The sequence below is a fragment of the Oncorhynchus keta genome, chromosome 3, assembly GCF_023373465.1.
Source record: "Oncorhynchus keta strain PuntledgeMale-10-30-2019 chromosome 3, Oket_V2, whole genome shotgun sequence".
Taxonomy (NCBI): Eukaryota; Metazoa; Chordata; class Actinopteri; order Salmoniformes; family Salmonidae; genus Oncorhynchus; species Oncorhynchus keta.
Window position 1 is genome coordinate 25,268,332 of NC_068423.1, and position 144,179 is coordinate 25,412,510.

Sequence of the window (144,179 nt, forward strand, 5' to 3'; positions counted from 1 at the left end):
TCAGGCTGTTGTTATTACCAGGCTATGTTCAGTGTAAGGATCTGGGTGTAGCTGGTGCAGAGGAGTCAGGACAGCAGAGATGAGTAACACAAGGAACTTTACTCAAAATATCAAAATACATGAAGTAACATCAGGCCCACAAACAACGGACCGAACTTACAATAAAACAAACACGCAGAAAAACCATGGGGAAAACAGAGGGTTAAATAATGAACATGGAATTGAAACCAGGTGTGTAAAACAAAGACAAAACAAATGGAAAATGAAAAGTGGATCGGCGATGGTTAGAAGGCCGGTGACGTCGAACGTCGCCCGGACAAGGAGTGGGACCGACTTCGGCGGAAGTCGTGACATTCAGTGACTCCGAGACATCCAGCCGTGTCTGGTGAGACTTTGGAATAGACTGTTGGATATGCCAACTGACAGAACAGTCAGTTTCTAACAGTCTGACTGTGAACATTTGTACGAAAACCAAATTTAGGGAGACATAGACACTATTAAAAAAACAACTGACAATGCAATATGGAAAGAAATGGGCAGAGGAGATTAATCATAAACCCAAACGGAGAACCTTTTGTTTGAAAAAGGGTGAATTGGTGTGTGAGATATATTACAAACAATCTGCCTAAAAGCAAGAGCTCCCTATGTTCACAGGTACGATCAGGGATATTACCGCTGCATATTGAAACTGGTCGTTATTGTGGTGAAATGGGAGGAAAGACTATGTAACTATTGTGACCTTGAAGAAATACATTTGATCCTCTATTGCCCTTTCTACCACAATATAATTGAGGGGACAAGTGCTGCCTGATGAACGCTAGGTAATTCACTATATCCTCCACCGAGAGAGAGAGAGAGAGAGAGAGAGAGAGAGAGAGAGAGAGAGAGAGAGAGAGAGAGAGAGAAAGAATACCAAGCATAGGATGCTCTTTGTGCATGTAAGAACAATTGTAGAAGGATCCTGGGACTAAACACCTCCCTCTGTAACTGGATCCTGGACTTCCTGACGGGCCGCGCCCAGGCGGTGAGGGTAAGTAGCATCACATCTGCCACACTGATCCTCAACACTGGAGCCTCTCAGGGGAGCGTGCTCAGTCCCCTCCTGTACTCCCTGTTCACCCACGACTGCACGGCCAGGCACGACTCCAACACCATCACTAAGTTTGCTGACGACACAACAGTGGTAGGCCAGATCACCGACAACGATGAGACAGCCTACAGGGAGGAGGTCAGAGACCTGGCCGGGTGGTGCCAGAATAACGACCTATCCCTCAACTTAACCAAGACAAAGGAGATGATTGTGGACTACAGGGAAAATGACTTCATCAGAATGTGTCCCTTACACTGTGCTTTTCTTATTTTGAGGAAGGTTACAGAGACTACCTTGTATTCTTGTTTATCTCCCTAATAAAACTGTTTGACCTGATCTGTGTAATCAGACTGACTTGTTTTGTACTGTATTTACAGCAGGGTAGTCCATCCGTCTTTCTCTATCTATATCCACCTGTAGGTCTGCTCATTTCAAGTGTAAACTGTCAAGAGGAATACAGGACAATATAGCAGTTTAATAAATCCTTCTAAACACCATTCCAAAAGCACAATAATGATGACTATATGCTAGATATAAAATGCACAAGTATTGTTTCTCACACAAGTTTATTGTTGCCCACACAAACTTCTGTTTTTTTCTATGATTTATACATGTTTGGCTGTAGGCTCACCTCTTTCAATAACAATTCTGAATACTCTGTAGGTTTTCACACTTCCCGGGAAGCACCAAGTCTGACAACAGGGAAAGCTGTGCCAAGCACCCTGTGTTGCTTGGCGTTGTCTCCAGGAAGTTGTCTTTTGCCGTTTTCAATGCGTCGACCCTTCACCTTTGAGACTTGTTTCTGTTACTTCTCCTTTAGTGGAAATACATAATAATATTAGGTGTGTATTTAGTTTACAGAATTCATTATAACATGATTCATTAACATGATTTGTTGATTCTTTTAAACATTTTATTTCACCTTTATTTAACCAGGTAGACAAGTTGAGAACAAGTTCTCATTTACAACAGCGACCTGGCCAAGATAAAGCAAAGCAGTTCGACACATACAACAACACAGAGTTACACATGGAGTAAAACAAACATACAGTCAATAATACAGTATAAACAAGTCTATATACGATGTGAGCAAATCACCCTTCCCAAAGAACCCTTGAAAAACCCTCATTGTTTAGTATTTAAAAAAAGACTAGGATCTATGGGTTCAAATATCCTATATGAAAGAACAGGAGCAATGTAGCAAAATGAGTAATGTTCAAGGTTAGCATCTTTATCACCCTGGAACAATTGATGCTGTACTGTTCAGTCTTCTTCCTTTGAGTAATTGATGCTTCTTCTGTTGTTCACAAGTCATTCCCTTATAGGTCATCTCAAATGATCAGAACAGGGGTTAAGAAAAGCATGGAAAGCCTGGAGCTGTTTTGCATCACTCCTCCATAGAACAAAAATATCATCAATATACCGTTTCCACATAATGATGTGAGGCAAGAAAACATTTTTGAGAGGATTTAAAATAGACTGTTTCTCCATGTAACCCACATAGAAATTAGCATAGTTAGGAGCCATGGGGGATCCCATAGCAGTGCCCTTCGTCTGAATAAAGAAATCATTTAGAAACATGAAGTAGTTATGTGTGAGTACTATTTCAGCCAATGTTATAATGCAGTACTGGAAGGTAGGTCACGTTGCAGAAGAAAATGTTCCGTAGCTTCAATACCGCCCTCGTGTGGAATATTTGTGTATAACGACTCAACATCAAAAATAACTAACAAGGTATTCTCAGGGAGAGGATCAAGAGATGTTTTCTTGCCTAACATCATTATTTGGAATCGGTATATTGATGATATTTTTGTTCTATGGAGGAGTGATGCAAAATAGCTCCAGGCGTTCTGTACTTTTCTTAAAACCTGTTCTGAGCATCTGAGATTTACTATGCAATCTGACACACGTCAAATCAGTTTGTGTGAAGATAATGTTCTATACACTGATCTTTACAGGAGACCTACTGATCGTAACAGTTTGTTGAGGGCTGATAGTAGTCACCCACTTCCCTTGAAAAATAGTTTGCCCTACAGCCAATTCTGTCGAATCAAAAGAATTTGCAAAAAGACAATCAGATTTCAACAGAAATATGGCTGAGACGCAAAGAAAGTTCAAGGAGAGGGGCTACGAAAATGATCAGATTAATATTGCTGTTGAGAAAATTCTAAACAAAACGAGACATGACCTTTTTCAAGGTCAGTCTCGCAAAAAGACGCATTCTTGTGTTCTAACTACCCGCTATTCAAAGTGCTCTGAACAAATTAAGGGAATTGTTCACAAACATTGGCACATTCTAAAATCCGATGATAGTCTCGGTAATGTGTTTTCGGACCTTCCCTTGGTCGTATTCTCGCGGGGCAGAAATCTCAGAGACCAATTGGTACACTCTAATTTACAACCCCAAGATATTTCTGAACAACGTCTATTTGCGCCCCTACTGGATGGAAGCAACAAGTGTAATGGATGTGCTCAATGCAATGGCACTTATAAATGTAGATCCTTCAAACACCCACAAACAGGGAAATCGATCCCAATCAAAGGTGTTATTACGTGCTCCACTAAGGCAGTTATTTATCTTATAACTTGTCCTTGTGGTAAAAATGATGTGGGTAAAACAAAGTGTGAATTAAAAGTACGTATCTCAGAGCATCGTAGCACCATTAGGTGTAAAAACTTTACTTACCCAGTTGCGGCCCACTTCTTGGAGGCAGGCCACTCGATTTCATCTCTGCGTTATATTGGCATCGAACATGTCACCCTCCCTAGGAGAGGGGGTGACCTTGATCATTTATTGTTAAAACGAGAGACTGCGTGGATCTTTAACTTAAAGACCCTTGCTCCCTTCGGTCATAACATAGACTTTAATCTGAAGACATTGTTGTGATTATTGTGACTTTCCCATTGTAATTGTTTGTAAGCTTGTGTAGTCAAATGAATCTATGATCGTATGCTATCCATTTGTTGTTTGTATGCTGTTCTTTGTATGCCATTTTAATATTTTATAATTAACCAATGATATTAGGCCACTCCTGGCCATGATTACAGACACCTGTGTCTTTTGACACTATATAAATGAGTCATCCCGCAGTGTTTGTAATTATACCCTGATGAAGACAGCTTGGCTGTCGAAACGTTGGTAATTACATTTTTGCATCTGGTAGTGGGTATCATGTTGTCGTGGGTATCATGTTGTCGTGGGTATCATGTGGTAGTGGGTATCATGTTGTCGTGGGTATCATTGTAGTGGTAGTGGGTATCGTTGTAGTGGGTATCATGTTGTAGGGGTAGTGGGTATCGTGTTGTAGTGGGTATCGTGTTGTAGTGGGTATCGTGTTGTAGTGGTAGTGGGTATCGTGTTGTAGTGGGTATCGTGTTGTAGTGGGTATCGTGTTGTAGTGGGTATCGTGTTGTAGTGGGTATCGTGTTGTAGTCGGTATCATGTTGTAGTGGTAGTGGGTATCATGTTGTAGTGGTAGTGGGTATCATGTTGTAGTGGTAGTGGGTATCATGTTGTAGTTGTAGTGGTAGTGGGTATCATGTTGTAGTGGTAGTGGGTATCATGTGGTAGTGGGTATCATGTTGTAGTGGTAGTGGGTATCATGTTGTAGTGGTAGTGAGTATCATGTTGTAGTGGTAGTGGGTATCATGTTGTAGTGGTAGTGGGTATCATGTTGTAGTGGTAGTGGGTATCATGTTGTAGTGGTAGTGAGTATCATGTTGTAGTGGTAGTGAGTATCATGTTGTAGTGGGTGGCTGACAGGTGTTGTGATCAAATGGTATGTTATTATGCTCAACAGGTGTCAGTAGACCATACCGTGAAGTGCTTACCTATGCAGTTTTTAGAAAATATTTACTAAATTAACTTTTAAAAGTTACACATTAAAATAACAAGGCTATGTAGTTTTATTTATTTAACTAGGCAAGTCAGTTATGAACAAATTCTTATTTTCAATGAGGGTCTAGGAACAGTGCCTGTTCAGGGGCAGAATGACAGATTTGTACCTTGTCAGCTCAGAGGTTTGAACTTGCAACCTTCCGGTTACTAGTCCAATGCTCTAACCACTGCTCTAACCACTAGGCTACCCTGCCACCCCAGGGTGTATAGTTATCGAGTCAATGTACTGGGGTACAGGTTAGTCGAGGTCACTTTTACATGTCGTGTGTAAAGTGTTGTGGGTAAAGTGACTATTTGTAGATAATAAACAGCTAGTAGCAGCAGCGTCAATGTAAATAGTTTAGGTACAGTTTAGGTACAGCTTGCCAGTGATTGCAGAGAGAACAGTCTAGGACTTGGGTGTCTGGTGTCTTTGACATGTTTTGTGGCCTTTCTCTGTGACATCGCCTACTAGAGGTCCTGGATGGCAGGAAGCTTGGCCCCAGTGATGTACTTTGCCGTACGCACTAGCCCCTGTAGCGCCTTACGGTCAGATACCGAGCAGTTGCCATACCAGGCGGTGATGCAACCGGTCAGGATGCTCTCGATGGTGCAGCTGTTGAACTTTTTGAGGATCTGGGGACCAATGCCAAGTCTTTTCAGTCTCCTGAGGGGGAATAGGCGTTGTGCCCTCTTCATGACTGTCTTGGTGTGTTTGATAGTTTGTTGGTGGACAACAAGGAACCCAGTCCCAGTTAGGGACCGTCAGCACCAGGGTCAGGTCGCTCCACTCTAACAGGATAACTATCTCCTGTGTCCTTGTTGTACCTGGGAGGGAAGAGAGACACAGGAAGGGAGACGGAGGGAGACAGGGAGGAGGACAGAGAGACAGGGTGGGAGACAGAGAGAGGGAGGGAGGGAGCTGGAGGGGGAGAGAGGGAGGGGTACAGAGAGGGAGAGAGAGACAGGGAGGGGTACAGAGAGAGACAGGGAGGGGTACAGAGAGAGACAGGGAGGGGTACAGAGAGAGACAGGGAGGGGTACAGAGAGAGACAGGGAGGGGTACAGAGAGAGACAGGGAGGGGTACAGAGAGAGACAGGGAGGGGTACAGAGAGAGACAGGGAGGGGTACAGAGAGAGACAGGGAGGGGTACAGAGAGAGACAGGGAGGGGTACAGAGAGAGACAGGAAGGGGTACAGAGAGAGACAGGGAGGGGTACAGAGAGAGACAGGGAGGGGTACAGAGAGAGAGGGAGGGGTACAGAGAGAGAGACGGAGGGGTACAGAGAGAGAGACGGGGAGGGGTACAGAGAGAGAGACGGGGAGGGGCACAGAGAGAGAGACGGGGAGGGGGACAGAGAGAGAGACGGCGAGGGGCACAGAGAGAGAGACGGGGAGGGGTACAGAGAGAGAGACGGGGAGGGGTACAGAGAGAGAGACGGGGAGGGGTACAGAGAGAGAGACGGGGAGGGGTACAGAGAGAGACGGGGAGGGGTACAGAGAGAGAGACGGGGAGGGGTACAGAGAGAGAGACGGGGAGGGGTACAGAGAGAGACGGGGAGGGGTACAGAGAGAGACGGGGAGGGGTACAGAGAGAGACGGGGAGGGGTACAGAGAGAGACGGGGAGGGGTACAGAGAGAGACGGGGAGGGGTACAGAGAGAGACGGGGAGGGGTACAGAGAGAGACGGGGAGGGGTGCAGGGAGGGAGAGACAGGGAGAGAGCCTCAGAGTTAAAGACACAAGTAGACATCATATTTGTAACATGTGATTACAGACTGCTCAGTGTGATAGTTCCATAAGACTGCTCAGTGACTCAGTGTGACAGTTCCATTAGACTGCTCAGTGACTCAGTGTGATATTTCCATTAGATTGCTCAGTGACTCAGTGTGATATTTCCATTAGACTGCTCAGTGACTCAGTGTGATATTTCCATTAGACTGCTCAGTGAATCAGTGTGATATTTCCATTAGACTGCTCAGTGACTCAGTGTGATAGTTCCATTAGACTGCTCAGTGTGATAGTTCCATTAGACTGCTCAGTAACTCAGTGTGATAGTTCCATTAGACTGCTCAGTGTGATAGTTCCATTAGACTGCTCAGTGACTCAGTGTGATAGTTCCATTAGACTGCTCAGTGACTCAGTGTGATAGTTCCATTAGACTGCTCAGTAACTCAGTGTGATAGTTCCATTAGACTGCTCAGTGTGATAGTTCCATTAGACTGCTCAGTAACTCAGTGTGATAGTTCCATTAGACTGCTCAGTGTGATAGTTCCATTAGACTGCTCAGTGTGATAGTTCCATTAGACTGCTCAGTGTGATAGTTCCATTAGACTGCTCAGTGTGATAGTTCCATTAGACTGCTCAGTGTGATAGTTCCATTAGACTGCTCAGTGTGATAGTTCCATTAGACTGCTCAGTGTGATAGTTCCATTAGACTGCTCAGTGTGATAGTTCCATTAGACTGCTCAGTGTGATAGTTCCATTAGACTGCTCAGTGTGATAGTTCCATTAGACTGCTCAGTGTGATAGTTCCATTAGACTGCTCAGTGTGATAGTTCCATTAGACTGCTCAGTGACTCAGTGTGATAGTTCCATTAGACTGCTCAGTGACTCAGTGTGATAGTTCCATTAGACTGCTCAGTGTGATAGTTCCATTAGACTGCTCAGTGTGATAGTTCCATTAGACTGCTCAGTGACTCAGTGTGATAGTTCCATTAGACTGCTCAGTGTGATAGTTCCATTAGACTGCTCAGTGTGATAGTTCCATTACAGACTGCTCAGTGTGATAGTTCCATTAGACTGCTCAGTGTGATAGTTCCATTAGACTGCTCAGTGTGATAGTTCCATTAGACTGCTCAGTAACTCAGTGTGATAGTTCCAGTAGACTGCTCAGTGACTCAGTGTGATAGTTCCATTAGACTGCTCAGTGTGATAGTTCCATTACAGACTGCTCAGTGTGATAGTTCCATTAGACTGCTCAGTGACTCAGTGTGATAGTTCCATTAGACTGCTCAGTGTGATAGTTCCATTAGACTGCTCAGTGACTCAGTGTGATAGTTCCATTAGACTGCTCAGTGTGATAGTTCCATTAGACTGCTCAGTGTGATAGTTCCATTAGACTGCTCAGTGTGATAGTTCCATTAGACTGCTCAGTGTGATAGTTCCATTAGACTGCTCAGTGTGATAGTTCCATTAGACTGCTCAGTGACTCAGTGTGATAGTTCCATTAGACTGCTCAGTGACTCAGTGTGATAGTTCCATTAGACTGCTCAGTGTGATAGTTCCATTACAGACTGCTCAGTGTGATAGTTCCATTAGACTGCTCAGTGTGATAGTTCCATTAGACTGCTCAGTGTGATAGTTCCATTAGACTGCTCAGTAACTCAGTGTGATAGTTCCAGTAGACTGCTCAGTGACTCAGTGTGATAGTTCCATTAGACTGCTCAGTGTGATAGTTCCATTACAGACTGCTCAGTGTGATAGTTCCATTAGACTGCTCAGTGACTCAGTGTGAGTTCCATTAGACTGCTCAGTGTGATAGTTCCATTAGACTGCTCAGTGTGATAGTTCCATTAGACTGCTCAGTGACTCAGTGTGATAGTTCCAGTAGACTGCTCAGTGTGATAGTTCCATTGGACTGCTCAGTAACTCAGTGTGATAGTTCCATTAGACTGCTCAGTGTGATAGTTCGATTGGACTGCTCAGTAACTCAGTGTGATAGTTCCATTAGACTGCTCAGTGTGATAGTTCCATTATTTTATTTTTATTTTTATTTCACCTTTATTTAACCAGGTAGGCTAGTTGAGAACAAGTTCTCATTTGCAACTGCGACCTGGCCAAGATAAAGCATAGCAGTGTGAACAGACAACACAGAGTTACACATGGAGTAAACAATTAGCAAGTCAATAACACAGTAGAAAAAAATGGGCAGTCTATATACAATGTGTGCAAAAGGCATGAGGAGGTAGGCGAATAATACAATTTTGCAGATTAACACTGGAGTGATAAATGATCAGATGGGCATGTACAGGTCTAGAGATATTGGTGTGCAAAAGAGCAGAAAAGTAAATAAATAAAAACAGTATAAAAACAGTATGGGAATGAGGTAGGTGAAAAAGGGTGAGCTATTTACCTATAGACTATGTACAGCTGCAGCGATCGGTTAGCTGCTCGGATAGCTGATGTTTGAAGTTGGTGAGGGAGATAAAAGTCTCCAACTTCAGCGATTTTTGCAATTCGTTCCAGTCACAGGCAGCAGAGTACTGGAACGAAAGGCGGCCAAATGAGGTGTTGGCTTTAGGGATGATCAGTGAGATACACCTGCTGGAGCGCGTGCTACAGATGGGTGTTGCCATCGTGACCAGTGAACTGAGATAAGGCGGAGCTTTACCTAGCATGGACTTGTAGATGACCTGAGCCAGTGGGTCTGGCGACGAATATGTAGTGAGGGCCAGCCGACTAGAGCATACAAGTCGCAGTGGTGGGTGGTATAAGGTGCTTTAGTGACTAAACGGATGGCACTGTGATAGACTGCATCCAGTTTGCTGAGTAGAGTGTTGGAAGCCATTTTGTAGATGACATCGCCGAAGTCGAGGATCGGTAGGATAGTCCGTTTTACTAGGGTAAGCTTGGCAGCGTGAGTGAAGGAGGCTTTGTTGCGGAATAGAAAGCCGACTCTGGATTTGATTTTTGATTGGAGATGTTTGATGTGAGTCTGGAAGGAGAGTTTGCAGTCTAGCCAGACACTTAGGTACTTATAGATGTCCACATATTCAAGGTTGGAACCATCCAGGGTGGTGATGCTAGTCGGGCATGCGGGTGCAGGCAGCGATCGGTTGAAAAGCATGCATTTGGTTTTACTCGCGTTTAAGAGCAGTTGGAGGCCACGGAAGGAGTGCTGTATGGCATTGAAGCTCGTTTGGAGGTTTGATAGCACAGTGTCCAATGACGGGCCGAAAGTATATAGAATGGTGTCGTCTGCGTAGAGGTGGATCAGGGAATCGCCCGCAGCAAGAGCAACATCATTGATATATACAGGTGGGTCCTGTAGCTCAGTTGGTAGAGCATGGCGCTTGTAACGCCAGGGTAGTGGGTTCGATCCCCGGGACCACCCATACGTAGAATGTATGCACACATGACTGTAAGTCGCTTTGGATAAAAGCGTCTGCTAAATGGCATATATATATATATACAGAGAAAAGAGTCGGCCCGAGAATTGAACCCTGTGGCACCCCCATAGAGACTGCCAGAGGACCGGACAGCATGCCCTCTGATTTGACACACTGAACTCTGTCTGCAAAGTAATTGGTGAACCAGGCAAGGCAGTCATCCGAAAAACCGAGGCTGTTGAGTCTGCCGATAAGAATTTGGTGATTGACAGAGTCGAAAGCCTTGGCGAGGTCGATGAAGACGGCTGCACAGTACTGTCTTTTATCGATGGCGGTTATGATATCATTTAGTACCTTGAGTGTGGCTGAGGTGCACCGTGACCGGCTCGGAAACCAGATTGCACAGCGGAGAAGGTACGGTGGGATTCGAGATGGTCAGTGACCTGTTTGTTGACTTGGCTTTCGAAGACCTTAGATAGGCAGGGCAGGATGGATATAGGTCTATAGCAGTTTGGGTCCAGGGTGTCTCCCCCTTTGAAGAGGGGGATGACTGCGGCAGCTTTCCAATCCTTGGGGATCTCAGACGATATGAAAGAGAGGTTGAACAGGCTGGTAATAGGGGTTGCGACAATGGCGGCAGATAGTTTCAGAAATAGCGGGTCCAGATTGTCAAGCCCAGCTGATTTGTACGGGTCCAGGTTTTGCAGCTCTTTCAGAACATCTGCTCAGTGACTCAGTGTGATAGTTCCAGTAGACTGCTCAGTGTGATAGTTCCATTAGACTGCTCAGTGACTCAGTGTGATAGTTCCATTAGACTGCTCAGTGACTCAGTGTGATAGTTCCATTAGACTGCTCAGTGTGATAGTTCCATTAGACTGCTCAGTGACTCAATGTGATAGTTCCATTACAGACTGCTCAGTGTGATAGTTCCATTAGACTGCTCAGTGTGATAGTTCCATTAGACTGCTCAGTGTGATAGTTCCATTAGACTGCTCAGTGTGATAGTTCCATTAGACTGCTCAGTGTGATAGTTCCATTACAGACTGCTCAGTGTGATAGTTCCATTACAGACTGCTCAGTGTGATAGTTCCATTACAGACTGCTCAGTGTGATAGTTCCATTACAGACTGCTCAGTGTGATAGTTCCATTACAGACTGCTCAGTGTGATAGTTCCATTACAGACTGCTCAGTGTGATAGTTCCATTACAGACTGCTCAGTGTGATAGTTCCATTACAGACTGCTCAGTGACTCAGTGTGATAGTTCCATTAGACTGCTCAGTGACTCAGTGTGATAGTTCCATTAGACTGCTCAGTGACTCAGTGTGATAGTTCCATTAGACTGCTCAGTGACTCAGTGTGATAGTTCCATTAGACTGCTCAGTGTGATAGTTCCATTAGACTGCTCAGTGTGATAGTTCCATTAGACTGCTCAGTGTGATAGTTCCATTAGACTGCTCAGTGTGATAGTTCCATTACAGACTGCTCAGTGTGATAGTTCCATTAGACTGCAGTGTGATAGTTCCAGTGTGATAGTTCCATTACAGACTGCTCAGTGTGATAGTTCCATTACAGACTGCTCAGTGTGATAGTTCCATTAGACTGCTCAGTAACTCAGTGTGATAGTTCCAGTAGACTGCTCAGTGACTCAGTGTGATAGTTCCATTAGACTGCTCAGTGTGATAGTTCCATTACAGACTGCTCAGTGTGATAGTTCCAGTAGACTGCTCAGTGTGATAGTTCCATTGGACTGCTCAGTAACTCAGTGTGATAGTTCCATTAGACTGCTCAGTGTGATAGTTCCATTAGACTGCTCAGTGACTCAGTGTGATAGTTCCAGTAGACTGCTCAGTGTGATAGTTCCATTAGACTGCTCAGTAACTCAGTGTGATAGTTCCATTAGACTGCTCAGTGACTCAGTGTGATAGTTCCATTAGACTGCTCAGTGACTCAGTGTGATAGTTCCATTAGACTGCTCAGTGTGATAGTTCCATTAGACTGCTCAGTGTGATAGTTCCATTAGACTGCTCAGTGTGATAGTTCCATTAGACTGCTCAGTGTGATAGTTCCATTACAGACTGCTCAGTGTGATAGTTCCATTACAGACTGCTCAGTGTGATAGTTCCATGACAGACTGCTCAGTGTGATAGTTCCATTAGACTGATCAATGTGATAGTTCCATTAGATTGCTCAATGTGATAGTTCCATTAGACTGCTCAGTGACTCAGTGTGATAGTTCCGTTAGACTGCTCAGTGACTCAGTGTAATAGTTCCATTAGACTGCTCAGTGTGATAGTTCCATTACAGACTGCTCAGTGTGATAGTTCCATTACAGACTGCTCAGTGTGATAGTTCCATGACAGACTGCTCAGTGTGATAGTTCCATTAGACTGATCAATGTGATAGTTCCATTAGATTGCTCAATGTGATAGTTCCATTAGACTGCTCAGTGACTCAGTGTGATAGTTCCGTTAGACTGCTCAGTGACTCAGTGTAATAGTTCCATTAGACTGCTCAGTGACTCAGTGTAATAGTTCCATTAGACTGCTCAGTGACTCAGTGTGATAGTTCCATTAGACTGCTCAGTGTGATAGTTCCATTACAGACTGCTCAGTGTGATAGTTCCATTACAGACTGCTCAGTGTGATAGTTCCATTACAGACTGCTCAGTGTGATAGTTCCATTACAGACTGCTCAGTGTGATAGTTCCATTACAGACTGCTCAGTGTGATAGTTCCATTACAGACTGCTCAGTGTGATAGTTCCATTACAGACTGCTCAGTGTGATAGTTCCATTACAGACTGCTCAGTGTGATAGTTCCATTACAGACTGCTCAGTGTGATAGTTCCATTACAGACTGCTCAGTGTGATAGTTCCATTACAGACTGCTCAGTGTGATAGTTCCATTAGACTGCTCAGTGTGATAGTTCCATTAGAGACTGCTCAGTGTGATAGTTCCATTACAGACTGCTCAGTGTGATAGTTCCATTACAGACTGCTCAGTGTGATAGTTCCATTACAGACTGCTCAGTGTGATAGTTCCATTACAGACTGCTCAGTGTGATAGTTCCATTACAGACTGCTCAGTGTGATAGTTCCATTACAGACTGCTCAGTGTGATAGTTCCATTACAGACTGCTCAGTGTGATAGTTCCATTACAGACTGCTCAGTGTGATAGTTCCATTACAGACTGCTCAGTGTGATAGTTCCATTACAGACTGCTCAGTGTGATAGTTCCATTACAGACTGCTCAGTGTGATAGTTCCATTACAGACTGCTCAGTGTGATAGTTCCATTACAGACTGCTCAGTGTGATAGTTCCATTAGACTGCTCAGTGTGATAGTTCCATTACAGACTGCTCAGTGTGATAGTTCCATTACAGACTGCTCAGTGTGATAGTTCCATTACAGACTGCTCAGTGTGATAGTTCCATTACAGACTGCTCAGTGTGATAGTTCCATTACAGACTGCTCAGTGTGATAGTTCCATTACAGACTGCTCAGTGTGATAGTTCCATTACAGACTGCTCAGTGTGATAGTTCCATTACAGACTGCTCAGTGTGATAGTTCCATTAGACTGCTCAGTGTGATAGTTCCATTAGAGACTGCTCAGTGACTCAGTGTGATAGTTCCAGTAGACTGCTCAGTGTGATAGTTCCATTACAGACTGCTCAGTGTGATAGTTCCATTAGACTGCTCAGTGTGATAGTTCCATTAGACTGCTCAGTGTGATAGTTCCATTAGAGACTGCTCAGTGACTCAGTGTGATAGTTCCAGTAGACTGCTCAGTGTGATAGTTCCATTACAGATTGCTCAGTGTGATAGTTCCATTAGATTGCTCAATGTGATAGTTCCATTAGAGACTGCTCAATGTGATAGTTCCATGACAGACTGCTCAGTGTGATAGTTCCATTAGACTGCTCAGTGACTCAGTGTGATAGTTCCAACACTGCTATCTAATTACAGGGCGGAGACAGGAAAAAGTGAGTTCTTGAAAGATGAGACAATCTCAACTTCTTTTGACAAATATTTTTCTTAATATTAACAACATTTGAAATATATGTTGTTGACAGAGCAAAGTCGCAGCTATCACACCATGTAAAGGAACATCCTCTCACACCATGTAAAGGAACATCCTCCTATCACACCATGTAAAGGAACATCCTCCTATCACACCATGTAAAGGAACATCCTCCTATCACACCATGTAAAGGAACATCCTCTCACACCATGTAAAGGAACATCCTCCTATCACACCATGTAAAGGAACATCCTCCTATCACACCATGTAAAGGAACATCCTCCTATCACACCATGTAAAGGAACATCCTCCTATCACACCATGTAAAGGAACATCCTCCTATCACACCATGTAAAGGAACATCCTCCTATCACACCATGTAAAGGAACATCCTCTCACACCATGTAAAGGAACATCCTCTCACACCATGTAAAGGAACATCCTCCTATCACACCATGTAAAGGAACATCCTCCTATCACACCATGTAAAGGAACAGCCTCCTATCACACCATGTAAAGGAACATCCTCCTATCACACCATGTAAAGGAACATCCTCCTATCACACCATGTAAAGGAACATCCTCCTATCACACCATGTAAAGGAACATCCTCCTATCACACCATGTAAAGGAACATCCTATCACACCATGTAAAGGAACATCCTCCTATCACACCATGTAAAGGAACATCCTCCTATCACACCATGTAAAGGAACATCCTCCTATCACACCATGTAAAGGAACATCCTCCTATCACACCATGTAAAGGAACAGCCTCCTCTCACACCATGTAAAGGAACATCCTCCTATCACACCATGTAAAGGAACATCCTCTCATCACACCATGTAAAGGAACATCCTCTCATCACACCATGTAAAGGAACATCCTCTCATCACACCATGTAAAGGAACATCCTCTCATCACACCATGTAAAGGAACATCCTCTCATCACACCATGTAAAGGAACATCCTCCTATCACACCATGTAAAGGAACATCCTCCTATCACACCATGTAAAGGAACATCCTCCTATCACACCATGTAAAGGAACATCCTCCTATCACACCATGTAAAGGAACATCCTCCTATCACACCATGTAAAGGAACATCCTCCTATCACACCATGTAAAGGAACATCCTCCTATCACACCATGTAAAGGAACATCCTCCTATCACACCATGTAAAGGAACATCCTCCTATCACACCATGTAAAGGAACATCCTCCTATCACACCATGTAAAGGAACATCCTCCTATCACACCATGTAAAGGAACATCCTCCTATCACACCATGTAAAGGAACATCCTCCTATCACACCATGTAAAGGAACATCCTCCTATCACACCATGTAAAGGAACATCCTCCTATCACACCATGTAAAGGAACATCCTCCTATCACACCATGTAAAGGAACATCCTCCTATCACACCATGTAAAGGAACATCCTCTCACACCATGTAAAGGAACATCCTCTCATCACACCATGTAAAGGAACATCCTCTCATCACACCATGTAAAGGAACATCCTCCTATCACACCATGTAAAGGAACATCCTCCTATCACACCATGTAAAGGAACATCCTCCTATCACACCATGTAAAGGAACATCCTCCTATCACACCATGTAAAGGAACAGCCTCCTCTCACACCATGTAAAGGAACATCCTCCTATCACACCATGTAAAGGAACATCCTCTCATCACACCATGTAAAGGAACATCCTCTCATCACACCATGTAAAGGAACATCCTCTCATCACACCATGTAAAGGAACATCCTCCTATCACACCATGTAAAGGAACAGCCTCCTATCACACCATGTAAAGGAACATCCTCCTATCACACCATGTAAAGGAACATCCTCCTATCACACCATGTAAAGGAACATCCTCCTATCACACCATGTAAAGGAACATCCTCCTATCACACCATGTAAAGGAACAGCCTCCTATCACACCATGTAGAGGAACAGCCTCCTATCACACCATGTAAAGGAACATCCTCCTATCACACCATGTAAAGGAACATCCTATCACACCATGTAAAGGAACAGCCTCCTATCACACCATGTAAAGGAACAGCCTCCTATCACACCATGTAAAGGAACAGCCTCCTATCACACCATGTAAAGGAACATCCTCCTATCACACCATGTAAAGGAACATCCTCCTATCACACCATGTAAAGGAACATCCTCCTATCACACCATGTAAAGGAACATCCTCCTATCACACCATGTAAAGGAACATCCTCCTATCACACCATGTAAAGGAACAGCCTCCTATCACACCATGTAAAGGAACAGCCTCCTATCACACCATGTAAAGGAACAGCCTCCTATCACACCATGTAAAGGAACAGCCTCCTATCACACCATGTAAAGGAACATCCTCCTATCACACCATGTAAAGGAACATCCTATCACACCATGTAAAGGAACATCCTCCTATCACACCATGTAAAGGAACATCCTCCTATCACACCATGTAAAGGAACATCCTCCTATCACACCATGTAAAGGAACATCCTCCTCTCACACCATGTAAAGGAACATCCTTCCTATCACACCATGTAAAGGAACATCCTTCCTATCACACCATGTAAAGGAACATCCTCCTATCACACCATGTAAAGGAACATCCTCCTCTCACACCATGTAAAGGAACATCCTCCTCTCACACCATGTAAAGGAACATCCTTCCTATGACACCATGTAAAGGAACATCCTTCCTATCACACCATGTAAAGGAACATCCTCCTATCACCATGTAAAGGAACATCCTCCTATTGTGTTAACTGGATTTCTGTCAACTCTGTTAGACACAATAAGAGATTTCATTTTTACAATTATTGTCCAACAACTGTTTATTGTCCAACAGGTATTTATTGGCTTTGATTGTTTAATTCTAACATTATTAATCAAATATGTAATACAAATCTCCAAACTTATTTTTGCCTTGTTTTATAGCACCATGACTCCATTGCTAATTTCAATAGAAGTTTGGCATGTTTTTCTAGAATTAAAACATAAATCAAAATGTAGAAAACAAACATTATCCCTTAGGTCTTGCACAGAAAATACTTTAATCCTTTAAACATCTGTTGCAGAACAGTGAGTAAAATGTGTTTTTCTAGAATTAACGGGAAAGTAAGTAAGGAATGGTTGTATGGAGGTCAATGAGAGAGTGTCAAATTTGATCAACAAAACATTGAATTGCTAATTTGCTACATGAGGCTTATTTGATCTAATATAAGTTTTGTAAGGGCTAAGTTGTTACAAAAGCACTGATCTAAGTGGACACACATGGAATTTGAAAAAAAAAAACTTTATATCAGAGTTGCACCTGTTGTCATGGAGCTCCGTAGAAAACTCATCATGGACATTGCCATTGAGGGATTTCACCATTTTATAGTAGTCAACTGGGTGGGGATTCCTATGAGTTAGGAGCAATCAGCCAATGAAGAAGAAGTAACGGGACTACTTTAAAATTGAGATAGCCTAAGCGCCATTGAGGCTCTCTCAACTCTACTGTCACAGATGCTATAATGGCACAGATATAAAGATTACATTTACATTTACATTTAAGTCATTTAGCAGACGCTCTTATCCAGAGCGACTTACAAATTGGTGCATTCACCTTATGATATCCAGTGGAACAGCCACTTTACAATAGTGCATCTAAATCTTTTAGGGGGGGGGGGGTGAGAAGGATTACTTATCCTATCCTAGGTATTCCTTAAAGAGGTGGGGTTTCAGGTGTCTCCGGAAGGTGGTGATTGACTCCGCTGTCCTGGCGTCGTGAGGGAGTTTGTTCCACCATTGGGGGGCCAGAGCAGCGAACAGTTTTGACTGGGCTGAGCGGGAACTGTACTTCCTCAGTGGTAGGGAGGCGAGCAGGCCAGAGGTGGATGAACGCAGTGCCCTTGTTTGGGTGTAGGGCCTGATCAGAGCCTGGAGGTACTGAGGTGCCGTTCCCCTCACAGCTCCGTAGGCAAGCACCATGGTCTTGTAGCGGATGCGAGCTTCAACTGGAAGCCAGTGGAGAGAGCGGAGGAGCGGGGTGACGTGAGAGAACTTGGGAAGGTTGAACACCAGACGGGCTGCGGCGTTCTGGATGAGTTGTAGGGGTTTAATGGCACAGGCAGGGAGCCCAGCCAACAGCGAGTTGCAGTAATCCAGACGGGAGATGACAAGTGCCTGGATTAGGACCTGCGCCGCTTCCTGTGTGAGGCAGGGTCGTACTCTGCGGATGTTGTAGAGCATGAACCTACAGGAACGGGCCACCGCCTTGATGTTAGTTGAGAACGACAGGGTGTTGTCCAGGATCACGCCAAGGTTCTTAGCGCTCTGGGAGGAGGACACAATGGAGTTGTCAACCGTGATGGCGAGATCATGGAACGGGCAGTCCTTCCCCGGGAGGAAGAGCAGCTCCGTCTTGCCGAGGTTCAGCTTGAGGTGGTGATCCGTCATCCACACTGATATGTCTGCCAGACATGCAGAGATGCGATTCGCCACCTGGTCATCAGAAGGGGGAAAGGAGAAGATTAATTGTGTGTCGTCTGCATAGCAATGATAGGAGAGACCATGTGAGGTTATGACAGAGCCAAGTGACTTGGTGTATAGCGAGAATAGGAGAGGGCCTAGAACAGAGCCCTGGGGGACACCAGTGGTGAGAGCGCGTGGTGAGGAGACAGATTCTCGCCACGCCACCTGGTAGGAGCGACCTGTCAGGTAGGACGCAATCCAAGCGTGGGCCGCGCCGGAGATGCCCAACTCGGAGAGGGTGGAGAGGAGGATCTGATGGTTCACAGTATCGAAGGCAGCCGATAGGTCTAGAAGGATGAGAGCAGAGGAGAGAGAGTTAGCTTTAGCAGTGCGGAGCGCCTCCGTGATGCAGAGAAGAGCAGTCTCAGTTGAATGACTAGTCTTGAAACCTGACTGATTTGGATCAAGAAGGTCATTCTGAGAGAGATAGTGGTAGAGCTGGCCAAGGACGGCACGTTCAAGAGTCCTCTATCTCTATGGGCTGTTGTTCACATGCGTATCTGCCCTCTCATTGGCAAGAATGTTTCCATCTGGGCTCGCTTCCACCAACCTGCATTCCATATTTGATGATATGCATTTCCATTGTTAGAGCGGTCACTTGAATATCTTGCCAATATAATAGACATTCTTTGACTACATGTAATGAGGACATAAAGAAGAGGTCCTTATGGTGTAGCTGACCATGTTCATTCCTGATTCATTTAGGATTTTACACAAATCTGGAGGACTTGGCCAAATCTCCTGACACATCTTTTAGGAATCACAGTTTGGAGAGAAATATTCTTTATTGCAAGAAACGACATAAGATCATTTTCCTGTTAATATCCTTTGCTCGAGACGAGGGCATTTCCAGGCATAGAGCCAACATGGAAATGAACAATATTGAAAGTATTTAGAAAATTCCCAAAACAAATATTTCCCGTTACATACAGTGCCAGGAAAAAATATTTGCTCCCTTTCTGATTTTCTCTATTTTTGCATATGTTCTACACTAAATGTTATCAGATCTTCAACCAAAACCTATTAGATAAAGGGAACTAAAATAAGAAAAAAATGATACTTATTTTATTTAATTAATTAAAAGTTATGCAACACCCAATTCCTCTGTGTGAAAAAGTAATTTCCCCCTTACACTCAATAACTGGTTGTGCCACCTTTAGCTACAATGAATCCAACCAAACACTTCCTGTAGCTGTTGATCAGTCCCTCACCTCACTGTGGATAAATGTTGGCCCACCCTTTCATGCAGAACTGCTTTAACTCAGCAACATTGTCATGCTTCCACCTGTCACCAGAGGGCGGTAGCGACCACCCTAGAGACTATTATGACACTCAGATGTTTTCTATTAGCAATTAGGATTCCCTTTGTGAGGTGTGTTTTCTGTTATCCTTTGTGACAGCCGGTTACAGGATCTGGGTCCCCCCGTGGGATGGTTGAGCCAACGTAGGCTAATGTGATTAGCATGAGGTAGTAAGTAACAAGAACATTTCCCAGGACATAGACATATCTAATATGGGCAGAAAGCTTAAATTCTTGTTGATTGAACTGCACTGTCCAATTTACAGTGAAATAATACCATGCTATTGTTTGAGGAGAGTGCACAGTTATGAACTTAAATTTATTAATAATCTAATTTGGCATATTTGGGCAGACTTGATACGACATTTTGAACAGAAATGCAATGGTTCATTAAATCAGTCTAAAACTTTGCACATACAGTGCTTCCATCTAGTGGCATAAATCACAAGAGATGTGAATTGCTTTGCTCTCAAGAAAAGGGAGCCATTGAAAGGAGTGATTACTGGAGTAGCGGTAAATGTGAAAGCCGATCAACTGAAGGGGATGATTTCGAGTGTTTGTGATGCTTGTCGTTTGGTGCGACGCAGACTGAGTGGCGTGAGTGGAGAAACAGAAGAGTCATTGTCTGTTCTTTTGAGTTTTGATGTTGAGTCTTTGCCCGAAAAAAGTGATGTTAGGATAAATAAGTTATCCTGTACGAGCTTATGTGCTGATTACATTAGGTGTTACAGACGGCATGTGGCAGCAGTGTGTAGGAGGGAGGTTCCTACTGTAGGTGTGAGAAGTGTGCAGAAGGGCACGAGACAAAGGAATGTGTAGTATTGGGGAAAGTAGTGGAATGTGTTAATTGTAGGGGTGCCCATGGGGCTGGGGATCAGACATGTCCCGTGTGAGAGAGGCAGGTTGAGGTTTCCAGGGTGAGAGTAGTGAAGAAGTTGTCATATGCTGAGGCAGTGAAGAAAGTAGAGGAAGATGGGGAGGAGTGGTGAGAGTAGTAGATCTGTACCAGTATAGAGAGATAAACCAACAAGTGATATATGTTTCAGTAAGATTGGATTTTTGTCATTTATAACAATGGTTATCAAATATACTGCAGGGATGGAACATAAATCTCAGAAAATAGAGGTTGTGGCAGCTGCAGAGAGGTATTTGGGTGTGCGAGACTTGACATCAGAAGAGTTGTGTTAAGTGGTGGTGTCCCATCCTAAGTGGTGGTGTCCCATCCTGTCAGGGTGTTGGCCTGAGGTAGGAGTAAATACATTGAATTAGTGGAGTATGGTATTTATTATTATTTGTGAGTGTAGTGTTAGACAGTAGGGTATTTGAATTGATGAATTAATTAAAATTAAAATAAACGTTTTTTTAGAGAAGTATAAGAGAGTTATACTCCAGTCTAGTAGGTGGTTGTAATGCAACATGTATTGGATGCCAACCGCCGTTAAAGCTCAGCGAAGAAGAAGCCTGTAGTCTGCCAGTTACCCAGTGTTGTTAAAGCTCAGCGAAGAAGAAGCCTGTAGTCTGCCAGTTACCCAGTGTTGTTAAAGCTCAGCGAAGAAGAAGCCTGTAGTCTGCCAGTTACCCAGTGTTGTTAAAGCTCAGCGAAGAAGAAGCCTGTAGTCTGCCAGTTACCCAGTGTTGTTAAAGCTCAGCGAAGAAGAAGCCTGTAGTCTGCCAGTTACCCAGTGTTGTTAAAGCTCAGCGAAGAAGAAGCCTGTAGTCTGCCAGTTACCCAGTGTTGTTAAAGCTCAGCGAAGAAGAAGCCTGTAGTCTGCCAGTTACCCAGTGTTGTTAAAGCTCAGCGAAGAAGAAGCCTGTAGTCTGCCAGTTACCCAGTGTTGTTAAAGCTCAGCGAAGAAGAAGCCTGTAGTCTGCCAGTTACCCAGTGTTGTCCTTTGTTGAAGCTTGATTTGTTCGCCGTCTGCGATGGCGCCTGAGTGAGTTTGAGTCTTAGTGTTTGTTGTTTTACTTTGTACCTTCTGTTAAATGGTTTCCAGTAAAGTATTTGTTTTTTCTTCCCCTAAACCACTGGTTACTCATCTGGTTCTCTTCTCTGCTCCTTGGTTCTACCTTATCATGTCAGAAATGTGTGGGTTTCAAGCATGAACTTCTCGTTTCAAGTCCTGCCACAACATCTCAATTGAGATTAGATCTGGACTTTTACAAGGTCATTCCAAAACTTCAAATGTGTTGCTTCTTTAACCTTTTTCAGGTAGTCTTGATTATGTGTTTTACATCATTGTCTTGCTCCATGACCCAGCTCCCTGACTGCATGACCCAGCTCCCTGACTGCGTGACCCAGCTCCCTGACTGCGTGACCCAGCTCCCTGACTGCGTGACCCAGCTCCCTGACTGCATGACCCAGCTCCCTGACTGCATGACCCAGCTCCCTGACTGCATGAGCCAGCTCCCTGACTGCATGAGCCAGCTCCCTGACTGCATGACCCAGCTGCACATCAGCTTCAGCTCCCTGACTGCATGACCCAGCTCCCTGACTGCATGACCCAGCTGCACATCAGCTTCAGCTCCCTGACTGCATGACCCAGCTCCCTGACTGCATGACCCAGCTCCCTGACCCAGCTCCCTGACCCAGCTCCCTGACTGCATGACCCAGCTCCCTGACTGCATGACCCAGCTCCCTGACTGCATGACCCAGCTCCCTGACTGCATGACCCAGCTCCCTGACTGCATGACCCAGCTCCCTGACTGCATGCGCCAGCTCCCTGACTGCATGAGCCAGCTCCCTGACTGCATGACCCAGCTGCACATCAGCTTCAGCTCCCTGACTGCATGACCCAGCTCCCTGACTGCATGACCCAGCTCCCTGACTGCATGACCCAGCTCCCTGACTGCATGACCCAGCTCCTGACCCAGCTCCCTGACTGCATGACCCAGCTCCCTGACTGCATGACCCAGCTCCCTGACTGCATGACCCAGCTGTGCTTCAGCTCACAGACGGATTGCCAATGAAATAATCATGAAAATAAATGGCAACATCAAATGGTTTTGTGATGAATAAGCCATCTGATTCGATGAATGATGGAGTTGAATGTCTTTCTGTCCATAATTTCATTTAAAGTACTGCAAAGTTTTTTTTCCATCAGTCTTCATATCTTTGATCTTGGCTTCATAATAAAGTTTCTTCTTCTTTTTGTTGAGTTTAGTCTCATCATTTCTCAGTTTGCAGTAAGTCAGCCAGTCAGATGTACAACCAGACTTATTAGCCACTCCTTTTTCCCCCATCTCTTTCAACCATACAGTTTTTCAATTCCTCATCAATCTATGGAGCCTTAACAGTTCTAACTGGTGCATGTTCGTCAGTAATTGGAAGAAGCAATTTCATAACTTCATCAAGTGCAGCATCTGGATCCTCTTTATAAATCACATCAAACCAAGAAATACTTTTTAACATCATCCGCAGCTCACAGCTTCAGGATAGTCCTCGTTAAGGAAGCTGTACGTTCTTCAAGTTTTCCAGAAAAAGCTACCAGTTCTACATTAGTCAATAATGTCACTACAAAAATGTCTGCCAAACAAAAAACCTGATTAAAAAAAGGCCTCCTGTGTGTGCGTGTGTCTGTGTGTGCCCTTTTGACTGTGTAGACAAAGTGTTTAAATTCCTTGTGTCAGTCCGATGGTGAGAATATTTACTATGTGAGTTGTCATTCATCATCAAGCCTTTGAGCCTGTTTAGGATGCAGCGGCTGCCTCCGGGCTCTTTGAGCCTGTTTAGGATGCAGCGGCTGCCTCCGGGCTCTGTGAGCCTTTAAGCCTGTTTAGGATGCAGCGGCTGCCTCCGGGCTCTGTGAGCCATTAAGCCTGTTTAGGATGCAGCGGCTGCCTCCGGGCTCTGTGAGCCTGTTTAGGATGCAGCGGCTGCCTCCGGGCTCTGTGAGCCTGTTTAGGATGCAGCGGCTGCCTCCGGGCTCTGTGAGCCTGTTTAGGATGCAGCGGCTGCCTCCGGGCTCTGTGAGCCTGTTTAGGATGCAGCGGCTGCCTCCGGGCTCTGTGAGCCTGTTTAGGATGCAGCGGCTGCCTCCGGGCTCTGTGAGCCTGTTTAGGATGCAGCGGCTGCCTCCGGGCTCTGTGAGCCTGTTTAGGATGCAGCGGCTGCCTCCGGGCTCTGTGAGCCTGTTTAGGATGCAGCGGCTGCCTCCGGGCTCTGTGAGCCTGTTTAGGATGCAGCGGCTGCCTCCGGGCTCTGTGAGCCTGTTTAGGATGCAGCGGCTGCCTCCGGGCTCTGTGAGCCTGTTTAGGATGCAGCGGCTGCCTCCGGGCTCTGTGAGCCTGTTTAGGATGCAGCGGCTGCCTCTGGGCTCTGTGAGCCTGTTTAGGATGCAGCGGCTGCCTCTGGGCTCTGTGAGCCTGTTTAGGATGCAGCGGCTGCCTCTGGGCTCTGTGAGCCTTTAAGCCTGTTTAGGATGCAGCGGCTGCCTCCGGGCTCTTTAAGCCTGTTTAGGATGCAGCGGCTGCCTCTGGGCTCTGTGAGCCATTAAGCCTGTTTAGGATGCAGCGGCTGTCTCTGGGCTCTGTGAGCCATTAAGCCTGTTTAGGATGCAGCGGCTGCCTCCGGGCTCTGTGAGCCTGTTTAGGATGCAGCGGCTGCCTCCGGGCTCTGTGAGCCTGTTTAGGATGCAGCGGCTGCCTCCGGGCTCTGTGAGCCTGTTTAGGATGCAGCGGCTGCCTCCGGGCTCTGTGAGCCTGTTTAGGATGCAGCGGCTGCCTCCGGGCTCTGTGAGCCTGTTTAGGATGCAGCGGCTGCCTCCGGGCTCTGTGAGCCTGTTTAGGATGCAGCGGCTGCCTCTGGGCTCTGTGAGCCATTAAGCCTGTTTAGGATGCAGCGGCTGCCTCTGGGCTCTGTGAGCCATTAAGCCTGTTTAGGATGCAGCGGCTGCCTCTGGGCTCTGTGAGCCATTAAGCCTGTTTAGGATGCAGCGGCTGCCTCTGGGCTCTGTGAGCCATTAAGCCTGTTTAGGATGCAGCGGCTGCCTCTGGGCGCCATTAAGCCTGTTTAGGATGCAGCGGCTGTCTCTGGGCTCTGTGAGCCATTAAGCCTGTTTAGGATGCAGAGGCTGCCTCTGGGCTCTGTGAGCCTTTAAGCCTGTTTAGGATGCAGCGGCTGCCTCCAGACTCTGAGCCTTTAAGCCTGTTTAGGATGCAGCGGCTGCCTCCTGGTTGTGTACGTCTGTCTAGCATCACGTTTGACAGCCTCCTGGTTGTGTACGTCTGTCTAGCATCACGTTTGACAGCCTCCTGGTTGTGTACGTCTGTCTAGCATCACGTTTGACAGCCTCCTGGTTGTGTACGTCTGTCTAGCATCACGTTTGACAGCCTCCTGGTTGTGTACGTCTGTCTAGCATCACGTTTGACAGCCTCCTGGTTGTGTACGTCTGTCTAGCATCACATTTGACAGCCTCAAGGTGAAAAAGCAGAGCTGTCTACAAAATAAACCCACTGAAGAAGCTGGGTTTAAGAAGGGGGTAGATTTGGCAACTCTTCTTTCAAACATGCTCACCTGACTGACAGGTATACAGGATGGAGAGAGAGAGAAGATTTGTGACCTGTTGCTACAAGAAAAGGGTAACCAGTGATGAACAAACACCATTGCAAATACAACCCATATTTATGTTGATTTTATTTTCCTTTTGTACTTTAACCATTTGCACATTGTTACAACTCTGTATATATACATAATATGACATTTAATGTCTTTATATTTTTGGAACTTCTGTGAGTGCAATGTTTACTGTTCATTTTCATTGTTTATTTTACTTGTGTATATTATCTACTTCACTTGCTTTGGCAATGTTAACATGTGTTTACCATGCCAATAAAGCCCATTGGAGATTGAGAGAGATACAGAGAGAGACTGAGTGAGAGAGAGAGACTGGGTGAGAGAGATACAGAGAGAGACTGGGTGAGAGAGATACAGAGAGAGACTGAGTGAGAGAGATACAGAGAGAGACTGAGTGAGAGAGATACAGAGAGAGACTGAGTGAGAGAGAGATACAGAGAGAGACTGAGTGAGAGAGAGATACAGAGAGAGACTGAGTGAGAGAGAGATACAGAGAGAGACTGAGTGAGAGAGAGATACAGAGAGAGACTGAGTGAGAGAGATACAGAGAGAGACTGAGTGAGAGAGATACAGAGAGAGACGGAGTGAGAGAGATACAGAGAGAGACGGAGTGAGAGAGATACAGAGAGAGACGGAGTGAGAGAGAGAGAGTGAGAGATTCTGACAGAAATAATACTTAACAATATTCCCAGAATATTTGTAATGTCATTAAGACACATTGAATAAAGCTGAAAACAACACTGCTGAGTGAGTGATCTTGTCTAAAGCAGCAAGCCAAACCACATAATGGAGAGAGATAGAGAAAGGGAGGGAGGGGGAGCGAGAGAGAACATGTATCCTTGCTAAACCAACAACACTAAACAACTGTAAAAAGCTATTTCAAACACAACAGGCCTCCTAAAAGAACCTCAGGGCTCTAGTGATGGCACCTAATCGGATTTCCCAACTGTAGATTGATTGACTCTGTTATATTCTACTCTATTATATTCTCTATTCTATGATCTTTGACACACACCCTTCAATGATGACACTGACCCTACCTGTATATGAACTGAGTCAACAGAGTTTTACTTGCAGAGTCATACTGATATGGTTTCCTGTGTGAGTGTGGTGTGGTGTGGTGTGTGTGTGTGTGTGTGTGGGCGGGGCCTTAATAGTACGGGTGTGGGCGGACTCTTGTCATCATGACAATGTCAACCAGTGTGCTGTGAACACCATTAGCGTGAGAAACAATAGTGGAATTGGCAGATCGCATTCAAAATTAAAGTCCCCCTTGAAACTAATGCAAATGTATAGAAATAGTGGAATCATGCAACAATTGTACTATATAATGCCAAACAAGGTTGGAATGTTATATAAATTCAACAAAATACATTCATTACTATTACTTTTGATACTAAGTATATAAGTATATTTTAAATCCAAATCGTTTTAGACTGTTACACAATTAGTATTTTACTGGGTGACTTTCACTTTTACTTGAGTCATTTTCTATTAACATAGCTTTACTTTTACTCAAGTGTGAACATTTTAAGAAGTGTTAAGACGCTAATAGATGTGTAAACTCTACAAGGTTGTATTCTGTGGATGTCACTGAGTAGGCTGATACCTCATTTCATGGGTGAAACATCCATAGGCTGTACAGAGCATAAAAGTAATGCCCCAAATGCAATTCTGAATTTAAATACATCCACAATGCGATTTCAACTTATTTGTTTTGGGTAAATGTAACTAATAATTGTCTTTTGGTGAATTTGTATAACAACATTCAAACGTTGTTTAGCGTCATCTAGAACATTTGTGGCATGATTCCACAATTTATCGGTGTGCATCAGTTTCAATGGAGGCCTTTTATTTTGAAGGTAAACCGCTGATTCCACTATCGTTGTTATGAATGTTGTTCACAACACGCTGGTACAACATTGGTGTGACTGTTCACCTCTAACAGCATTCTAGATTGAAATGAGGAGAGAGAGAGAAGGAGGGTTGTTCAGAAGCAGAGCCAAACTACTATTCCAAATTAACTCAACGTGCTCCACTAACGTGTCTCTGTCTGTGCGAGAACAAAATAAGTTGAAAGTGACGGAGCCGACCTGTTAACGCCGGAAAAGGGTAATTCGTTCGTTGCGCCCCTTGGACATGGAGCGCTTATGCGGACCAGAGCTCCCGTTCTGGGTAAGTAAGGCTTGTCGGATGGCAGGCAGTTGAGTTCACGGTTGTGATCACCTCGTGCATATCACAAGGATCGTTAGGACGTTATCTTGGCTTCAATGTTTTCTATCTGTAAGCCGCAGAAACTGTTGTGTATAGTTGACTAATTTAGCAATGTTTCATGGTCTTGGTTTTGGAGGTGTGCAGTTACAGTACAACCATAACCCTAAAGATATAACAATGAGCCAGATGTCACTGGGTGTATAAATGTGAAGCATACGGTTGGCGTTTCCTCTCACTAGCAAATATGGTAGTGAGAGGAAGCCCACTTGCGGGCAGTGGGAGAAGATGGAACGAGAGATTTTGTCCAACATTCTGCACATTCTCTTCAATTAAACATTTGATCTCACTACAGTAGTCCGTTCCAAAAACTACAATTAGTTATGAACAGAGTGGACTAAGTTTTGTAGACTTTACTCTTTTCCAAAATAAAAAAAAAAAAAAATCGCGCTGTTTAGGAGTGCAAAGGCAAATTGAGTTATTGCACAGGCGCACTTGAGTAGGCGTTCCGTAACGGAAATATACGGCTGTATACTAGAACGCGCCAATAGGATATCGTTAGGACGTGCTTGGCTCGGCCCACATCATTGCCTGTTCTGCTCACCGACTAATTTGTTTGCGTTGGAAACGACAAGGTGTGGTTTATCTTGGTTTAGTTATACATCTTTGAAAGCTTGGTGTTGGGGATTTAAACAAGACACCGAGCGCAGTTAAAATGTAATAAACCATCAAGGAAATGTATTCGGTCCTGGATGCTTTGCGTAAACTGTAGCCAACCCATTTCAGAACAAATGTTAAATTAGTTTAAAATATGTCTATGGCCAAATTTCAACAATGCACAATTTCACTTTTTTTTAACATTTTATTTTAACTAGGCAAATGCTTATTTACAATGACGGCCTACCGAGGCGACCCTGGGCCAATTGTCTGCCGCCCTATGGGACTCCTAATCACAGATGTGATACAGCCTGGATTCGAACCAGGGACGGTTTATTTATTTATTTTACCTTTATTTAACCAGGTAGGCTAGTTGAGAACAAGTTCTCATTTGCAACTGCGACCTGGCCAATGTAGTTAACTAGTGATTATGTTAAGATTGATTGTTTTTACAAGTTTAATGCCAGCCAGCAACTTACCTTGGCTCATTGCTGCACTCGTATAACAGGTAGTCAGCCTGCCACGCAGTCTCCCCGTGGAGTGCAATGTATTCGGCTTCAAAAAATGCCAATTACTGATTATGAAAACTTGAAATCGGCCCCAATTAATCACCCATTCCGATTACTTGGTCGACCTGTAGTTGTGAGAGGTGAGGACCTTGAGTGTTTTTGCAGCCTGCCTGTACTTGGTCTAGGCCAGGGCTTTTCAAACTGGGATCCGCAGCCCTCTAGGAAGGGGGGGGGTATTTACTTAATGAATATCGCTAGCTGCAACAGAATGCCATTGTGGATACCATTTTTATGCCTCTGTGTCCAGTATTAGGGAAACTAGCATTGGGTCGTGAAACTAGCTTCAGCACAATGACAGAGGGCAGTGTGTCTGCATGTTTTTGCTCCTCCCTTGTACTTGATTGATTAAGGTCACTAATTAGTAAGGAACTCCCATCACCTGGTTGTCTAGGTTTAAATTGACGGTATAAAAAAATATTTAAAAAAACAGCAGACACCTCGACCATCCAAGGAAAGAGTTTTACACCCCTGGTCTACAGAGTGTTAGCTGTTTCTGTTTATCTGACTCTAGGGAAGTAGATGAATGGCTTCATTTCTGAGACACACACTATCCCGTTTAATATGGAGGAAAAACAGTAATTGGATCTTATTACATTTAATTTTTTTAAGTAAGTCATCATTTTCGGGATGGAAAACCTGTTTCTGCCCAGGGGTGGGCAACTTCGATGGAGGTTGGAGCCACATAAAATGTGAACTCATCATGAGGGGCCACAGTATACCCACATTCATACCCACCATGCAGTCAGTGGGCCCTAGCCTTTTACTGCCTCTAGGTGATATTCTTTCACCTTGCGAGCCAAACTTTTTAGCCCCCTCCCCCGTTGACAGTGGAGAGAACATTTATGTTTTATAGTTCATTTTCTGGAATTCTACACGTCTTTCCATGGGAGCAGCGAGAGGATTTAACCATTTTTGTAACTAATTTCCTGCAATTAAACACATTTTTGCCCGTGGGGGAGAGAAATGTTGTCTGTTTTTAATGACTGGCTGCGAGTGACTAACAAAATCAACGAGGGGGGTCGGTAATTCGACCATGAACACTACTAAGTTTTGATAGCTGACTGCTAGACTAACTTACCCATCAAAAATGTTTTACTTGACATTGGCTAATTGAGTGACTACAACACTGTCAGTCGCCGACAGTCAAGAGCTGCTGATGTGGGGCTTTACCTAGCGTAGACTTATAGATGACCTGGAGCCAGTGGGTTTGGCGACGACTATGTAGTGAGGGCCAGCCAACGAGAGCATACAGGTCGCAGTGGTGGGTGGTATATGGGGCTTTGGTGACAAAACGGATGGCACTGTGATAGAATGCATCCAGTTTGCTGAGTAGAGTGTTGGAAGCTATTTTGTAAATGACATTGCTTAAGTCAAGGAGAGGTAGGATAGTCAGTTTTTAGAGTGTATGTTTGGCAGCATGAGTGAAGGCGGCTTTGTTGCGAAATAGGAAGCCGATTCTAGATTTAGTTTTGGATTGGAGATGTTTAATATGAGTGTGGAAGGATAGTTTACAGTCTAACCAGACACCTAGGTATTTGTAGTTGTCCACATATTCTAAGTCAGAACTGTCCAGAGTAGTGACGCTAGTCTGGCGGGAGGTTGCGGGCAGCAATCAGTTGAAGAGCACTTAGTTTTACTAGCATTTAAAAGCAGTTGGAGGCCACGGAAGGAGAGTTGTATGGCATTGAAGCTCGTCTGGAGGTTAGTTAACACAGTGTCCAAAGAAGGGCCAGATGTATACAGAATGGTGTCGTCTGCGTAGAGATGGATCAGAGAATCACCAGCAGCAAGAGCAACATCATTGATATATACAGAGAAAAGTGTCGGCCCGAGAATTGAACCCTGTGACACCCTCATAGAGACTGCCAGAGGTCTGGACAACAGGCCCTCCGATTTAACACACTGAATCCTATCTGAGAAGTAGTTGGTGAACCAGGCGAGGCAATCATTTGAGAAACCAAGGCTATTGAGTCTGCCGATAAAAATGCGGTGATTGACCGAGTCGAAAGCCTTGGCCAGGTTGATGACTACTGCTGCGCAGATTTTGCAGCTCTTTGAACACCAGCTGTCTGGATTTGGGTGAAGGAGAAGCGAGGGGGGGGGTCTTGGGCAAGTTTCTGCAGGGGGTGCAGAGATGATGGCCGGTGTAGGGTTAGCCAGGGGAAAGCATGGCCAGCCGTAGAAAAATGCTTATTGAAATGATCAATTATCGTAGATTTATCGGTATCAGTGTTTCCTCAGTGCAGTGGGCAGCTGGGAGGAGGTGCTCTTATTCTCCATGGACTTTACAGTGTCCCAAAACATTTTGGAGTTCGAGCTACAGGATGCAAATTTCTGTTTGAATAATCTCGTCTTTGCTTTCCTGACTGACTGAGTATATTGGTTCCTGACTTCCCTGAAAAGTTGCATATTATGGGGACTATTTGATGCTAATAAAGAATGCCACAGGATGTTTTTGTGCTGGTCAAGAGCAGTCAAGTCTGGGGTGAACCCAGGGCTATATCTGTTCTTAGTTCTGCATCTTTTGAATAGTAATGTCTTTGACACAGGTGGACAGCATGTAACTTAACGCCTTCAGTTCTTCACCGGGAATTGCCTCTGCTGCAACAGGTGTACTGTTGATATTTGCGGTAAAGCTGATTATTTTGTGATACGAGTGAACCATTTTTGTACAACATCCAGTGGGGTGAGTTTTTAAAGTAGAGAAGTGAGCTGAAGACATGATTCAACTTTCTTTTGTCTTCTACAGTTGAATGGAGCTGGACTTTGTGTGACAATCATTAGTCTTCAGGAAATGTGGTTTAGAAATGGTGACAACAGACTGAATGGTAAAACATCCATGTGTGTTAAGGACATTCAATTCCAGTTTCAGTTTCATTCACTTCCAATTGTAGTGTATTTTAGGGGAAAACTAGATGTTGGACACAATAGATTATATAGAGGTTTTTTCAGTGTCTGTAAGCTGTAGTGCTCTTTGACTCGGGGATATCCCACGGGGTTAAAGAAAAGACTAGAATTCTATTGGAACAGTTGCGTTCGCTGGTCCGGTAGACTTCTAGCCATTGCGCTATAACGCTATTTAGCAATAGCTGCAACTTCCTTCAAACTGCACACAGAGACATAAACATTTTAATCCACAAGTTTATCTGACTCGGGGTAAATAGAAAAAGGTCTTAATGGCCAGAATCTCTCAGTATCCGTTTGACTCCAGTGGTGTTGTTTTAACGTTAAGTAGGGAAATGCTGACTTGACTAAATGTATTCCAGTCATCATGACTCTGGCTCCCCTCACTTTGATACCGTATTGACTTATCGTTGCCTCAGATGACTTTGAGCTTTCAGAGATGATTCACGTTTCTTTGGTTCCTTAATTAAGCAATATATCATGAGGCCATTGACTTATTCCACATTTAGTTGTGTTACAGCCTGAATTCAAAATATGTGAATTCAAAATATGTTTGTGTGTGTGTGTGTACACTTTTCTTTGGATATATCCACAATAATTAGACTGATGTATGAATCTGGCTCAGAGATGTTGTCAGTCTGGACACATGAATATTCTACACAACACCGAACTAATTAACAAATCCCCTCCGATTACCCACTATCTGGCGATTAATGTAGAGGGAGAACCCTTGGAGAGGTATGTGTGTGTGTTGTGTTAAAAGAGTGAGATTGTATAAGAGGGGGAGGGAGAGCCCATGGAGAGGTGTGTGTGTTTTGTGTTAAGAGAGTGAGATTGTGTAAGAGGGGATACACAGACAGTGAAAACATGAGGGGATCTGTGTGTGACGCGAGTGGGATGAGTGGTGTCAACAACCGTGGGATTCCATAGAATTACAGTGGAAAGGTCAACTGTGCTGTAACCTGTGCTGTATATTTCCAAGGCACTACCATTTGCTAGAGAAGTATTTAGTTGGACAAAAGCCACCATAATTTGCAAATAAATTCATTAAAAATCCTACAATGTGATTTTCTGGATTTTTTTTTTTCTCCTCATTTTGTCTGTCATAGTTGAAGTGTACCTGTGATGCAAATTACAGGCCTCTCTCATCTTTCTAAGTGGGAGAACTTGCACAATTGGTGGCTGACTAAATACTTTTTTGCCCCACTGTATACCACGGCTTTCAGCCAATCAGCGTTCAGGGCTCGAGTCACCCAGAGAACACAGATGACATCAGACAAGATCTATGAATGCTTGCTTCTAATGGCACCATGAATAACATTTTCAGCACTGTGAAGTTATAGAATATACAATTGAAGTCAGAAGTTTACAATACACTTAGGTTGGAGTCATTAACTTGTTTTTCAACCACTCCACAAATTTCTTGTTAACAAACTATAGTTTTGGCAAGTAGGTTAGGACATCTACTTTGTGCATTACACAATTAATTTTTCCAACAATTGTTTATAGACAGATTATTTCACTTTCATCGAGTGGGTCAGAAGTTTCATACACTAAGTTGACTGTGCCCTTTCAAACCACTTGGAAAATTCCAGAAAATTATGTCATGGCTTTAGAAGTTTCTGATAGGTTAATTGACATAATTTGAGTCAATTGGAGGTGTAACTGGATATATTTCAAGGCCTACCTTCAAACTCAGTGCCTGCTTGACATCATGGGAAAATCAAAAGAAATCAGCCAAGACCCCAGAATAAAATGTGTAGACCTCAACAAGTCTGGTTCATCCTTGGGAGCAATTTCCAAATGCCTGAAGGTACCACTTTCATCTGTACAAACAATAGAACGCAAGTATAAACACCATGGGACCATTCAGCCGTCATACCGCTCAGGAAGGAGACGTGTTCTGTCTCCTAGAGATGAACGTACTTTGGTGTGAAAAGTGCAAATCAATCCCAGAACAACAGCAAAGGACCGTGTGAAGCTGCTGGAGGAAACAGGTACAAAAGTATCTATATCCACAGTAAAACGAGTTCTATATTGACGTAACCTGAAAGGCTGCTCAGCAAGGAAGAAGCCACTGCTCCAAAACGCCATTAAAAAAGCCAGACTATGGTTTGCAACTGAACATGGGGACAAAGATCATACTTTTTGGAGAAACGTCCTCTGGTCTGATGAAACAAAAAATAGAACTGTTTGGCCATAATGACCATCGTTATGTTTGGAGGAAAAAGGGGGAGGCTTGCAAGCCAAAGAACACCATCCCAACCGTGAAGCACGGGGGTGGCAGCATCATGTTGTGGGGGTGCTTTGCTGCAGGAGGGACTGGTGCACTTCACAAAATAGATGGCATCATGAGGAAGCAAAATTATGTGGATATATTGAAGCAACATCTCAAGACATCAGTCAGGAAGTTAAAGCTTGGTCGTAAATGGGTCTTCCAAATGGACAATGACCCCAAACATACTTCCAAAGTTGTGGCAAAATGGCTTAAGAGGTTAAGGACAACAAAGTCAATGTATTGGAGTGATCACCACAAAGCCCTGACCTCAATCCTATAGAAAAGTTGTTGGCAGAACTAAAAATCCATGTGTGAGGAAAAAGGCCTACTGACCTGACTCAGTTACACCAGCTCTGTCTGGAGGAATGGGCCAAAATTCACCCAACTTATTGTGGGCAATGCTACCAAATACTAATTGAGTGTTTGTAAACTTCTAACCCAGTGGGAATGTGATGAAAGAAAGAAAAGCTGAAATAAATAATTCTCTACTATTATTCTAACATTTCACATTCTTAAAACATAGTGGTGATCCTAATTGACCTTAGACTGTGAAAATTTACTCTGATTAAATGTCAGGAATTGTGGAAAAACTGAGTTTAAATGTAGTTGGCTAAGGTGCATGTAAACTTCCCATTTCAACTGTAGATGACTCATTATTTTATTCGCCATGGGGAAATTTTCACACTCACCGTAAACACTGACTGCAGCTATTGAGAAATCTTGGCACCCAGACCCAAAACTAAGAGTTCTGGGAAAAGAAACCTTTTTGTACTCAGCCGCCATTCTTTGGAATAGTCTTGCAACAAACTTTACATTCATTATCTCCATGGTCTTTTTCAAGTTGTCACATAAAATGTTTTGCTAAATAGCAGTAGACTTACAGTACTGGGGCTTATTTGTGTCAGCCAAGGATTTATTTGCATACAGTACCTTTACAATGCAAACTTATCAAACATGCTCACACTTCCTTTTTTCCACCATAACCAGAGGGTGTGTAACATACTTTCACTATAGGGGGGGATGGGAGAAGCTGCAAAGCTACGACTGTTGACATTGATGTGTTGATGTCAAAAGAACTACGAACGTTAATTACTAAACCACAATGTCAACAGAGTTTGATTCCAGATTTGGTCATAAAGTGAGCAATAACGACCGGCGAAACACTTACATTCATTCTCTAATCAGTCTTTTCACTGGCATCAAACGAAGGGTAGCCTAGTGGTTAGAGCGTTGGGCCAGGAAACGAAAGGTTGCTGGATCGAATCCCAAAGCTGACAAGGTAAAAAAATCGTTAATAATTGTTTACTCCATGTGTTGTCTGTTCACACTGCTATGCTTTATCTTGGCCAGGTCACAGTTGCAAATGAGAACTTGTTGAGAACTTGTTCTCAACTAGCCTACCTGGTTAAATAAAGGTGTTCTCAACTAGCCTACCTGGTTAAATAAAGGTGAAATAAAAAAAATAAAAAAATAAAATGTTGGTTGAAGGCATTCAGTTGTACAACTGACTCGGTATCCCCTTTGGACCAACAGAGCTACTAACACCACTAGTGACATGATATTTGTTCTTCTGGATATTACAGGGAAGACTGAAGACGTTACCAGAGAGATGGCTGCTAGAACCAGGTTAACACAGCACAACAGACCTGCTTGTGTAGAAGGCCCATTTTTAAGATGAAAAGATATATGGTAGATGCTGACTTATATTTAGCAGACGCTCTTATCACAATCATAGTAAAGTACACCTTAGCTATCAGCAAAGTATTTCGTATTTTATAAGGATCCCAATTAGCGACTGCCTTGGCAAAACACTCCAAATAAAATAATATACATAACACTAAATAATACAATACAAAATTACAATACCTAATGTATAAACATGCCTGTCTCTTCACAGTCCACGCTGTGTTGTAAGGTGTTCTTTTATCTGTGTTTTTGCTAGCTTGAGTTACCTGGGTTACCAGAGTTCCATGTAGTCATGTTACCAGAGAGTTCCATGTAGTCATGGCTCTATTTAATACTGTGTGTTTCCCAGCCTCTGTTCTGGACCTGGGGACTGTTTTGTGCCCATAAGTGTTCGGTACCTTCTAACCCATCAATACCTCGCACAAAGAGAAGGGGGAGGTGGATACCTAGTCAGTTGTACAACTGAATGCAGTAAACTGAAATGTGTCTTCCGCATTTAACCCCTCTGAATCAGAGAGGTTCGGGGGACTGCCTTAATCGACATCCACGTCATCGCCGCCCGGGGTACAGTGGGTTAACTACCTTTCCCAGGGGCAGAACGTCAGCAACCTACCACTCACACACCGCAACCTACCACTCACACACCGCAACCTACCACTCACACACCGCAACCTACCACTCACACACCGCAACCTACCACTCACACACCGCAACCTACCACTCACACACCGCAACCTACCACTCACACACCGCAACCTACCACTCACACACCGCAACCTACCACTCACACACCGCAACCTACCACTCACACACCGCAACCTACCACTCACACACCGCAACCTACCACTCACACACCGCAACCTACCATCCAACCTACCACTCACACACCCCAACCTACCACTCACACACCGCAACCTACCACTCACACACAGCAACCTACCACTCACACACAGCAACCTACCACTCACACACAGCAACCTACCACTCACACACCGCAACCTACCATCCAACCTACCACTCACACACAGCAACCTACCACTCACACACAGCAACCTACCATCCAACCTACCACTCACACACCGCAACCTACCATCCAACCTACCACTCACACACAGCAACCTACCACTCACACACAGCAACCTACCACTCACACACAGCAACCTACCACTCACACACAGCAACCTACCACTCACACACAGCAACCTACCACTCACACACAGCAACCTACCACTCACACACAGCAACCTACCATCCAACCTACCACTCACACACCGCAACCTACCACTCACACACCGCAACCTACCATCCAACCTACCACCTACCACTCACACACCGCAACCTACCATCCAACCTACCACTCACACACAGCAACCTACCACTCACACACAGCAACCTACCACTCACACACAGCAACCTACCATCCAACCTACCACTCACACACCGCAACCTACCATCCAACCTACCACTCACACACAGCAACCTACCATCCAACCTACCACTCACACACCGCAACCTACCACCTACCACACACAGCAACCTACCACTCACACACAGCAACCTACCACTCACACACAGCAACCTACCATCAGCAACCTACCACTCACACACACAACCTACCACTCACACACAGCAACCTACCACTCACACACAGCAACCTACCACTCACACACAGCAACCTACTACTCACACACCGCAACCTACCACTCACACACCGCAACCTACCACTCACACACCGCAACCTACCATCCAACCTACCATCCAACCTACCTCTCACTGTGTGGCTGTTCACTAGTGTGATGGTTATTTGAACTGTTGATACAGCTAAATAATTACCACACTGGGGAGGTACCTGTTCTGGCGCAACAGACCACTGTGCAATGGCAAGCTAGCAACTTGGTTATACAGAAATGGGCTCATTCAGTCCAGTCCCTTCGATTTACACAACCATGCTGTGTATATTGCTTTTGTCCTGTCATACTAATATGATTCAGCCCTGGCCTGCTCTTAAACCCTGGCCTGGCCTGGCCTGCTCTTAAACCCTGGCCTGGCCTGCTCTTAAACCCTGGCCTGGCCTGCTCTTAAACCCTGGCCTGCTCTTAAACCCTGGCCTGGCCTGCTCTTAAACCCTGGCCTGGCCTGCTCTTAAACCCTGGCCTGGCCTGCTCTTAAACCCTGGCCTGCTCTTAAACCCTGGCCTGCTCTTAAACCCTGGCCTGCTCTTAAACCCTGGCCTGCCCTGGCCTGCTCTTAAACCCTGGCCTGGCCTGCTCTTAAACCCTGGCCTGGCCTGGCCTGCTCTTAAACCCTGGCCTGGCCTGGCCTGCTCTTAAACCCTGGCCTGGCCTGCTCTTAAACCCTGGCCTGGCCTGGCCTGCTCTTAAACCCTGGCCTGGCCTGCTCTTAAACCCTAACCTGGCCTGGCCTGCCCTTAAACCCTGGGTTGGCCTGCTCTTAAACCCTGGCCTGTTCCTAAACCCTGGCCTGGCCTGCTCCTAGACCCTGGCTATTAAGCAGATAGGCCGAAGAATTAATGACATTTATCTTTGTGCAACTATAGAGGATGGCTATAGTGCCACATCCATTGATGTCAACTGGTTTACACTGGTTTAATAAGGAAGGAATGGTATGGTGCCTGTGATTTTATTTTTTTGGATTTAAAATGGCATCTTAACAAAGTAACCTTGAATATCTACAAATAAATGATGACTTGCTTAGAGTATTTCCAAATATTTATACATTTTACTGTCCAGCTGTGGTCTTGCATATTTTCCACGCTATACTGAAGACCATTACAAGAACACCTGGCATGTGTATACTCAAACATGACCGAAATGGCCAAATAGACTCCACTGTCTGTCTATATGACTAGAAGTGGTGGATTAGTCTGTGAGATGCAATGCATGGTACATGGATGGGGTGTGCCTTGCCTTTTGGTTTTTCACTTCTTGCTGTAGATTATGGAAGCATTTAGCTGCCGAAATGGAAATGGTCAAATGACATCAATATTATGTTTGAAATTAGATATGCATTTTTTTTTGTGACAAAATTAAAATTGAAATGCAAAAAATATATATTGCATTATCATTTTCATGATTGAATATGGATAATGTCTGCCCATTTTGAAAAATAAATAGAAAAGTGGGTTTAATATTTAATTTCCATATTATCCAGTATAATAATGACACATTTAACTTAAATGACATTTCTCATGTTTGCCATTTAATTTCCTTGTTGTGATTAGCCTGAGTTATGACAAAAACTAAATTTAATTATCAATTGGTAACGTAAGGCAGAATAGGTTGGCTGTGCTTGCTGGCAACAGTCCCCTTCGGGGTCGTAGCTGTATCGCTCAACGAGGCATATGGTATCGTGTGTTTTGGGGCTGTCCTGGCAACAACAACCAGTATGAAACTCCACAGGAAGATGAAGAACAGCCAGTGTGCGCGAGGAGTTCACAGGAGAGGACTATAAAGCTCAGCGGAGGGGACTACTACTAGTTAGCTAATATGGCTAATTGACTATTATAAACTTAGCAAAAAAAGAAACGTCCTTTCACTGTCAACTGCGTTTATTTTCAGCAAACTTAACATGTGTAAATATTTGTATGAACATAACAAGATTTAACAACTGAGACATAAACTGAACAAGTTCCACAAACATGTGACTAACAGAAATGGAATAATGTGTCCCTGAACAAAGGGGGGGTCAAAAGTAACAGTCACTATCTGGTGGCCACCAGCTGCATAAGTACTGCAGTGCATCTCCTCCTCATGGACTGCACCAGATTTGCCAGTTCTTGCTGTGAGATGTTACCCTACTCTTCCACCAAGGCACCTGCAAGTTCCCGGACATTTCTGGGGGGAATGGCCCTAGCCCTCGACCTCCGATCCAACAGGTCCCAGCTCAGTGGGCTTGAGATCCAGGCTCTTCACTGGCCATGGCAGAACACTGACATTCCTGTCTTGCAGGAAGTCCCGTACAGAACGAGCAGTATGGCTGGTGGCACCCTCCACCTCCAAATCGATCCCGCTCCAGAGTACAGGCCTCGGTGAAATGCTCATTCCTTCGACGATAAATGCGAATCCCTGGTGAGACACAACCGCGACTCGTCAGTGAAGAGCACTTTTTGCCAGTCCTGTCTGGTCCAGCGACGGTGGGTTTGTGCCCATAGGTGACATTTGTTGCCGGTGATGTCTGGTGAGGACCTGCCTTACAACATGGCCTACAAGCTCTCAGTCCAGCAGTCTGAGCACTGATGGAGGGATTGAGCGTTCCTGGTGTAACTCGGCAGTTGTTGTTGCCATCCTGTACCTGTTACGCAGGTGTGATGTTCGGATGTACCGATCCTGTCCAGGTGTTGTTACACGTGGTCTGCCACTGCGAGGATGATCAGCTGTCCATCCTGTTTCCCTGTAGTGCTGTCTCACAGTACGGACATTGCAATTTATTGCCCTGGCCACATCTGCAGTCCTCATGCCTCCTTGCAGCTTGCCTCAGGCATGTTCACGCAGATGAGCAGGGACCCTGGGCATCTTTCTTTTGGAGTTTTTCAGAGTCAGTAACTACAAGTCCAATACATGTGTGTTTCTGAACGATGAACCATGCTGTCTTGTTGACAATACGACCTGGCGACGCAGGTTTCGGGTTTGATTTCAGCAGGGCTCTCCTCCCTCGCCGCTTTTGCCTGTTCACGTGACGGGCCACAGCCCGGTGCACCCTGGTCCAGCTTAATTAAATGCCCTCCATATAAGGGCTACTCTACAGCATGGTATTGTCCACAGTAAAATGAAATCTAATTATATTCTCTTGTTCGTTGCTTGTCCAGCTTTTGTTTGCATGCCAGTAAATACTGTAAATGTTACTGTAAATGTTACAGTATTGAATCCCACAGGGGACAGTACCAAAGATTGTAAGGGACAAGATGATCTATTCTGCAGACCATTCTTCCAATGGTCTACACTTGGCACCTTCCTTTCATGGACTAAAGAGCAATGGATTTGTACAATTGGTTAGTCTAGATCAGTGTTCCTCTGTCTTGCCAAATGGGAGACAGTGAACATTGTCATCCCTACCTGTGCTATAACACCTCCATTGAACTATTCAATAAGACCACACTTGGGTAAATTGAGTGAATGAATGATTGGTTATGACAACATGCACTAAACTGGAGCATACATTTACTGTGAACAATAACAAAACAGTAGGATATCTGAATTGAATTGGATGTTAAATCTGTTTTTAGGTTTCCATCCATGCTAACTTCTTTTTTTTGCATAATTTGTGCACCTTTTTCCACAGGCGGTTCGGGCTGATGACCTGCCTCTGGATCTGATAGAAACTGGAAAGGAACATCATCCCCAACCATAGGACTAATATTTCTAACTGTACTGAGGAGGAAGAGGGCAGGATTATCCCTGAACTGCTTGACGTGCTCTGTCAATTACAGCGCCACTTTGTTCCCACTAAGTCACATGTTCAGTAACATGCTGACCAGACCGGTCACATGCTTATTCAATTATTGCACCAATTATTGCGTTGCCAAGGGCTACAATAGAAGTCATTCCTATTTCTGACGCAGATCGCGCTGCATGTCCTGCCTCTCCCATCTCCTCATTGGTTTATAGAAGCAGGTGCCCATGTGCCATCTCCTCATTGGTTTATAGAAGCAGGTGCCCACGTGCCATCTCCTCATTGGTTTATAGAAGCAGGTGCCCACGTACCATCTCCTCATTGGTTTATAGAAGCAGGTGCCCACTTGCCATCTCCTCATTGGTTATACCCACGTGGGTGATTGGAAAACAAAATGTTTTGCCGGTTGTCCTGTTAATACTATGGAGTGTAGATGCCAATCGCCATATAAGTTCAAAGATGAAAAAGCCCGGAAGGAGGAGAGTTGACTAGAAACTATTCGGTCGGCCGTTTTATGTGTGGATTAATTGTCGGAGTAGAGGACCTTGTGTAGTTCAGGTAAAATCTGGGGGTTGGTCTCTTCTGCTCTGTTCACTCAAACACATTCACCGCTGGCTGGTCCTGAAACACTGCAGATATGGAGTTTGATACAATATGCTTTACTCTCCTGTCTATAGCTGCTTCCTTTTATCTTTTGATGGTAACAAAAAGCTTCCATACTCACTCAGGTTTTTGGGACTGTTTTTCAGGCCTCACTAAACCGCAAGCACTTTAGTTCTGTTTAGGTGTGCTATAATGTGGCAGGTAGCCTAGTGGTTAGAGCGTTGGACTAGTAACCCGAAAGGTTGCTGGATCGAATCCCTGAGTTGACAAGGTAAAAATCTGTTGTTCTGCCCCCTGAACAAGGCAGTTAACCCACTGTTCCCCGGTAGGCCGTCACTTCATATCCTTGACATTGCAGTCCTCATTAGGAGTTATAACTGCTAATGTCAGTTTGACTTTGACTGGCTAGTAACCTTATTTGCATACTGTAAGTACATCAACCTATAATATATTTAATTTATTTTGCCCAAATTTGATTAAAAGGACATAAACCCTGACAGAAATCTAATTAGATGTTATTTGTGTTCGTTATGAATCCCAGCCTTGTTGTCCAGTCTCACTGACTCTGGTTTAATGAACTTCGCTATCTTAATATAGAATATAGAATGGAGTTAACTATGACCATAGCTTATGAATGCAGAAATGTTAAAGTTCCACATTCACATTTGTTACATGGCTTGAAGTGCAGAGATCCTGACTTCTTCATAGAGGTCTTTTGAGTGGACTGTGAAATAGTGATTTGTATACGCTTTACTCTTTTGCTTAGATTTCATTTTAAAAGCAGCATTTGTTAGCACTGTCTGATACTACAAACCACAAGATGAGAAGATGATGACGTGATGGTGGAGCATGCTTTCTGTTGTGGCGCCAGACATTTCACCAGCAACATTTTTACATTTACCAGACCTGATTAGGGCGTCCACCCACAGTGCTCAGAATGACAGAAATCCCCTTTTTAGATGATGGTAATTCATAATAACAGAACATGCAAGTCTAGGATGCAACGATGTGCTCTAATTCTTACCTCATTCTGATGACGACTTTGAAAGATGTTTGAAGGACTGTCCACATGAACTTTTCCTCAGATAACAAGACAAGTAACGAACATCAAAATCACTAGCCTGTCAATCTACTGTCCCCCCATAGAAGAAAGGTTTACCTATTGGTCAGCTTGTAGAGAAATAAATAGCCTATTCCAAATAGACTCTGGGACAGTTGTGGGAAAATATATCCCCAAATTCAGAACAGCCTCAATTTGTCAGGGCATGGACTCTACAAGGTGTCGAAAGCGTTCCACAGGGATGCTGGTCCATGTTGGCTCTACAAGGTGTTGAAAGCGTTCCACAGGGATGCTGGTCCATGTTGGCTCTACAAGGTGTTGAAAGCGTTCCACAGGGATGCTGGTCCATGTTGGCTTTACAAGGTGTTGAAAGCGTTCCACAGGGATGCTGGTCCATGTTGGCTCTACAAGGTGTTGAAAGCGTTCCACAGGGATGCTGGTCCATGTTGGCTCTACAAGGTGTTGAAAGCGTTCCACAGGGATGCTGGTCCATGTTGGCTCTACAAGGTGTTGAAAGCGTTCCACAGGGATGCTGGTCCATGTTGGCTCTACAAGGTGTTGAAAGCGTTCCACAAGGATGCTGGTCCATGTTGGCTTTACAAGGTGTTGAAAGCGTTCCACAGGGATGCTGGTCCATGTTGGCTCTACAAGGTGTTGAAAGCGTTCCACAAGGATGCTGGTCCATGTTGGCTTTACAAGGTGTTGAAAGCGTTCCACAGGGATGCTGGTCCATGTTGGCTCTACAAGGTGTTGAAAGTGTTCCACAGGGATGCTGGTCCATGTTGGCTCTACAAGGTGTCGAAAGCGTTCCACAGGGATGCTGGTCCATGTTGGCTCTACAAGGTGTTGAAAGCGTTCCACAGGGATGCTGGTCCATGTTGGCTTTACAAGGTGTCGAAAGCGTTCCACAGGGATGCTGGTCCATGTTGGCTCTACAAGGTGTTGAAAGCGTTCCACAGGGATGCTGGTCCATGTTGGCTCTACAAGGTGTTGAAAGCGTTCCACAGGGATGCTGGTCCATGTTGGCTTTACAAGGTGTTGAAAGCGTTCCACAGGGATGCAGGTCCATGTTGGCTCTACAAGGTGTTGAAAGCGTTCCACAGGGATGCAGGTCCATGTTGGCTCTACAAGGTGTTGAAAGCGTTCCACAGGGATGCTGGTCCATGTTGGCTCTACAAGGTGTTGAAAGCGTTCCACAAGGATGCTGGTTCATGTTGGCTCTACAAGGTGTTGAAAGCGTTCCACAGGGATTCTGGCCCATGTTGACTCCCGATGCTTCCCACATTTTGTGTCAAGTTGGCTGGATGTCCTTTTGGATGGTTGACCATTCTTGATAAACACAGGAAACTGTTGAGTGTGAAAAACCAAGCTTTCTGTATTTTAATTTCAGCTTGGATCCATTTCAAGAACGATTTGAGCATATTATTTAAGCAGTATGGGATTAAATATGCTGAGTTTGAGAGTAATGCTGTTTTAAGTATCTCAGAAGCTTCCCAATGTCTCCTTGATTTGCTCTACATGGTTCTTAGTGTCCATGATGCAACCCAACACCCAAAGCTGTGCTTTCCCCCTCCGTGGAAGTCTACAGGACTCTCTCTATCTACGTAATGAGTAAAGTAGCAACCATGGAAGTCTACAGGACTATCTACGTAATGAGTAAAGTAGCAACCATGGAAGTCTACAGGACTATCTCTACGTAATGAGTAAAGTAGCAACCATGGAAGTCTACAGGACTATCTCTACGTAATGAGTAAAGTAGCAACTGTGGAATTCTACAGGACTATCTCTACGTAATGAGTAAAGTAGAAACCGTGGAAGTCTATGTAATGAGTAAAGTAGAAACCATGGAAGTCTCTACGTAATGAGTAAAGTAGAAACCATGGAAGTCTACAGGACTATCTCTATCTACGTAATGAGTAAAGTAGCAACCATGGAAGTCTACAGGACTATCTCTACGTAATGAGTAAAGTAGCAACCATGGAAGTCTACAGGACTATCTACGTAATGAGTAAAGTAGCAACCGTGGAAGTCTACAGGACTATCTCTATGTAATGAGTAAAGTAGAAACCATGGAAGTCTACAGGACTATCTCTATCTACGTAATGAGTAAAGTAGAAACCATGGAAGTCTACAGGACTATCTCTACGTAATGAGTAAAGTAGCAACCATGGAAGTCTACAGGACTATCTCTATCTACGTAATGAGTAAAGTAGAAACCATGGAAGTCTACAGGACTATCTCTACGTAATGAGTAAAGTAGCAACCATGGAAGTCTACAGGACTATCTACGTAATGAGTAAAGTAGAAACCATGGAAGTGTACAGGACTATCTCTACGTAATGATTAAAGTAGAAACCGTGGAAGTCTACAGGACTATCTCTATGTAATGAGTAAAGTAGCAACCGTGGAAGTCTACAGGACTATCTCTACGTAATGAGTAAAGTAGAAACCATGGAAGTCTACAGGACTATCTCTACGTAATGAGTAAAGTAGCAACCGTGGAAGTCTACAGGACTATCTCTACGTAATGAGTAAAGTAGAAACCATGGAAGTCTACAGGACTATCTACGTAATGAGTAAAGTAGCAACCATGGCAGTCTACAGGACTATCTCTATCTACGTAATGAGTAAAGTAGAAACCGTGGAAGTCTCTATGTAATGAGTAAAGTAGAAACCATGGAAGTCTCTACGTAATGAGTAAAGTAGCAGCCATGGAAGTCTACAGGACTCTCTCTATCTACGTAATGAGTAAAGTAGAAACCGTGGAAGTCTCTATGTAATGAGTAAAGTAGAAACCATGGAAGTCTCTACGTAATGAGTAAAGTAGCAACCATGGCAGTCTACAGGACTATCTCTATCTACGTAATGAGTAAAGTAGAAAGTGGAAGTCTCTATGTAATGAGTAAAGTAGAAACCATGGAAGTCTCTACGTAATGAGTAAAGTAGAAACCGTGGAAGTCTACAGGACTATCTCTATCTACGTAATGAGTAAAGTAGCAACCATGGAAGTCTACAGGACTATCTCTACGTAATGAGTAAAGTAGAAACCATGGAAGTCTACAGGACTATCTCTATCTACGTAATGAGTAAAGTAGCAACCGTGGAAGTCTACAGGACTCTCTACGTAATGAGTAAAGTAGCAACCGTGGAAGTCTACAGGACTATCTCTACGTAATGAGTAAAGTAGCAACCATGGAAGTCTACAGGACTATCTCTACGTAATGAGTAAAGTAGAAACCATGGAAGTCTACAGGACTATCTCTACGTAATGAGTAAAGTAGCAACCATGGAAGTCTACAGGACTATATCTATCTACGTAATGAGTAAAGTAGCAACCGTGGAAGTCTACAGGACTCTCTACGTAATGAGTAAAGTAGCAACCATGGAAGTCTACAGGACTATCTCTACGTAATGAGTAAAGTAGCAACCATGGAAGTCTACAGGACTATATCTATCTACGTAATGAGTAAAGTAGCAACCGTGGAAGTCTACAGGACTCTCTACGTAATGAGTAAAGTAGCAACCGTGGAAGTCTACAGGACTATCTCTACCTACGTAATGAGTAAAGTAGCAAACGTGGAAGTTGTAATGAGAGTGAGAGGATTTTTACGTCTGCTTACATGTGTCCCTCTCGGCTCTTGAGCCAGCTGATGTCATGCAACATTCCACACGGTTAAACATGACCTTGGGTCAGGGGTCAAGACAGGAGAAAAGTGGATTGACTACTGATAATATGGTGATCTGGGAGGTCAAACAAGACCTGGTTAAGGTCTTCATGACACCCTATTCCATAGGCTCGTACAGTGCTCTACTTCCGGCCATATTGTCCCCATAGGTTCTGACTATAGGGTCATTCAGATTGGCCCCACTGGATATTTGTTTGATGATTAGGCCATTTACAAGGTATTGGTCTCATCCCATTGGTCGCCATCTTATTTGATTCCAGGTAGCCAATCAGACGCTCCACACAGACAGCCCAGACCTTCCGGAGTGTTTCCAGCTGTCAGTGCTGTCTTGGCTGCCTTGTGTGTACCTGTGGCTGGCTTGCCCTCCCTACATCTTCTACGTCCAGAGGAACAACATGGGTTACATCATGATGTCCGTCCTCAACAGAGTCAAAACGGTTAGGGACCACACCACACACTGGGCTGCTGTCTCCATCTCTCTGTCTCTCTCTCACACCACACACTGGGCTGCTGTCTCCATCTCTCTGTCTCTCTCTCTCACCACACACTGGGCTGCTGTCTCCATCTCTCTGTCTCTCTCTCTCACCACACACTGGGCTGCTGTCTCCATCTCTCTGTCTCACCACACACTGGGCTGCTGTCTCCATCTCTCTGTCTCTCTGTCTCACCACACACTGGGCTGCTGTCTCCATCTCTCTGTCTCTCTCTCTCACACCACACACTGGGCTGCTGTCTCCATCTCTCTGTCTCTCTCTCTCACCACACACTGGGCTGCTGTCTCCATCTCTCTGTCTCTCTGTCTCACCACACACTGGGCTGCTGTCTCCATCTCTGTCTCTCTCTCTCACACCACACACTGGGCTGCTGTCTCCATCTCTCTGTCTCTCTCTCTCTCTCTCTCTCACCACACACTGGGCTGCTGTCTCCATCTCTCTGTCTCTCTCTCTCACACCACACACTGGGCTGCTGTCTCCATCTCTCTCTCTCTCTCTCACACCACACACTGGGCTGCTGTCTCCATCTCTCTGTCTCTCTCTCTCACCACACACTGGGCTGCTGTCTCCATCTCTCTGTCTCTCTCTCACACCACACACTGGGCTGCTGTCTCCATCTCTCTGTCTCTCTCTCTCACCACACACTGGGCTGCTGTCTCCATCTCTCTGTCTCTCTCTCTCACCACACACTGGGCTGCTGTCTCCATCTCTCTGTCTCTCTGTCTCACCACACACTGGGCTGCTGTCTCCATCTCTGTCTCTCTTTCTCACACCACACACTGGGCTGCTGTCTCCATCTCTCTGTCTCTCTCTCTCACCACATACTGGGCTGCTGTCTCCATCTCTCTGTCTCTCTCTCACACCACACACTGGGCTGCTGTCTCCATCTCTCTGTCTCTCTCTCTCTCTCTCTCACCACACACTGGGCTGCTGTCTCCATCTCTCTGTCTCTCTCTCTCACACCACACACTGGGCTGCTGTCTCCATCTCTCTGTCTCTCTCTCTCACACCACACACTGGGCTGCTGTCTCCATCTCTCTGTCTCTCTCTCTCACCACACACTGGGCTGCTGTCTCCATCTCTGTCTCTCTTTCTCACACCACACACTGGGCTGCTGTCTCCATCTCTCTGTCTCTCTCTCTCTCACCACATACTGGGCTGCTGTCTCCATCTCTCTGTCTCTCTCTCACCACACACTGGGCTGCTGTCTCCATCTCTGTCTCTCTTTCTCACACCACACACTGGGCTGCTGTCTCCATCTCTCTGTCTCTCTCTCTCACCACATACTGGGCTGCTGTCTCCATCTCTCTGTCTCTCTCTCTCACCACACACTGGGCTGCTCTCTCTCTCTCTCTCTCTCTCTCTCTCTCTCTCTCTCTCTCTCTCTCTCTCTCTCTCTCACCACATACTGGGCTGCTGTCTCCATCTCTCTGTCTCTCTCTCACTCACTCACTCACTCACTCACCACACACTGGGCTGCTGTCTCCATCTCTCTCTGTCTCTTTTTTTTCCCCAGGACATAGACATATCTGATATGTGCAGAAAGTTTAAATTCTTGTTAATCTAACTGCACTGTCCAATTTACAGTATCTATTACAGTGAAATAATACAATGCTTTTGTCTGAGGAGAGTGCACAGTTATGAACTTAGAATGTATTAATAAACCAATTAGGCACATTTGGGCAGTCTTGATACAACATTTTGAACAGAAATGCAATGGTTCATTGAATCAGTCAAACTTTGCACATATACTGGCAAAAATATAAATTGCGCCTAACCTGGAATCATACATTATGGCTTTTCTCTTGCATTTCATAGATGATCTTTTACCAGGTCTAATGTTATATTCTCCTACATTAATTTCACATTTCCACAAACTTCAAAGTGTTTCCTTTCAAATGGTATCAAGAATATGCATATCCTTGCTTCAGGTCCTGAGCTACAGGCAGTTAGATTTGGGTATGTCATTTTAGGCTAAAAAAAAATGTTCCAATCCTTAAGAGGCTTTAGTTGATGCACGATAAGGGAATAGTGGAAATGTTTATCAGACCAGTACTGGGAAACGGACCAGACATGCATGGTTGTCTCTCTGTTTGTCTCGGTCTCCTCCATCTCTCCTTCTCTTTCTGTCTCCTCCATCTCTCCTTCTCTTTCTGTCTCTCTATCTCTTTCTGTCTCCTCCATCTCTCCTTCTCTTTCTGTCTCTCTATCTCTTTCTGTCTCTCTATCTCTTTCTGTCTCCATCTCTCCTTCTCTTTCTGTCTCCATCTCTCCTTCTCTTTCTGTCTCCATCTCTCCTTCTCTTTCTGTCTCCATCTCTCCTTCTCTTTCTGTCTCCATCTCTCCTTCTCTTTCTGTCTCCATCTCTCCTTCTCTTTCTGTCTCCATCTCTCCTTCTCTTTCTGTCTCCATCTCTTTCTGTCTCCTCCTTCTCTTTCTGTCTCCATCTCTCTTTCCTTCTCTTTCTGTCTCCATCTCTCCTTCTCTTTCTGTCTCCATCTCTCCTTCTCTTTCTGTCTCCATCTCTCCTTCTCTTTCTGTCTCCATCTCTCCTTCTCTTTCTGTCTCCATCTCTCCTTCTCTTTCTGTCTCCATCTCTCCTTCTCTTTCTGTCTCCATCTCTCCTTCTCTTTCTGTCTCCATCTCTCCTTCTCTTTCTGTCTCCATCTCTCCTTCTCTTTCTGTCTCCATCTCTCCTTCTCTTTCTGTCTCCATCTCTTTCTGTCTCCATCTCTTTCTGTCTCCTTCTCTTTCTGTCTCTGCGTCTCCTTCTCTTTCTGTCTCTGCGTCTCCTTCTCTTTCTGTCTCTCGATGCGATCCTGTTTGGAGATTAATTTCCTGTGTCGTGCCCATATTATATTAGTTAGTTAATCCACGATAAGGGAATAGTGGAAATGTTTGTCAGACAGGCTAATGACCAGTACTGGGAAACAGAGAAGACATACATACAAGCTTGTTCAGGCACTTTAGATGTGTTTTGAATAAATGACTCCTGCTCAGTTTTGGGTCTCTGTCTTTCTCTCTATCTCCCTCTCCTCCTCTAGGTATTTGCGTTGCTGTTGTGGATCGTGTGTTGGGCAGATCTCTTCGGCACCTTCCATGAGCTGCATCAGGGGGACACACGGCCGCCCATCTACTTCGTTACCCCACTGGTGGTCGGCGTTACCATGGTACGCAACCAATAGGACGTGGCGTTGTAAACAGATAGTACAGCATTCAACTCACTTCCTGGAAAAAATACCTTATTTTAGGGGTCTTGTTGCTTAGGGACAGTTCAACATTTACTGGGGTGGTCCAAAATAGGGGAGGGTTGTCAAATGTATATTTATTTGTGTTTTTTACATTTTTATTGGTCACGGAAGGGTAGTATGTTTCTATTGGTCACGGGGGGAGGGTAGTGTGTTTCTATTGGGCACAGGGGGAGGGTAGTGTGTTTCTATTGGGCACAGGGTAGTTTACTATATCATTTCTTCCATCCTAGCCACATTTCATAATCTGCTTGCATGCACCTCCTCTATATCAAGGTGTTTTTTAAATTTATTTTATTTTACCTTTATTTTACTAGGCAAGTCAGTTAAGAACAAATTCTTATTTTCAATGACGGCCTAGTGGGTTAACTGCCTGTTCAGGGGCAGAACGACAGATTTGTACCTTGTCAGCTCGGGGACAACTAGGCTACCCTGCCGCCCCGTGTTGTGGTACTTCCCTAATGGACTCCTCTACCAATCTAGCTTTTACTATACCACAGGCCAATATAGTCTACCAGTCTGTTCTATCCTGCCCTCTATCCACCATTCATAGTGGTAGGTGGATAGTTTGTCCTGATCTGCTATAGGCTAACTAGCATACACATGTTTCAATATGAATCCACACAAATAGGAATAGCTGATGGGCAGCTGAGATGAAAGAACAGTGAGACACGAGGCTCAAGAAGCTCCAATACGAGCTGCTATTCCTCGCGCACCTAAAACCTAATGCTTCAAAACCATGATATCGAAGTGCACAAAGTCGGTAAGCTTTGCTTATTGGTTGTGTTGTGGTATTTGGGAGGGTAGTCCCCAAAGAAACCTGTTGGTGTTACATTTGGTGCCTATAGTATATTTTATATAATTAGAAATAAAGAATCAAAATGCTGAACGTCTGATTTCCTCCTAGCTGATCATTGTCTGCAGACGGCTCTGATCGTAGTGTAATGAAACGTGCAGGGAGAGGGAGCTCGTCTGTGGTGGTCGGCGAACCCTCAACCTTCTGGCCAGTAGCCCTGCATGGTATCGACTGCCACAAAAGCAATGCAGGAGTTTATAAACACAGGCTCACTTACAGTTATTGTTATTTGTGGCCGTAAACATTATTTTTGAGTTAATTCTATGAGGGCGGGAGGTTGTGCGTGAGGTGGATGCATGTTTACGTAACTTGTCATAGAGTCAATCCATCATGTATGTGTCGTTATGTTGGTAGATGATTAGAGTGTCATTGTATTCCAGTAGCCTTAACAGTAATGCTACGCTGTAGGAAGTAAGCCTATTGAACTTGATGTTATTCTCAGGCATCATTGTAGAGCATTTGCTGTGTTGGTTCACAATGTTCTCTCTCTCTCTCTCTCTCTCTCTCTCTCTCATATGCTTAAGTGAGCGAAGGAGAGAGCGCTGAGATGATCCTTACATGCCCTTTTGTGCTTATCTAAATGGTGTTAACTCAACCCCTCCATCTCTTCTCTGCCTCAGTTGCTAGCTACGTTTCTGATCCAGTTTGAGAGGTTGAGAGGGGTCCAGTCTTCAGGGATTCTCTTTATATTCTGGTTCCTGTCTGTGCTGTGTGCCATCGTGCCTTTCCGCTCCAAGATCCTACAGGCCAAGGTGAGATCAAGGTTCCCCTTTCTGATGTCTCCATCTGCCTCCAGCTCTCTCCTTCATCCCTTGCCTCTCTCAAAAGGTGCCCCCCCTCCATCACTCTCTCCCTCTCCTCCCTCCTTTCCTAGCTGAAGAACTTACGGTTGTCTAGGCAGGGACGTTGTTTTGGGGGTTAGGCAGGGACGTTGTTTTGGGGGTTAGGCAGGGACGTTGTTTTGGGGGTTAGGCAGGGACGTTGTTTTGGGGGTTAGGCAGGGACGTTGTTTTGGGGATTTAGGCAGGGACGTTGTTTTGGGGATTTAGGCAGGGATGTTGTTTTGGGGATTTAAGCAGGGACGTTGTTTTGGGGATTTAGGCAGGGACGTTGTTTTGGGGATTTAAGCAGGGATGTTGTTTTGGGGATTTAAGCAGGGATGTTGTTTTGGGGGTTAGGCAGGGATGAGGCTGTGTGGCGAGAGCAAGGGGGAGGAAGTGTGAGGGAGAGCGACAGAGAGAGGGAGAGAAATAGTCGGTCTGTTGTCCAGTGTTCTGAATGGAATAACATAGCTTGTGAACTTCAGATCTCTCATTGACTATTACTCATCACCGTTGTCAAAACTTGTCGTTGCACATCTCACACCACAAGGGAATTGCCGGTAAAATGAAACAGGTTTGAAAATATCGTGATGTCTGGGATGTCTGGGACTGCTCAAAGACTGGATCGGTAGCCTCAGGTTGCGTCTCTGACCCGCTCACGTTAAACGACGAGCGTCGGTGACGACCCCGCATAGCGTCCAGCCACCCCAGTCGTAGACTGTTCTCTCTACTACCGCATGGCAAGTGGTACCGGTGCGCCAAGTCTAGGACCAAAAGGCTTCTCAACAGTTTTTTTTTTTTTTTACCCCCAAGCCATAAGACTCCTGAACAGGTAACCAAATGGTTACCAGGATTATTTGCATTGTGTGCCCCCCCCCAACCCCTCTTTTACCCTGCTGCTACTCTCTGTTCATCATATTTGCATAGTCACTTAGTCATTCATGTACATACTACCTCAATTGGCCCGACCAACCAGTGCTCCCACATATTGCCTAACAGGGCTATCTGCACTGTGTCCCACCACCCGCTAACCCCTATTTTTACGCTACTGCTACTCTCTGTTCATCATATATGCATAGTCACTTTAACCATATCTACATGTACATACTACCTCCATCAGCCTGACTAACAGGTGTCTGTATAGAACCTTGCTACTGTTATTCTCAAATGTCTTTTTACTGTTTTATTTCTTTACTTACACACACATTCCTTTTTTGCACTATTGGTTAGAACCTGTAAGTAAGCATTTCACTGTAAGGTCTACTACACCTGTTGTATTCGGCGCACGTGACAAATAAACTTTGATTTGCGTCTCAGATCTCCAAAACCTGTCTGGAACAGACAAATCGGGGTCACGATCATGTAGTGTTCACCTTTAGTGTCCGTCAAACTCCTTTTAAGAAATGGCTTTCATGACACAATGTCCTCCAACGGGTCAATCAAGTATTTCTCCTGTCTTGTGTTTCAGAGTGAGATTCCAGACAAGCTGCGTTTCATCACCTTCTATCTCTACTTCAGTCTGGTTGTATCACAGCTGATCCTCTGTTGCTTCAATGAGAAACCCCCCCTTTTCTCCAATGTCGACACAGACCCCGTGAGTCACACACACACACACACACACACACGTTTGTTTTACTTTCCTCGTGGGCACCAAACAATTGATTCCCATTCAAAATCAAATTTTTCCTAACCTTAACCCCAAATCCCTATCCTTAACTTCTAACCCTAACCCCAAATCCCTAACCTTAACTTCTAACCTGTAACCCTAACCCCTAACCTTAACCTTAACTTCTAACCTGTAACCCGTGAGCCTAAAATAGCCCTTTTCTTTGTGGGGACTGGTGAAATTTGTCTGAATATTTTCTTGTTTTACTATTCTTGTGAGGACTTCTGGTCCCCACAACGATAGTAAAAACACACACACACACACACGCACACACTGCGGCCTATCTTCTTACTCTGTTATTTTCTCTTCAGAATCCTTGTCCTCAATCGACCGCTGGCTTCCTCTCCACAATGACCTTCTGGTGGTTCACTAGGTAAAAACCATTCACACACACACACACACACACACACACACACATACACCCGTTCATCATCATTGTGTCTGTCCTATATATTTGTATGGCTTGTAGCTACTTCATATTCACATATGTTATTCAATTAATCGGTACATTTGATCAATAATTAATAGAATTGCAAACAGCAGTCTTCTCTCTGCAATGGTTTCCATGGACACTGATAAAGTATCCCTCTCTTTACAAAGTTTCCCGTTGTGTCTCTCCCTGTCCCAGCATGGCTATCAAAGGCTATAAGAACCCTCTGGAAGCCAAAGACCTGTGGTCACTGAACAAGAGGGACAGCTCAGAGGAGGTTGTCCCCAAGCTGCTGAAAGAGTGGGACCTGGAGCAGATTAAGGCTCACAGGTAGGGAGAGGGAGGGCGGGAGGGAGGGAGGGAGGGACCTGGAGCAGATCAAAGCTCCCAGGTAGGGTGGGAGGGTGAGAGGGAGGGAGGGACCTGGAGCAGATCAAAGCTCCCAGGTAGGGAGGGAGGGAGGGAGGGAGGGAGGGATCTGGAGCAGAACAAGGCTCCCAGGTAGGGAGGGAGGGTGAGAGGGAGGGAGGGAGGGATCTGGAGCAGAACAAGGCTCACAGGTAGGGAGGGAGGGTGAGAGGGAGAGAGGGAGGGACCTGGAGCAGATCAAGGCTCACAGGGAGGGAGGGAGGGAGGGAGGGAGGGAGGGAGGGAGGGAGGGACCTTGAGCAGATCAAGGCTCACAGGTAGGGAGGGAGGGAGAGATCTGGAGCAGATCAAGGCTCACAGGTAGGGAGGGATCTGGAGCAGATCAAGGCTCCCAGATAGGGAGGGAGGGAGAGAGGAGGGAGGGAGAGAGGAGGGAGAGAGAGAGAGAGAGAGAGGGGAGAGGGAGAGAGAGAGAGGGAGGGAGGGACCTGGAGCAGATCAAAGCTCACAGGGAGGGAGGGATCTGGAGCAGATCAAGGCTCCCAGGTAGGGAGGGGAGAGGGAGGGAGAGAGAGGGAGGGAGGAGGGAGACAGATCAAAGCTCACAAATCTTATTGATCACAAGGCTCCACAGGTAGGGAGGTTAGTAGATGTTATTGTGAGTGTAGCAAAATGCTTATGCTTCTAGATCCAACAGTGCAGCAGTATCTAACAGGTAATATCTAACACATTCCACAACAAAAACCTCATATCTGACACATTCCACAACACAACCTAATATGACACATTCCACAACACAACCTAATATGACACATTCCACAACACAACCTAATATGACACATTCCACAACACAACCTAATATCTGACACATTCCACAACACAACCTAATATCTAACACATTCCACAACACAACCTAATATCTGACACATTCCACAACACAACCTAATATCTGACACATTGACACATTCCACAACACAACCTAATATCTGACACATTCCACAACACAACATTCCACAACACAACCTAATATCTGACACATTCCACAACACAACCTAATATCTAACACATTCCACAACACAACACATTCCACAACACAACCTAATATCTAACACATTCCACAACACAACCTAATATCTGACACATTCCACAACACAACCTAATATCTGACACATTCCACAACACAACCTAATATCTGACACATTCCACAACACAACCTAATATCTGACACATTCCACAACACAACCTAATACACATTCCACAACACAACCTAATATCTAACACATTCCACAACACAACCTAATATCTAACACATTCCACAACACAACCTAATATCTAACACATTCCACAACACAACCTAATATCACATTCCACACATTCCACAACACAACCTAATATCTGACACATTCCACAACACAACCTAATATCTGACACATTCCACAACACAACCTAATATCTAACACATTCCACAACACAACCTAATATCTAACACATTCCACAACACAACCTAATATCTGACACATCTGACACATTCCACAACACAACCTAATATCTGACACATTCCACAACACAACCTAATATCTGACACATTCCACAACACAACCTAATATCTGACACATTCCACAACACCACAACACAACACAACCTAATATCTGACACATTCCACAACACAACCTAATATCTAACACATTCCACAACACAACCTAATATCTAACACATTCCACAACACAACCTAATATCTAACACATTCCACAACACAACCTAATATCTAACACATTCCACAACACAACCTAATATCTGACACATTCCACAACACAACCTAATATCTGACACATTCCACAACACAACCTAATATCTGACACATTCCACAACACAATCCTAATATCTGACACATTCCACAACCTAATATCTGACATATTCCACAACACAACCTAATATCTAACACATTCCACAACACAACCTAATATCTAACACATTCCACAACACAACCTAATATCTGACACATTCCACAACACAACCTAATATCTGACACATTCCACAACACAACCTAATATCTGACACATTCCACAACACAACCTAATATCTGACACATTCCACAACACAACCTAATATCTGACACATTCCACAACACAACCTAATATCTGACACATTCCACAACACAACCTAATATCTGACACATTCCACAACACAACCTAATATCTGACACATTCCACAACACAACCTAATATCTGACACATTCCACAACACAACCTAATATCTGACACATTCCACAACACAACCTAATATCTGACACATTCCACAACACAACCTAATATCTGACACATTCCACAACACAACCTAATATCTGACACATTCCACAACACAACCTAATATCTGACACATTCCACAACACAACCTAATATCTGACACATTCCACAACACAACCTAATATCTGACACATTCCACAACACAACCTAATATCTAACACATTCCACAACACAACCTAATATCTAACACATTCCACAACACAACCTAATATCTGACACATTCCACAACACAACCTAATATCTGACACATTCCACAACACAACCTAATATCTGACACATTCCACAACACAACCTAATATCTGACACATTCCACAACACAACCTAATATCCACATTCCACAACATCTGACACATTCCACAACACAACCTAATATCTGACACATTCCACAACACAACCTAATATCTGACACATTCCACAACACAACCTAATATCTGACACATTCCACAACACAACCTAATATCTGACACATTCCACAACACAACCTAATATCTGACACATTCCACAACACAACCTAATATCTGACACATTCCACAACACAACCTAATATCTGACACATTCCACAACACAACCTAATATCTGACACATTCCACAACACAACCTAATATCTGACACATTCCACAACACATTCCACAACACAACCTAATATCTGACACATTCCACAACACAACCTAATATCTAACACATTCCACAACACACAACACATTCCACAACAATATCTGACACATTCCACAACACAACCTAATATCTGACACATTCCACAACACAACCTAATATCTGACACATTCCACAACACAACCTAATATCTGACACATTCCACAACACAACCTAATATCTGACACATTCCACAACACAACCTAATATCTGACACATTCCACAACACAAACTAATACACACAGTCTACTATAGGAATGTGATGAGAATATATAAGTATAAAATATGGATGAGCAGTGACAGAGCGGCTAAGATGTAATAGTATAGAATAGATAGTGAAGGATACAGTATACAGTATATACACATGAGATGAGTAATGCGAGAAATGTAAACATTCTTAAAGTGACTAGTGTTCCATTTATTAAAGTGACCAATGATATCAAGTCTGTATGTAGGCAGCCGCCTCTCTGTGCTAGTGATGGCTGTTTGAAGATGTCGTTCCCATAGCAACGATTAAAACATTCCCAAACCAGAAACCGTGTATTGATGGCAGCATTCGCGTGAAACTGAAAGCACGAACCACTGCTTTTAACCAGGGCAAGGTGACCGAATACAAACAGTGTAGCTATTCCCTCCGCTAAGCATCAGTATAGAGACAAAGTAGAGTCGGAATTCAACGGCTCAGACACGAGAGTTATGTGGCAGGGTCTACAGTCAATCACGGATTACAAAAAGAAAACCAGCCCCGTCACGGACCAGGATGTCTTGCTCCCAGGCAGACTAAATAACTTTTTTGCCCGCTTTGAGGACAATACAGTGCCACTGACACGGCCCGCAACCAAAACATGCGGTCTCTCCTTCACTGCAGTGAGTAAAACATTTATACGTGTTAACCCTCGCAAGGCTGCAGGCCCAGACGGCATCCCCAGCCGCACCCTCAGAGTATGCGCAGACCAGCTGGCTGGTGTGTTTACGGACATATTCAATCAATCCTTATCCCAGTCTGCTGTTCCCACATGCTTCAAGAGGGCCACCATTGTCCCTGTTCCCAAGAAAGCTAAGGTAACTGAGCTAAACGACTACCGCCCCGTAGCACTCACTTCCGTCATCATGAAGTGTTTTGAGAGACTAGTCAAGGACCATATCACCTCCACCCTACCTGACACCCTAGACAGGCCAAGGCTTGGAGGGAGAGTGGGGGAGAGAGGGAGGCAAGGGATGTAGGGTGGAACAGAGGGAGGGAGACAGGAATGTGGAGCAGGCCAAGGCTCACAGGGAGGGAGAGATTAACGTCAACATGAACATTGGGTATACCGTTGCTCAATTTCCTTAGTCTTTCCTGGAACACGTTCTATTTGGTGATGCTTATCTCAAAGGCGTCCAATTATTTCACTACTTCTAGGTACAAAGGAAAGAGAAACCTGCAAATTCCAATAACATTTTTAAATTAGTAATTCTCTTACTGTTTAAAAATCACTTCCCCTCTTTCCTTATTTTTCTTTTAACAACAATATTGACCCAGTAGTATGAATGTGTAGAGAATGGTTTCTCATGTTTAAGGTTACACAGACTAAGTCAACAGTAGTTTCCCCTTTTCAACTCGTTCCCAGAACAGTTGAGAGATGTGGTGGTTTGTTTTTATGAGCTCTGAATACTGGAGTGTGCGAGCATGATAGAAACCACTGCAGAGAGCAGCACCTTTTTGTCAGGATAGAAACCACTGCAGAGAGCAGCACCTTTTTGTCAGGATAGAAACCACTGCAGAGAGCAGCACCTTTTTGTCAGGATAGAAACCACTGCAGAGAGCAGCACCTTTTTGTCAGGATAGAAACCACTGCAGAGAGCAGCACCTTTTGTTAGGATAGAAACCACTGCAGAGAGCAGCACCTTTTTGTTAGGATAGAAACCACTGCAGAGAGCAGCACCTTTTTGTTAGGATAGAAACCACTGCAGAGAGCAGCACCTTTTTGTTAGGATAGAAACCACTGCAGAGAGCAGCACCTTTTTGTCAGGATAGAAACCACTGCAGAGAGCAGCACCTTTTGTCAGGATAGAAACCACTGCAGAGAGCAGCACCTTTTTGTTAGGATAGAAACCACTGCAGAGAGCAGCACCTTTTGTTAGGATAGAAACCACTGCAGAGAGCAGCACCTTTTGTCAGGATAGAAACCACTGCAGAGAGCAGCACCTTTTTGTTAGGATAGAAACCACTGCAGAGAGCAGCACCTTTTTGTTAGGATAGAAACCACTGCAGAGAGCAGCACCTTTTTGTTAGGATAGAAACCACTGCAGAGAGCAGCACCTTTTTGTTAGGATAGAAACCACTGCAGAGAGCAGCACCTTTTTGTTAGGATAGAAACCACTGCAGAGAGCAGCACCTTTTTGTTAGGATAGAAACCACTGCAGAGAGCAGCACCTTTTTGTTAGGATAGAAACCACTGCAGAGAGCAGCACCTTTTGAGCATTTAATATGATGAGTCAGTGTCTTCATCTCCGGTCTTGGTTGGAAAACACAATAGGAGAGAGAAGTCACCCAGTTTGCAAAATTACGTTGAAAAGACGTCTTTTATAAGTACTTTCCAGACATTGATATCACGTCCATTTTAGGTGCTAAATGAAAAGGTGAAAATAGGTATTTTTCCGGACTTTATTTTTCGATCATTGATTCTATGACCATTTTCTCCAGCTATGAAAATGTGACTAAGCAAGGCAGCACAGTGTGACTAAGCAAGGCAGCACAGTGTGACTAAGCAAGGCAGCACAGTGTGACTAAGCAAGGCAGCACAGTGTGACTAAGCAAGGCAGCACAGTGTGACTAAGCAAGGCAGCACAGTGTGACTAAGCAAGGCAGCACAGTGTGACTAAGCAAGGCAGCACAGTGTGACTAAGCAAGGCAGCACAGTGTGACTAAGCAAGGCAGCACAGTGTGACTAAGCAAGGCAGCACAGTGTGACGAAAATATTTCACATTGATCCATTACATAGTTCTGTCATCTGGCAGGTTCCCACCTAATAAATACAGTGCATTTTGAAATTATTCAGACCCCTTGACTTTTTCAACATTTTGTTACATTACAGCCTTATTCTAAAATTGATTAAATACATTTGTTGTATCAATTTTTGCAAATGTATAAAAAAAAAAAACTGTACTCAGTACATTGTTGAAGCACCTTTGGCAGTGATTACAGCATCGAGTCTTCTTGGGTATGACATTGCAAGCTTTGAACACCTGTATTTGGGGAGTTTCTCCCATTCTTCTCAGATCCTCTCAAGCTCTGTCAGGTTGGATTGGGAGTGTTGCTGCACAGCTATTTTCAAGTCCGGGCTCTGGCTGGGCCACTCAAGGGCATTCAGAGACTTGTCCCAAAGCCATTTCTCTGTTGTCTTTGCTGTATACTTCATCATTGTCCTGTTGGAAGGTTTACCTTCGCCCCCACGGTTCCAAGCTTCTTCCATTTAAGAATGATGGAGGCCACTTTGTTCTTGGGGACCTCCAATTCTGCAGAAATGTTTTGGTACCCTTCCCCAGACATGTGCCTCGACACAATCATGTCTCGGGCCTCTACGGACAATTCCTTCTAACTCATGGCTTGGTTTTTAGCTCTGACATTCACTGTCAACTGTTTGTTCTTATATAGACAGGTGTGTGCCTTTCCAAATCATGTCCAATCAATTTAATTTACCACAGGTGGACTCCAATCAAGTTGAGGAATCATCTCAAGGATGATCAATGTGAACAGGATGCACCTGAGCTAAATCTCGGGACTCATTGCAAAGTGTCTGAATACTTATGTAAATGTGTTTTTTTTTATTTTTTTTATAAATTTGAAAACATTTCTAAACCTGTTTTTGCTTTGTCAATATGGAGTATTGTGTGTAAATTAATGTGTAAAAATAATTTAATACATTTTACAATTAAAGCTGTAACGTAAAAAAAATGTTGAAAAAGTCGAGGGGTCTGAATACTTTCCAAATGCACTGTATCTGGGCTTTGGATTGACAATAATTTCACGTTTAAAAAAACATACGGATGAGCTAGTTAAGAAGCTGAGATTTAAGTAGGCTTCTTTTATAGAAAAATCTTTCCTCTCCCTAAACAGCAGGAAGCAGATTGTACAGTCAACTTTCATGACAGTTCTTAAATGCTGTCACCACAGTCATCGGAACGCAGCAGCCACTACTCTTAACTTTGGATGCCGTCTACCACAGTCATCGGAACGCAGCAGCCGCTACTCTTAACTTTGGATGCCGTCTACCACAGTCATCGGAACGCAGCAGCCACTACTCTTAACTTTGGATGCCGTCTACCACAGTCATCGGAACGCAGCAGCCGCTACTCTTAACTTTGGATGCCGTCTACCACAGTCATCGGAACGCAGCAGCCGCTACTCTTAACTTTGGATGCCGTCTACCACAGTCATCGGAACGCAGCAGCCACTACTCTTAACTTTGGATGCCGTCTACCACAGTCATCGGAACGCAGCAGCCGCTACTCTTAACTTTGGATGCCGTCTACCACAGTCATCGGAACGCAGCAGCCGCTACTCTTAACTTTGGATGCCGTCTACCACAGTCATCGGAACGCAGCAGCCGCTACTCTTAACTTCGGATGCCGTCTACCACAGTCATCGGAACGCAGCAGCCACTACTCTTAACTTTGGATGCCGTCTACCACAGTCATCGGAACGCAGCAGCCGCTACTCTTAACTTTGGATGCCGTCTACCACAGTCATCGGAACGCAGCAGCCACTACTCTTAACTTTGGATGCAGTCTACCACAGTCATCGGAACGCAGCAGCCGCTACTCTTAACTTTGGATGCCGTCTACCACAGTCATCGGAACGCAGCAGCCACTACTCTTAACTTTGGATGCCGTCTACCATAGCACTCTTCACTTTTAACTTCGGATGCCGTCTACCATAGCACTCTTCGCTTCATTGCAAGGGACCGTTTTAATATGCATTAATGCATCCTGTATCAAAAGGTTGTCTGGTCCTCATTAAAGTCCCGTAGACGACTTCATTACTCCCGTTTTGTTTACAAAGCTCTGCTACACAACCGTCCGACTTACGAACTTCACTTCTAGGTAAATACGCCTTCAGTTTTAGTGCCCCCTCCCCCCTTCATTTTTGAAATAGCGCCCTACATCTTGACACTCCGGTGCCTCTAGGGCAGTTTAGGACTTTAATGTTGAGTTCATTTAATGGGGTTGAATGTAAATCATTTTTATGTGTGGTGTTTTGAAGATGTGTTGATTCTGTCATTTTGTAGTTAATTTAGAATTTGTTGTATCGTTGTCCTAAGGACACCATTGTAAACGAGACCCTGATCTCATTGGGGTCCCCTGAATAAATAAAAGTTAACAAAAATACAAAAATGGGGTAAATCTAGGCCCATAAAATAAGGCCTTATGCAATTAAATATATTTTTTATGATAACATATTCTCTTAGGATTTCACTTGGTGAAGTCCACAGGACTGGAAATGGATGAATTCAACAACCCCATCTGTCACTAACAAATACAGCCATGGATGGTAACTTTACAATTTGCTAGAAAGGCAAGGCACTCTGGGAAATATTTTAATAGGGCTTTACACTAAGCAGTATGTTAATTGAACACTGTTCTAGTGTCTGTATGGGTCCACAGACCAATCCATTTTATTATTCTTTTTTACACTGGAGAATTTGCTCTGTAGCTAACCGGGAAGAAATTCAAGGGAGAGCACGGCACATGACTGGGCTAAACTAGAACAGCTTGTGAAGTTGCTTGAGCAGTTCGCAATCCATACTGACCAACTTCAAGCTGACAGCCAATCGCTGTCTGATGTGGTGCCGTGTTTTCTCAAACTTGAGGCAGGCACACTTGCAGTCAACTACTGTTGCAAAACAGTTGGCACATGTCCTCCTGAAGTCACTGTGTGAGCACTTCCCATGCATACTGAATCCTCTGGCAGCCAACTTCCATCCAACCCCTGCAGCAGCTTGCCTGATGGATCCAAGTGTGTCTCTGACACTTTGCTCAACAGAGCCACTGATGAGGGAAGCAGAATCTGTTGTACTTCAGCAAATCAGAGAGTACAAACGTGGAGCAGCAGGACCCCAGGAACATGAATCCAGCAAGCGTCTTGACCAAAGTGCATAAGAAATATAGCTTCCTCACATCGAAGATTGTGTCGGAGGTCATTGTCCAGCCGGAGGGTCAACCTGGCAGGGCATTTAGTGCCCTCTGAGCTGCAGAAATACCTGGAAGAGGTAAAGGGAGGCGTTTCGAGAGTCGCTTCTCCAGTGCTGGCAGGCTGTTTATTCAAAGCTGTGTCCTGTGGTTCTGGATCTGGCTTCTGCCCCTTGCATCCCAAGCGTTATTGGAGAGAATATTCCGCCTGTCATCAGGCTTGAGAAACCGAATGACCACTTCTCTAGAACGCAGCGTCCTCTTGAAGATAAACCAGAAAACGCACACACACACACACACACACACACACACACACACAACGCTTTCTGGCTGTGAAATTCTAGATTTGTGAAGAAGTGTTGTGCTTATGTTGTTGCAGCTGTTGTTGTTTTTTTAAACTCTATTTGAAAACAGTCAGTCTCTAATATTACATAAACATGTCAAATGACTTAATTTGTTGTATTTTCCTCGGTCTTTGTCACGTATAACGGTAAAGATACTTGATTATTCTACTGAAGTTAAAAACACATTGGATGGGTGTTAACAGGGGCAAGAGTTTCCTCACAACATTTTATTATTGCACCAGGCACTTATCCTTTAAATACAAGTCACACTAGGATGGATTTCAGTAGAGGCTGCCGAGGGGAGGACGGCTCATACTAATGGCTGGAATGGCATTAACCTGTCTAGGACTAGCGGAACCCCTCGCCAACAGCCAATGAAATTGCAGGGCGCCAAATATAAATCAACAGAAATCCCATAAATCAAATTTCTCAAACATACAAGTATTAGGCGCCATTTTAAAGATAGAATTCTCGTCAATCCAGCCACATTGTCTGATTTCAAAAATTATTTACAGCGAAAGCTCCACGAACGATTGTTAGGTCACCACGAAGTCACAGAAAAACCCAGCCATTTTTCCAGCCAAAGAGAGGAGTCACAAACGGCACAAATAGAGAGAAAATTAATCACTAACCTTTGATGATCTTCATCGCATGACACTCATAGGACTTCATGTTACACAATACATGTATGTTTTGTTTGATAAAGTGCATATTTATATCCAAAAATCTCATTTTACATTGGTGTGTTATGTTCAGTAGTTCAAAAACATGCTGTGATTTTGCAGAGCCAGATCAATTCACAGAAATACTCATTCTAAATGTTGATGTAAATTCAAGTGTTATGCATGGAAATTTAGATACACTTCTCCTTAATGCAACCACTGTCAGATTTCCCAAAAACTTTACGGAGAAAGCATACCATGCAATGATCTGAGTACGGTGCTCAGACACAAAAACAAGCCATACAGATAGATACCTGCCATGTTGTGGAGTCAACATTAGTCAGAAATAGCATTATAAATATTCACTTACCGTTGATCTTCATCAGAATGCACTCCCAGGAATCCCAGTTCCACAATAAATGTTTGATTTGTTCGATAAATTTAATTTATGTCCAAATAGCTTCTTTTGTTAGGGCGTTTGGTAAACAAATCCAAACGCGCGTTCAGGTCCAGCCGAACGTCGGACGAAAAGTTCAAAAAGTTATATTACAGGTCGTACAAACTTGTCAAACTAAGTATAGAATCAATCTTTAGGATGTTTTTATCATGAATGTTAAATAATGTTCCAACCGGATAATTCCATTGTCTGTAGAAAAGAAATGGAACGAGAGCTACCTCTCATGTGAAATGTGCGTAACTGAGAACGAGTCTGCTGCCAGACCCCTTAGTCAAACAGCTCTCACCCGGCCCCCCTTCACAGTAGAAGCCTGAAACAACGTTCTAAAGACGGTAGACATCTAGTGGAAGCCGTAGGAAATGCAAAATGACCCATATCCCACTGTGTATTCGATAGGGGCTGAGTTCAAAAACTACAAACCTCAGATTTCCCACTTCCTGTTTGGATTTTTTTCTCACATTTTTACCTGCCATATGAGTTCTGTTATACTCAGAGACATCATTCAAACAGTTTAGAAACTTCAGAGTGTTGTCTATCCAATACTAATAATAATATGCAAATATTAAGCATCTGGGACAGAGTAGGAGACAGTTTACTCTGGGCACGCTATTCATCCAAAAGTGAAAATGCTGCCCCCTATCCCAAAGAAGTTAATGGAATGGCATCAACCCATGTGTTTGTTTTTATTACTATTCCACTCCAGCAATTTCCACGAGCCCACCCTCCCTCCCCAATTAAGGTGCCACCAATCTCCTGTGATTGATTTACACTGAGTATACTAAACATTAGGAACACCTGCTCTTTCCATGACATAGACTGACCAGGTGAATCCAGGTGAAAGCGATGATCCCTTATTGATGTCACTTGCTAAATCCACTCCAATCTACTCCGGTCCAGACCTCACCGAAAAAAATAAACGGAGGACCCCCCCCCCACTCCAAAACAAAATGCCTGAAGGACGTCAAATGCTAAGTGGGCATGCTAGAATCAAAGACTGAATTCATTCACAGTACAGATCAGTAAGAAGTATAGAACATTGGTGCAGTGTTCACTTCATGCTCTCCAACAGGCTGCTGCAGTGAATGGAAAAAGACTGGAACTTGCCTGGAAAGCAGTGGAGTGAAAGTCTGGCTTTCAAACTCCGGCTGGTAACCAGATTAAACCGTCTTCAAGAAACTACCTGCTTTCTCTCTGCCATTTTTTATAAAACATTTAAATCCTACCATCTTAATAATTGATTGGATTTATGTTTTTCTCAAAGTGAAAATATACATTTTTAACTTGTCAAAAGCTAGCAGTCGGCTACCACATAAACCTTTAACCAGAAAGCTTGTCAAACGAACTTGCTAGAGCATAAACATTTAGCCCAAAACAACTTTCTGCTTCAGGTTGTCAATGCCATAGCCATGGGCCCCCACTGTTCCATTGCTTCAGCTTGTGAAGGCCACACCGCCATGGGCCCCACTGTTCCATTACTTCAGCTTGTGAAGGCCACACAGCCATGGGCCCCACTGTTCCATTGCTTCAGCTTGTGAAGGCCACACCGCCATGGGCCCCACAGTTCCATTGCTTCAGCTTGTGAAGGCCACACCGCCATGGGCCCCACAGTTCCATTACTTCAGCTTGTGAAGGCCACACCGCCATGGGCCCCACAGTTCCATTGCTTCAGCTTGTGAAGGCCACACCGCCATGGGCCCCACAGTTCCATTACTTCAGCTTGTGAAGGCCACACCGCCATGGGCCCCACAGTTCCATTGCTTCAGCTTGTGAAGGCCACACAGCCATGGGCCCCACTGTTCCATTGCTTCAGCTTGTGAAGGCCACACCGCCATGGCCCCCACTGTTCCATTGCTTCAGCTTGTGAAGGCCACACAGCCATGGGCCCCACAGTTCCATTGCTTCAGCTTGTGAAGGCCACACCGCCATGGCCCCCACTGTTCCATTGCTTCAGCTTGTGAAGGCCACACCGCCATGGGCCCCACAGTTCCATTGCTTCAGCTTGTGAAGGCCACACCGCCATGGCCCCCACTGTTCCATTGCTTCAGCTTGTGAAGGCCACACCGCCATGGGCCCCACAGTTCCATTGCTTCAGCTTGTGAAGGCCACACAGCCATGGGCCCCACTGTTCCATTGCTTCAGCTTGTGAAGGCCACACAGCCATGGGCCCCACTGTTCCATTACTTCAGCTTGTGAAGGCCACACAGCCATGGGCCCCACAGTTCCATTACTTCAGCTTGTGAAGGCCACACAGCCATGGGCCCCACAGTTCCATTGCTTCAGCTTGTGAAGGCCACACAGCCATGGGCCCCACAGTTCCATTGCTTCAGCTTGTGAAGGCCACACAGCCATGGGCCCCACAGTTCCATTACTTCAGCTTGTGAAGGCCACACCGCCATGGGCCCCACTGTTCCATTGCTTCAGCTTGTGAAGGCCACACAGCCATGGGCCCCACAGTTCCATTGCTTCAGCCTGTGAAGGCCACACAGCCATGGGCCCCACTGTTCCATTGCTTCAGCTTGTGAAGGTCACACCGCCATGGGCCCCACTGTTCCATTACTTCAGCTTGTGAAGGCCACACAGCTGTTCCCACTGTTCCATACTTACATTGTGTCTTACTAGCACTGACTTTGTAGCTGGCTTTATTGACAAATGTTTTAGTTATGACGAGATGGTTGTCGTACATAACTAACTGTAAGTCGCTCTGGATAAGAGGGTCTGCAGAATGACTCCAATGTAAATCTCTGGTCCAAAATCACTTAACACCAGCTTGTCTGCTGAACTCCAACCTCCGTTGTTCCACACATTCTCTCAAACTACAAACCACGGCCCCATTTTGTGGTCAAAAGGTTTTAAGCGCTCCAAAGATTGATGGGTGAAATTACAGTAACCTTGAAAATACTGCAATAAAAAATGATTTCCCCACCCACATTTTCCCATAATGCATCATAATTTACAGTATGCTGTAGTAAACCTTCCTTCCTTCTTTCCCTTCCTTCCCTTCTTTTTCTTTCTTTCCTTCCTCCCTTCTCTCCTTCCTTCCTTCCTTCCTTCCTTCTTTCCCTTCACTGCCCTTCTTCACTTCACTTCCCTTCCTTTCCTTTTTCTCCCTTCCCTTCCTCTCCTTTTTCTCCCTTCCCTTCCTTTCCTTTTTCTCCCTTCCTTTCCTTTTTCTCCCTTCCCTTCCTTTCCTTTTTCCCTTCCTTTCCTTTTTCCCTTCCCTTCCCATCCTTCCCTTCTTTTTCTTTCTTTCCTTCCTCCCTTCTCTCCTTCCTTCCTTCCTTCCTTCTTTCCCTTCACTGCCCTTCACTTCACTTCACTTCACTTCCTTTCCTTTTTCTCCCTTCCCTTCCTTTCCTTTTTCTCCCTTCCCTTCCTTTCCTTTTTCTCCCTTCCCTTCCTTTCCTTTTTCTCCCTTCCCTTCCTTTCCTTTTTCTCCCTTCCCTTCCTTTCCTTTTTCTCCCTTCCTTTCCTTTTTCTCCCTTCCTTTCCTTTCCTTTTTCTCCCTTCCCTTCCTTTCCTTTTTCTCCCTTCCCTTCCTTTCCTTTTTCTCCCTTCCCTTCCTTTCCTTTTTCTCCCTTCCCTTCCTTTCCTTTTTCTCCCTTCCCTTCCTTTCCTTTTTCTCCCTTCCCTTCCTTTTTCCCTTCCTTCCTCCTTCTCTCCTTCCTTCCTTCCTTCCTTCTTTCACTTCACTTCACTTCACTTCCTTTCCTTTTTCTCCCTTCCCTTCCTTTCCTTTTTCTCCCTTCCCTTCCTTTCCTTTTTCTCCCTTCCCTTCCTTTCCTTTTTCTCCCTTCCCTTCCTTTCCTTTTTCTCCCTTCCCTTCCTTTCCTTTTTCTCCCTTCCCTTCCTTTTTCCCTTTTTCTCCTTCCTTCTCTCCTTCCTTCCTTCCTTCCTTCTTTCCCTTCACTGCCCTTCACTTCACTTCACTTCCTTCCTTTCCTTTTTCTCCCTTCCTTTCCTTTTTCTCCCTTCCCTTCCTTTCCTTTTTCTCCCTTCCCTTCCTTTCCTTTTTCTCCCTTCCTTTCCTTTTTCTCCCTTCCTTTCCTTTCCTTTTTCCCTTCCTTTCCTTTTTCCCTTCCCTTCCCTTCCCTTCCTTCCCTTCTTTTTCTTTCTTTCCTTCCTCCCTTCTCTCCTTCCTTCCTTCCTTCCTTCCTTCCTTCTTTCCCTTCACTGCCCTTCACTTCACTTCCCTTCCTTTCCTTTTTCTCCCTTCCTTTCCTTTTTCTCCCTTCCCTTCCTTTCCTTTTTCCCCCTTCCCTTCCTTTCCTTTTTCCCTTCCTTTCCTTTTTCCCTTCCTTTCCTTTTTCCCTTCCTTTCCCTTCCCTTCCTTTCCTTTTTCCCCCTTCCTTTCCTTTCCTTTTTCCCTTCCCTTCTTTCCCTTAATGTATTTCTTTTCAGTTTCCCTGCCAAGTTCTGTCTTGTTTTACCTTCAGTAAACAGAAGGACCAGTGAAGTTATATGAAGGAGAGGCCTAAGCTTGTAATTGGGGGTGTGAAGGAGGGTTGTGTTTCATTGATTAATCCTCTATTGAAATCTAACCCTCCACATTCAGATCTCTGGGAGAAAATCACACAAACATATACAATATATCTGCTAACTTCAAGGAAAAAAGTTGAATTTGATGAATGCTTCTTCTACTGGAAACTCATTTCCCTCCATTTTCTCCACAGTGCTGAGGACCGGTCCACCCAGGCTCTGTACTCCAAGCCTTCGCCAGTGGGAGAGTCCAACCACGTAGGGGGGGAGAACAGTCCTGAAGAGGTGGAGGTGTTGCTGTCCAAAAAGAAAACCCCCAAGAAGCCCTCCTTCCTCCGCTCCCTCATCAAGGCTTTTGGACCCTACTTCCTCATCGGATCTGCCTTTAAACTCCTACAGGACCTCATCACCTTCGTCAACCCACAGCTCCTCAGGTAAGTAGAGCACCACGAAGCATTATAACCCCTTATGAAGCTGTTTGAAGCCTATATGTCAAGATGAACACGCTGAACGTGGGTCTGAATACAATTTGAAGTTCTGAGTAAAGATAAAGATCTGTGAGATATATTTCAATATAACTGCTGTAGTTCCTCTTTCAGACCCATCAAGGGACATCTGTTTCCTTGTAGCTTTACAGGGTGACAGGACAGCATTGTTCCTCTCACTACCACAGTGATTCCAAGTACCTGGACAGTATTTACCTATGTGGTTTATGGAAGGAAATGATCTACCTAACAATCTATCATGGTCTCTCGTTTTCTCAATTTTTTTTTAGTTTTGCATGGTGTTCGTTTTTCGTTCTTATGGTCTTATTTGTATGTTATGCAAAGCCAACGTGTAAATGTCTTCCCGGTGTAGACTATCATGACTGGGTGTGTATTTGAATGACGGACGCTTTTCTGTGATAAACATGAACCCCCTCTGTGTCGTAAAGAGGGGTTTATTCATGATTTATTTCCTGGAGAGAAGAGACGGTGATAGGTTGTTAGGTAGATCGTATCTTTCCATAAACCACATGGGTGTCATGGTGGTTCGCTCGTAATGGAAAAACTGCACCTTCCGTTGCTTGTTTTATGTCCTTCGTTCTCTAGGGCTTTGCCCTTTGCTCATTGTACTTACAGATCACATATTATTTGTATATATTCAGTATGTTATGCTGCAAGACATTTTCTTAACAGTAATAGTGGTCCTTCTGTAGCTCAGTTGGTAGAGCATGGTGCTTGTAACGCCAGGGTAGTGGGTTCAATTCCCGGGACCACCCATACGTAGAATGTATGCACACATGACTGTAAGTCGCTTTGGATAAAAGCGTCCGCTAAATGGCATATATTATTATATTATTATTATTATATTAATACATTAACCATTTATTTCCATTTGATCTCGCTCTCTCTCACTAGTTTATTGATCTCGTTCACGAAGCAGAAGGAAGCTCCCACCTGGTGGGGTTATGCCCTGGCATTCCTCATGTTCTTCACAGCCTTCCTCCAGACCCTCATCCTGCACCAACACTTCCAGTACTGCTTCGTCACCGGGATGAGGCTCCGCACCGCCATCATAGGAGCTATCTACAGGAAGGTACACACAGGCAGAATCTCTCACACACACAGGAGCATACACACACACGCGCACACACAGGAGCATACACACACACACACGCGCACACACAGGAGCATACACACACACACACGCGCACACACAGGAGCATACACACACACACACACACACAGGAGCATACACACACACACACGCGCACACACAGGAGCATACACACACACACACGCGCACACACAGGAGCATACACACACACACACACACACACACACACACAGGAGCACACACACACACACACGCGCACACACAGGAGCATACACACACACGCGCACACACACACACACACGCGCACACACAGGAGCATACACACACACACACACGCGCACACACAGGAGCATACACACACGCGCACACACAGGAGCATACACACACACACGCACACACACAGGAGCATGCACACACACACACAGGAGCATGCACACACACACAGGAGCATGCACACACACACACACACACAGAAGCATGCACACACACACACAGGAGCATACACGCACATACACACACACACAGAAGCATGCACGCACATACCGATTCCCGGGACCACCCATACGTAGAATGTATGCACGCATGACTAAGTCGCTTTGGATAAAAGCGTCTGCTAAATGGCATATATTATTATTTATTATATTACATACCCATATGCATGTATTCACGCAAACACACATTCACTACAGTGGCGAAAGTACTGAATCTTTCTCTCTATCTTCTGTTCTGCCTCTATCTCTCTCTCTTTCTCTGTTCTCTCCCCCTAGTCTCTGATCATCACGAACGCGGCCAAGCGTACATCTACAGTGGGAGAGATAGTCAACCTGATGTCAGTGGATGCTCAGCGCTTCATGGATCTCACCACCTTTCTCAACATGCTGTGGTCCGCCCCACTTCAGATCATACTGGCGCTATACTTCCTGTGGCAGGTGGGTGGGTTCTTACCATGGAGGTGGGTTTATTAGTCCGCCATAGAATAACTAGTACATAGGGGAAGTAGAACTAATTATATCTGTGTTGATTAGTCATGTCTGGTCTGTCTGTGTTGTTGAACCAGGGTCCATCTCTGTTGTGTTGATTGGTCATGCCTTGCCTGTGTTGATTGGTCATGACTTGCCTGTGTTGGTTGGTCGTGCCTGTGTTGATTGGTCATGCCTTGTCTCTGTGTTGATTGGTCCTGATTTTGTCTCTGTGTTGATTGGTCCTGATTTTGTCTCTGTGTTGATTGGTCATGCCTTGTCTCTGTGTTGGTTGGTCCTGATTTTGTCTCTGTGTTGATTGGTCATGCTTTGTCTCTGTGTTGATTGGTCATGTCTTGTCTCTGTGTTGATTGGTCATGTCTTGTCTCTGTGTTGATTGGTCATGCCTTGTCTCTGTGTTGGTTGGTCATGCCTTGTCTCTGTGTTGGTTGGTCATGCCTTGTCTCTGTGTTGGTTGGTCATGCCTTGTCTCTGTGTTGGTTGGTCCTGATTTTGTCTCTGTGTTGATTGGTCCTGATTTTGTCTCTGTGTTGATTGGTCCTGATTTTGTCTCTGTGTTGATTGGTCCTGCCTTGTCTCTGTGTTGGTTGGTCCTGATTTTGTCTCTGTGTTGATTGGTCATGCCTTGTCTCTGTGTTGATTGGTCCTGATTTTGTCTCTGTGTTGATTGGTCCTGCCTTGTCTCTGTGTTGGTTGGTCCTGATTTTGTCTCTGTGTTGATTGGTCCTGATTTTGTCTCTGTGTTGATTGGTCATGCCTTGTCTCTGTGTTGGTTGGTCCTGATTTTGTCTCTGTGTTGATTGGTCATGCCTTGTCTCTGTGTTGATTGGTCCTGATTTTGTCTCTGTGTTGATTGGTCCTGATTTTGTCTCTGTGTTGATTGGTCATGCCATGTCTCTGTGTTGATTGGTCATGCCTTGTCTCTGTGTTGATTGGTCCTGATTTTGTTTCTGTGTTGATTGGTCCTGATTTTGTTTCTGTGTTGATTGGTCATGCCTTGTCTCTGTGTTGATTGGTCATGTCTTGTCTCTGTGTTGATTGGTCATGTCTTGTCTCTGTGTTGATTGGTCATGCCTTGTCTCTGTGTTGATTGGTCATGCCTTGTCTCTGTGTTGATTGGTCCTGATTTTGTTTCTGTGTTGATTGGTCCTGATTTTGTTTCTGTGTTGATTGGTCCTGCCTTGTCTCTGTGTTGATTGGTCATGCCTTGTCTCTGTGTTGGTTGGTCATGCCTTGTCTCTGTGTTGATTGGTCCTGCCTTGTCTCTGTGTTGATTGGTCATGCCTTGTCTCTGTGTTGATTGGTCATGCCTTGTCTCTGTGTTGATTGGTCCTGATTTTGTCTCTGTGTTGGTTGGTCCTGATTTTGTCTCTGTGTTGGTCGGTCCTGATTTTGTCTCTGTGTTGGTTGGTCCTGATTTTGTCTCTGTGTTGATTGGTCCTGATTTTGTCTCTGTGTTGATTGGTCCTGATTTTGTCTCTGTGTTGATTGGTCCTGCCTTGTCTCTGTGTTGTTGGTCCTGCCTTGTCTCTGTGTTGATTGGTCCTGCCTTGTCTCTGTGTTGGTTGGTCCTGATTTTGTCTCTGTGTTGATTGGTCCTGCCTTGTCTCTGTGTTGATTGGTCCTGCCTTGTCTCTGTGTTGATTGGTCCTGCCTTGTCTCTGTGTTGATTGGTCCTGCCTTGTCTCTGTGTTGATTGGTCCTGCCTTGTCTCTGTGTTGATTGGTCATGCCTTGTCTCTGTGTTGGTTGGTCCTGATTTTGTCTCTGTGTTGGTTGGTCCTGATTTTGTCTCTGTGTTGGTTGGTCCTGATTTTGTCTCTGTGTTGGTTGGTCCTGATTTTGTCTCTGTGTTGATTGGTCCTGATTTTGTCTCTGTGTTGATTGGTCCTGCCTTGTCTCTGTGTTGATTGGTCCTGCCTTGTCTCTGTGTTGATTGGTCCTGCCTTGTCTCTGTGTTGGTTGGTCCTGATTTTGTCTCTGTGTTGATTGGTCATGATTTTGTCTCTGTGTTGATTGGTCATGTCTTGTCTCTGTGTTGATTGGTCCTGCCTTGTCTCTGTGTTGATTGGTCATGCCTTGTCTCTGTGTTGGTTGGTCCTGCCTTGTCTCTGTGTTGGTTGGTCCTGCCTTGTCTCTGTGTTGATTGGTCATGTCTTGTCTCTGTGTTGATTGGTCATGTCTTGTCTCTGTGTTGATTGGTCATGCCTTGTCTCTGTGTTGATTGGTCATGCCTTGTCTCTGTTGATTGGTCCTGATTTTGTCTCTGTGTTGGTTGGTCATGCCTTGTCTCTGTGTTGGTTGGTCATGCCTTGTCTCTGTGTTGGTTGGTCATGCCTTGTCTCTGTGTTGGTTGGTCCTGCCTTGTCTCTGTGTTGGTTGGTCCTGATTTTGTCTCTGTGTTGATTGGTCCTGCTTTGTCTCTGTGTTGGTTGGTCATGCCTTGTCTCTGTGTTGATTGGTCATGCCTTGTCTCTGTGTTGGTTGGTCCTGATTTTGTCTCTGTGTTGATTGGTCCTGCCTTGTCTCTGTGTTGGTTGGTCCTGCCTTGTCTCTGTGTTGGTTGGTCCTGATTTTGTCTCTGTGTTGATTGGTCCTGCCTTGTCTCTGTGTTGATTGGTCCTGCCTTGTCTCTGTGTTGATTGGTCCTGCCTTGTCTCTGTGTTGATTGGTCCTGCCTTGTCTCTGTGTTGGTTGGTCCTGCCTTGTCTCTGTGTTGATTGGTCCTGCCTTGTCTCTGTGTTGATTGGTCCTGATTTTGTTTCTGTGTTGATTGGTCCTGATTTTGTCTCTGTGTTGATTGGTCCTGCCTTGTCTCTGTGTTGATTGGTCCTGCCTTGTCTCTGTGTTGATTGGTCCTGCCTTGTCTCTGTGTTGATTGGTCCTGCCTTGTCTCTGTGTTGATTGGTCCTGCCTTGTCTCTGTGTTGGTTGGTCCTGATTTTGTCTCTCTGTGTTGATTTGTCTCTGTGTTGATTTTGCCTTGTCTCTGTGTTGATTGGTCATGCCTTGTCTCTGTGTTGATTGGTCCTGATTTTGTCTCTGTGTTGGTTGGTCCTGATTTTGTCTCTGTGTTGGTTGGTCCTGATTTTGTCTCTGTGTTGATTGGTCCTGATTTTGTCTCTGTGTTGATTGGTCCTGCCTTGTCTCTGTGTTGATTGGTCATGTCTTGTCTCTGTGTTGATTGGTCATGTCTTGTCTCTGTGTTGATTGGTCATGTCTTGTCTCTGTGTTGATTGGTCATGCCTTGTCTCTGTGTTGATTGGTCATGCCTTGTCTCTGTGTTGATTGGTCATGCCTTGTCTCTGTGTTGATTGGTCATGCCTTGTCTCTGTGTTGATTGGTCATGCCTTGTCTCTGTGTTGTAGAACCTGGGTCCGTCAGTGCTGGCTGGTGTTGCTGTGATGATCCTCCTGATTCCTTTAAATGCTGCCATCGCTGTGAGGACACGAGCCTACCAGGTATACATAGCTCCCTCTGCTACTCTGAGGGCTTATCATTGGGGACAAGGAGTTGAAGTAGTGGTGATGATGATTGTTATTAAGATGATAAAGTCTCATAGAAAATAAGTTGGTTGTTTAATCTAAAGGGTCAATGTAGAAACAGGTGCCCAACTTTTTACCACATAAATGCTAAGGGTCCAACAACAAAGCCCTGTATAGATCTGAGGTGAGTTTGTACTACTGTGCTTCAAACTCTGACTTTTTTGTATTTTGAGAAACCATATCTTCAATCTAAGCCTACTAGAAAGTATGTGCCCTCAGGCCTGGAGAGAAGCAAAAAATAATTCCGCTTCCCAAGAATAGTAAAGCCCACTTTACTGGCTCAAAGAGCCGACCAATCAGTCTGTTACCAACGCTAAGTAACCTTTTTTTGGGGGAAAAAATGTGTTTGACCAGATACAATGCTATTTTACTGTAAACTATTGTAGTCTGCTGCTGGAAAACGTATGTGTTATGGCTTTACACCCCCTGCTATATTGTGGATAAAGAGTTTTCTTATTTTTTTTTACATTTTTACCTTTACTTTACTAGGCAATTCAGTTAAGAACAAATTCTTATTTTCAATGACGGCCTAGGAACAGAACACTGTTCAGGGGCAGAACGACAGATTTGTACCTTGTCAGCTCGGGGATTTGAACTTGCAACCTTTCGGTTACTAGTCCAATGCTCTAACCACTAGGCTAGGCTATTGATACAACAGTAGCTAGGATGAGGAAAAGTCTGTCCATAATAAAGCGTTGCTCTGCCGTCTTAACAACACTATCAACAAGGCAGGTCCTACAGGCCCTGGTTTTATCACACCTGGACTGCTGTTCAGTCAGGTGCCACAAAGTGGAAAATTACAGAACAGGGCAGCAAGACTGGCCCTGAAATGTACAGGCAGAGCTGACATTAATCATATGCATGTAAATCTCTCATGGCTCAAAGTCGAGGAGAGATTGACTTCATCACTGCTTGTTTTTGTAAGAAGTGTTGTCATGCTGAATGCACCTGTTTAAACTACTTGGACACCCATGCATACACCACAAGACATGCCACCAGAGGTCTCTTCACAATCCCCAAGTCAAGAACAGATTATGGGAGGCGCACAGTATTACATAGAGCCATGACTACGTGGAACTCTATTCCACATCAGGTAAATGATGCAAGTAGTAGAATCGGATTTTAATAAAAAATTAACCTTATGGAACAGCTGGGACTGGGAATAGAGACACACACACACACACACACACACACACACACACACACGATAAGACATGCACTCTACACACTTACACATGGATTATGTATTGTAGATATGTGGTAGTAGTGGCCTGAGGGAGCAAACTTAATGTGTTGAGAAATATGTTATGTCATGTCACACATATAACACTGCCTTGGCAGGAACTAATGGGGATCCATAATAAACCCCAGGAAGAGTAGCTGCTGCCTTGGCAGGAACTAATGGGGATCCATAATAAACCCCAGGAAGTGTAGCTGCTGCCTTAGCAGGAACTAATGGGGATCCATAATAAACCCCAGGAAGAGTAGCTGCTGCCTTGGCAAACCCATAATAAACCCCAGGAAGTGTAGCTGCTGCCTTAGCAGGAACTAATGGGGATCCATAATAAACCCCAGGAAGAGTAGCTGCTGCCTTGGCAGGAACTAATGGGGATCCATAATAAACCCCAGGAAGTGTAGCTGCTGCCTTAGCAGGAACTAATGGGGATCCATAATAAACCCCAGGAAGAGTAGCTTCTGCCTTGGCAGGAACTAATGGGGATCCATAATAAACCCCAGGAAGTGTAGATGCTGCAGGAGCTAATGGGGATCCATAATAAACCCCAGGAGCTAATGGGGATCCATAATAAACCCCAGGAAGATTAGCTGTTGCCTTGGCAGGAACTAATGGGGATCCATAATAAACCCCAGGAAGTGTAGCTGCTGCCTTAGCAGGAACTAATGGGGATCCATAATAAACCCCAGGAAGAGTAGCTTCTGCCTTGGCAGGAACTAATGGGGATCCATAATAAACCCCAGGAAGTGTAGCTGCTGCCTTAGCAGGAGCTAATGGGGATCCATAATAAACCCCAGGAAGATTAGCTGTTGCCTTGGCAGGACCTAATGGGGATCCATAATAAACCCCAGGAAGAGTAGCTGCTGCCTTGGCAGGAACTAATGGGGATCCATAATAAACCCCAGGAAGTGTAGCTGCTGCCTTAGCAGGAACTAATGGGGATCCATAATAAACCCCAGGAAGAGTAGCTGCTGCCTTAGCAGGAACTAATGGGGATCCATAATAAACCCCAGGAAGTGTAGCTGCTGCCTTAGCAGGAACTAATGGGTATCCATAATAAACCCCAGGAAGAGTAGCTGCTGCCTTGGCAGGAACTAATGGGGATCCATAATAAACCCCAGGAAGAGTAGCTGCTGCCTTGGCAGGAACTAATGGGGATCCATAATAAACCCCAGGAAGTGTAGCTGCTGCCTTGGCAGGAACTAATGGGGATCCATAATAAACCCCAGGAAGAGTAGCTGCTGCCTTGGCAGGAACTAATGGGGATCCATAATAAACCCCAGGAAGAGTAGCTGCTGCCTTGGCAGGAACTAATGGGGATCCATAATAAACCCCAGGAAGTGTAGCTGCTGCCTTAGCAGGAACTAATGGGGATCCATAATAAACCCCAGGAAGAGTAGCTGCTGCCTTGGCAGGAACTAATGGGGATCCATAATAAACCCCAGGAAGAGTAGCTGCTGCCTTGGCAGGAACTAATGGGGATCCATAATAAACCCCAGGAAGAGTAGCTGCTGCCTTGGCAGGAACTAATGGGGATCCATAATAAACCCCAGGAAGAGTAGCTGCTGCCTTGGCAGGAACTAATGGGGATCCTTAATAAATACAAAAACTATCAAAGCCTCTATTAATGAGTGTGAAATACTGTATTTTCCCTTGAAATCTGAAAAAGCATCAACAGTGAATATGCTCTCTAAAAGTAGTGTTGTTTTGACATCTCCTCTACCTCCCCCTCTCTCTCCCCCTCTAACCCCCACCCCCCACCCCTATCTCTCAGGTGGAGCAGATGCACTACAAGGACGCTCGCATCAAACTGATGAACGAGATTCTGAACGGGATCAAAGTGTTGAAGCTGTACGCCTGGGAGAACTCCTTTAAAGAGAAAGTTCTGGAGATCAGACAGAAAGAGCTCAATGTGCTCCGCAAGACGGCCTACCTCGGTGCTCTGTCTACCATGGCCTGGACCAGCGCACCATTCCTAGTACGGGACACACGCACAGCCTCTATATTGTCCTTGTTGTACACTATATACCATGTTTGCATAAGGAAGGACAACTCTGTAATATTTCTCAGATGACTAGCTCTTTTAGAGGAAGTGAGTACACTCTGACAGCTGTATTGCAGACCCATGAGCTGCCCAGAGGATCTACTTCCATGATTTTTTTTCTCTTAATGTCTCCTCAGGTTGCCTTGATGACGTTTGCAGTGTACGTGACTGTGGATAAAAATAACATTTTAGATGCGGAGAAAGCCTTTGTGTCTTTGTCTCTGTTTAACATCTTGCGGTTCCCTCTCAATATGCTGCCCCAAGTCATCAGTAGCGTTGTACAGGTAGGCTCCCCTCCTCCTCACTCTCCTCCTCCTCACTCTGCTCCTCCTCCTCCTCACTCTGCTCATCCTATCACTCTCCTCCTCCTCACTCTGCTCCTCCTATCACTCTCCTCACTCTGCTCCTCCTCCTCCTCACTCTCCTCCTCCTCCTTTCCTCACTCTGCTCCTCCTCTTCCTGCTCACTCTCCTCCTCCTCACTCTGCTCCTCCTCCTCCTGCTCACTCTCCTCCTCCTGCTCACTCTCCTCCTCCTCACTCTGCTCCTCCTCCTCCTCCTCCTCACTCTGCTCCTGCTCCTCACTCTGCTCCTGCTCCTCACTCTGCTCCTGCTCCTCAGCTCACTCTGCTCCTCCTCCTCAGCTCACTCTGCTCCTCCTCCTCAGCTCACTCTGCTCCTCCTCCTCAGCTCACTCTGCTCCTCCTCCTCCTCACTCTCCTCCTCCTCCTATCCTCTGCTCCTCCTCCTCACTCTGCTCCTCCTCCTCTCTGCTCCTGCTCCTCACTCTGCTCCTGCTCCTCACTCTGCTCCTGCTCCTCAGCTCACTCTGCTCCTCCTCCTCAGCTCCTCTGTTCCTCCTCCTCAGCTCACTCTCCTCCTCCTCCTCACTCTGCTCCTCCTCCTCCTCACTCTGCTCCTCCTGCTCCTCCTCCTCCTGCTCACTCTCTCCTCCTCCTCCTCACTCTGCTCCTCCTCCTCCTCACTCTGCTCCTCCTCCTCCTCCTCCTATCACTCTCCTCCTCCTCACTCTGCTCCTCCTCCTTTCCTCACTCTGCTCCTTCTCCTCCTCACTCTGCTCCTCCTCACTCTGCTCCTCCTCCTCCTCCTCCTCACTCTGCTCACTCTCCTCACTCTGCTCCTCCTCCTCAGCTCATCTTCTGCTCCTCCTCCTCCTCCTTCCTCCTCACTCTGCTCCTCCTCCTCCTCACTCTGCTCCTCCTCCTCCTCACTCTGCTCCTCCTCCTCCTCACTCTGCTCCTCCTCCTCCTCCTCCTCACTCTGCTCCTCCTCCTCCTCACTCTGCTCCTCCTCCTCCTCCTTTCCTCACTCTGCTCCTCCCTTCCTGCTCACTCTGCTCCTCCTCTTCCTGCTCACTCTGCTCCTCCTCTTCCTGCTCACTCTGCTCCTCCTCTTCCTGCTCACTCTGTTCCTCCTCCTCCTCACTCTGCTCCTCCTCCTCCTCACTCTGCTCCTCCTCTTCCTGCTCCTCCTCCTCCTCCTCCTCCTCAGTCTGCTCCTCCTCCTCCTCCACTCTCCTCCTCCTCACTCTGCTCCTCCTCCTCCTCCTCCCACCTCACTCTGCTCCTGCTCCTCCTCCTCTGCTCCTCCTCCTCAGCTCACTCTGCTCCTCCTCCTCAGCTCACTCTGCTCCTCCTCCTCCTCACTCTGCTCCTCCTCCTCCTCACTCTCCTCCTCCTCCTATCACTCCTCCTCCTCCTATCACTCTGCTCCTCCTCCTCTCTGCTCCTCCTCCTCCTCACTCCTGCTCCTCCTCACTCTGCTCCTCCTCAGCTCACTCTGCTCCTCCTCCTCAGCTCTGCTCCTCCTCCTCAGCCTCTGCTCCTCCTCCATCCTCTCCTCCTCCTCCTCACTCTGCTCCTCCTCCTCAGCTCACTCTGCTCCTCCTCCTCCTCTGCTCCTCCTCCTCCTATCACTCTCCTCCTCCTCCTCACTCTGCTCCCTCCTTCCTGCTCCTCACTCTGCTCCTGCTCCTCCTCTGCTCCTGCTCCCACCTCTGCTCCTGCTCCTCCTCACTCTGCTCCTCCTCCTCAGCTCACCTCCTCCTCCTCCTCACTCTGCTCCTCCTCCTCCTCACTCTCCTCCTCCTATCACTCTGCTCCTCCTCCTCACTCTGCTCCTCCTCCTCACCTCACTCTGCTCCTCCTCCTCCTCACTCTGCTCCTCCTCCTTTCCTCACTCTGCTCCTCCTCCTCCTCACTCTGCTCCTTCTCCTCCTCACTCTGCTCCTCCTCCTCTCTCCTCCTCACTCTGCTCCTCCTCACTCTGCTGCTCCTTCTCCTCCTCACTCTGCTCCTCCTCACTCTCCTTCCTCCTCACTCTGCTCCTTCTCCTCCTATCACTCTCCTCCTCCTCACTCTCTCCTCCTTTCCTCTCTTCCTCCTCCTCCTCACTCTGCTCCTTCTCCTCCTTCTCCTCCTCACTCTGCTCCTCCTCCTTTCCTCACTCTGCTGCTCCTCCTCCTCACTCTGCTCCTTCTCCTCCTCACTCTGCTCCTCCTCACTCTGCTGCTCCTCCTCCTCCTCATTCTGCTCCTCCTCCTCCTATCACTCTCCTCCTCCTCACTCTGCTCCTCCTCCTCCTCCTCCTCACTCTGCTGCTCCTCCTCCTCCTCACTCTGCTGCTCCTCTTACCCCTTCTGTCACTCCTCCTGTACGTGAGTATTGTGTTGACTCTGTAGCTTGTCATCAGGCCAGCGTGTCTCTGAAGCGTATCCAGGACTTCCTGAGTCATGAAGAGCTGGACCCAGAGTCTGTGGACAGGAATAACACAGCCACAGGTAAACATGGACGCAGCTGACCAAAGAACCAGCCCAAGCTGACCAAGAAACCAGATCAAACTTGGCTGGGCTGGTTCCATTTCACTCCCTAGGCTGTTCTGATAGGCCATAGGTTTTTCACTGACATGAAGGGATAGGATAATGGGAAGTTAATGGGACAGGGCCTCTGAGGCAATCTAATGGTCTGTTTCTGTTTAGTCATACTAATGGTCTATGTTTCTGATAAGTCATGCTGACGTTGGCCGTTGCCATGGTTCCCCCGCCTGCCATTATTGTGACGGTTGCGTTTTCAATAAGTAACAATGGGGGGGGGGTTGTAATACATTTTGGTTCTGCATACTGTAGTCATTACTCTTGGCTTTTGTAATATAAACTTACAATTTGTAAGTCGCTCTGGATAAGAGCGTCTGCTAAATTACTTAAATGTAAATGTAAATGTAACATTTTGGACTCTACCTTGAGGTGACTTAAGGGAATTAGACACAGGGGTTCCACAGTGTATAGTGTGGTGGCTTAGTTCTGCTTTACCAAACGAGGAGAGTTACAAACGTCACACGCCAGTCAGAGTTATACTTAAGCTACGTCTTTAATAATAAGAGCTATGGCAATAGCCTTTTTGACATCAGAAAAGTACAAAGATCTTTTATAGCCAAGATGCACCCCTCTCAACCTACATGACGAACCACAGATACATAGAATGGTCACAAGGTTAAGATTTTTATGAAAGATATCTATAAAACATAGCAGAGAGTTACTGCTGTGTCAACAGTTTTCATTGTAAAGACCAGTGTCTGGTCCTCCTACTCCAAACTGGAACCGTCTCACCCTGGTACGGTATAGCACAAAAACATTACCTCATGTTATCTGGAATACTCTTTAGGCTTTATTACCCAAAGACATCATAAATCTCCTCTGTCAGTGTTATCTCATAGAGGCCCTCCTCAGTAGAACACACACACAATGGTTAACAGGATACTCTATTCTGTCGAATAAAACAACCATTCTAATACAATACAAGCATTATAACAATCTTGCAATTTTCAACGACAATAGTCATGGCTTTTCCTTCTTGGCTCTGAGACAGTTTGAATATATGCTTCCAGTTTGGTAATGCTGTGTCACGATTGGTGTTTTCCTAACTGCCTTTCATTCTTACACTGTGTTCTCCCCTTCAGATAGCTCAGTCACGATAGGAAAACACCAAACTTCCTTTCATTCTTACACTGTGTTCACCCCTTCAGATAGCTCAGTGACGGTTGTCAATGGGAAGTTCACCTGGGCAAAACAAGATCCTCCTGCTCTGCACAAGTAAGTTAGGGAGTTGTATCATGAAAAGGACAAATAACCATTTAAAGGGAAGGAATGTACTTTACTGATGTGCCCGTGTGTGTGTGTTTGTCCGCAGTATAAACCTGATGGTGCCGCAGGGCTCTCTGCTAGCGGTGGTTGGACATGTAGGCTGTGGGAAGTCTTCCCTGGTGTCAGCTCTACTGGGAGAGATGGAGAAGCTGGAGGGACACATCTCCATACGGGTACATCTGCACTCAATTCATTTATACTAACCGAAGATTGATTGGTGGGTCAATTGCTTGATTGATTGAACGATTGATCGACTGATTGATTGTTAGGGTCTAGATTGATTGTTAGGGTCTAGTTGTAGTTTTCATCTGTACTGAGTTCCTTCACTCCTCTCCTCCAGGGTTCGGTGGCCTATGTCCCCCAGCAGGCCTGGATCCAGAACGCCACTCTGAGAGACAACATCCTATTTGGCAAGGCCTACAACGAGCAGAAGTACCGCTCTTGTCTGGAGGCTTGCGCCCTGACCCCTGACCTAGAAGTACTACCTGGAGGAGACCTGACCGAGATTGGAGAGAAGGTAGGGAGATGGGAAAGAATCTAACATGGGTTGTTTTTGGAACTAAAGGCCATTTAAGCCCACTGAACAAAAGCTTAGGCATTAGCTCTGGGAGCTAAATTGCATCTTCGAGTCTCAAAGGAATGACTTTTGAGATCAGTGATTTGCTTGTGATTGCTAGCTTGCTAGTGATGTCTCTCTCTGTCTATCTGTCCCTCCTTCCCTCAGGGTATCAACCTGTCTGGTGGCCAGAGACAGAGGGTGAGTCTGGCCAGAGCTCTGTACAACGAGGCAGATGTCTACCTGCTGGATGACCCTCTGTCTGCCGTGGACTCCCACGTGGCCAAACACATCTTCGACCACGTCATTGGCCCAGAGGGGGCGCTGCAGGGCAAGGTGAGGAGGGTAGTCAATCTGCTCTGTTCTCCATACATTACAGAAGAAGAGGGACATTCTGAGGGGTAGCAGAGCAAAACGGACTGGTTAAATATATTGTCCTTTATCAACAATATTTGGTTGTATGAGAGAAACCAGTCGGATGTCTTGTCCTTTATCAACAATCTTTGGCTGTATGAGAAAGACCAGTCGGATGTCTTGTCCTTTATTAACAATCTTTGGTGGTCAGTCACTACATTGCCAATTTTGTCCATTCTAACATGGCTATCTCCTACAACTGACAAGTTCATAAGTTATATTCTGTGTAGTTCAGATAGTAAAACCCATTTGAAGAGTCCTCAACTACAATAGAGGAAGTAGTCACTCTTATTTGTGGTTTATTATTTTCCATCCTGTCTGCTGGTTGGTTTGGTAGCATATCTATGACTTTGTTGCGCTGATAAGAAACTTCAGTACAGAAGCTGGTTGGAATGTGCAGCACTTGGGTGTGTAAAGTCAGTATGTATATTGCAATATTTTATCGATATTTGTCTCTTAAGTCAAACATGCCAACATATTATCAGCACTTTTAATTTCCCTGACTGATGAAAACACATTTTCACATGCTCTCTTGTCTCTCTGTAGCAGATAAGTATTGAGCAATATGTTTGGAACATCTATTTGCAATAAAACCGCAGTATCTAATGGCAATGCATACTGTATCGGCACCTAAGAATACTAATAATATCGTATCGTGAGGTCCATGACAACTCCCAGCCTTAATGACAGAGCTTCTTTTCGTTTCCCCCAGACACGTGTCTTGGTGACACACGGCATCAGCTTCCTGCCGCAGGTGGACAACATAATGGTGATGGTGGAGGGCAGAGTGTCGGAGATGGGTTCATACCAGGAGCTGCTCCAACAGAACGGAGCTTTCGCTGAGTTCCTCAGAAACTATTCCCTGGAGGACATCATAGAGGATGAGGCAACAGGTACAACTATCTGTTACTATAGCAGAGGGATTCAGAACTCTCTGAGGTCCGTACATCTGCTGATTTTCTGGTTTCCCCGGTGTAAATCAGTGCCTGATTTATAGGGGATGAATTTAATGAAAGCAGTGGAAATGGCTTCAAGATCCAGATCTAAATCTGAGGACTAAAGCATAAAATCATACTATTGCTGTTTCTGCTCTTAGAGAGATATCTAAAACAGATACTATTGCTGTTTCTGCCCTTAGAGAGATATCTAAAACAGATACTATTGCTGTTTCTGCCCTTAGAGAGATATCTAAAACAGATACTATTGCTGTTTCTGCCCTTAGAGAGATATCTAAAACGGATACTATTGCTGTTTCTGCCCTTAGAGAGATATCTAAAACAGATACTATTGCTGTTTCTGCCCTTAGAGAGATATCTAAAACAGATACTATTGCTGTTTCTGCCCTTAGAGAGATATCTAAAACAGATACTATTGCTGTTTCTGCTCTTAGAGAGATATCTAAAACAGATACTATTGCTGTTTCTGCCCTTAGAGAGATATCTAAAACAGATACTATTGCTGTTTCTGCCATTGGGCTTCTAGTTATCTAAAACAGTGCCTATCAATATTTGTCCTGCGACTGGGTGTGCAAGCTACTGGGTTTTGCAACCAGTCCTGTTTCTAATACATCAAATCAAGGTCTAGTCAGCAGCTGATTAGATTATTCAGGTTTGTTAGAGTAGGGTCTAAAACAAACCCTGCATATCCTGTTTCTGCCCTAGGAGATAGTTCTAAACCTGTAGGGTATTGTACACCTGCTCCATAATTACCACGGTAAACATGTGACTCAACACTCCACAGTGGATTTGATTGAAGAAGAAGAGGACTTCCCTGATGACGTCCTTGGAGCAACCATACTAAAGACATGGAGACAGTGAACCAGTGGTCTGTTTGGTACAGTATAATCTATAACAGATTCATAAGGCACTCATGCCCTGTAGGAGTACATAAGGCAGAAAACACTCATAAGCCTCTGTAGCAGTACATAAGGCACTCTGTTTATGCCTCTGTAGCAGTTCATAAAACATATGCCTCTGTAGCAGTTCTAAGGCACTCATAAGCCTCTAAAACAGGTCATAATGCTGTTTCTGCCTCTAACAGGTCATAATGCATCTAAGCCAGATACATATGCTGTTTCTGCCCTTAGAGAGAGATATCTAAAACAGAATACGGCCCCTATTGATCTTGTTTTGCCCTTAGAGAGATATCTAAAGCAGATACCCGCAGATCTGTTTCTGCACCAATAGAGATATCACAAAACAGATACTAGGCTGTTTCATTTCAATATTTATTGGCACAGCAGTTCTAAAACAGATACTATTGCTGTTTCTACCCATCAAAAATGGCTAAAACGGAAGGTGGACTATTGCTGTTTCAAACAAGGTGGGAGTCGGAGTATTTGTTCACAGATAGCTGGAAAATTGCTGTCTTCTGTGTGGAGAAAGTGTCTAAAAGATATATTGCTGTTTCTGCCATTAGAAACGAAATATCTAAAACAAGAATATGGCTGGAACTGGCTACAAAAGGCAGAGGATATCTAAAAGGCCTCAAACTATTGCTGTTTCTGTTCAAAAGATATCTAAAACAAGATAGGCTATTGCAGTTTTATTTTGGCAGAAGAGATCTAAAACAGCCTATTGCTGTTTCTGGAGGGGGATTTCTAAAACAGATACTAAATTGCTGTTTCTGCCCAGAAAATATCTAAAACAGATACTATTGCTTTTAAATGTGAGAGATAGCAGAAACACCAGATACTAGTTGTTCTCAATCTAAAAGATATCTAAAACAGATACTATTGCTGTTTCTGTGGATGAGATCTAAAACATTTCTGACATTGCCCAGTTGTCAATTTTCATCCCTTAGTGGACTCCATCTAAAACAGATACTATTGCTGTTTCTGCCCTTAGGGCATGATTTCTAAAACAGATGTAAATGCTGATGGAGCTGCCTTAGGGAAGATATCTAAAACAGATACTATTGCTGTTTCTGCGGACTTGGAGAGATATCGGGAAAAACAGATACTATTGCTGTTTCTGCCCTTAGATTGTATCTAACCAGATACTATTGCTGTTTCTGCCTTGAAAATGGAGCATGTAATATCTAAAACAGATACTATTGCTGTTTCTGCCAAAGATATCTGAAAACAGCCAGTTCTATTGCATTTCTGCCCTTAGAGATATCTAAAACAGATACTATTGCTGTTTTGCCTTATCACACAGAGATATGGCTAGCCAAACAGATACTCAAAGATGTTTCTGAGCTTGTGAGGAGATTTGATACTATTGCTGTTTCTGCCCATAGAGATATCTGTTCTTGGACAGCAAAGGGAAAGACACAAAAACAGATACTATTGTTTTGTGAAATGCTTTTCTTGACATTAGATCATCTAAATGCAATGAACTTGCATTGCTGTTTCTGTCCTCTGATATGTATCTAAAACAGAAACTAAACTGTTTCTCTGTGGGAGAGATATCTAAAACAGATACTATTGCCACTTGCCAGCTTGCCAGATATGAAAAAACAGATACTATTGCTGTTTCTGCCATTGGGCTTCTGATAAAATAGGTATGCTTACCAGTGCCTATCAATATTTGCTCCTTTGAAGCACAAAAAAGCAGGTTGGAACTGTCGGTAACCCATTTGCTGTTGACGTGGAAAGTTTTGCAAACCTCCAAATGAGTTGATTACTCAAATCAATGATGCACTAGTCAGCAGCAAAATTATTCAGGTTTGCGGAGTAGGGTTGGAACAAAACCCCGTTAGCCCTCCCTGCCCATACCCTACACCAATGCCCCAGCTCCATAATTCCAGGCTGCTAAACATGTGACTCAACACTCCACAGTGAACAACTTTGATTGAAGAACAGGACTTCCCTGATGACGTACTGCTGAGCACCTCCACCATACAGACATGGTAGACAGTGAACCAGTGGTGAACTTGAGGTAAAAGAAGTTCATAAGGTACAGTATAAGCCTCTATAACAATTCAAACAAGGCACTTACTGTGCAATCACTCTTTAGCAGTTTTTACTCAGGCACTTTAAAGCCTCTGTTTAGCAGTTTACATAAGGCACTCATAAATGCCTCTGTTTTTGATTAATAGATTTTTGCACTATTTTATTGTATTTCAATCCAATTATATTTTTAAAATATTTCAGTTGAGTGGATGATAGAAAATTGCTATTATTGTTCATAAGGCACTCATAAGCACTTTTCTAAAATAGTCATAAATATAGGCTACTGACAGGTCTTGAATACCGGTTTCTTTCATTTAATGTTCATGTTACTGGGGCCTTTTATATAAAGGAAATAAGTCTTTTGTGTCTGTTGAAAATTAAAGATTACTGACAGGTCATAATGAAAATATTGCCTTTAACAGGTCATAAGGCACTATAAGGTTTTCAACAGGTTCATAAGGTTCACTAGACTATAAGCCTTTAAAAATTTTTCAGGAACATAAGACAGTCCAGCCCTAACAGGTCATAAGGCATTTTTATTAAGCCTCCGTAACATTTCATTTGACACCCCTAAGCCTCTAACAGGTCATAAGGCACTCATAAGCCTCTAACAGGTCATAAGGCACTCATAAGCCTCTAACAGGTCATAATGCACTCATAAGCCTCTAACAGGTCATAAGACACTCATAAGCCTCTAACAGGTCATAAGGCACTCATAAGCCTCTTAACAGGAACATAAGACACTCATAAGCCTCTAACAGGTCATAAGGCACTCATAAGCCTCTAACAGGTCATAAGGCACTCATAAGCCTCTAACAGGTCATAAGGCACTCATAAGCCTCTAACAGGTCATAAGGCACTCATAAGCCTCTAACAGGTCATAAGGCACTCATAAGCCTCTAACAGGTCATAAGGCAGTCCCTCCAGGATTCCTTCGTGTTTTTGTGTGATAGTTGCAGTCCAAAATGCTTGATTTTGCAGCAGCAATTCCGATATTGTCATATTTGTCACATAAATGTACTGAAGGGGGAAATGTCTGTTTGCCGTGTTGCTTGATTGAATAATGTTATGCGCAAAAAATTCTGTTTTTGGACAAAAATGCGAGCCATGTTTTTTTAGTGTGGTGATCAGATGGTTATATGCGATAATATTGCAATGATTTTACTTTTATCTGGTAATTGTCAAATTTGCAAACCCTTGCATAATATCCAGGGAATTGTTGATTTTGCCAAAAAATTGCAGACCACAGAATCGCAAAATCCTGAAGGGGCTTCGGTATGTTTAACCCCCTCTGTGATAGACAACTGCTGTGTTCTATGTGGTTTTAGACTTAAGTTACTAGCAAGCATTTTGCGAGAGATTTATTTTTGAAAAGTACGATACACACAACGATTGATTGATTGATTGATTGATTGATTGACGGATCAATCACTTCCTCCCTCCCTGCAGGCAGATCAGCGTCATCTCAGGGGACCTGGAGAACCCAAGGAGCAAGTCTGTCCGGAGACGTTTGTGCAGCGAGAGGAAGCACGCTGAGCCTGACGCAGAGAAGAAACTACCCAAGGTGGAGAAACTTATCCAGGCAGAGACCACTGAGACAGGCAGAGTGAGTAGAGATATGGAGATACATTGTTTAGTAAACCTGGTTGAGGGTGTGGACTTCTAAACTCTCCTACCTCCAGGGGTATTCCTAGACAGTACAACCTCTGACCTCTACCCTCTTAACCCTGACCTTTTATTAACCTCTCTCCTCAGGTGAAGAGCAAGGTGTTCTGGGAATACGCCAAGGCAGTAGGGCCTCTGCTGACCCTCTTCATCTGTTTCCTGTACGGCTGTCAGAGCGCCGCTGCCATCGGAGCCAACGTCTGGCTGAGTCAGTGGACCAATGACGCGGCTCAGAACATGACTCAGGAGAATGTCAGCATGAGGGTGGGGGTGTATGCTGCCCTGGGCATAACACAAGGTGAGGAGACCTGTTGTTCATTACCTTAGGATAAGAATACCTGTCCAGGATAAGAATACCTGTCCAGGATAAGAATACCTGTCCAGGATAAGAATAACTGTCCAGGATAAGAATACCTGTCCAGGATAAGAATACCTGTCCAGGATAAGAATACCTGTCCAGGATAAGAATACCTGTCCAGGATAAGAATAACTGTCCAGGATAAGAAGAACTGTCCAGGATAAGAATACCTGTCCAGGATAAGAATAACTGTCCAGGATAAGAATAACTGTCCAGGATAAGAATACCTGTCCAGGATAAGAATACCTGTCCAGGATAATAATACCTGTCCAGGATAATAATACCTGTCCAGGATAAGAATCCAGGATAAGAATACCTGTCCAGGATAAGAATACCTGTCCAGGATAAGAATACCAGGATAAGAATACCCAGGATAAGAATACCTGTCCAGGATAAGAATACTGTCCAGGATAAGAATACCTCCAGGATAAGAATACCTGTCCAGGATAAGAATACCTGTCCAGGATAAGAATACCTGTCCAGGATAAGAATACCTGTCCAGGATAAGAATACCTGTCCAGGATAAGAATACCTGTCCAGGATACCTGTCCAGGATAAGAATAACTGTCCAGGATAAGAATACCTGTCCAGGATAAGAATACCTGTCCAGGATAAGAATAACTGTCCAGGATAAGAATAACTGTCCAGGATAAGAATAACTGTCCAGGATAAGAATACCTGTCCAGGATAAGAATACCTGTCCAGGATAAGAATAACTGTCCAGGATAAGAATAACTGTCCAGGATAAGAATAACTGTCCAGGATAAGAATAACTGTCCAGGATAAGAATACCTGTCCAGGATAAGAATACCTGTCCAGGATAAGAATACCTGTCCAGGATAAGAATACCTGTCCAGGATAAGAATACCTGTCCAGGATAAGAATACCTGTCCAGGATAAGAATACCTGTCCAGGATAAGAATACCTGTCCAGGATAAGAATACCTGTCCAGGATAAGAATACCTGTCCAGGATAAGAATACCTGCCCAGGATAAGAATACCTGTCCAGGATAAGAATACCTGTCCAGGATAAGAATACCTGTCCAGGATAAGAATACCTGTCCAGGATAAGAATACCTGTCCAGGATAAGAATACCTGTCCAGGATAAGAATACCTGTCCAGGATAAGAATACCTGTCCAGGATAAGAATACCTGTCCAGGATAAGAATACCTGTCCAGGATAAGAATAACTGTCCAGGATAAGAATACCTGTCCAGGATAACCTGTCCAGGATAAGAAACTGTCCAGGATAAGAATACCTGTCCAGGATAAGAATACCTGTCCAGGATAAGAATACCTGTTCAGGATAAGAATACCTGTCCAGGATAAGAATACCTGTCCAGGATAAGAATACCTGTCCAGGATAAGAATACCTAAGAATCCAGGATAAGAATACCTGTCCAGGATAAGAATAACTGTCCAGGATAAGAATACCTGTCCAGGATAAGAATACCTGTCCAGGATAAGAATACCTGTCCAGGATAAGAATACCTGTCCAGGATAAGAATACCTGTCCAGGATAAGAATACCTGTCCAGGATCCAGGATAAGAATAACTGTCCAGGATAAGAATAACTGTCCAGGATAAGAATAACTGTCCAGGATAAGAATAACTGTCCAGGATAAGAATACCTGTCCAGGATAAGAATACCTGTCCAGGATAAGAATACCTGTCCAGGATAAGAATACCTGCCCAGGATAAGAATACCTGCCCAGGATAAGAATACCTGTCCAGGATAAGAATACCTGTCCAGGATAAGAATACCTGTCCAGCTTAATGTGACGTCACTGGTGAAGAAAGTATCTCTACAGTTCAATATTTATAGCGATTACAACGTGGTTACATTTGTTCATGGTGTTTGGGTCGTTTGTCCCTAAGAGAGATTTAGTTATTGTAGGTATTGTTGTGTATGTTTAACTTTTTGACTGTATGACGCTAACTATGAATGGTTGGTTTTGTGTGAGGACTTTGGCCTCTACCCCTCAGTAACACTGGATGCTTGATTTGAATTTCACTGAAAAGGGACTCCGCATTCAGGAGAGAGGACCCATACAAAACCCACTGTCTCCTCAACCCTCATCTCCCTCCCTCCCTCCCTCCCTCTCAGGCATCCTGGTCATGGTCTCCTCCTTCACCCTGGCCATGGGGAACATCGGAGCAGCCAGGAAGCTCCACTATGCCCTCCTGGACAACAAGTTTCACACCCCTCAGTCTTTCTTTGACACCACCCCCATAGGCAGGGTCATCAACCGCTTCTCTAAGGACATCTACGTCATCGACGAGGCACTGCCCTCCACCGTTCTCATGTTCCTCGGGACCTTCTTCTCCTCTCTCTCCACCATGATAGTCATAGTGGCCAGCACCCCCATCTTCGCCGTGGTCATAGCTCCCCTGACTTTCATATACGTCTTCGTCCAGGTATTGGTTCTGTTCTGAGGAGCTAACAGTTGCTTGCTCTGCTCTCTAGGACAGGAGTTTATGGTGTCCAGTAATACTTTTCCTTTACATTTTTGCTTACGTTCCTGAATGCGGCATGCAGCGTCATGATTGGTGGAGCAGTTTATGTATCCTTTGAACTTTATGTTTCTCTTCAGCTTTTTGTTTTCCTGTGATCAGTTTGAGTTTGCTCTACTCCTCCCGGTCTCCTCTTCCCTGACCATGCATTCACTTCCTCTCTCTTTCTCTCTCTTTACCTACACACGCCAACACACACATACATACAGAGCGTGCCATCTCGAGTCACCAACAGCCGGTACAGTAGTGAATAGTGAAGGAGGCTTCTGTTCTCCTGAGTTGTGTTTGTTGACTGAGACCCAGGAGAACACTGCTGTGTGTTCTTTACAACCTCACGTCCTTCTCAGGGACACGCTGGAGAATGGGGATTTATACTATAGAGTGGCGTAGGATGAAGTAGCCCCGAGGAAGTACAATTCTGATGTTTTTCACTTTTGACCAATCAGATCAGTTCTGAAAAAGATTTGATGTGAAAAGATCTGATAGGATTTGTCAAAAGATCAACAAGTGGGTATCTAGTGTGCTGCTGCCCTCTGGTGGTAAGCGAATGGAAAGACAACTTGTCATCAGTCTGACGCTACAGGTATCTGTCCACACGGTAGGGAGTTAGAGGTTATTTTGTTTCTTGTCTAACTATACAGGGTATTGATTAGCTTCAAGGTTTCCATACAGTGTCTCTACCCTTTGACCCAGGAAATTAATATGAGGGTCCTCTTGTGCCAAAATACTACATACCAGTGGTCTGTGAAGACCTGGTATTAGCCGAATCCCAACTTGAGTTAAGATGAATGAGTGCTGAGAGAAGAGAGAGAGAGATGCTTTCATTTCAGGAAACCACCTCCTCCTTTCAACCCGTTTGATGAGTTCCATAGAAAAGATGTAAAGAGATTTACATTTATCCTGACGTGAAAACGGTTTACTTTGTGTCTCGGTTTGGATGTTTCGCTGAGGGCTGCTGGGCCTTATGCATGGTCATCATTTGTTTTAACATTATGCTTGGTCATCATTTGTTTTAACATTATGCTTGGTCATCATTTGTTTTAACATTATGCTTGGTCATCATTTGTTTTAACATTATGCTTGGTCATCATTTGTTTTAACATTATGCTTGGTCATCATTTGTTTTAACATTATGCTTGGTCATCATTTGTTTTAACATTATGCATGGTCATCATTTGTTTTAACATTATGCTTGGTCATCATTTTGTTTTACCAGTGGTCCAGTAGCTAGCAGTTTCCTGACGTAGGAAAACTGATATATATTTCTGCCGGTGAACCATTTGAAACTGCAGTTCTTACGGGTGAATATAAGCCAAGGTTCTGTGTGTTCACGTGCCTCTGGAGATGCTTACTATCTAACTGGAACAACGGCATATGATTCCTGTCCATTTTTTGCTTTTGTCTTGGCATACTTTATATCTGTGTGGTCTTTTTGTCTTGGCATACTTTATATCTGTGTGGTCTTTTGTCTTGGCATACTTTATATCTGCGTGGTCTTTTGTTATGGCATACTTTATATCTGTGTGGTCTTTTGTCTTGGCATACTTTATATCTGGGTGGTCTTTTGTTATGGCATACTTTATATCTGCGTGGTCTTTTGTCTTGGCATACTTTATATCTGCGTGGTCTTTTGTCTTGGCATACTTTATATCTGCGTGGTCTTTTGTCTTGGCATACTTTATATCTGCGTGGTCTTTTGTCATGGCATACTTTATACAGTGGGGCAAAAAAGTATTTAGTCAGCCACCAATTGTGCAAGTTCTCCCACTTAAAAAGATGAGAGAGGCCTGTAATTTTCATCATCGGTACACTTCAACTATGACAGACAAAATGAGGAAGAAAAATCCAGAAAATCACATTGTAGGATTTTTTATGTATTTATTTGCAAATTATGGTGGAAAATAAGTATTTGGTCAATAACAAAAGTTTATCTCAATACTTTGTTATATACCCTTTGTTGGCAATGACAGAGTTCAAACGTTTTCTGTAAGTCTTCACAAGGTTTTCACACACTGTTGCTGGTATTTTGGCCCATTCCTCCATGCAGATCTCCTCTAGAGCAGTGATGTTTTGGGCCTGTTGCTGGGCAACACATACTTTCAACTCCCTCCAAAGATTTTCTATGGGGTTGAGATCTGGAGACTGGCAAAGGCCACTCCAGGAACTTGAAATGATTCTTACGAAGCCACTCCTTCGTTGCCCAGGCGGTGTGTTTGGGATCATTGTCATGCTGAAAGACCCAGCCACGTTTCATCTTCAATGCCCTTGCTGATGGAAGGAGGTTTTCACTCAAAATCTCACGATACATGGCCCCATTCATTCTTTCCTTTACACGGATCAGTCGTCCTGGTCCCTTTGCAGAAAAACAGCCCCAAAGCATGATGTTTCCACCCCCATGCTTCACAGTAGGTACAGTAGGTATGGTGTTCTTTGGATGCAACTCAGCATTCTTTGTCCTCCAAACACGACGAGTTGAGTTTTTACCAAAAAGTTATATTTTGGTTTCATCTGACTATTTGACATTCTCCCAATCTTCTTCTGGATCATCCAAATGCTCTCTAGCGAACTTCAGACGGGCCTGGACATGTACTGGCTTAAGCAGGGGGACACGTCTGGCACTGCAGTATTTGAGTCCCTGGCAGCGTAGTGTGTTACTGATGGTAGGCTTTGTTACTTTGGTCCCAGCTCTCTGCAGGTCATTCACTAGGTCCCCCCGTGTGGTTCTGGGATTTTTGCTCACCGTTCTTGTGATCATTTTGACCCCATGGGGTGAGATTTTGTGTGGAGCCCCAGATCGAGGGAGATTATCAGTGGTCATGTATGTCTTCCATTTCCTAATAATTGCTCCCACAGTTGATCTCTTCAAATCAAGCTGCTTACCTATTGCAGATTCAGTCTTCCCAGCTTGGTGCAGGTCTACAATTTTGTTTCTGGTGTCCTTTGACAGCTCTTTGGTCTTGGCCATAGTGGAGTTTGGAGTGTGACTGTTTGAGGTTGTGGACAGGTGTCTTTTACACTGATAACAAGTTCAAACAGGTGCCAAACAGAGGAGCCTCTTAAAGAAGGAGTTACAGGTCTGTGAGAGCCAGAAATCTTGCTTGTTTGTAGGTGACCAAATACTTATTTCCCACCATAATTTGCAAATAAATCCATTAAAAATCCTACAATGTGATTTTCTGGATTTTTTTCTTCTCATTTTGTCTGTCATAGTTGAAGTGTACCTATGATGAAAATTACAGGTCTCTCTCATCTTTTTAAGTGGGAGAACTTGCACAATTGATGGCTGACTAAATACCTTTTTGCCCCACTGTATCTGCGTGGTCTTTTGTCTTGGCATACTTTATATCTGCGTGGTCTTTTGTCTTGGCATACTTTATATCTGCGTGGTCTTTTGTCTTTATATCTCGTGGTCTTTTGTCTTGACATACTTTATATCTGCGTGGTCTTTTGTTTTGACATCTTTATATTTGTCTTGTCTTGACATACTTTATACTTTATATCTGCGTGGTCTTTTGTCTTGGCATACTTTATATCTGCGTGGTCTTTTGTTTTTTTTTAACTATTACTTATTGGGATTGGTGGGTTATTGTTCTACTTGAATGAGTTTTAATCTTAAAAAATGATTTTATCTTAATCTTTGTGTTTAAAAAAAAAAGTACACTACAACATTATGATGGCATTTAAGCACTAATGGATGTTGAAGTGTTGCTTTTTAGTTTGTAATCAAATGTGTTTTAGTCCTGAGTGCTTTAGAATTTGATTTGATAATGAAATTAAATAATAGTTATTTTTTAGAATAATTTTGGTGGCCTGGTGGAAAGAGCATCTGGCATTATGATAATTTATGTAAACAGTAGCTAAATATTCATAAAATATATTGATCACTATCAAATTAATATATTACTCTATAAGTCTATCAAATGAACTCTGTAGGTGTTGTGACCCCTGACCTTAACATAGTGTGATACTCCAGTGTGTGCTCCAGGGTTTAGATATCTGTTATAGCGTGTACTCCAGGGTTTAGATATGTGTTATAGCGTGTACTCCAGGGTTTAGATATGTGTTATAGCGTGTACTCCAGGGTTTAGATATGTGTTATAGCGTGTACTCCAGGGTTTAGATATGTGTTATAGCGTGTACTCCAGGGTTTAGATATGTGTTATAGCGTGTACTCCAGGGTTTAGATATGTGTTATAGTGTGTACTCCAGGGTTTAGATATGTGTTATAGCGTGTACTCCAGGGTTTAGATATGTGTTATAGCGTGTACTCCAGGGTTTAGATATCTGTTATAGTGTGTACTCCAGGGTTTAGATATGTGTTATAGCGTGTACTCCAGGGTTTAGATATGTGTTATAGCGTGTACTCCAGGGTTTAGATATGTGTTATAGTGTGTACTCCAGGGTTTAGATGTGTTGTAGCGTGTACTCCAGGGTTTAGATATGTGTTATAGCGTGTACTCCAGGGTTTAGATATGTGTTATAGCGTGTACTCCAGGGTTTAGATATGTGTTATAGCGTGTACTCCAGGGTTTAGATATGTGTTATAGCGTGTACTCCAGGGTTTAGATATATGTTATAGTGTGTACTCCAGGGTTTAGATATCTGTTATAGTGTGTACTCCAGGGTTTAGATATGTGTTAGTGTGTACTCCAGGGTTTAGATATGTGTTATAGCGTGTACTCCAGGGTTTAGATATCTGTTATAGCGTGTACTCCAGGGTTTAGATATGTGTTATAGTGTGTACTCCAGGGTTTAGATATCTGTTATAGTGTGTACTCCAGGGTTTAGATATGTGTTATAGCGTGTACTCCAGGGTTTAGATATCTGTTATAGCGTGTACTCCAGGGTTTAGATATGTGTTATAGCGTGTACTCCAGGGTTTAGATATGTGTTATAGCGTGTACTCCAGGGTTTAGATATGTGTTATAGCGTGTACTCCAGGGTTTAGATATGTGTTATAGTGTGTACTCCATGGTTTAGATATGTGTTATAGTGTGTACTCCAGGGTTTAGATATGTGTTATAGCATGTACTCCAGGGTTTAGATATAATATAATGCTGTATAATGCTGTCTGTCTCTCTTCCCCACGGCTTTAGAGATTTTATGTGGCAACGTCTCGACAGTTAAAGCGTCTGGAGTCGGTCACCAGATCTCCCATATACTCCCATTTCTCTGAGACCGTCACCGGCTCTAGTGTCATCAGAGCCTACGGCAGACGCGATGCCTTTGTTCTAATGAGTGACGTGAAGGTGGATGACAACCAGAAGAGTTACTACCCTGGTATAGTGGCCAACAGGTAGGTGGTATCTCTCTCCTACTGCACGTTCACTATGGACTCTGGAGGACAGACGCTGCGTTCCAATTGCCTTAATGTACTTCCTTTCCTCGTTCCCATTTTTTGGCTCCTGCTGATCTGAAAGCGGCTGGCTAAGGATCCAAGGGCCCTAGGATTCTCTTTACAAAATGGCGGATTCATTTAGTGGACAGTATTTGTCCGTTTTTGGATGGTTGAGAATTGTAACAGAGCCCCCCCCCGACTGGTGCTAAATGTCGAAAGCTCCACAGACTAACTTGTTACGTCACAAATGACAGACAGTAAGACGTTGGTGTCCCACTTCACAATACGTGGCCCTTAATACCGAATATGGCCTATGTTTGCATGGTGATGTAGTTACATAAGCAGGTACGGTGCAGAGACATACTGTGTGTCAGTGCTGCTCTAACTGTGTGTGTGTGTGTGTGTGTGTGTGTGTGTGTGTGTGTGTGTGTGTGTGTGTGTGTGTGTGTGTGTGTGTGTGTGTGTGTGTGTGTGTGTGTGTGTGTGTGTGTGTGTGTGTGTGTGTAGGTGGTTAGGGGTGCGTATAGAGTTCATTGGGAACTGCATCGTGCTGTTCGCTGCGCTGTTTGCTGTGATCGGGAAGGACAATCTCAACCCTGGACTGGTGGGACTCTCTGTGTCCTACGCTCTACTGGTACAGTACAACATATTCATAGATCTACTGTCCGTCTAACGGTCTGATACACATTTCCATTAGGCTGAGCAGTTTCACAGATCCCCATCTGCTACACTAGGTTGGAGATAGAACCCAGTGTTTTAAAAGCGATCTGGTATGATGATGTACGACAGCTTAATGACGCTGCTTGTGTTTTCTCACCAATAAGCATCACTCATGCTACAGTACTGTGTTGTCCTTGGTAACAGGTGACCATGTCACTGAACTGGATGGTGAGGATGACGTCAGATCTGGAGAGCAACATCGTAGCCGTGGAGAGAGTCAAGGAGTACTCTGAGACCAAAATTGAGGTACAGAGCGCACACACGCACTGCTTACTAGGGTAGGACATTTACATATGGACATCAACCAATGAACCAGGTCTAATCTCTCAGACGTACAAGGCAAAGTGACAGTGGAAATGTTGTGTTGTTGCCCGCTGTTTGTTACTTAAGACCACCTGAGTTCTGTAAATAGTATTTATATATATATTTATATATTTATGTTTTTCATAAGTGTGTTTTTATTTTGGGCTGTTTGGCTGCCAAGTCAGACTCACAACCATAAAAGACTAATACAAGTGGAAGTAGATGTATAACTTGGATATTATGTACCGTACAGCGATTCCCTTTGATGTGGACGGCCGGGCGATATAGCACGCTGTACATTTCAGAATACTTTGATTATTAACTAAATATAACCCCCTATTTACTGATCACGTGGTTGAGTTTCTAGAATACTGTGTTTTCTGAAATACGGCTCTCATCAACCTTCTGCCAAATGTGGGCAGAATTTGCAATTGTATATAAAGTGTATTGTTGCGCATCATTGTGTTTGTGTATGTTTCAAGGCCCCGTGGGAGGTGGAAGACAAGAAGCCTTCCCCTGATTGGCCATCCCAGGGGAAGGTAGAGTTCCTTGACTACAGTGTGAGGTACAGAGAGGGACTAGACCTGGTCCTCAAGAACCTCACCCTCAGCGTCGTTGGAGGAGAGAAGGTGAGAGCCACAGGCCTAAATGGTGTAGATTAGTGAGGAAAACATGCGTTTTAGAAAGAGTTAAATGATATCATCAAACGACTTCAACGAGACCCTCATTAACAGTTCCCCTGTTGGAGGAAGTCCTACGAAGGCACAGTCTAAACTAACTAACATGCGTTTTAAATACCGTGCGACAAGGCCTCAAATACAGTCGCAGATTAATGGAGAAACCTGACACCGTGAAAACACCTGGAAAATGTTCATTTTGGGGTGAAAAACATTGCTTTCGTTTGTCACTCGGAACATGGTAAATGGTTAACACACCGTTACAGAATGTACCCCCAATGAGGGGGACGCTGTACTCCTGCCATCACATGTTATACACAGATAAAATGCTGTTTAGTTTATCAGAACAGGTGCTGATGTGTGTATCAAGCACACAGATATCTGGAACAAGTGTTTGAATAGAGACGGGTAAACTACAATGCTCGCTGAGTGTGCAGGTTTCCGGAGGGTTTCATTATGTTGGCCTGCGTGTGTTACAGATAGGTATCGTGGGTCGTACTGGGGCTGGTAAGTCCTCTATGACACTGTGCCTGTTTCGGCTGTTGGAGGCGGCAGGGGGAGAGATCACCATCGACGGGGTCAAGATATCGGAGATAGGGCTGCATGACCTGAGGTCGAAACTCACTATCATACCACAGGTACACACACACACACACACACACACACACACACACACACACCCTACACCTTCCTCACCTCCACCTCCACTACCCTCTCTACGTCCCCAGGAACCAGTGCTGTTCTCAGGCAGTCTGAGGATGAACCTGGACCCCTTTGAGAAGTACAATGACGGAGAGGTGTGGAAAGCTCTGGAACTGTCCCACCTCAACAAGTTTGTCAGCAACCAGCCGGCTAAACTGGAGCTGGAGTGTTCAGAGGGAGGAGAGAACCTCAGGTAACATCCCAAACTACTTAAACAACGGCATGTTTTCAGACACACCTGTAGAAGGCATTTACCTGTATATTCAGGTGGGAATTAAAACTAAACTTAACAACATTTGGAATACAAACATGTCTTTATTAGGATATTCTCTTAAGGATGTCTCTGAATCTTTCTTTTTAGCTTTTTGTACCTTTTCACATTTTACTCGTCTGGAAAATAATGTCATATTTGTGTGTGTGTGTGTGTGTGTGTGTGTGTGTGTTCAGTGTGGGCCAGAGGCAGCTGGTGTGTTTAGCCAGGGCTCTACTGAGGAAGACGAGGATCCTGATCCTGGATGAAGCCACAGCAGCCATCGACCTAGAGACCGACGACCTCATCCAGTCAACCATCAGGACACAGTTTGAGGACTGCACTGTGTTCACCATAGCTCACAGACTCAACACCATCATGGACTACACTAGGTAATGTGCAATGCATTATACATACATACATACATACATGACATACATACATACATACATACATACATACATACATACATACATACATACATACATACATACAATGACATACATACATACATTGACATACATACATACACAACGGCACATACATACATACATACATACATACATACATACATACATACATACATACAGTGCATTCAGGAAGTATTCAGACCCCTTGACTTTATCCACATTTTGTTATGTTACAACCTTATTCTCAAATTGATTAAATCAACAACAACAAAAATCCTCAATCTATAAATAACCCAAACAGGTTTAGAAATGTTTGCATCCTGTTTCCATTGATCATCCTTGAGATGTTTCCTCAACTTGATTGGTGTCCGTCTGTGGTACATTGAATGGATTGGACATGATTTGGAAAGGCTCACATGAGGTCGAAGGATTTGTCTGTAGAGCTCCGTAACAGGATTGTGTCAAGGCACAGATCTGGGTAAAGGGTACCAAAAAATATCTGCAGCATTTAAGGTCCCCAAGAACACAGTGGCCTCCATCATTCTTATAGGAAGAAGTTTGGAACCATCAAGACTGTTCCTAGAGATGGCCGCCTGGCTAAACTGAGCAATCGGAGGAGAAGGGCCTTGGTCAGGGAGGTGAGCAAAATCCTGATGATCAAAGCTCCAGAGTTCCTCTGTGGAGATGGAAGACCCTTCCAGAAGGACAACCATCTCTGTAGCATGCCACCAATCAGGCATTTTTGGTAGAGAGGCCAGACAGAAGCCCTTCTTCAGTAAAAGGCACATAACAGCCCGCTTGGAGTTTGGCAAAAGGCACCTAAAGACTATGACCATGAGAAACAAGATTCTCTGGTCGGATGAAACCAAGATTGAACTCTTTGTCCTGTATGTCAAGCGTCTCGTCTGGAGGAAACCTGGCACCATCCCTACGGTGAAGCATGGTGGTGGCAGCATCATGCTGTGGGGATGCTTTTCAGTGGCAGGGACTGGGAGACTAGTCAGGATCGAGGGAAAGATGAACGGGGCAAAGTGCAGAGAGATCCTTGATAACCTGCTACAGAGAGCAGATGAACTCAGACTGGGGCGAAGGTTCACCTTCCAACCTAGATAACAACCCTAAGCACACAGCCAGGACAACGCAGGAGTGGCTTTGGGACAAGTCTCTGAATGTTCTTGAGTTGCCCAGCTCTGGTAGGAGACCTGAAAATAGCTGTGCAGCGATGCTCCCCATCCAATCTGACAGAGCTTGACAGGATCTGCGGAGAAGAATGGGAGAAACTCCCCAAATACAGGTGTGCCAAGCTTGTAGCATCATGCCTCAGAAGACTCGAAGCTGTAATTTCTGCCAAAGTTGCTTCAACAAAGTACTGATTTAAAGGGTCTGAACAATTTTAGAATACATTACAAATACTTTACAATAAGGCTGTAACGCAACAAAATGTGGAAAAAGTAAAGGGGTCTGAATACTTTCCGAATGCTCTGTATATACGTACATATACTAAAAAATCTAAGGTAATCAGTCAATTGAAATCAATTAATTAGGCCCTGTTCTATGGATTTAACATGACTGAACAGGGATGCACCCATGGATGCACCCACCCTTGACTGATTACCTTATATGAACATGAGCCAAGCCCAGCCAATCGGAATTAGTTTTTTTCCCACAAAAGGGCTTTATTACAGACAGAAATACTCTGGTAAGGGGGTTGTGAGGTCAGTTGGTCAGTGGAGAAGCAGGGCAGGGAGGTGTTAGATGAGAGCGAGGACGTACTGCCAAATGCAGAGAGGAGGAAAGAAGGAGGCAGAGGGAATGAGTCAGAAATAGTCCGGGGTGTGAGGTTCAAGCCCAGCACTGTGAGAAATCCTCAGGAAAGGTACGACATTGGAGGAGGCTTATGGTAGAGAAATGAACATTCAATTATCTGGCAACAGCTCTGGTGGACATTCCTGCAGTCAGTGTCATTGTGTTGTGCAACAAAACTGCACATTTTAAAGTGGCCTTTTATTATCCCCAGCACAAGGTACATCTGTGTAATGATCATGCTGTTTAATCAGCTTCTTGATATGCCACATTTTTCAGGTGAATGGATTATCTTGGCAAAGAAGAAATTCTCACTAACAGGGATATCAACAAATTTGTACACAACATTTGAGAGAAATAAGCTTTTTGTGCATATGGAACATTTCTGGGATTTTTTTTCATTTCAGCTCATGAAACATGGGACCAAATGAACGATTCTACTTCTTCTCTTATTTGCAGAGTGCTTGTGTTGGACAAGGGACAGGTAGCTGAATTTGACACTCCTTCAGAACTTTTATCCAAGAGAGGAATCTTCTATGGAATGGCTAAAGATGCTGGACTGACACAATAGCCTCTCCTCTATAAACCTTATTGTGCCTTCTGGCAGAAAACAGAGTGCCAGTGAATGTATCCTTTTATACGCTGTGGTCTACTGAGAAACCAGGATGAAACACTTTTTTTTTTTTACATTTTATTTGAAAAACTTTTATAAAGAGTGAGTTTCAGGATGAATCCAGCTATTTTTGTACCGTATTGTGTTTGTTATTTAAGCTATACATTTTATTATTAAGAGATGTCTGATGGGGAAGTTGGCTCAGTTCAATATGTGATTCCTTTGTGGACCGTGTATGCAAAAACTTGAATTCTGTACCACCAAAATATGAAAGATGATAATGCCTTTATTAAAGAAATGAAGACTGCCTTGTTGATGTTTCTGTGATAGTTTTCATAAAACATGTTAACTACTCTGGTATAACCTACGCTACAACAGCAACATTGTTAGCAATGTAGGGGAAAACCAATGTAGAACATTTAGCTGAAAACATAGGAATTAACAGGATTTATGGTTTGATACATACAGACTGTCAACACAAGAGCATACATATATGGACCATATGAATACATACATACATACATACATACATACATACATACATACATACATACATGACACATATGGCCTAGATGAATTAACACTGGAATATTACAGCCTGCAGGTTCGTAGCTTCCACCCCTTCATCACCCACAAACACACACCAACTGACACTTACAATGTGCCTGATTGACTGCTGAATAATATTGTTTTCTTGTATTTAAAAAAATATATATATTATGTCTCTGATACGTTAGGCTGCAAGGGGCTAAAGAATAGCCCATAGTAATATATGTAGCCTTAGAAAAAGGGTCATAAATCATTTGCTAACATCAGATAACATTCATATATTGGCCATCTCCGAGACTCACTTAGATAATTCATTTGACGATACAACATCTACAGAAGAGACAGGAATGCCTATGGGGGAGGTGTTGCTGTATATATTCAGAGCGATATTCCTGTAATGCTTCGAGAGGATCTAATGCTGTTGAAGTGTTTAAGCCTATTCTTTTTGGTTGTTGCTAAAGGCCACCAAGTGTTAATAATCCGTATCTAGATAGGTTGTGTGATGTAAACAGAGGTCTACTTTCTTGAGGACCTGAATATTGACTGGTTTTCATCAAGCTGTCCAATCAAAAGGAAGCTGCTCACGGTAACCAGTGCCTGTAATCTGTTTCACGGTATTAATCGACCTGCCTGAGTGTTTACGAATAGTACAGGAACAACATTATCCACGTGTATTGATCAAATGTTTACTACGGCTGCAGAACTCTGTTCTAAAGCTGTATCCACATCCATCTGATGTAGTGATCACAATTTAGTGGTTTATATTTTAAAAAAAGACAAGATTCCAAAAACTGGCCTTAAAATAGTGTATAAGAGGTTTTGTAATGATTCTTATGTTGAAAATGTAAAAAAATATATGTTGGTCTGTATGTAATGAGGAGCATCCACATGCTGCACTTGATGCATTTATGAAACAGTCTCCTATTAAGAAACGCACTTAAGGCTCTGTGGATTGATGAGGAATTGAAAAGCTTTAAGGATGAAGCAAAAGGAACGGCTAGTAAGTCTTGCTGCACAGCTGATTGCCAAACTTACTGTAAATTGAGACAAGAAGAAACTATTATGAAACTAAGATAAATTATATAAAGTATGATGGAAAAAAGCATTGGAGCATTGAATGAAATTATGGGTGTAACGGATGTGAAATGGCTAGCAAGTTAGCGGTGGTGCGCGCTAATAGCGTTTCAATCGTGACGTCGCTCACTCAGAGGCCTTGAAGTAGTTGTTCCCCTTGTTCTGCAAGGGCCGTGGCTTTTGTGGCGCGATGGGTAACGACGCTTCGATTGTGGCTGTTGTCAATGTGTGTAGCTCAGAGGGTCCATGGCGTTGAGCCCAGGTAGGGGCGAGACCAGATACGTAGAATGTAAACATGACTGTAAGTCGCTTTGGGCATGAAGACATATATTATATTATATATTATTATAATGTGTCAGATGGCTCATTCAACAACAAAAACATGTAATGTTACATGGGCCTAATTCAACTCAATCTTTCATTGACTCAGAATTACTATTTCATTAGAAAAGTGGGCAAACTCAGGCATGAAACGCCAACAACAAGTGGTGAGCCGTCATATTCGTACATATAATACCTAATGATGGAAGAAAACAATGGTCATTTAGAATTGTATAAAGTCCGTGTGGGAGTGGTGGAAAAACGGTCAGTAAAGACAAACCTTCTGGCATTGACAACTTTGATGGAAAGCTACTGAAGATGGTAGTGGACTATATCTCCACTCTAATTTATCATATCTTTAATCTGACCCTAGAGAAAAGTATTAATCCTCAGACCTGAAGGAAGCTAGTCATTCCTCTAACCGAGAATGGTAAACTTTTTTTTCCAAAAGTTTGCTAAGAGCTGGCAGCAAGCTGATTGGTCGGCTGTTAGTCTGGTACTAACAGCCGACCAATCAGCTTGCTGCCAGCTCTTAGCAAACTTTTGGGGGAAAAAAACGTGTTTGACCAGATACAATGCCTCGCTGACTAGGACAATGTACTCCTTGTTACAAGCAAAGTAGGAGGCTGTTGTCACTCAAAGTTGCTACTTCAGAACAGGAACTTTTCCATTTATATTATTCCTATTTTAAATTGATGTAGATCTCTCCTTGAGATGTTCTTGTCTGTTATGTCATGTTTTCTGTGGACCCCAGGAAGAGAGGCTGCTGCTTTTGCAACAGCTAATGGAGATCCAAATAAAATACAAAATAACTGAGCTATAAACCTTCTACATGAAATGCCTCACTGACTAGGACAATGGAGGTCCTTGGTACAAAGTAAGAAGCTGAAGTCGTAATTCATTAGTTTTCAAAGTGTCAAACTTGCTCACCTGGATGCTCTCCCGAACCAGGGTTGGTGACCACCAGTGAGGTAATTACATGAATGCTGAAGTTACTGCAGTCGAGCACTAGAGGAGGCCATTTAACCACGCTCCGTCGTACCTCGCAGCACAGACTATACCTCATAGGCTCAGGCGTCAGTACAGATGGGAGCCGGTGTTGTCTAACTATGTTCCCTCTTGGTGTTGCTAGCGCCACGGGCTTACCAACTGATCCACACAGGACCACATTTACCTTGTAACGACTCCGCAGCAGTACTGTCCTGAATGCAGTAAACACACTAAAGCCACCCTGACACTGACTGACATTGGACCTTTCCTTCAGTGAAAGTAAACCAATAAACCTAAACATTCATTTGAAATATCATGTTGATTCGCACAATGATAGTGAATCTGTCCCACAAACATCGAGAGCTCCGCTGATATTTTGCCTCTTATAATGAAGCTTAGTCCTGACTGCTGTGATGGATGGTTGATTTGATGTGGTCTCTCAGGATGAAGTTGCTCACAGATCCAAGGTCAGTTTTATGTTTCCCCAAAAATTGATTTGAGGAGAGTAAACTGATCCTAGATTTTTAGGCCTAAGGGTAGGACAGCCCCGATCTCTAATGGGAGGGGAGTTTATCCCCAGATTGCTCGAAGCATGATGCCTCTTGCTCCACACCACAGAACCACAGAGCTCTGTGGTGTTCTGGGGACGACTTGTGGCCGGCTTCTCAGCAGTGTTTTCCTGCATTAACTGTGTGTTGTTCTAACGTCAGGCCATAAGCTACCGAACACCCCCCCCCCCCCCCACCCCCTTCCTCTCAGCCACCCAACACCAAACGCTGACAGGTGATTGGTTCAGCTGACGATGGATGAGCTCAGAGTAGAGCCCTGCACTGGCAAACATTTTAAGCCTGAGCCTTACCCATGCTTGTGACATTCAGGCCCTACTCAGGCCCAATTGCTTCTGACAAATTTAAAGGCCGGACCTGCCTGAAATCAGAAATAACTTCCTCCCTTAGTAAACCCATTAGCTGCTCCTCTCTCTGTCACTGGCTCCTGCACGCTGATCTCTCTGCATGCACTCTGCTCATGGCAGCTCGTGAGTATCCATAGCATTGGCTCCGCTTGGGCTGCTCTGCATGCACTCTGCTCATGGCAGCTCGTGAGTATCCATAGCATTGGCTCCTGCACGCTGATCGCTCTGCATGCACTCTGCTCATGGCAGCTCGTGAGTATCCATAGCATTGGCTCCGCTTGGGCTGCTCTGCATGCACTCTGCTCATGGCAGCTCGTGAGTATCCATAGCAACGGCTCCGCTTGGGCTGCTCTGCTCAGTGAAAAGACAGAGAGCAGTTAGTTGTATAGTTACTTTTTGTCATTGTAAACTCCAACTCAAGGAACAGCTATTTTCTGTGAAATAATCTCACCTGTTTCATATTTGACGAGGTTGAAGGACTTCTGACACCTTGTTATGATCTTAGTCTGATCTTAGTCAGACATGACTGTACTGCACAACAGAGAACGAGCAAATGGCTCAGCTTCAAAATGTTAATGATCAATTCAGCGATACCTGAGCCCTACCCGTAACCTAGTTATGAAAAAACAGGCTCTACCCGGCCTTAACCCGATGTATAATATCAGGTTAGTACAAGCAACACGTAGCATGCAGACAGAGAAACATAGAACAAGCAACATGTAACATGTAGACAGAGAAACAGAACAAGCAACACGTAGCATGCAGACAGAGAAACATAGAACAAGCAACATGTAACATGTAGACAGAGAAACATAGAACAAGCAACATGTAACATGCAGACAGAGAAACATAGAACAAGCAACACGTAGCATGCAGACAGAGAAACAGAACAAGCAACACGTAGCATGCAGACAGAGAAACATAGAACAAGCAACATGTAACATGTAGACAGAGAAACAGAACAAGCAACACGTAGCATGCAGACAGAGAAACATAGAACAAGCAACATGTAACATGTAGACAGAGAAACATAGAACAAGCAACATGTAACATGCAGACAGAGAAACATAGAACATGTAACATGCAGACAGAGAAACATAGAACAAGCAACATATAACATGTAGACAGAGAAACAGTACAAGCAACATGTAACATGTAGACAGAGAAACATAGAACAAGCAACATGTAACATGTAGACAGAGAAACAGAACAAGCAACACGTAGCATGCAGACAGAGAAACATAGAACAAGCAACATGTAACATGTAGACAGAGAAACATAGAACAAGCAACATGTAACATGCAGACAGAGAAACATAGAACATGTAACATGCAGACAGAGAAACATAGAACAAGCAACATATAACATGTAGACAGAGAAACAGAACAAGCAACACGTAGCATGCAGACAGAGAAACATAGAACAAGCAACATGTAACATGTAGACAGAGAAACATAGAACAAGCAACACGTAGCATGCAGACAGAGAAACAGGACAAGCAACACGTAACATGTAGACAGAGAAACATAGCACAAGCAACACGTAGCATGCAGACAGAGACACAGGACAAGCAACACGTAACATGTAGACAGAGAAACATAGGACAAGCAACACGTAGCATGCAGACAGAGAACACAGGACAAGCAACACGTAGACAGAACACCAGCACAACAAGCAACACGTAGACAGAACACCAGCACAACAAGCAACACGTAGACAGAACACCAGCACAACAAGCAACACGTAGACAGAGCACCAGCACAACAAGCAACACGTAGACAGAGCACCAGCACAACAAGCAACACGTAGACAGAACACCAGCACAACAAGCAACACGTAGACAGAACACCAGCACAACAAGCAACACGTAGACAGAACACCAGCACAACAAGCAACACGTAGACAGAACACCAGCACAACAAGCAACACGTAGACAGAACACCAGCACAACAAGCAACACGTAGACAGAACACCAGCACAACAAGCAACACGTAGACAGAGCACCAGCACAACAAGCAACACGTAGACAGAGCACCAGCACAACAAGCAACACGTAGACAGAGCACCAGCACAACAAGCAACACGTAGACAGAACACCAGCACAACAAGCAACACGTAGACAGAACACCAGCACAACAAGCAACACGTAGACAGAACACCAGCACAACAAGCAACACGTAGACAGAACACCAGCACAACAAGCAACACGTAGACAGAGCACCAGCACAACAAGCAACACGTAGACAGAACACCAGCACAACAAGCAACACGTAGACAGAGCACCAGCACAACAAGCAACACGTAGACAGAGCACCAGCACAACAAGCAACACGTAGACAGAGCACCAGCACAACAAGCAACACGTAGACAGAACACCAGCACAACAAGCAACACGTAGACAGAACACCAGCACAACAAGCAACACGTAGACAGAACACCAGCACAACAAGCAACACGTAGACAGAACACCAGCACAACAAGCAACACGTAGACAGAACACCAGCACAACAAGCAACACGTAGACAGAACACCAGCACAACAAGCAACACGTAGACAGAACACCAGCACAACAAGCAACACGTAGACAGAACACCAGCACAACAAGCAACACGTAGACAGAACACCAGCACAACAAGCAACACGTAGACAGAACACCAGCACAACAAGCAACACGTAGACAGAACACCAGCACAACAAGCAACACGTAGACAGAACACCAGCACAACAAGCAACACGTAGACAGAACACCAGCACAACAAGCAACACGTAGACAGAACACCAGCACAACAAGCAACACGTAGACAGAACACCAGCACAACAAGCAACACGTAGACAGAACACCAGCACAACAAGCAACACGTAGACAGAACACCAGCACAACAAGCAACACGTAGACAGAACACCAGCACAACAAGCAACACGTAGACAGAACACCAGCACAACAAGCAACACGTAGACAGAACACCAGCACAACAAGCAACACGTAGACAGAACACCAGCACAACAAGCAACACGTAGACAGAACACCAGCACAACAAGCAACACGTAGACAGAGCACCAGCACAACAAGCAACACGTAGACAGACACCAGCACAACAAGCAACACGTAGACAGAGCACCAGCACAACAAGCAACACGTAGACAGAGCACCAGCACAACAAGCAACACGTAGACAGAGCACCAGCACAACAAGCAACACGTAGACAGAGCACCAGCACAACAAGCAACACGTAGACAGAGCACCAGCACAACAAGCAACACGTAGACAGAGCACCAGCACAACAAGCAACACGTAGACAGAGCACCAGCACAACAAGCAACACGTAGACAGAGCACCAGCACAACAAGCAACACGTAGACAGAGCACCAGCACAACAAGCAACACGTAGACAGAGCACCAGCACAACAAGCAACACGTAGACAGAGCACCAGCACAACAAGCAACACGTAGACAGAACACCAGCACAACAAGCAACACGTAGACAGAACACCAGCACAACAAGCAACACGTAGACAGAACACCAGCACAACAAGCAACACGTAGACAGAACACCAGCACAACAAGCAACACGTAGACAGAACACCAGCACAACAAGCAACACGTAGACAGAACACCAGCACAACAAGCAACACGTAGACAGAACACCAGCACAACAAGCAACACGTAGACAGAACACCAGCACAACAAGCAACACGTAGACAGAACACCAGCACAACAAGCAACACGTAGACAGAACACCAGCACAACAAGCAACACGTAGACAGAACACCAGCACAACAAGCAACACGTAGACAGAACACCAGCACAACAAGCAACACGTAGACAGAACACCAGCACAACAAGCAACACGTAGACAGAACACCAGCACAACAAGCAACACGTAGACAGAGCACCAGCACAACAAGCAACACGTAGACAGAACACCAGCACAACAAGCAACACGTAGACAGAACACCAGCACAACAAGCAACATGTAGACAGAACACCAGCACAACAAGCAACACGTAGACAGAACACCTGCACAACAAGCAACACGTAGACAGAACACCAGCACAACAAGCAACAAATAAAATACATAAATGCAACAAAGTGCTTCCACACCTGACAAGCTACAGATAACATGGAGAGCTGCAACACACAGCTAGGGATTACATTCACAAGTCTGATTGGCCTTGAGCTATGTCTTCGTGTTTTTTGTGAAGGTGTGATAGGTGGTGCAGTCGTGTGTGTCTGATGGCAGTGTATTCCAGACATGGGAAGCTCTCACAGGGAAAGCAGATTGACTGAAGGTGCTTTTCCTTAAGGGAACTATACAGTCACCTCTCGTGGCAGACCTTGTGGATCTGCTGCCATGGGTTTGGGTTTTCTGTTTAACAAAAGTACTGAGTGGAGGGGGAGGAGCCAGGCCATTCAAGACATGCTTCGGTGTATTGCACAAGATTTTCAAACTCAGGAGCTCCTGCATTCTGAGGATGTAACAGTGACAGTTTCAAGCGCTTTGAGAGCCTGTTTGTAGACAGACTGAATTGGGTTTTAATGTTGTACAGCAAGCTTGGGCCCAACTAGTCAAGCAGTATGTTAAGTGGGTGGAGTATCGTAGATTTGAAATACAGTTTTGCTACCTCTGTAGTCAAACCATTTGTATACATTGGAAATGATCTAGGTTGAATTTGGTTATTTAAGTTACCCTTTTCGCCTGCTTTTTAAAAGAGAGGTTGGAATCAAGTATGATGCCAAGGCACTTAAAATCAGATACCAGCTGGAGCTTCTCCCCTGACACACAGACATCTGGCTCAGTAGCATCAGATACCAGCTGGAGCTTCTCCCCTGACACATAGACATCTGGCTCAGTAACATCAGATACCAGCTGGAGTTTCCCCTGACACATAGACATCTGGCTCAGTAGCATCAGATACCAGCTGGAGCTTCTCCCCTGACACATAGACATCTGGCTCAGTAACATCAGATACCAGCTGGAGCTTTCTCCCTGACACATAGACGTCTGGCTCAGTAGTATCAGATACCAGGTGGAGCTTCTCCCCTGACACATAGACATCTGGCTCAGTAGCATCAGATACCAGCTGGAGCTTCCCCTGACACATAGACATCTGGCTCAGTAGCATCAGATACCAGCTGGAGCTTCTCCCCTGACACATAGACATCTGGCTCAGTAGCATCAGATACCACCTGGAGCTTCTCCCCTGACACATAGACATCTGGCTCAGTAACATCAGATACCAGCTGGAGCTTCTCCCTGACACATAGACATCTGGCTCAGTAACATCAGATACCACCTGTAGCTTCTCCCCTGACACATAGACATCTGGCCCAGTAGCATCAGATACCAGCTGAGCTTCTCCCTGACACACAGACATCTGGCTCAGTAACATCAGATACCACCTGGAGCTTCTCCCCTGACACATAGACATCTGGCTCAGTAGCATCAGATACCAGCTGGAGCTTCTCCCCTGACACATAGACATCTGGCTCAGTAGCATCAGATACCACCTGGAGCTTCTCCCCTGACACATAGACATCTGGCTCAGTAACATCAGATACCAGCTGGAGCTTCTCCCCTGACACATAGACATCTGGCTCAGTAACATCAGATACCACCTGTAGCTTCTCCTCTGACACATAGACATCTGGCTCAGTAGCATCAGATACCAGCTGGAGCTTCTCCCTGACACATAGATGTCTGGCTCAGTAGTATCAGATACCAGGTGGAGCTTCTCCCCTGACACATAGACATCTGGCTCAGTAGCATCAGATACCACCTGGAGCTTCTCCTGACACATAGACATCTGGCTCAGTAGCATCAGATACCAGCTGGAGCTTCTCCCCTGACACATAGACATCTGGCTCAGTAGCATCAGATACCACCTGGAGCTTCTCCCCTGACACACAGACATCTGGCTCAGTAGCATCAGATACCACCGGGAGCTTCTCCCCTGACACATAGACATCTGGCTCAGTAGCATCAGATACCAGCGGGAGCTTCTCCCCTAACACATAGACATCTGGCTCAGTAGCATCAGATACCACCTGGAGCTTCTCCCCTAACACATAGACATCTGGCTCAGTAACATCAGATACCAGCTGGAGCTTCTCCCCTGACACATAGATATCTGGCTCAGTAGCATCAGATACCACCTGGAGCTTCTCCCTGACACATAGACATCTGGCTCAGTAGCATCAGATACCACCGAGAGCTTCTCCCTGACACATAGACATCTGGCTCAGTAACATCAGATACCACCTGGAGCTTCTCCCTGACACATAGACATCTGGCTCAGTAGCATCAGATACCAGCTGGAGCTTCTCCCCTGACACATAGACATCTGGCTCAGTAACATCAGATACCGCCTGGAGCTTCTCCCCTGACACATAGACATCTGGCTCAGTAGCATCAGATACCAGCTGGAGCTTCTCCCCTGACACACAGACATCTGGCTCAGTAGCATCAGATACCACCGGGAGCTTCTCCCCTGACACATAGACATCTGGCTCAGTAACATCAGATACCACCTGGAGCTTCTCCCCTGACACATAGACATCTGGCTCAGTAGCATCAGATACCAGCTGGAGCTTCTCCCCTGACACATAGACATCTGGCTCAGTAACATCAGATACCACCTGGAGCTTCTCCCCTGACACATAGACATCTGGCTCAGTAGCATCAGATACCAGCTGGAGCTTCTCCCCTGACACACAGACATCTGGCTCAGTAACATCAGATACCACCTGAGCTTCTCCCTGACACATAGACATCTGGCTCAGTAACATCAGATACCAGCTGGAGCTTCTCCCCTGACACATAGACATCTGGCTCAGTAGCATCAGATACCAGCTGGAGCTTCTCCCCTGACACATAGACATCTGGCTCAGTAACATCAGATACCAGCTGGAGCTTCTCCCTGACACATAGACGTCTGGCTCAGTAGTATCAGATACCAGGTGGAGCTTCTCCCCTGACACATAGACATCTGGCTCAGTAGCATCAGATACCACCTGGAGCTTCCCTGACACATAGACATCTGGCTCAGTAGCATCAGATACCACCTGGAGCTTCTCCCCTGACACATAGACATCTGGCTCAGTAACATCAGATACCAGCTGGAGCTTCTCCCCTGACACATAGACATCTGGCTCAGTAACATCAGATACCACCTGTAGCTTCTCCCCTGACACATAGACATCTGGCTCAGTAGCATCAGATACCAGCTGGAGCTTCTCCCTGACACACAGACATCTGGCTCAGTAACATCAGATACCACCTGGAGCTTCTCCCCTGACACATAGACATCTGGCTCAGTAACATCAGATACCACCTGTAGCTTCTCCCCTGACACATAGACATCTGGCTCAGTAACATCAGATACCACCTGTAGCTTCTCCCCTGACACATAGACATCTGGCTCAGTAGCATCAGATACCAGCTGGAGCTTCTCCCCTGACACACAGACATCTGGCTCAGTAACATCAGATACCACCTGAGCTTCTCCCTGACACATAGACATCTGGCTCAGTAACATCAGATACCAGCTGGAGCTTCTCCCCTGACACATAGACATCTGGCTCAGTAGCATCAGATACCAGCTGGAGCTTCTCCCTGACACATAGACATCTGGCTCAGTAACATCAGATACCAGCTGGAGCTTCTCCCCTGACACATAGACATCTGGCTCAGTAGTATCAGATACCAGGTGGAGCTTCTCCCTGACACATAGACATCTGGCTCAGTAACATCAGATACCAGCTGGAGCTTCTCCCCTGACACATAGACATCTGGCTCAGTAGCATCAGATACCACCTGGAGCTTCTCCCCTGACACATAGACATCTGGCTCAGTAACATCAGATACCAGCTGGAGCTTCTCCCCTGACACATAGACATCTGGCTCAGTAACATCAGATACCACCTGGAGCTTCTCCCCTGACACATAGACATCTGGCTCAGTAGCATCAGATACCAGCTGGAGCTTCTCCCCTGACACACAGACATCTGGCTCAGTAACATCAGATACCACCTGGAGCTTCTCCCCTGACACATAGACATCTGGCTCAGTAACATCAGATACCACCTGGAGCTTCTCCCCTGACACATAGACATCTGGCTCAGTAGCATCAGATACCACCTGGAGCTTCTCCCCTGACACATAGACATCTGGCTCAGTAACATCAGATACCAGCTGGAGCTTCTCCCCTGACACATAGACATCTGGCTCAGTAACATCAGATACCACCTGGAGCTTCTCCCCTGACACATAGACATCTGGCTCAGTAGCATCAGATACCAGCTGGAGCTTCTCCCCTGACACATAGACATCTGGCTCAGTAACATCAGATACCACCTGTAGCTTCTCCCCTGACACATAGACATCTGGCTCAGTAGCATCAGATACCACCTGAGCTTCTCCCCTGACACACAGACATCTGGCTCAGTAACATCAGATACCACCTGTAGCTTCTCCCTGACACATAGACATCTGGCTCAGTAGCATCAGATACCACCTGGAGCTTCTCCCTGACAAATAGATATCTGGCTCAGTAACATCAGATACCAGCTGGAGCTTCTCCCTGACACACAGACATCTGGCTCAGTAGCATCAGATACCACCTGGAGCTTCTCCCCTGACACACAGACATCTGGCTCAGTAACATCAGATACCACCTGTAGCTTCTCCCTGACACATAGACATCTGGCTCAGTAGCATCAGATACCACCTGAGCTTCTCCCCTGACACACAGACATCTGGCTCAGTAACATCAGATACCACCTGTAGCTTCTCCTGACACATAGACATCTGGCTCAGTAACATCATATACCACCTGTAGCTTCTCCCCTGACACATAGACATCTGGCTCAGTAGCATCAGATACCAGCTGGAGCTTCTCCCCTGACACATAGACATCTGGCTCAGTAACATCAGATACCACCTGTAGCTTCTCCCCTGACACAGACATCTGGCTCAGTAGCATCAGATACCAGCTGGAGCTTCTCCCCTGACACATAGACATCTGGCTCAGTAACATCTGTTGCCCTCTTTGTGAAGAACATGTAAACAGTTTTATTCACATTGAGATGCAAACACGAGTCACTGAGCCACTTTGTAACCTGGACCATTACAGTAGTGAGTTCTTGTGCAGCTTGTTGTTTGCTCTTTGCATGCACATATATCACTGTATCATCTGCATACATTTGAACTTCAGACCCAGTACAGACAGAAGGCAGATCATTCATGTACAGGCTGAACAGGAGGGGCCCCAGTATTGACCCTTGGGGCAGGGCCACATCGTAGCTGAGAGTGGGCAACAGCTCATTGCTCACTCTGACACACTGGGTTCTACCTTCAAGGTAAGATTTCATCCATCTCAAGGCATCGGGGGAAAAGTTGAACTCTGATTTTGTGATGACAATCTCATGGTTAACAGTATCAAAAGCTTTCCTTAGGTCTAGTAATACAGCCCAACAACAACGCACCCTTTGTCCATATTGGACTTCACATTTTCCAGAAGAAAGCAGTTGGCCGTTTCTGTGGAGTGTTTTGCTCTGAAGCCAAACTTTTATGAAGTGTAATGTGAAGGGGCTGTTGTTGAGGTGGGCAATCAGTTGCTCTGCTACACACTTTAACAACCTTCCACACCACAGGTAGTATACTAATAGGCCTGTAGTTACTCACGTCAGCAGGGTCGCCTGATTTAAAGATGGCCGTTATTATGGCCGACTTCCAGAAGAGAATGCATATGTCTTCACACCCCAGAGTTAATACTAGATGATTGTGGACTACAGGAAAAGGAGGACCGAGCACGCCCCCATTCTCATCAACGGGGCTGTAGTGGAGCAGATTGAGAGCTTCAAGTTCCTTGGTGTTCCACATCACCAACAAACTAACATGGTCCAAGCACACCAAGACAGTCCTGAAGAGGGCACAACAAAACCTATTCCCCCTCAGGAGACTGAAAAGATTTGGCACGGGTCTTCAGATCCTCAAAAGTTTCTACAGCTGCACCATCAAGTGCATCCTGACTGGTTGCATCACCGCCTGGTACGGAAACTGCTCGGCATCCGACCGTAAGGCGCTACAGAGGGTAGTGCAAACAGCCCAGTACACCACTGGGGCCAAGCTTTGACTTTCTGATTATAAAAATAATGATTTAACTGTGTGTTGGTAGAAGATCCAACCCTCCTCACCTGTATGACAGGAGTGTCTTCATTTCTATCAATCACAGAGGAGTAAAGGAGGGTGTGTAAGGTAAGAAATATCTCCTATGTGGGATACCTGACAGAATGTACAGGACTATGTTATTACTTCCTTTTTATCCATCAATCAGACTTTGCATTGCTTTGGCTGGTGAAGGTGTGTGTTTCTGCCCCAACACGCACGCACGCACGCACGCACACACACACACACACACACACACACACACACACACACACACACACACACACACAGAGAGAGAAAGAAATGTGCCATATCACTGCTTTAGGCCATTCTGTCCTGAACTGAAACCTGCAGTGGTGCTATATGTTAGGTTGTCAAGACACAACCTGTGGCCAAACTTGTTGAAATGATACGTGACCAGCCCAGATTCAGAATATTCTAAATCAGAATATCAGACTATAGATCATAATTGATTGTTGCTGAAGTGGTAAAAACAACAGATGGATGGTTACAGCTGTAAAGGCTCTAATAACATGTGACAGGAGATGAATGTGAATCGTATGTTGATGGATGGTTACAGCTGTAAATGTCACGAATATTACCGAAGGTGACTCCCCTTCTTGTTCGGGTGGCGCTCGGCGGTCGTCGTCGCCGGTCTACTAGCTATCACCGATCCGTTGTTCTGTGTTCCTTTGGTTTTGTCTGATTGGTATCACCTGTTTCTTGTTTGGTTGTTAGGATAGGGTTATATATACTCTGTTCAGCCCGCTTCTGTTCGTCTGTTTTTGTGTTAGAGTGTTTGTTGTTTGTATTTCCGTGTTTTCGCGCTGTCCGTTATTATTTCTGTTCTTGTTCGTTTTACTACTTTTGTTCATGTATTTTTCCCTGGACATTAAAGCGTGTTTTCCCCACATCCTTTTGCTCTCTGCGCCTGACTCCACACCTCTTCACATATTTTACGTAACAGTAAAGGCTCTAATAACATGTGACAGGAGATGAATGTGAATCGTATGTGGGTTGAAAACATTGTAAAAACCTACAATCCCCCTGAAAGCATTACAATGGTTAGACCAACTGTAATTCTTCATACAAACACACAGCTATATACCTTGAATTCTCTCACGTGGCCTCCGTATCCTTATCAGCGTGACTGTTCAGGAATTCAGGCAGAATAGTAGATACATTTAAGAGAATTGAACGTGCATTCGTTGAACGGTTATTTTATGTCAGTACCATTGTTGTTGATGTGCGTATGTGTTGGTTTGTGGGTAATCTATGGAAAGTGGAAAGTGGGATACAGATGAAGTCGGAAGTTTACATACACCTTAGCTAAAATACATTTAAACTCATTTTTTCACAATTCCTGACATTTAATCCAAGTAAAAATTGCCTGTTTTAGGTCAGTTAGGATCACCACTATATTTTAAGAATGTGAAATGTCAGAATAATAGTAGAGAGAATTATTTATTTCAGCTTTTATTTCTTTCATCACATTCCCACTGGGTGGGAACATACGTTCCATTGTTTTTTGTGTCATATTTTAGGATGTCTTGTTCAAAGTTCAAGCAGGGCAAAGTTCAAGCAGGGCTAAATTCAAGCAGGGCAAAGTTCAAGCAGGGCAAAGTTCAAGCAGGGCTAAATTCAAGCAGGGCAAAGTTCAAGCAGGGCTAAGTTCAATCAGGGCTATCCATATCCCTGAGATGTAATGCACATATATAATAAAATGTTGGACTCTGTCTCTACTTCGATATTGTTTTTGCACGAATATTGGTTGTTTACAGGTAATTCAATAACATGCTTCAATAATACTTTTAATAAAACTGCTAGCTTAGGTAAACTGTTTTCAACTCCAAGCACAGACAGGACACAGAAATGAATTACCTTAGGCATTAAGGTAGCGTAGTAACCGGAAGGTTGCGAGTTCAAACCCCCGAGCTGACAAGGTACAAATCTGTCGTTCTGCCCCTGAACAGGCCGTCATTGAAAATAAGAATATGTTCTTAACTGACTTGCCTGGTTAAATAAAGGTAAAAATTAAAATTAATAATGAAAATACATTTTTGGAGCAAGCATGCCATGAATGTATATTTTTTTTACTCATTCAGAGCTGTTCATTTTTGTCTATTGAAACAGACCCCATTTCAAAGGAAACAAAGCACTCATTAAGATCAGGTGTAGCCAATTAGTGGGCGCGGTCAACACACTTAACAAGATAGAGGATAGAGAGAGTTTTGTTGATGCTGAGAACAGAATGTACATGTTTTTAAATAACATTCTTAGAACGTTCTTTGTGGGTTTTTATGGAAAGTTCTTAATGTTCTGAGAACGTTACTTTAAATAGAACCATGAGGAAACCTACAGAAGACGTTATGCTGAAGTACTGAAATTTCCACCTAAGAAACATATGGTTATCAGAAAAGTATGTGCTAGCTGTGCATCCTGCAACATTCCCAGAACGTTGTGGAAAGGTTATATGCAAAAAAATAACCATAGGACAACCACGCTTTCAGCAGCCAAGCTCTCAGAAACATGTGGTTATCAGAACGTTGTGGGCGAGCTGGGAGGGTTGACCACAACAGGGTTGACAATGTAATCTTAAATCAGTCATAAATCCCCTTGTGACAAGGGGGATGGAAGCTTGCCATGTGCAACAAGGACGGGCAATTGAATGCCAAGCTTCACACAAAAATGAAAAAAAAAAATCTAACAGGGTTGACATGATATGGTTTTCCACCACAAAACACCAGTGTAGAACCATCTCTTTTACGCTTTGTTTATTAGTATTTATTTATTAGTGTTTATTAGTTGTTCAGTGTTTCTGTTGGAAAACATATTTCAAGGGGAGTAGTTTCACCCTATTAAAACTAGAGTTCAATTCACCTAACAGGTTTGATCTTAAAATGGAGGGACAATTGTAAATGAATCACATTAAATTAATAAAATCATCTCCAGAAATGTCAAAGCAACAAAATGAATGTTGCTTTACAATGATGATGAACATTCGGCACACATTTTCCCTAGAGGTCACAGAGGGACATGTCAAAATGTTGAATTTTGTCACTTTAGCAGGTCTTAATTCCTATTGACAATCATATTTATGGCATTCTCCATGTAGTCTATATTAAGATTAAAGGGCACTTCATTCAACATAACAGGCTTTTAAAATGCAATATTGATGCACAATTTCTACCTAAAATATCAACGGGACACAAAAGGGATTTTTTTAGTGGAACGACCCAGCCCTGAAAACACTACAGATGGTGATATATAGAGAACACTTGCTTGATGTTAACATCCCACCTGGGGCAAATCAAATCAAATGTATTTATATAGCCCTTCTTACATCAGCTGATATCTCAAAGTGCTGTACAGAAACCCAGCCTAAAACCCCAAACAGCAAACAATGCAGGTGTTCCATCAGCAGAACCAAAAAGGATTGCCAATACAGATGGCAATATAAATACCACTTGCTTGATGTTAACGTCCCCCCTGGGGCAAATATTTCTCAATTCCATCAGCAGAACCAAAAAGGATTGCCAAGACATTGAGGAATGTCTTGGCAGGTCATTTCATGTTCCTCAATGGAATAAAAGGTTACGAGTTGTAAATATTAATATATTACTGATCTGCCAGCTTCTGTTTGAAATATACGTTTTATCTTTACCTCAGTAAATCATATGGACCCTCTCTAAGGTTACATACCAGTGTATAGAAACCATTTGTCCACATCTCCTAACAAGTCAAACTTAGATGGATGTCTCCAACTAATGAAATCTATATCATTTATGGGAATTTTAGGTTTTTCATTTTAACATGTAGGCAGCAACCTATTGAAGGGTACATTAGTTCAATGTAGCCAGCGAGCCAGGTAGAACAATTGTAAACCATCATCAATTATGTTTTTTATCCTTCTCTCTCCCCCCCTCTCTCTTTCCTTCTCTCTTTCCTTTTCTCATTCCAAATCATGTCAGTTAAAACAACGCTTTAAAAAAACAACAATGCATAGTTTGGATCTGCAAAACGACTATTTATTTCCAATTTAACCACGGCACGAGGAACTTGCACTTGAGGAACCGTGTTTTATGAGGTTTTTACACACACACAAGGGTTGTAAGTCGCTCTGGATAAGAGCGTCTGCTAAATGACTTAAATGTAAATGTAATGTAAATGTTTTTAGTATTCTGTCCTACATCTGATTGGTATCTTGATGTTTTTGGTACTCTACGTTAGATGTGTTCTCACTGTGGGGGGGGGGGTTAGCGGGTGGCTTTACTTGGCTCATTGCCCTCTAGCGCCTGTAGGCTGAACTCGGTCATCAGTTGAACAGTGTTTCCTCCAACACATGGGCTCATCCGGGTTCTGGGTTAACAGGGCGTTAAGAAGCGCGGCTTGCAGGGTCATGTTTCGGAGGACGCATGACTCAACCTTTGCCTCTCCTGAGCCTGTTGGGGAGTTGCAGCGATGAGACAAGAAAGATCCTAATCACGAAATTGGTGAGAAAAAGGGGTGTAAAAAATATATACAAATGTATAAAAAAAAGTCCTCAATCTACACACAATACCCCATAATGACAAAACGTAAACAGGTTTTAAGACATTTTTGCCAATTAATATTAAAAGAATACCTTACTTACATACGTTTTCAGAGTCTTTGCTATGAGACTCGGAGTTTAGCTCAGGTGCATCCTGTTTCCATTGATCATCCTTGAGATGTTTCTACAACTTCAGTCCACCTGTGGTAAATTCAGTTGATTGGACATGATTTGGAAAGGTGCACACCTGTCTATATAAGGTCCCACAGTTGACAGTGTATTTCAGTGCAAAAACCAAGCCACGAGGTCGAAGGAATCGTCTGTAGGGCTCTGAGACAGTGTCGAGGCACAGATCTGAGGAAGGGTACCAAAAAAATGTCTGCAGCATTGAATGTCCCCAAGAAGTTTGGAACCACCAAGACTCTTCCTAGAGCTGGCCGCCTTGCCAAACTGAGCAATCTGGGGAGAAGGGCCTTGGTCAGGGGCGTGACCAAGAACCCAATGGTCACTCTGACAGAGCTCCAGAGTTCCTCTGTGGAGATGGGAGAAACTACAGGAAGGACAACCATCTCTGCAGCACTTCACCAATCAGTCTCTCTTTACGGTAGAGTGACCAGATATAATAATAGTAATATATGCCATTTAGCTGACGCTTTTATCCAAAGCGACTTACAGTCATGTGTGCATACATTCTACGTATGGGTGGTCCCGGGAATCGAACCCACTACCCTGGCGTTACAAGCGCCATGCTCTACCAACTGAGCCACATAGGACCCCAGATGGAAGCCACTCCTCAGTAAAAGGCACATGACAGCCCATTTGGAGTTTTCCAAAAGGCACCTAAAGGACTCAGACCATGAGAAACAAGATTCTCTGGTGTGATGAAACCAAGATTGAACTCTTTGGCCTGAATGCCAAACGTCACGTCTGGAGGAAACCTGGCACAATCCCTACGGTGAAGCATGGTGGTGGCAACGTCATGCTGTAGGGATGTTTTTCATTGGCAGGGACTGTGAGACTAGTCAGGATTGAGGGAAAGATGAACGTAGGGAAGTACAGAGAGATCCTTGATGAAAACCTGCTTTAGAGCGCTCAGTACCTCAGACTGGGGTGAAGGTTCACCTTCCAACAGGACAACAACCCTAAGCACACAGCCAAGACAACGCAGGATTGGCTTCGGGACAAGTCTCTGAATGTCCTTGAGTGGCCCAGCCAGAGCCCAGACCTGAACCCGATCAAACATCTCTGGACAGACCTGAAAATAGCTGTGCAGCAACACTTCTCATCCAACCTGACAGAACATGAGAGGATCTGCAGAAAATAATGGGAGAAACTCCCCAAATCCAGGTGTGCCAAGCTTGTAGCATCATACCAAAGAAGAATCAAGGCTGTAACACATTTTTGCTTTGTCATTATGGGGTATTGTGTGTAGATAGATCAGGGGGAACAACTATTTAATCCATTATAGAATAAGGCTATAACTTAACAAAATGTGTTCAAGGGGTCTGAATACTTTTCAGAATGTGCTGTATGTGGCTGTTACAGCTGAGCAATCGGGGGAGAAGGGCCTTGGTCAGGGAGGTGACCAAGACTGGGACAGGGTGTGCACAGGGACAGGGTGTGCACTGTAGGCTTTTGTTCCAGCCTAGTGCTAAGGTGTGGAGGCTACATCAGCTCTGTTGGTGCTGGGCTGGAACAAAAGCCTGCATACTCTGTGTGGGCCGGTAGGAACTGGATAAAAGAACAGAACATTACCCTTAAGGGAGGAATACAGTTATATTGGATTATATTTTAAAGAGGCACATCAGAGATAAAAATGAAACCGAATGTACATGTTTGCCTGTCTTTAAGAATTGAGAGCCATGTCCTCAATGACCTGTATATTTCTATTTGCGTCCCTCTGCGTTTTCCCCTGGGAGATGTCAGTCTTGTCTGCAGAACAGATCTGGTAGGGTGGTTCAGGGCCTGACAAGTTCTGTTGAAAATAACCTGTAGTTAACTCATCTGGTATGGCCATATTATGAAACATCCGTTATTGCAATCTATGGTAACTTTGGATAATTTATACTTGAATAACTTTTAAAAAATGTATTCAGATATAATATTAATGTTTTCATATGTGTGTCCATATTGTCCATTAGTTTCTTGTGGATCGACCATATGGTTCAAGAGAAAATAGCCTAATTCATTTAAAAAAAAACATCTAATTAACAATGGCGTTATTTTCAATTAAATCTGCAACTCTTCCATCTATTGTCTTTTTTCACAGCTGCCACCAGTTTGGCTCCAAAACATTAACAACAAAGACACAGAAAAAAACAAAAAGGTTGTTAAAAATATATATATGAAGGATATTTAATCCTGAAACCCTCCTATTAAACACCAGTGGTATTCACTACGTTGATGGGTTATATTTAGCATCATGTTTTTCAGCTCTGTCAGTCTATTTCTCTATTTTAAAATCATATAAAAAAAAAATGGAATATGTGTATTTTACATGTGATAAGGCCAAACAGAGGGCCAGAGGTAATTAGACACCTGTGATTATCTGAAGTACCCCAAAAAGGCCATTAGATAATAATCTGATAAAATTCCATATATCCCTTGAAAGTTACCACAATTCTGGTAGTTTACTGGTAAATAGTCTTCCTTTGCAACCCTACACACTGTGTGACTATAGAGAGAGTTGGTTCCACACCTCTAGTGTTCGTCAGAGAGACTTCTAAAGAGATCGGTTTGTAGAGAACTCCCCGTTTAATACTCATACGATACTTATTGTTTGTTGCGTGTATATTTAGTGAATAATCTGACATGATCTAGAATAGACCAGCCCAGTGGAGTGGAATGGACTGAGCCGTTAGTACAACCAGCCCTGCTCGATTCCATTCAGCTCAGTAAACGATATTGACATGGAAAGTAAACACTTCCATTGTCATAGTAAACATATAACACCGATGGTCCAACAGGAATATACTAGACAGTAAGTATTAAAGTGATAACAATGGTATGAGTAACAGCATTAACGGCAATAACAACATATAATATTAATGAGAATAAACATTATAAAATGAATACTGGTACTAGTTGTAACATAACTTCTTGAGGTTGCCGGGAATTTGACAGTAACTTACAGGCATCTCAGTGGCAAGTATAATTCTTTATTTTTATATTACAGTACACCTACACCTGGCTACTTTGAAGAATAACACTTTTTTGGTTACTACATGATTCCATATGTATTATTTCATAGTTTTTATGTCTTCACTATCATTCTACAATGTAGAAAAATAAAGAAAAACCCTGGAATGAGTAGGTGTCCAAACTTTGACTGGTGCTGTATATTTTATTGTTGTTGTTGTTGTTGTTGTTGTTGTTGCCTGTCTTGCATGTTATTTTGGCATTAATACGTGTCACATTTCAGTTTGCAAACAATGAAAATCATTGAGTTAATGAAGCCACATAAAAACTTTTGAGGGCTTTCTTGAGTAAAGCAGCTCCTAAATGCAGGTGTTTCAGTATAGCTCGGTGTTTTCTGTGTTGGTGGGGCAGCCAGGGGGTTCTCTAGTTTCGCTGTGATTGGCTCAGTGTTCTGTCACTCACGGGGACACTGCAAAATCTACGGCTAGTGCTAAAAAATTCAAGCACCTTGGGTGCTGCCATAGAGTTATATTAGAAGTGCCCATCCAAGAAGCCTCGAGTTCATTGGCCACAGATAAAATGATGTCAAAACACGTTATATCTACAGTATATCATACTTTCAAAATCTTAGCTAGCAAGCTAGACAAGCAGTCACCGTCATGAATCAAGTCAACAATCTACTGGCAATCACTCGTCTGCTATTCAGTGGAGTGGGTGTGGGGTCCAAGTCTGGGTTTAAGGGTCCCTTTTTCAAGCTTTAAAGGATAAACATTCAAGTCGGGAACTCTGGCCTCTTTCTAGAGCTACGAACTGAAGATGCCTGACGACATCATGATTCAGCCTTGTTTTTTTCCAAGTTCCCAGTTGTCTTGAAAGCACCATAAATCCAGGGAATGCCAGACTGATGTCAAACTTTGCCAACAAAGGACTGCCGCGCCAACGTCCTGTTGAAGTGAGCACAACACAACAAAGTGAGTCCACAATGTCTTGTATGCTGCTGCATAAATGATGTAATATGCCAGGGAGATATGTATACTGTAGTTAAGAAAGCAATACTAAGTGTATGTTATGTAGTAAGCTGTTAGTAGCCCATGTGTCTCACCCTAATAATTTGGTCCCTTTTCCCCTCATCATTTGGCCTACCGTTCTGACCTGGTGGTGCACATGTAGCCTATAGCCTGTTTTAGAGAAATGTCATTAAATATTGTAAGAACTTTCATTGTCTGCTTATATGCCACTTTTATTTATCCTAGAGTTCTGACTTGGTGTACAGGGAGAATACTATAAGAACGGCACACGTTCTGAATTATGTAGCTGTACATTTCAAAAGTGCTGAACAAATAGTTGACTACGTTCGTCCTAGCTCGCTCATTAATGTCTTAATTCGAAATTATGGATTGCCTCTGATCCATTCGTCGTTCCCTTGTCATTGTTTGTACTCAATTGTCAGTAGAAACCACATTTGTTTAAGCAAGTCAGCCATATCAGCTATATATTTTTTTAAAGCAGTAAATGAAGCTGAATGAACTGTTTCGCTGCCAGACAAGACTCCACTGGTAGCCAGGTGTAGCAGTGGTAAGGTGTTGGGACTCTGCTGATAGCCAGGTGTAGCAGTGGTAAGGTGTTGGGACTCTGCTGATAGCCAGGTGTAGCAGTGGTAAGGTGTTGGGACTCTGCTGATAGCCAGGTGTAGCAGTGGTAAGGTGTTGGGACTCTGCTGATAGCCAGGTGTAGCAGTGGTAAGGTGTTGGGACTCTGCTGATAGCCAGGTGTAGCAGTGGTAAGGTGTTGGGACTGCTGTTGGGACTCTGCTGTTGGGACTCTGCTGATAGCCAGGTGTAGCAGTGGTAAGGTGTTGGGACTGCTGTTGGGACTCTGCTGATAGACAGGTGTAGCAGTGGTAAGGTGTTGGGACTGCTGTTGGGACTCTGCTGTTGGGACAGCTTTATGTTGGCTCTGAATGTTACCTAACAGCTACTGTTGTGTTCTGTAGTGGCTTTGCTGGCGTGCATGAAAAAATTGGGGGGGTTTATCCCACCAAGATTTACATGCTAAAATCGCCACTGATAATATCCAAAATGTGTGTTTAAATGTACATTTTATCTCTCTCTCTCCATCTCACCCCGCCTCTATCTTTCTTTCTTTCTCCCCCTTCTCCCTCTGTCCTGTAGCCAGAGCCTTTCATTTTGAGTGTCTGGTCTAATCAGTCACACCCCTCCACTCCCCTCCACCTGAATCCATCTCTACTCCTCTCTTATGTAATCCTTCTATCACAGATGGAGAGAGAGAGAGAGATGGGGGAGAGAGAGAGAGAGAGAGGGGGTCATTTATCTGTCCTGTTGTAGGTCCTGCTCAGTCTCTGTCCAGCAGGAGCTGTTGACAACAGAAATAATCACATTTTCCTCCATTTATACTTCTATTGCTTTGAATTACTTTCCATTCCACAGGCAAGTGTTGTTTGTCTCTCCAGACAGGAACACTGTTGTTTATCGGTCACTGTCAGTCAAACATTTGAGAGGACAGAAAACGAACACAATGCTAGCTTAGCACAACAATGATCTACCAATGTTCTGGTATGTATTAGATCCAATTCTATTCAGTACCTACGTTCTGTGTTCGTGGTAACATCTCCATGGAATACTGAACCAGACAGAATGTTTCAAATTGAGGTTGTTTCAATAGTCCTGCTTGTTATACATCTCTCAACTCTCTGATACAACTCCTGAGGTTCATTGATATGTGTAAAGCAGAGAGACACATGTGTCAACTGTATGTCCTTGGTTCCTGTTGGCTTTTGTGCTTTTTTTGAATGTGAATTACCGGTACACATTACGTAAGACTAACTAAAGACAATGCTGTATTTTTTTGTCTTCCACATTAAAATGGTTCTATAAAGAGCCAAATAAGGATCATTTGGCGTGTAGCTATAGCAGAACCTTTTTTGGTGCTATTTCCCTAGTCAAAATATCCTATAGGATTTTTCCAATAGAATTCTATAGAATTCTCACAATCCTATAGAATTTTGTGACACCTGTATCAGAATCGTATTGGAATTCTATTGAACACATTTTTTCCTATTGAGAATCAAAAACAAGCCTATTGGACCTTATAGGATATCGTGTCAACTCTATCAGAATCCTATTGGAATTCCATTGAACTACTTAAAAAATAAATAAAAAATTAGCCCAATGTCAAAACCCTATTCTGATGTGTTCAAATCAATTATCAATAAACCATTGGTGATGTATTGAAAACATAAACATGTACTACCCACACATACATGTCCCACAATAGTAACCATACTACTTGTATTTTTTATACGAGCACCTTGTAAACTGCATATGCACCAAAAACCAATTGGCAATTAATCAATCCTATTGATAAAGGGGGAAATTAGGTTGTATGCGCTGTTGAAACTAACACAACTCAAAAACCACATGGAAACGTAATATTGTTTGCATCACTCATTAGAAGAAAACCTGCAGAAGACAACCAGCTACATTTTGGAGTGATGCATTATGATTTTTGGGGTGGCCAAAACGGAAAGAGAAACACAAAACTTTTTGTTAATCACTCATATTGATATCATGTTGAAATCAATAGAACGAGAGGGAGGAGTCGTGTTGCTCGTCCTGTTAGAACTAACCTTACTAAAAAATAAACATCTCAGAATAACATGTATATCACTGGTTAGAGGACAATTTGCTAAAGTCAATCATCAAAATTCTAGAATGTCGGCTGGAAGTTTTGGGAGGGAACAAATCAGTTGCTCTGTTATTTGACGTTAACGAATCACAATCCGTCATACTTAAATCAACAGTGACCAGGGTTGGCTGTTATTTGAGTGATAGTTTGACTCTCAAATCCATGTCTAGGTGTGAGGCCAGCAACTTTTATACAGAGAACGCACCAAATTCTTCCTGCCATTTGAGCTTGAAAATTATAGTAGAATTCTATGTCCTAAAACCGCTTGCGCATGTGACAAAACCAAAGATATTGATCTGTTTTTAAGCAATCGATTTTGTGTCATTGCGATTACTATAAATGTTTATACTAATATCACTAATCTGTGTAATTACACTCAATTAGATTTGGTCAAAATATGAGGTTGTGTAATTGTAACAGTATAATTTTAAACCGTCCCCTCGCCCATACCCGGGCGCGAACCAGGGACCTTCTGCACACAACGACAACAGTCACCCACGAAGCCTCGTTACCCATCGCTCCACAACAGCCGCGGCCCTTGCAGAGCAAGGGGACCTACTACTTCAAGGTCTCAGAGCAAGTGACGTAACCGATTGAAACGCTATTTAGCGCACACCGCTAACTAAGCTAGCCGTTTCACATCCGTTACATAATAAAGTAACACATACTGTCCACATACAGGAAATGAAAGCAAAAAATCTTAAATAATCTCATATGTAGCTTTATTGCACAATCTCACAGCTAAATATGGCACATAAACCTGAGCATTTATGTTAAACTGCAATCAAGATTAAAGACCAGTAAACTGAGGAACTGTCTTTTTCCCATGTCTCTCCAGAGCTCAATCTCCATCTCTTTGACTAATCCAATAGGAAAATCCTATCAGATGTTGGAACCAGTCCTATTGGGCTCCTATAGGATTCTATTCATGGATTGCATGTTTCCTCACAATATTGTGTTGAATGTTAATTGTGGACTAATGCCCAGATTCTACTCAATGCGTCATCAACAAGCACGGATTAAGATTGGATCAAAAGTGCATTACAGTGGCTTGGAAATATAATGACATTCAGAATTAGGCAAATAATTTGCAGGACAACCTTTTGTCATCATTTTGATGTTGCCAGATTGACATCTAGGGATTGCTAGCTATTTTTGTAAAATTTTGCGAGCTAATGACAACATTGCCATCTGTCTAAAGTTAATTTGATGACAAGATAATACTGGCAATGTCACGACTTCCCCCGAAGTTGGCTCCCCTGCCTGTTCGGGTGGTGCTCGGCGGTCGTCGTCACCATCCTACTAGAAGGTGGCTCCCCTGCCTGTTCGGGCGGTGCTCGGCGGTCGTCGTCACCATCCTACTAGCTGCCACCGATCCCTTGTTCGTTTGTCTGTTTGTTTTGTCTGATTAGTTTCACCTGTGTTTCTGTTGTTTGGTTTAATGAGCTCCCCTATATTTAGTAGGTAGACCCACCTTTGTTTTGTGCAGGTTTGTCTTTATGTTACGTGTGTGCATTTTAGGTAGTTGTGGATTTTATTTTCTTAAACTTGGCACCCTGTGGTTTTTGGGTTGTCTCGTTGTATGTCCGTGCCCTGTATTTGTTGGGATTATTATTTTGTGTGCCTTAGTAAATGTACTTAACCCCAGTGGAACTCTCTCTGCGCCTGATTCCTGCACCCACCTAGTCCCGCGTGACAGGCAAAGTTGTTGCCTACTAAATATTTGACTACTTTAGCAGTATGTCATCATATTTCCAGGCACTATAGTGTAATTTAGGGTGTGATCGTAAATTCACTCTGGAGTGCCAGAGTGAGCTCTGGGCATTAGTAAATTCAGAGCAGATTGTCCATTCATAAATTAAGAGGACTAGGGTTGATCTGAGCATTCTAACCCAACAATGGCAGTCAAGCACCCAAGATAACTGACTGAGGTTGGCTAGCTTGCTAGCTACTTCCAGACACAAATGAGAGAACACCTTACTCTGACCATTCTACGCTCCCTAGCAGAGCTGGTTAGGCTGTTTTCATGTTATCTAGAGCATTGGTGACGGTATCTGTGCTACTGGCAACAATTTCATTACGTTTTTTACTGACTGTTCCAATTATTCTGCGCTATGGCACACTCAGAAGAGAGTGCTCTGAAGTCAGAGTAGATAGCCAGAGTGAATTTACAAACACACCCTTAGACGAAACCGTAGTTAGCCTCCGTCCAGAATGACTGGGCTTATCACTCCTTCAGGGCACCACTGTGGCGCCGCTGATAGATGGCGGCTTAAGAACATTCATAACAATGGCATGGCGCTACCGAGTGACGGAGGTGCAGGATCTAGGACCTGAAGAACAGTTTGCAGTTCTCCCAGGGTCAGCTCGATGAGGTTAAACATGCAAACAGCTAGATGACAGCAGTCTGTAAGTCACTGAGAGAGGACATCAGTTCTGTATGTGAATCCATGATAACAATGGCGGAGAGGGACAATCGAGGCGGAACAACAATGTTGTGGACGGAATTGCAGAATCTCCACACAAAGCTCTGGACGGAGTCTGAGGACAAATTGAGGGAAATGATTCTCGTAGAAACTGAAGCTGGACCACAGGAAGATTGAGGTGGAGCACGCCCACGGGACTGAAAAACCCACCACCAGCCCAGGTGACAGGCCCAGGCCAATAGTGGCCAAGTTCCTGAGGTTCAAGGTCAAAGTAGCTGTTCTAGAAAGAGTCAAGAACTTGAGAGGAACATATATCTTCCTCAGTGAGGACTATCCTCAAGCTGTGCACAAGAAGAGAAAATAACTTATCCCGGGCCATGAATCAAATCAAATGTTATTGGTCACATACACACATAGTTAGCAGATGTTAATACGAGTGTGGCGAAATGCTTGTGCTTCTAGTTCCGACCATGCAGTAATATCAAACATGTAATCTAAGTTGCCAGAGCTCATAGGAACATTGCTTACATCCACGATGCTCATTGTCCACCCTGGGTTGGTAGCTTCAACCCCTCAGCAAACACACACTTACATACATCAACTAATTAATGTACTGCTGAATAATGTTTTATTCTTTCTTATCCATATTATGTCTATCTCTGATCAGCTACCCAGGAAAGGGCTGAACATAGCCCATATTAATATATGTAGCCTTAGAAATAAGGTTCATGAACTCAATAACTTGCCAACATCAGATAACATTCATATACTAGCCATGAGCCTCACTCTGATGATTCCTTTGATGATACAGCAGTAGCAATACAAGGATATAACGTCTATAGAAGAGACAGAGATGCTTATGGGGGAGGTGTTGCTGTATATATTCAGAGCCATATCCCTGTAATGCTTAGAGAGCATCTCATGTCATGTTTTATTGCTGTGGTTGCAGGTTGCAGGTTCAGGTTCAGGTTCAGGTTCAGGTTCAGGTTCAGGTTCAGGTTCAGGGTGTTGCAATAGGCCATCAAGTGTTTTAGGTCAGTATCTACATAATGTGTGTGATAGTGTATGGGATATAAAAAAAAGAGGTCTACTTTCTTGGCGACCTGAATATTGACTGGTTTTCATCAAGCTGTCCGTGGTAGCTGTTAGGTAACATTTAGGGCCAACATAAAGCTGTCCCAACAGCAGTCCCAACACCTTTCCACTGCTACACCTGGCTACACCTTACCACTGCTACACCTGGCTACACCTGGCTACATCAGCGGAGCCTTGTCTGGCAGCGAAACAGTTCATTCAGTCTCATTTACTGCCTTTTAACATAGCTGATATGGCTGACTTGATTAAGTTTCTAATGGAGATGTTGATCTCTGTCAGTGGTCACATCACACGGCTCGCATCAGGTGTGTCTTAGAACAAATTTGCAGATGTTTGAAAAATATGTGTTTCATTCTCTGCTTTATTACAGTAGTTGTTCAGTAATATGAGAGAATAGGCTTGCTATTTGTTTTAATCTTTATTTAACCAGGCAAGTCAGTTAAGAACAAATTCTTATTGTCAATGACAGCCCAGGAACAGTGGGTTAAATGCCTTGTTCAGGAGCAGAATGACAGATTTTTACCTTGTCAGCTCAGGGATTCGATCTTGAAACCTTTCAGTCCAAACCTCTAACCACAAGGCTACCTGTCACCCCAATGTCACATGTTTTTTAAGCTCTTAAACAAATGTGGTTTCTACTAACAATTGAGATGTACAAACTATGGCATAAGGCAATACGTCATTTTAATTAAGACATTAATGAGCGAGCTAGAATGGACGTAGTCAACATAACTATTTGTTCAGCACTTTTGAAATGTACAGTGACAGAATTCAGAACATGGGCCATTCTTACAGTGTTCTCCCTGTACACCAAGTCAGAACCGTAGGATAAATAAAGGTGGCATATAAGCAGACAATTGACAGGAGCTCAGATGCAAAAATGTAATACCAACGTTTCGACAGCCAAGCTGTCTTCATCAGGGTATAATCACAAACACTGCGGGATGACTCATTTATATAGTGTCAAAAGACACAGGTGTCTGTAATCATGGCCAAGAGTGGCCTAATATCATTGGTTAATAATCAAATATTAAAATGTCATACAAAGAACAGCATACAAACAACAAATGGATAGCATACGACCATAGATTAATTTGACTACACAAGTTTACAAACAATTACAATGACTGTGCCTTTGGCTTCTGGACAACAAAATCAAGTTGATACTGTACACAAACCAGTTAAACAGGAGAGAAATGATGTGAAACTTTTTTCGGTTGCTAGCTTTGCTTTTTTTGTTGGCTGCTTCCTGCTGCTCCCCTCTCTCTGACTACTCACTACAGCCTGCGTCTGAGTTGCCTAGCAACGAGTCTCTGCTCTGGTTTGCTCCCGGCTCACTCTGACTAGAGACAGCCAGTTAGTTAAGGTAAGAAAGCTACTTTTTTAACTCTAAACTCACTCTACATTACTATTTTTTGATTTTTCTGTGACTCTTATGTGGATGAAGTAAAACAATATATTTGTTGTTCTGATGTGAGGAGCATCCAGATGCTGCACTTGATGAATTTATGAAATTGCGTCTTCCAATTATTGATAAACGTGCACCTGTTAGAACTGTTAAGGCTCCATGGATTGATGAGGCATTGAAAAATGGTTGAAAGAGATGGGGCAAAAGGAGTGGCTAATAAGTCTGGCTGTACATCTGACTGGCTGACTTACTGCAAATTGAGAAACTATGTGACAAAACTCAACCAACAAAAAGCCAAGATCAATGATATAAAGTATGATGGGAAAAAAACTTTGGAGTACTTTAAATGAAAGTATGGGCAGAAAGACAAATTCAACATCTTTTATCGAATCACAGGGCTTATTTATCCCAAAACCATTTGATGTTACAAATGATTTTAATGATAAATTCATTGGCAAAGTAGGCCAAGTTAGGCAGGAAATGTCAACAACGAACAGTGAGCCATCATGTTCATGCATCAAAAATATAAAAAATAATGAAAGAAAAGCATTGCAAGTTTAAATTTGGTAAAGTTAGTGTAGGAGAGGTGGAAAAGTAATTGCTATGATCAATAAAGACAAACCTCCTGGCATTGACAACATAGATGGAAAGCTACTGAGGATGGTAGCTGACTGTGGCCACTCCTATCATAATGCATCTTTAATCTAAGTCTATTGGAAGGTGTTGGTCCTTAGGCCTGGAGGGAAGCCGTAGTCATTCCGCTTCCCAAGAATGGTGAAGCCGGCTTGGATCAGTTTAAACGCATTCTCTGGAGTGATGAATCACGCTTCACCATCTGGCAGTCCTATGGACAGATTTGGGTTTGGAGGATGCCAGGAGAATGTTACCTGCCCGAGTGCATAGTGCCAACTGTAAAGTTTGGTGGAGGAGGAATAATGGTCTGAGGCTGTTTTTCATGGTTCGGGCTAGGCCCCTTAGATCAAGTGAAGGAAAATCTTAACGTTACTCTGTAAAATTCTAAACGATCCTGTGCTTCCAACTTTGTGGCAACAGTTTGGGGAAGACCCTTTCCTGTTTCAGCATGACCGTGACCCCGTGCACAAGGCGAGGTCCATACAGAAAGGGTTTGTCGAGATCGGTGTGGAATAACTTGAATGGCCTGCACAGAGCCCTGACCTCAAACCCATTGAACACCTTTGGGATTAATTGGAACCCCGACTGCGAGCCAGACCTAATCAACCAACATCAGTGCCTGACCTCACTCATGCTCTTGTGGCTGAATGGAAGCAAGTCCCCACAACAAAGTTCCAACATCTAGTGGAAAGCCTTCCCAGAAGAGTGGAAGCTGTTATTCTGTAGCAGCAAAGGGGGGACCAACTCCATATCACTGCCCATGATTATGGAATGAGATGTTCAATGAGCAGGTGCCCCGATGACCCAGATTCCCCCGTCGGACTGCCAGATGGTGAAGCTGCCTATATTGCAAATGAATACAAATGGAGTCTTATTAACTATTTATCTAAATAACTAAAACTTGTATAGACTTTAGCAGAATTTGGACAGTTATAATTGCATGACAAATAGCCGGAGAACTGAAAATCAATATTCCTAATCAGTCATTAAAAATATAACTGAGGCCAAGGAATATGACCTTTTTATCCAAATACAATTATTGGATTATATATTATCGGAGTGGGGTTCAGGCTCAGCTCTTAGACTGACGAGCAGAGGGCTATCCTACGAAGCAGGTTTCAGGTGTTATCGAGTAAACTTTCGTCATCTCTTGAGTTCAACTCTGAATAACCGATCATGCAGAAGTGTCTCACCTTTTAGCCAGGTACATTTCTATGGCAACGAATCCTTCAGAAGGAACCTGCTCTAGGGCTAACTCACACCTAACTCCACTTACCCTGAATGAAATGACTGATCCGTGAGTTGAGGACCATTGAAATCAGATTCCCTCCCTCTTGCAAAGATTGCATCATCATCCCCTTCATTTGAGGCAGACGACTGATTCAATATTTTATCAATATTTTTTTTTGTGGTAAAATATATCACATTACACATTTAGTAATGACAATGCATTTCAACTTCACACAATGTAACACTTGTGGTACTTGTGCATTGATAAAGAACACCAAGCACACATTTACATTACATTACATTTAAGTCATTTAGCAGACGCTCTTATCCAGAGCGACTTACAAATTGGTGCATTCACCTTATGACATCCAGTGGAACAGCCACTTTACAATAGTGCATCTAAATCTTTTAGGGGGGGGGGGGGTGAGAAGGATTACTTATCCTATCCTAGGTATTCCTTAAAGAGGTGGGGTTTCACAACGAGGTGGGGTTTCACAACGTTTTCCTGACCTGGGTATACTCAACCTAGGTGCTACAACGTTATCCTGACCTGGGTAATCCTCAACCTGGGTGCTACAACGTTATCCTGACCTGGGTAATCCTCAACAACGTTCTCCTGACCTAATCCTCAACCTAGGTATTACAACGTTATCCTGACCTGGGTAATCCTCAACAACGTTATCCTGACCTGGGTAATCCTCAACAACGTTATCCTGACCTGGGTAATCCTCAACCTAGGTGCTACAACGTTATCCTGACCTGGGTAATCCTCAACCTAGGTACTACAACGTTATCCTGACCTGGGTAATCCTCAACCTAGGTACTACAACGTTATCCTGACCTGGGTAATCCTCAACAACGTTATCCTGACCTGGGTAATCCTCAACCTAGGTGCTACAACGTTATCCTGACCTGGTTAATCCTCAACAACGTTATCCTGACCTGGTTAATCCTCAACAACGTTATCCTGACCTGGGTAATCCTCAACAACGTTATCCTGACCTGGGTAATCCTCAACAACGTTATCCTGACCTGGGTAATCCTCAACAACGTTATCCTGACCTGGGTAATCCTCAACAACGTTATCCTGACCTGGGTAATCCTCAACAACGTTATCCTGACCTGGGTAATCCTCAACCTAGGTGCTACGACGTTATCCTGACCTGGGTAATCCTCAACCTAGGTACTACAATGTTATCCTGACCTGGGTAATCCTCAACCTAGGTACTACAACGTTATCCTGACCTGGGTAATCCTCAACAACGTTATCCTGACCTGGGTAATCCTCAACCTAGGTGCTACAACGTTATCCTGACCTGAGTAATCCTCAACCTAGGTGCTGGGTAATCCTCAACAACGTTATCCTGACCTGGGTAATCCTCATTACATTTACATTTACATTTAGGTCACTACAGACGTTATCCTGACTTACTGGGTATTCACCTTATGACCCAGTGGAACACACTTTACAATAGTGCATCCTAAATCTTTTAGGGGGGTGAGAAGGATTCCTCAACTAACGTTATCCTGACCTGGGGTTTCTCAACGAGGTGGGTTTCAACATTATCCTGACCTGGGTAATCCTCAACAACGTTATCCTGACCTGGGTAATCCTCAACCTAGGTGCTACAACGTTATCCTGACCTGGTTAATCCTCAACCTGGGTGCTACAACGTTATCCTGACCTGGGTAATCCTCAACAACGTTCTCCTGACCTGGTTAATCCTCAACCTAGGTATTACAACGTTATCCTGACCTGGGTAATCCTCAACAACGTTCTCCTGACCTGGTTAATCCTCAACCTAGGTACTACAACGTTATCCTGACCTGGGTAATCCTCAACAACGTTATCCTGACCTGGGTAATCCTCAACAACGTTATCCTGACCTGGGTAATCCTCAACAACGTTATCCTGACCTGGGTAATCCTCAACAACGTTATCCTGACCTGGGTAATCCTCAACCTAGGTGCTACAACGTTATCCTGACCTGGGTAATCCTCAACCTAGGTACTACAACGTTATCCTGACCTGGGTAATCCTCAACCTAGGTACTACAACATTATCCTGACCTGGGTAATCCTCAACAACGTTATCCTGACCTGGGTAATCCTCAACCTAGGTGCTACAACGTTATCCTGACCTGGTTAATCCTCAACAACGTTATCCTGACCTGGGTAATCCTCAACAACGTTATCCTGACCTGGGTAATCCTCAACAACATTATCCTGACCTGGGTAATCCTCAACAACGTTATCCTGACCTGGGTAATCCTCAACAACGTTATCCTGACCTGGGTAATCCTCAACAACGTTATCCTGACCTGGGTAATCCTCAACCTAGGTGCTACAACGTTATCCTGACCACACCAAGCACACTAAGCACACCAAGCACACCAAGAACACCAAGCACACCAAGCACACCAAGCACACCAAGAACACCAAGCACACCAAGCACACTAAGCACACCAAGCACACCAAACACACCAAGAACACCAAACACACCAAGAACACCAAACACACCAAGAACACCAAGCACACCAAGCACACCAAACACACCAAGCACACCAAGAACACCAAGCACACCAAGAACACCAAGCACACCAAGCACACCAAGAACACCAAGCACACCAAGCACACCAAACACACCAAGCACACCAAGAACACCAAGCACACCAAGCACACCAAACACACCAAGCACACCAAGAACACCAAGCACACCAAACACACCAAGAACACCAAGCACACCAAGAACACCAAGCACACCAAACACACCAAGAACACCAAGCACACTAAGCACACCAAGCACACCAAGCACACCAAGCACACCAAGCACACCAAGAACACCAAGCACACCAAGAACACCAAACACACCAAGAACACCAAACACACCAAGAACACCAAACACACCAAGAACACCAAACACACCAAACACACCAAGAACACCAAGCACACCAAGCACACCAAGCACACCAAGCACACCAAGAACACCAAGCACACCAAGCACACCAAGAACACCAAGCACACCACAGAGTAATAAAATAAGATAACTTTTCGACACACATCAAAATGTGGTACTGACTCACCCGAGGATTGATATTTCAGCATTTTTCACAATGAAGAAGTCTGCGTTTCGACTAGCCTTGTGCAACATGCACGCACAGTTACAAGCCTGCTAAAGTTAGTGGCAGGCGGACGAGAAATATCCCCCTTTGTAGTACAGATAAAGCCTGAACTGTAATATGAAGCTAACTGAAGCTGGGTAGCGTTAGAAAACCCTGAGTAGATCTAGCTTGCTTCGTAGGATACCCCTCAGGGCTCTCCAGCCCCGTTCCTGGTGAGCTACCCTCCTGTAGGTTTTAACTCCAACCCTGTTCCTGGAGAGCTACCGTCCTGTAGGATTGGATTTTAAACCTACAGGTGGGTAGTGTCATGACGTTGCCCTCTTTGGGTATAGCAAGCCCCATCCCCCTCTCCTTGTCTCCTACACCCAGGCTGCTGTGGTCAGAGAGAGGTCGTAAATTCCTGGAGGAGATTATCTCCTCATGGTCACAGTATAGAGATAGAGTGAATTTTCATAGAGAACAAAGGAATTTCTTGCACCTCACAGAACTGGAGAACCTGAACAACATTTATGTTCTGCAGAAGATATAAAAGATCAGTGAAGAATCCAGCTACGAACTTGTCCGTTTGGTACAATTATGTGAAACTCATGGGAGACAATACGGCAACATTACCATAACGCTGTTTATATAATAGCCTCAGATATGAGGCTTACATCTAATTGTTGTATAAGATGAATGAGTGAGGATGATACTGTTTGTGAAATTGTGTAATGTGATTTTGGACTGTTTAATGAAGGAAAATCCAATTCCCTTTGGAGTTTGACTAAATCAGAGGACCGCTCATGAGCACAGTTATGGTCGGGCATCCTGGGAAAGGCCCTTTTCTGCAATTCCGAATAAAACCCCCACCTTGAGAATTTGTCAACAGACCATGTTCCTCTCAAATACGAGAGGACTAAGGTTGCAGACCAGCTTACCTCGATAACAAGAGGGCCAAGGTTTGAGACCAGACTGTTGAATCTTTTAACCATCCCATGTGGTTAAACTCTTAGACTATCGATACCGACAGAATAAGATATTAGAATTCAGTATCATTGACCGCGAAGAACGACAACCACCGAAACATCTATCCATAACGACATGAATGAATGTCACTCTGAACTCTCCATTCTAACCACAACAGAAAGGGTGGACAAACTCTCCAACAGAAACAAACTTTTCAACAGAGACCCCGACAACACACTGAGCGTAAATATATACAGTGGGGCAAAAATGTATTTAGTCAGCCACCAATTGTGCAAGTTCTCCCACTTAAAAGCTGAGAGAGGCCTGTAATGTTCATCATAGGTACACTTCAACTATGACAGACAAAATGAGAAAAAAAATTCCAGAAAATCACATTGTAGGATTTTTTATGAATTTATTTGCAAATTATGGTGGAAAATAAGTATTTGGTCACCTACAAACAAGCAAGATTTCTGGCTCTCATAGACCTCTAACTTCTTCTTTAAGAGGCTCCTCTGTCCTCCACTCATTACCTGTATTAATGGCACCTGTTTGAACTTGTTATCAGTATAAAAGACACCTGTCCACAACCTCAAACAGCCACACTCCAAACTCCACTATGGCCAAGACCAAAGAGCTGTCAAAGGACACCAGAAACAAAATTGTAGACCTGTACCAGGCTGGGAAGACTGAATCTGCAATAGGTAAGCAGCTTGGTTTGAAGAAATCAACTGTGGGAGCAATTATTAGGAAGACATACAAGACCACTGATAATCTCCCTCGATCTGGGGCTCCACGCAAGATCTCACCCCGTGGGGTCAAAATGATCACAAGAACGGTGAGCAAAAATCCCAGAACCACACGGGGGGACCTAGTGAATGACCTGCAGAGAGCTGGGACCAAAGTAAAAAAGCCTACCATCAGTAACACACTACGCTGCCAGGGACTCAAATCCTGCAGTGCCAGAGGTGTCCCCCTGCTTAAGCCAGTACATGTCCAGGCCCGTCTGAAGTTTGCTAGAGAGCATTTGGATGATCCAGAAGAAGATTGGGAGAATGTCAAATGGTCAGATGAAACCAAAATATACATTTTTGGTAAAAAGGACAAAGAATGCTGAGTTGCGTCCAAAGAACACCATACCTACTGTGAAGCATGGGGGTGGTAACATCATGCTTTGGGGCTGTTTTTCTGCAAAGGGACCAGGACGACTGATCCGTGTAAAGGAAAGAATGAATGAGGACATGTATCGTGAGATTTTGAGTGAAAACCTCCTTCCATCAGCAAGGGCATTGAAGATGAAACGTGGCTGGGTCTTTCAGCATGACAATGATCCCAAACACACCGCCCGGGCAATGAAGGAGTGACTTCGTAAGAAGCATTTCAAGGTCCTGGAGTGGCCTAGCAAGTCTCCAGATCTCAACGCCATAAAAAATCTTTGGAGGGAGTTGAAAGTCTGTGTTGCCCAGCAACAGCACCTAAACATCACTGCTCTAGAGGAGATCTGCATGGAGGAATGGGCCAAAATACCAGCAACAGTTTGTGAAAACCTTGTGAAGACTTACAGAAAACGTTTGACCTCTGTCATTGCCAACAAAGGGTATATAACAAAGTATTGAGAAAAACTTTTGTTATTGACCAAATACTTATTTTCCACCATCATTTGCAAATAAATTCATTAAAAATCCTACAATGTGATTTTCTGGATTTTTCTCCTCATTTTGTCTGTCATAGTTGAAGTGTACCTATGATGAAAATTACAGGCCTCTCTCATCTTTTTAAGTAGGAGAACTTGCACAGTTGGTGGCTGACTAAATACTTTTTTGCCCCACTGTATGTATTCATTGTAATTGTTCCCGAATGAGTGAGCGTTCATGTGCAAAGGATTAACATTTCAATTGTTATAATTATCAACTGTGTGTTGTCTTATCTCAGTCGACCCCCACTTCCCTTTTGTCCACCAAGCCGCCATGCCGGTTTATCCCACTAGGGAAACTCCGTTATCATTTCCTTGTAACTATCTACTGTTTGTTTATGCATTTCTGTGAATTAATTATTTCGTAAATTATTTTAAGACAATTGATGACAATTGATGTATGGATGACTCATAGTGAAGACTGGGTTTGTGCAGATAACCAACCATTTACGATGTTTGGAATGAGACTAACGTGAGGTAAAGAAGAATTCATTAATCAGAAGACTATTGATCAGATATGAAAATATCTGAAAAGTGAAGGGAAATTATAACATTGCATTCTGAATATTTTCCTTGGTGCCCCGACTTCCTAGTTAATTACAGTTACATGATTAATCCGTTTAATCGTGTAATAATAATTACAGAGAGTCATTTGATAAAGATTAATCTTCAGTTTAATGATGACAAAGACCAGACAGTAGCTTTCCTGGAACAGGGTTGGAATTTAAACCTACAGGTGGGTAGCTCTCCAGGAACCTATAGGTGGGTAGCTCTCCTGGAACAGGGTTGGATTTAAGACCTACAGAACAGTTGGGTAGCTCTCCTGGAACAGGGTTGGATTTAAGACCTACCGAACAGTTGGGTAGCTCTCCTGGAACAGGGTTGGATTTAAGACCTACAGAACAGTTGGGTAGCTCTCCTGGAACAGGGTTGGATTTAAGACCTACAGAACAGTTGGGTAGCTCTCCTGGAACAGGGTTGGATTTAAGACCTACAGAACAGTTGGGTAGCTCTCCTGGAACAGGGTTGGATTTAAGACCTACAGAACAGTTGGGTAGCTCTCCTGGAACAGGGTTGGAGAGCACTGGTGTAGAGATTAGACTGTAAATCCCTTATTGTCTTATCGTCTGTCTGAGAACTTCATTAATAATTCCTATATGCTCACATCTCAGCTAACTCCCGACTCTCTCTAACTCTCTCTCTCCTGGTGCTCCATTGATTGCAGGCTAAATTTCTCTAACTCGATCTCTCTTCTCCATTGTTTGCAGGCTAACTCTAAATCTTGCTCCTCCATTGTTTGTAGGATTAACTGTAAATCCCTTTCTGATCCATTGTTTGCAGGAACTCTCATTAATAATTCCTCTCTGGTCCATTGTTTGACTAGGCTAACTCTCTCCTCTGATCAATTGTTTGCAGGCTAAATTTCTCTAACTCGATCTCTCTTCTCCATTGTTTGCAGGCTAACTCTAAATCTTGCTCCTCCATTGTTTGTAGGCTAACTCTCTTTCTGATCCATTGTTTGCAGGCTAACTCTCTCTAACTCTCTCTCTCTCTGGTCCATTGTTTGTAGGCTAACTCTCTCTCTCTGATCAATTGTTTGCAGGCTAACTCTCTCTAACTCTCTCTCTGCTCTATTGATTGCAGGCAAACTCTCTCTAACTCTCTCTCTGGTCCATCGTTTGTAGGCTAACACTCTCTGCTCTATTGATTGCAGGCAAACTCTCTCTAACTCTCTCTCTGGTCCATTGTTTGTAGGCTAACTCTCTCTCTCTCTCTGCTCTATTGTTTGCAGGCTAACACTCTCTGCTCTATTGTTTGCAGGCTAACACTCTGCTCTATTGTTTGCAGGCTAACACTCTCTGCTCTATTGTTTGCAGGCTAACACTCTCTGCTCTATTGTTTACACACTCTGCTCTATTGTTTGCAGGCTAACACTCTGCTCTATTGTTTGCAGGCTAACACTCTCTCTCTCCCTAATTATTTGCTCCCATTAAAGCTCGTAAATTCTGATTTCCCATGTTCATCCCATCATTCTTCCTCTCCTCTATATCTCTTTCTCTATCACTCACTCTCTACTCATCTCTCTCTCCAACTACGCTCTCCCTCCCTCTCGCTCTCTCTCATCTCTGTCCTTTTTCCTCCCTGTTAATCTCTCATCTAGATACCCGGGAGTGGGCTCAGATCAATGAGAAGCAGTTTGATCTTTGAAGTAGAATGACATAGGATTTCTGAACAGGTGAATTCTGAACAGGTGAATTCTGAACAGCTTCTTTCTGAGTGATCACAATGAGCAGGGACCTACACACATGCACACAAGCATGCGCACACACACATATTGAGGACAGTCACACACACCGGGGAGGGTATTGCCGGCTTTGAAGAACAGAGAGCGGGAGGCTTTAGATTAATCAAAAACATGACTGTGGAAAGGGATTGAAGGAATTGGACTGAAAATGGTCAGAAGTTGAAGGATGGCTGAAGGATGGCTCAGAGGCTGAAGGATGGCTCAGAGGCTGAAGGATGGCTCAGAGGTTGAAGGATGGCTCAGAGGTTGAAGGATGGCTCAGAGGTTGAAGGATGGCTCAGAGGCTGAAGGATGGCTCAGAGGTTGAAGGATGGCTCAGAGGTTGAAGGATGGCTCAGAGGTTGAAGGATGGCTCAGAGGTTGAAGGATGGCTCAGAGGTTGAAGGATGGCTCAGAGGTTGAAGGATGGCTCAGAGGTTGAAGGATGGCTCAGAGGTTGAAGGATGGCTCAGAGGTTGAAGGATGGCTCAGAGGTTGAAGGATGGCTCAGAGGTTGAAGGATGGCTCAGAGGTTCCATGAAGGATGGCTCAGAGGTTGGGGATTGTCATATGGTTTAAGTAATTTAATGGCCAGACTTTGAAGGATTGTCAGGTAATTTAATGGCTCAGAGGATTGTCAGGTAATT

At 44.2% G+C, this 144,179-nt stretch overlaps 1 protein-coding gene and 2 long non-coding RNA genes across 3 annotated transcripts; 1 reads left to right on the top strand and 2 right to left on the bottom strand.

Moving 5' to 3' along the window:
- The first annotated feature begins 27,436 nt into the window (after window positions 1–27,436).
- Window positions 27,437–103,616, top strand: LOC118368794 (ATP-binding cassette sub-family C member 3-like). Its single transcript, XM_052493729.1, is given in 32 exon segments — window positions 27,437–27,696; window positions 46,845–47,021; window positions 50,123–50,248; window positions 51,803–51,934; window positions 53,472–53,597; window positions 53,981–54,042; window positions 54,298–54,429; window positions 69,727–69,966; window positions 70,933–71,110; window positions 71,899–72,060; window positions 75,478–75,570; window positions 78,663–78,866; window positions 79,070–79,216; window positions 81,644–81,731; window positions 82,973–83,039; window positions 83,137–83,263; window positions 83,431–83,607; window positions 83,815–83,982; window positions 84,773–84,953; window positions 85,801–85,838; window positions 87,892–87,959; window positions 89,405–89,561; window positions 89,711–89,918; window positions 92,087–92,397; window positions 97,590–97,789; window positions 98,339–98,465; window positions 98,696–98,797; window positions 99,337–99,483; window positions 100,011–100,169; window positions 100,260–100,426; window positions 100,681–100,875; window positions 103,156–103,616. Coding segments are annotated over 32 exon segments (4,614 nt in total). The 5' UTR covers window positions 27,437–27,660; the 3' UTR covers window positions 103,268–103,616.
- On the bottom strand, window positions 55,736–57,049 carry LOC127915101 (uncharacterized). Its single transcript, XR_008090197.1, has 3 exons — window positions 56,397–57,049; window positions 55,915–55,972; window positions 55,736–55,822 (listed from the first exon to the last, which is right to left on the bottom strand). It is a non-coding gene; the product is annotated as an uncharacterized LOC127915101 (long non-coding RNA).
- LOC127915100 (uncharacterized) lies at window positions 90,158–92,080 on the bottom strand. Its single transcript, XR_008090196.1, has 3 exons — window positions 91,687–92,080; window positions 90,581–90,960; window positions 90,158–90,167 (listed from the first exon to the last, which is right to left on the bottom strand). It is a non-coding gene; the product is annotated as an uncharacterized LOC127915100 (long non-coding RNA).
- Window positions 103,617–144,179: the final 40,563 nt, after the last annotated feature.